This window comes from Musa acuminata, chromosome BXJ2-8 (genome assembly GCF_036884655.1).
Source record: "Musa acuminata AAA Group cultivar baxijiao chromosome BXJ2-8, Cavendish_Baxijiao_AAA, whole genome shotgun sequence".
Taxonomy (NCBI): Eukaryota; Viridiplantae; Streptophyta; class Magnoliopsida; order Zingiberales; family Musaceae; genus Musa; species Musa acuminata.
The window spans coordinates 46,566,988-46,698,930 of NC_088345.1; the positions used below are offsets into that span (position 1 = coordinate 46,566,988).

The 131,943-nt window shown below is 39.1% G+C and overlaps 10 protein-coding genes across 15 annotated transcripts; 5 read left to right on the top strand and 5 right to left on the bottom strand.

Annotated features, from left to right (window-relative positions):
• Window positions 1-15,298: 15,298 nt before the first annotated feature.
• LOC135619744 (uncharacterized) lies at window positions 15,299-55,923 on the top strand. The gene is made up of 42 exons (XM_065122030.1): window positions 15,299-15,456; window positions 15,591-15,669; window positions 17,052-17,129; window positions 17,213-17,293; window positions 17,784-17,860; window positions 17,945-17,999; window positions 18,079-18,127; window positions 18,249-18,386; window positions 22,926-23,007; window positions 24,505-24,583; window positions 24,663-24,709; window positions 24,834-25,028; window positions 25,755-25,830; window positions 28,997-29,077; window positions 29,182-29,262; window positions 32,000-32,076; window positions 32,201-32,255; window positions 32,357-32,405; window positions 32,721-32,858; window positions 33,777-33,858; window positions 34,025-34,103; window positions 36,119-36,165; window positions 37,064-37,278; window positions 37,459-37,546; window positions 37,725-37,844; window positions 38,154-38,272; window positions 38,365-38,437; window positions 38,528-38,647; window positions 39,019-39,087; window positions 39,161-39,331; window positions 39,420-39,467; window positions 39,658-39,799; window positions 42,781-42,878; window positions 50,672-50,816; window positions 50,896-50,978; window positions 51,053-51,163; window positions 52,092-52,166; window positions 52,776-52,841; window positions 52,997-53,185; window positions 53,266-53,376; window positions 54,622-54,702; window positions 55,315-55,923. The coding sequence occupies exons 1-42, from the start codon at window positions 15,355-15,357 to the stop codon at window positions 55,492-55,494; spliced, it is 4,131 nt and encodes a 1,376-aa protein (XP_064978102.1). The 5' UTR covers window positions 15,299-15,354; the 3' UTR covers window positions 55,495-55,923.
• Window positions 55,924-57,836: 1,913 nt separating this feature from the next.
• LOC135619745 (HMG-Y-related protein A-like) lies at window positions 57,837-58,840 on the bottom strand. The gene is made up of 2 exons (XM_065122031.1): window positions 58,680-58,840; window positions 57,837-58,588 (listed from the first exon to the last, which is right to left on the bottom strand). The coding sequence occupies exons 1-2, from the start codon at window positions 58,728-58,730 to the stop codon at window positions 58,082-58,084; spliced, it is 558 nt and encodes a 185-aa protein (XP_064978103.1). The 5' UTR covers window positions 58,731-58,840; the 3' UTR covers window positions 57,837-58,081.
• Window positions 58,841-60,471: 1,631 nt separating this feature from the next.
• On the bottom strand, window positions 60,472-62,454 carry LOC135619746 (uncharacterized protein At1g66480-like). Its single transcript, XM_065122032.1, has 2 exons — window positions 61,791-62,454; window positions 60,472-60,893 (listed from the first exon to the last, which is right to left on the bottom strand). The coding sequence occupies exons 1-2, from the start codon at window positions 62,355-62,357 to the stop codon at window positions 60,849-60,851; spliced, it is 612 nt and encodes a 203-aa protein (XP_064978104.1). The 5' UTR covers window positions 62,358-62,454; the 3' UTR covers window positions 60,472-60,848.
• An 11,452-nt stretch (window positions 62,455-73,906) lies between these two features.
• Window positions 73,907-74,926, top strand: LOC135620418 (protein FLX-like 3). Its single transcript, XM_065123344.1, has 3 exons — window positions 73,907-74,418; window positions 74,576-74,712; window positions 74,784-74,926. Exons 1-3 carry the CDS (start codon window positions 73,907-73,909, stop codon window positions 74,924-74,926), a joined length of 792 nt encoding a protein of 263 aa, XP_064979416.1.
• LOC103995247 (uncharacterized) lies at window positions 74,574-82,248 on the top strand. 6 transcript variants are annotated; one of them, XR_010489486.1, is made up of 11 exons: window positions 74,574-74,712; window positions 74,820-75,848; window positions 75,966-76,560; window positions 76,646-77,154; window positions 78,683-78,866; window positions 78,954-79,178; window positions 79,317-79,433; window positions 80,467-80,700; window positions 81,329-81,700; window positions 81,786-81,836; window positions 82,028-82,248. XR_010489486.1 is itself a non-coding variant. In XM_009415794.3 (9 exons), the coding sequence occupies exons 3-9, from the start codon at window positions 76,465-76,467 to the stop codon at window positions 81,536-81,538; spliced, it is 1,575 nt and encodes a 524-aa protein (XP_009414069.1). In that variant the 5' UTR covers window positions 74,574-74,712; window positions 74,820-75,848; window positions 75,966-76,464; the 3' UTR covers window positions 81,539-82,021. The 6 variants fall into 6 exon arrangements, 1 of the variants encoding a protein (XP_009414069.1); XR_010489485.1 differs by lacking the exon at window positions 82,028-82,248 and adding an exon at window positions 81,896-82,021 and having other exon boundaries at window positions 81,786-81,827; XR_010489483.1 differs by having other exon boundaries at window positions 81,329-81,836.
• A 1,158-nt stretch (window positions 82,249-83,406) lies between these two features.
• LOC103995246 (basic blue protein) lies at window positions 83,407-84,214 on the bottom strand. Its single transcript, XM_009415793.3, has 2 exons — window positions 83,958-84,214; window positions 83,407-83,875 (listed from the first exon to the last, which is right to left on the bottom strand). The coding sequence occupies exons 1-2, from the start codon at window positions 84,136-84,138 to the stop codon at window positions 83,676-83,678; spliced, it is 381 nt and encodes a 126-aa protein (XP_009414068.2). The 5' UTR covers window positions 84,139-84,214; the 3' UTR covers window positions 83,407-83,675.
• Window positions 84,215-86,693: 2,479 nt separating this feature from the next.
• Window positions 86,694-89,842, top strand: LOC135619747 (probable auxin efflux carrier component 1c). Its single transcript, XM_065122034.1, has 6 exons — window positions 86,694-88,454; window positions 88,536-88,797; window positions 88,909-88,994; window positions 89,156-89,313; window positions 89,433-89,509; window positions 89,599-89,842. Exons 1-6 carry the CDS (start codon window positions 87,191-87,193, stop codon window positions 89,663-89,665), a joined length of 1,914 nt encoding a protein of 637 aa, XP_064978106.1. The 5' UTR covers window positions 86,694-87,190; the 3' UTR covers window positions 89,666-89,842.
• A 10,317-nt stretch (window positions 89,843-100,159) lies between these two features.
• Window positions 100,160-101,455, top strand: LOC135618265 (thaumatin-like protein). The gene has a single exon (XM_065119138.1). It carries the CDS (start codon window positions 100,441-100,443, stop codon window positions 101,191-101,193), a length of 753 nt encoding a protein of 250 aa, XP_064975210.1. The 5' UTR covers window positions 100,160-100,440; the 3' UTR covers window positions 101,194-101,455.
• A 779-nt stretch (window positions 101,456-102,234) lies between these two features.
• LOC135619748 (golgin candidate 2-like) lies at window positions 102,235-114,067 on the bottom strand. Its single transcript, XM_065122035.1, has 10 exons — window positions 113,924-114,067; window positions 112,925-113,848; window positions 112,070-112,180; window positions 111,874-111,933; window positions 111,441-111,498; window positions 107,727-107,779; window positions 107,474-107,566; window positions 105,952-106,077; window positions 102,934-102,981; window positions 102,235-102,856 (listed from the first exon to the last, which is right to left on the bottom strand). The coding sequence occupies exons 1-10, from the start codon at window positions 113,975-113,977 to the stop codon at window positions 102,464-102,466; spliced, it is 1,920 nt and encodes a 639-aa protein (XP_064978107.1). The 5' UTR covers window positions 113,978-114,067; the 3' UTR covers window positions 102,235-102,463.
• A 511-nt stretch (window positions 114,068-114,578) lies between these two features.
• Window positions 114,579-120,742, bottom strand: LOC103995242 (IAA-amino acid hydrolase ILR1-like 6). The gene is made up of 5 exons (XM_009415788.3): window positions 119,919-120,742; window positions 119,078-119,203; window positions 116,714-117,028; window positions 115,239-115,367; window positions 114,579-115,124 (listed from the first exon to the last, which is right to left on the bottom strand). The coding sequence occupies exons 1-5, from the start codon at window positions 120,360-120,362 to the stop codon at window positions 114,762-114,764; spliced, it is 1,377 nt and encodes a 458-aa protein (XP_009414063.2). The 5' UTR covers window positions 120,363-120,742; the 3' UTR covers window positions 114,579-114,761.
• Between the last annotated feature and the right edge of the window lie 11,201 nt (window positions 120,743-131,943).

Sequence of the window (131,943 nt, forward strand, 5' to 3'; positions counted from 1 at the left end):
TGAAACATAATTCGATGATAATACGATCGAACCAAACATGAAGTGCTATTGTCATATTCAACAATGACAATATAACCTAATTGATCATAAAGTGTTAGACAATGTTATCAAACTAGACCCGAAGCACTATTCATGAAGACAACAAGATTGAATCGACCACGAAAGACTATTCAATGATGATAGTGAAAACGAAGCATATTTAGTATAGCTAAATAAGTCACGAAGCATTACAAGACAATGAAAATGTGATTGAATCAACCATACAACATTAAATCACAATTAAACAACCAAATGATATCTTACAAGGTCGATAGCTTAGAAGCTACATTATGCTCGACTCTACCCCGCATGTTTGGACATAATGGGGGCACAAGTGATATAGGGATTGTGATATATGGACAACCCAACCCACCAAACTGACACATTATCATATAACACCATAAAATGGTATACTTCTAGTTTGCTAAACTATTCTAGCTCACTAGCACTGATATAGATTTCACACTAAATCCTCCGAACATGAACTTACTTAAGAATCCGGAGGCTTGTCGAGTGCGTTCATAACGTAGTTCTTGAAGAATCTCGACTCGAACATTCCACTCCTAACACTAATTTGGTACTTTGGTAAGCACATAAAAAGGACGTCAGCTAGATCAAATCAACATCGACATCAGATACTCAGAATTTGAAGACAAATTGGAGACAAATTGTACGTCTTCTAATTTTATGTAGAAAACGTACAACGATGCATTAGATGTGGCTAATGTGACCGAGATAACAAGTTGAATTATTATATAGTGTCAAAGAACCAGATTGAATCGGGTTCAACCGGTCTTTTCTAGCTTAACTCGATGATCAAACGCTCCTATTTGTGATGATCATTAATCATCAATATTTTTAATCTTTACTGTGGTAATATATATATATATATATATATATATATAATCGAGCAACCGAAAAATTGGCAACCAATCCGATTGATTGGTCCACTGTCGCAACCAATAATCGAGCAATATCAGGCCATATAAGATTGGTACAACCAAAAAATTCTGTGAAGGATAATTAAAAGAATTTTTGCATCAATATCTCGTCACACAAAATGAGCTTATGGCAAGCCATTAAATGCATTCATTTTTAGTCACTAGGAATTCTCCGATTTGTGCTGAAATAAAGGAACTAATCATGATTGATTTGGAATATTTTCTTATATACAATGCAATATTTTTGGCCAAAGTCTAAAAATAGTGCATCATATTCTAAAATTTTGAGGATACCTTTTCATTGGATACATATTAATATATTCCATTTTTTTTATATTTTAGGTTTTTTGGATATTTTCTGAATTATTTAGTTCGTACGCTGCGTCGTTTTCTTTTTTTTTCCTAACTTTTTCAAATTTTTACAAGAAAAATTCATGCACTCATTATTTCATCTTCAGGTATTCGTTGATGCTACTTGGGTCAATAATATTAATAATTATATATTCACATTATCTTTGTTAGAGCAAACTTGATCAATTAGATTTTCAAGAAATAAAATATAACTATAACATCTATCACGAAACCTGAGTTGAGTCATCTCCACTACTATTGCGGAACTCAACTATATCACCAACTTGCTTTAAGAACTTAGAGTTGGTATAACCTAAGTTGGTATAATATGATATGATAATGTTGGTATAACCTATAATATTTCATTCTAATATTTCACTCTCACATGAAATATATTACCATCGCTTTCAAATAGTTAGATGCCAATTAAGTATATCTCATGTTCATGGACCAATTAGAGAACTCTCTTACAAAACCACTTGCTTATAAAGTGTATAATAGAGGATTAAGATAATCTTACATTCCTAATATGTCACGATCCTTAATTAAGCCAGGATAAATTATTATGATACATGCATATGATTGATGGAAATCTCTCCCTATTTATATATACAATGTACCTTATTTAAATGAAACATTAATCTTTTATAGCAGATCTTTTGAGATGCTGCATGACCAAGGTAGAGATGATCTTTATAAGGTCTTGATACCCATCCAATATGGCCATCTAAGATTGTTCTGTCACAAGCATTCTGGTGTAAGCAAGACAAAGAAGAGCTCCCTCCCTCTCTCTCTCGCCATAGTTTCCTATTGCCATGGGCAACAACGCCAGCCTCTTTCTGATGCTTGGTCTCCTGCTCTCTGCTATTCCCTATAGAGGTCACCCTTCGTCTTCCGATATGATATAGTCATAGCTTTTACACTGACTTGTTTCTTGATGCTTGCATGCAGGAGCATCAGCGATAGGAACACACTCCAACGATGATGACTACGTACCTGTTTCCTCCGTCGAACACCGACCTCTCGACGACGTGATCAACACCTTCCATGGCCACGAGTTTCTTATTCAACTGTGCAAAGATTGCCGATGTTGTTCTACCAGAGACCCGAGCAAGTGCAAGACGATGAGCTGTTGTCACGAAATGATCTGCCAGGAGCCCGGCCGCTTATGTTCTTTGAAGCCGGTCAGCTGCTCCTGCAACGACTGCGGGTGAGAACCTGGCATGCTTCCGCGGGTGCAGACTGATGGAGAGGGAAAAGATCAAAGGAGACTCGTCTCCTTTTGGCTTCACTTTGTGAGCAGTAGTCTGCACGTCGAGGATTGCTTGATATTGTATCCAACAATAAAAGATTTTACTTTCATGATTAAAAATTGGGCCTTTGTTGCATTTATATTTACAATTTTTTTTTGGATAAATTTCTAATAGATTATTTTTATTAGAAAATATATCTTATATATGTGCATGCATCTTCGGTACATCTCATACCATTCGAAACAAAAGTCTCTAATGACATACCATTGCATGGGTGACATGTCCAACTAAACACCCAAATGTTTATGCTAAAGCACCAAAACCACATCCTACAAAAATCACAGAAAATAAAAAATATCAGAGCAATATACTTTGTTCGACCGGAGTTTTTTTATTTTTATTTTTATTTTTATTTTTCAAACCAGCTCGAGCTTCATCTACTGTTACACACATGATTGTAACACCTTTCCATAGACTACATTACTTTATTAAAAACATAAATTCTAATGATTTATCATAACTCATCTATTACTCAAAAGAAAAATCAAATAAATATCCATCTGACTTCATTAGCTAACTTGAGTGATGTCATAGACTAGTTGTTCTAGTAGAGGAAAATTTGCTCTTCACAAAATCTTGTTTAGAGCTATCGAGAGCCTATTCTAAGAATCAAAGACAAAACAAAATAATTCAAGAATATATTGATTCGGAGCTTGTACAAAACCCTAAAATATATAAGAAAATACATATTCATTAATAAAATCAACAATCAAATCAATAGTCACCTCACATATGGATGCCAAATATCTGAAGTACTCTCCCAACAATGAACGAAAGATTTTACATTCTCGATAGAGAAAATTAATATTGTACTCATCTACTCATCACTCATAATGATTCACTAATCCTTGAAAAGATTCTTCTTTCTCTCCATAAGAAAACATAATCAACTTACAAAATAACATATCATGTCTATTTCAAGATGAAATAATATCATCAATCAAAACATCTCAAATTAATTACTCTTCGAGCATCATCAATGAACATATATTAATTAGCGCTTAAACCCCAACTAGTTCAGTCTAATTAACTTGAGTCTAACTTAATTTAGTTAGAACCTAATTGAACTGACCTCTAACATTTGGAATCACCCTAGATTAATCTAAATTGAATTATATTGGATTCAATTTAGATCGAACAAACCTGAATAAATCAAATTGGTTTAAATCATCTTGAATCAATCGATCGACTTGGTTCAGTCAATTGTAGGGTTCAAATCAAGCAAAAGAGGGAATTGAACTAGGTTGCATAGCTCAATGACACTCAATCTATCTCCAAAGCTCACCCAACTTGACCAACTTCAAAGTCAACAATTTGATCAATGACAAACTCAAGCCAAGTCATCAATCAAGCTTCAAAGCTCAATTAGATAAACCCAAATCAACTTCTACTCAGTGTCACATTAAGGACTCAGATTAGGACAGAATTTGACCAAACTAGGGTAGCCATAAGATGGGCGACCCTAATATAGTCTTGAAAACTTGGGACTCTTCAACAAACCATCGCTAAAGAAAGTCCTAAAATCTTTAGGACTTTCACCTCATTAAGGGGTCACAGCTCCCTTTGAAGGCATCTAAGTTGAGCCTACTCTTGAACTAGGAAGAGAGGAGAGAAGAAGACAAATGAGTTTACAGCTTTTTTTTCTACCTATAGTCACATTATTGTAGAGATCTTTGCTTCCAGGTTTGGCAAAAAAACTCAACCTCCTTTTACCGTGCAACCTTCTTCTTCTTCTTCTTCTTCTTCTTCTTCTTCTTCTTATGTTTCCCTAGCCTACTGCAGTGCATTGGAGCACAGAGCCAACAAAAAATTATAGCCGGCCTAGAAGAGCCCAAACTCTGGTTGAGAGATTAAAGAAGAAGACGTGCTGCCGAGTTCCTTCCAACTGTAGCCCCTTCCTTCCTAAATTCCAACAACCAAAGCCTTACTTTAAAGCTTCCTCTAGCTAGTGTGAGAAGTTCAAAATCTATCTATTCACTGCCCAAATCTCAGAAGGTGATTTCAACAGCAAGAAGGAAGGAAGAGACCGAGACCATCCTACCGAGAGCACCCAAGTTTCGACACAACATAATTTCTTATGCACTTAGTTGAGTCTTTTCACACTCTTAGTCCCTCGTAGTTGACACTTTTTGATTTGAAAGTAATAGAAGTTATTTGTTTTTGGTTTTATAGTAATATCTTTCTCTTCTATTAAACCTTTTCTTACGAGAGAGGTGTATCAAATTGATAAATTATTGAACCTGAACTCTATATGCATTAGGTGGTGCCAAAGCAATAATCTTATGGACGAGGACCACAAGAAAAGGATATAAAGAATTATAAGAGTTAGAGTTTAAATCATGCTTAAGAAAGAACCACTGATTGGTTAGCTGCTAATACTTGGATAGTCTTGGTATCTTTACTACCCAAATGATAATATTAACCTAGCAAATGAAGATTGTGATGGGTTAGACACAAGCCAACATTAGAGAGAGTTATTTCCAGAATCATGCTTGCTGGTTTTAGGTATTCCGTAAGCTAATCATGTAAGTAATAATATATGTAATATGTTGGATGATTTTTTTTAGTTAATATTAATAATAATATTTTTTTTACTTTATATTATATAATGAATAATATTCTTGAATCAGTATAATGTGAATTGGATCATTGTGAGATCATAATAATGAGATTAATTCGTCTTTAAATATATATCCTATATATTTCATTGGATCATTGTGAGACCATGGCGACTAGTTCTTCCATGCTGACGATGACCTCTTCAGATGGTGTAGGAGTCATCATCCGGATGATAGTTTGTGCATCTGGATCGGCGGATGGCATCACGACAACTAGTTCTTCTTGGTCATCGGATGGTATGCTGATGATGACCTCTTCAGATGGTGAACGCACAGCCATTCTTATGCCCGGAGGTTCGAAATGAATGGGATTAAGAAATGCATCCGCCGACCCAGATGCACAAACTCTTCATTCGTTTCAGTTAGAGCAATCTAGAGAAAATAATTTTACGCACAAGGTAATCGATCCCTGTTGCTATTGCATCATCCATGTCACTTAAATCGTGGAATCCGCCGCTTGTTCCCACGTCAAATCACGTATGGTTCTTCAAAACTTGATACTTTTGTTCGATGCATATCGTATTTGTGGGACGTGTGTTTAGTCCTTCGATTTTGTCTGTCTGTCTCCTGTTTTCAATCACAGCAGGTGCTCAGTCCACTGATACGACGAAAAAGCTAGTGTCCGTCTGTCTCCTGCTTTCAATCACAGCAGCATGCTTCGGCGTGCTACTTAACATGTAATTTAGTGTTTTCATTTGAACAATGTAATTACAATTTGCTACTGCTTATACATTTAGTTATGTGTGTATCTGAAATGTGTATGCTTCCAGGAATCTACTTGCAAATCATTCGTGACAAATTTACCCTTCTAACGCATTTATTTTAAAGTAAATATATTATTTTATTTAAATTAATTAAAAAATAAATTAAAACATAAATATATGGTTATATATAATCTTACAGAAAATCTTATATGATTCAAATATATATAATATAATATAATAGCACAAATCAATATAAAATATTTTTTAAAAATAAATAAATAAAATTTTATTTTATATAAGACGTAAATCATATTGATTTCTCAGCAATCTTGTGATCTTATTGAGGCATTTTCTACTCGTCCAAATCTTATTACAAAAGAATGTGGATAATCAAGTAAGTAAATCAAAAAAGATTACTTAAAATAAAATACACACTAGGAATTTGCTTATTGAAGCCTTGGAAAGAGAAACATAAGAAAAGAACTTAACCTTCGATTACCAATTCGACAATAATAGACTTTTTCACTAATAATTATTCGAGTGACATATAGAAAGAAGTATGATAATGAATGAAGCATCGTAACGTTCCATGTCCAGATGCAACAACCTAGAATACTCTAACCTCAGTAACTTCATTCAACATACTGGATAAAGATAGTTAACTCTTTCGTCTAACATATTGAAATGCCATGTATATAGCTCAGAACAATTTTCCGTCCATTCGACTGCTCGGAAACTCAGCGGAAAACATGTGCAAGGCCAAATTTCCCACACACAAAAAAAAGAAAAAAAGAAGCTAATTAGGGACAAATAACATCTTTCAACTATGAAAGAAAAAATAATTATAAGTGATTTAGTATATATAGTAGAAGATGATCCTTCTAATTCGTACTTTCTTTATAGAATCACCATTATAATTTTATTTCAGTTAAAAACCCACCCAAGCATCCACTATCAAGTAGCATCCTCACTGTGATCACAGCAACAATTAGTAAAAAGCACAGAAAAGTCTATTTAGGATACGTATCTAATAAAATATCAGTTCCATAAAATAATATCATAATGTAGAGGGATGCTCGGTTACTTGTCCCGATATGATTCCATTGCTATACCATAGAGAAAACGATGGTTAATATAAGGAATTAGACAATGTTAGTCCCTTTGATTGATGATGATACAAATCAAAGGAAAAAAAACAAATGAATGTTAGTCAACATTCTAATAATATTGAAAACCCTGGTTTTTCTATTGTAGCCTCCGATCCGTAATACTGTGTGCTTCCGATTAAAAGCTACATTTTTCTCATAGATGAAAACAAGGATCTCATATATGTTTATATCGTTAGAAAGAATAAAAGATAAGAAAAATTATTAAAAAAATTTTATTGAAGAAATTTGAATGCATTAACATGTCATTCTCTTATTTATAGAGGGAGAATTTTCCTCAACAGAATAGAGGATTTTCCTAGAGATTTTCTCATATAGTTAGAAAAATCTTATTTACTATCATATCATATATCATTAGTCACCACTAACCATCTTAGTTCTTCTACTCAGGTTGTCACAAAACTTTCCACTTACTACTCACAAGTATTGCGAAAAAGAAAATTAACATAACCACTTCATTTGTAGGAAACTAGATCAATAGAATAGAAAGAAACATTATTTGATTGCATAAAATACATCATCACCAACCATGTTAGATCCCAAATAATGTTTATATATAATAAAAAAATTATAATGTATAATGCATAATCATCATAAGCATATATATACTTTTTGACGATAGTTTTGAGAATGTGCAACACTATCGATGTGTTACATATTTCATCGAGTGTCAAAATCACGAAAGCATACCGATGTGTTACGAGAGATTGGAGATAAGCTACATCTCAAGATAAAAAAAAGACTAAATATGACATTGGTTCATTGAACCAAGGGTGGGAGGATATGAAGGACCAATTGATTCATTATACTAAACCGATTCAATGAATTTTACATATTAAATATTTTAAAAATAAGGGATAACGTTCGGTAAATTTTGAATAGAGTGATGTATCCGATAACATAATAAGTGCCTCGTGAAAGATACATGTGGCTTTGAGGATTCATAGTTGTACGATCCAAATCTGCTAATTTTCTGCACTCTATGAGGCTTCTTCAAGTGTACAGTTTCTAAAGATTCCTTCTCTTTAACCTAAGGTCTTTCTCACTTTGATTCAATAATTCACTCCATGAGGTCCTCTTCAAGCATTGTAGTCACCTATGACGCTTTTTGTCAGGCATATGATCTTCCTCACATTGACTCCAGATGATCTTCTTTTTCCTCATGCAGCTTTCTTCATCATTACAGTCGAATCTTCTGTCTTTATGATTTATTCGTATAATTCCCTTAGCTATAGATACGATCCATACACTATTAGGAATCAAAATTTTCTTCTAACGTGTCATCGTCGAGGTCCTTTCTCATTCTGACTTTAATTCTAGATAATAATATTATTCTTATACATCCCTTGCATTAATTTCCAACCTTAGTTTAGTTTAGTCATGGCTAATCAACATTAACTAGTACGGATAAAAAAAATACATAAGGATATAAAATATCTCAAATGTTCTTATAGTCATAAATAATATAATCTAGAGTTTAAATTAATACGTCCAAATCTGATTGATGAAAGAGAAAAGTACTTTGCCTAGTTGATCAAGTAATCCAAAGATCAATTTCCACGAAACACAAGACGACTGACTTCGTTTTGCCCATCTGTCAAAGATTAATTTCAAGAACAAATAATATGTCATACTTTGTTATGTGCCAAAGAAGGATTATATTGATTTAGATTCTATAGTCATAGTATACGTTCAACAATCTATATGTTCCCTTTAATCTATTGTATTCAACTATCTCTCTAAAAATCAACTTATTCATGTACACAAGTGGAAGAAAGCATCGATTCAGTTACTTACTGAGCATATCTTATCAAGTTGTGATTAGAACTGGCAATGTTTTTGCACTATATTTTGTCTGGTGGTTTTTCTTTTCATTGCTTCAGTCAAAATGAAGTCTAAGCAGGAGTCATATTGTAAGAACAACATCATAAACTTATCATGGTACACAATATTGCTGTGGATCCACTTATCCAATCTTTTTGTTCCTTCCACTCCAAACTTTTCTCGCAAGAACACTAATCCAACAATAATTTTAGAGTTGATCCCCTAATACAACATCAAGAGTCCACCCAAATATGATATGCTACTGACATAAACATTAAGAATTTCCATATCCAAGTGTTGAAAATTATTCACTGGTAGATAAGATAATGACAAACACATCAACCATGGGATTTGGAGATCTTCAGATGTGCCAATTTACTTGAATCTAAATGTGCATGTATGTATTATTTGCATATATAATGCAAGCTTAAGTGCCCTGTATCAGGGCATTATCAGAACCTGAGTTTTTCAGCAATATCATAATGTACTCTTCCACAGAGTAGATTATGATATCTCTTATCTGATATTTTATGTCACTGCAATGAGCAAATAATTTAATCGCACATTACAGGCCTAATTCAAATACAAACTCATTATGCTAGCTTAACACTTAGGGACTCTCCACTGTCCATGATGCTATATGGGAGTGCCACAAACCATAAATCCCTCTCGGCCGCCGGAAACATTGATATGAGCCGATGAAGTTATGCTTGACATATTGCAACTTCCAATCCACCACCGTTTTCAGGAATTATCTTGGAACGAGCATAGGACATGGCATTGGTCATCCTGAAAATGAGCAAGTCAAATAATCTGAGAAAAGGACCTCTCTTGACAAGGTGGATGGAAGAAACATTAATATAAACAAGAAAATGTATTTTGTCATTCATCAAAGAAACTAAGAAGGATAGTATGGTAATCAATGTTCATGGTACCGTATCAAAAGAATCTAAGTAGAGAAGGTAAGAGATAAACCGATGGATGGTAGTTAGTCGACTGCAAATGAACAGAACAATCTCACCTCTCCTTGCGCTTCATACTATTGAAATACTTGTTATTCAGGAGAAACAATGTTTGTCAATTCAGGAACTGATATCATCGTTATCACAAGAGTCTGATGTGTTAACTGACCAAAAATTTTGTTTAATCCAAATAATTAATCAAAATATTTAAACTAAAATTAATATAATATATTCATCAGATCAATTAAACTTAGTCTTCACCCATCTGTGTGATGTGAGATTAATTGGAATGTTACAATCATAGGTACTATCATCAGGCTGATACCGTATGCGACGTAAGCAATGTCGAGCATAAGAGATAGGGGAAAGGTGATAACCACTTTTGTAGTTAAATCATCTTATTCTACAGCTTCAATTGGGAATGAGGCCGCATCTAGCGAGGTGCTTCAGATAGATTCATAGCATTTAAAGTCACTGTAGATCCCCTCCTCGCTAATAACATAATTTCTTGGGCCTCGCACCCATGGTATTCATTCTCCATCTTGCATGATCACCATGAAACATGAAAGAACACCTTATCCAATGGAACATTGATGTGCACATTTACCAAGTCCCTGAAGAAAATAGTTGGCTGAGCAGTCACATTGGTGGTGGTGTTGGGCATATTGCTGGAGAAACAAATACATCATGCCAAATCGTCAACAAGATGGAATTGATAATGTCTGAAGCACAGAGTTGAAGGCTTTCTTCTGAAACTTATCACAAAATATTTTACCTTGGAGCAATGGCTCCACCAAGCACAGGGCCGCCAACAGGGGCGCGGCGCTAACTGTGGTTCCACCTCCAAAAGGCTGTTGCTTGAACAAAGGACTGCTCATGTTGACAGGGATAGAGTGATTCGACTTGTGCGGTGAAGTGCCAAGGATCAACAAGACTCAGTGTTCTGAGGCTGACATGCATGGAATGTATATTGGTTGACGCCGTGCCATATGTCAAAACCGAAGCAAAATGACCCGTGTGATGATTGGTGTTGTTTAAAACCAGTTGGAAAATCGATGCACACCTACCTGATTGGCCTGAAAGGCATCAATGGCTGATACAGGTTGGAATCTAGAAGATCGGGTGTTCATCAAAGACAGTTTCTTGGCTTCTCCTCTTGAGCATCCTTGTAGATTATGAATGGCTGCATAGTAGGCACCTTGCTCAAGAAAGGCCACTGCAATGTTGAACCTCCTTAAAGAGCAGAGCTGAGGGTTAGAAACAAATGCGTAAGGCAGATTCGGAACAAGATCAGAAGCATCTACCATCAATTTGACTATTGATTCTTCTCAAAAGCTATACAAATCGACTGGCCAGTGACATATACCACAGTAAAAACCACCTCAAATTTACAATATGATGGGTCTGATGGACTCAAATTCCAAATGCCCATTGATGAAACGCATACTCTCAAATAACTGTCGAGCAAAAGTAATTATAGCGGTAAGAAGTTAAAGGCAAGCATCTTTCACAGATAGCATCCAAATCTTCACAAATTTGAGCCTCTGGCGTCCAACATTTTACTGAAAATTTCAGCTGTTACAGCACCAAAAATACAAAAATCCCTTTTTTTTTTTCAAAGAAACGAGCTAAACCCATCAATAGAAATAGAGCAAGTTACTGGCTGAGCCTAAGGAGACCTACTGGGCGCCGAAGAGGATGAGGTAGAAGCACAAGGCTATTGAAGCCTGGTTCCCTAGTGTCCTTGGCACTGTCGAGAATGACGCAAAGGTACTGGGTTGCTAAGGCTTGGTTTCTTGGGCTATCCTTAGCGCTGTAGAGGATAATGTGGAGGCGTTAGACTGTTGAAGCCTGGTTTACTGGGCCGTCTCTAGCGTTATCAAAGATGAGATGGAGGCATTGGGCTATTGAGACCTGGTTCATTGGGTTGTCCTTGACACTGCCAAGGACAAGGCGAAGGTGTTATGCTGTTAAATCCTAGTTTTCTGGGTTGTCCTTGGTGCTTCCAGGAAAAGGTAGAGGCGTTAGGTTATCGAGGTTTGGTTCCTTGGGCTATCCTTGGCACTGTCGAGGACGAGACGGAGGTGTTGGGCTACTTAAGCCTAGTTTCCTGGTTTGTCCTTAGTGCTACCGAGGACAAGAAAGAAGCAGTAGGCTATTGAGGCCTAGTTCCTTAGGCGATCCTTGGTGCTGTCGAGGACAAGGCTGAGGCATTAGACTACTGAGGCCTGGTTTCTTGGGCTATTTTTAGCACTGTTGAGGACAAGGCGAAGGCGTTGGGCTGCTGAAGCCAGGTTTGCTGGACTGTCCTTAGCACAACTGAGGACGAGGTGGAGGCGCTAGACTGCTAAGGCTTAGTTCCTTAGGTTGTTCTTGGCGTTGCCAATGATGAGGTGGAGGCATAGGGCTACTAAAGCCTAGGTCCCTAGGTTGTCTCCAAGGTTGCCGAGGATGAGGCGAAGGCATCATTCTGTTAAAATTGGATACGTTCTTTCTCTTCTCGAGAGGACTTAGGATCGAAGGTATTTCCTCATATTCATAGAGGCCCCATATCAACTTACCATAATGAATCATATTATATTGGGTATTAGATTCCCATCCAACTACTAATGCCTCTTAGATTAGTGAGTCTCTACCAAATAATCTTTTATTTGGTCTTATTGGATCTCATCTATAGGATCTAATAATTCAGGGGTTTATTGGATATCCAATAAGATAGGGGCTCTAGCGGATATCTCATATCTGAATCTCTACTCATCGCAACACCTATCATATATGTGTGACCCTCTAAGCCTAATATCGAGCTGGCCATGAGTCATACATGTTAGAACTCCTTCTAGCTCAGTAGATTATTATCTTTATGATAATTCATTCGATTCATCGACTACGGACGTACTGGGCCACTACGTCACAGTCCCTATACGATATAGGAGAATCTAATCCTTGGGACATATTTATTCTCAATTATCGTATACCTATAGTCTCTGATCCATCTAATATCTCAGAGATTGTATACCGGCCATGGTATTATTAGACACATATGGTTTCTCCTCAAGTCTCGCTCTAATCAGATTCTCCTAGAGAACTCTTTATCTCTCAATCTCCTTAGTGTCCTCATACGAGCAACTATGAGACATGTTATCTCCATCGTATGGATAGGTATATAGTATACTAGTCTGTCTGATTATTTCGATGTCCCTCTTGAGTATTTATGATCGGGATTATTTATGATCTGTATTTAAAGGCGAATCGGTATCATTATCATGATCTCATCGATTTGATTCTCACTGCATAGATCTATGGACATCACAATATATATATTTTTATGCAACAAGCAATATAAAGTGATAAAATATTAAATAATATAATAAACAAAAAGAGTGTGTGTCATATCATACATGACATCACTCACATAATTGACTTACAAGGCACCTATAACTAGCAGTTCGACTATCCTTCTAGTGCCAAACTGATAGTTCATCGATATTGTCAAATGGTGAATCTATACAATTGGTTCATTACCGAAGGTGTATATTCATTCTTGTGTTCTCCTCCATGCTGAAGTGACAAACCATTGTAGGAGGTCCGCAAGGGAAGTGGTTTGTCGGGGCCGATCTAGCCTTGGAGCGATGAGACTGGGTAGAGGAACCGGGATCTGCTCGGTTGTGAGGTCCTCTCTTTAGACGGATAGATTGTCCTCCGGTTGAAGGGTTGTCTCGTGGCTACGAGGCTACATCCTGGTAGCGGAGTTGTCTTTTGATCGTCAATGATACTGCACAATAGGTCTATGTTGGGGGCTTCCTGGCTCAATCTCTTCGATGCTTAAGTCAGCGAAAGATGAAGGGGGAGGAAGACTAGTATCAATTGTGCAAATAAGAGAATAGAGAGGTTATTGCTTACTTCACTCCTCTTGGCGCTTAGCCTGGGGTGTAATTTTTATACTTGGGCACTGCATGATTCGAATATGTATTATCTTATATAGCAGAGGCATTAAGAAGGGTAACTTATTATCAATCATTAATGTAAATACATAATTATTTAGGACACGAAATGATACGGACGTAAATTAGCTAAGGTCTCTTACCCTACATAACAGAGCCTCTGTGACAAAGGTATTAAGAGAGAGACAGATAGATAGCTAGGAGGCTAGCTCATGCTGTTGATCACTGGTTTTTATGTTTTTATGTCTTTATTATCTGATATTTAAGGGGATAGGTTGGACTTTTTCACCTAGTATAAAATTCGAGTCATTTAAATTGGATTATTTTATAATCGAAATCGAAATGAGTTCGTAAATAAAATAAACATCACCCACGACAAGACACGTGCAACACTAACAGTGCCAAGAACAAGTGGCCACGTGACCAACACAGTACACATGCCTACCCGATCTTTCACTTGATAGAGTTAAATTACGTTTAACTCCTTTGTCTTATTCAAATCGGCTTTGCTAATCTATCTGAAAAACTACTCCCGACACGTTCGCATCACGTAGACGGTTTAAAGCGACAGAGACGGGTGTGCCGTATCCGGCAGGATTTACTAAACAAAGCTATCTGGCAACCGGCAGAATCGTGGACCCCACTCGTTATTTCGTGGGTCCATAATCATAATAGCTAACTTTTTAGCTCTTGGTTTCGGCAAGACAGCCGATCCGCCATCAACCGTATCAGTCATACACGCGATCCGGATCGGTGCGTGATATCTGGGCACCGAGTCAGCGGACGCGCTCCGTGGGCGCCACCGCGTTAAATAAAACAAAAAACTTCTACGTATCTCTCGATTTTAAAATGAATTAAGTTACCCTATAAAAATAGAAAAAGAAATATTTTACTCCTTAAAAAAATAAGAGCCGAAGATAGAATTGACAGCCATCAAATTAAAGAAACCAGAAAATCCATAAGCCATGTACTTTGATCTATATCAATGTTATTTAAATTCTAATTTTGTTATAGTCCAAATAATGAATTTTAATTATAATGATATTTGTTTTATTTTTTTGGGGTATATATATATATATATATATATATCTGTTAAACTAAGATATATGTATGATTGTGGCATGCATCGGTTCGCGAATTCGATGCATCCACTAAATCTGGCCCCGCGACTTTAGGAATGAGTCGACAGCAGAGGCCTTTTCTCCACCCATCTTCCAAGCGAGTATCTATTGGAAGAAAAACGCGGGGCACACACGGGACCCATCTGCTTACGCTGGTAACAAATCCGAGGGAAAATGTAAAGCCCTCGCGCCTCTTGGCCGGCACTGGCCACAGTAGCGGGGCCCACAAAGTCATTGGAGGATGGCCCACAAAATGGACAGTTGTGATTTCCCTCGATCATGACCATCCCCACGCCCCCCCTCCGTTCCCCCATTTAATTCGGCCCTCTCTCCAAATCTCGACGGAATTGGAGCTTTCATCATCATCGTCTGCGATGGCGTCTTCGACCGTAGTTGGGTTCGTGGGGCTCGACGAGCTCAGCTTGGAGATCGCTTCCTTGCTCGTCAAATCCGGGTTTCGCCTTCAGGGATTCGAGGTCCTGACGCTATTTGTTTGCCTTAAGGATCTGTTACCACCACCAAGAACTTGTTCTTGACTTGATTTGTCTTGCTAAATGGCCCAACTTTGCCAGCTTTGGCTGTTTTATCAGTGATCGTTGCATGGTTGCAGGTGACCGAGTCCTCTCTGATGAATGGGTTCTTGGAGTTGGGTGGAGTGAAGTGCCGAAGTCCTATGGAGGCAGCAAGTGGCCAGTGCTTAAATCTTATTGGATTTTACTATAAATTTCGAGGCCTTATACTCTAGTTCTATTTATTCACTACGCTGGTTATGATAGCTAAATATGTGTGCTGGTTTTGCTACTTCTTGTTTTCAATAATTTTTCTGGCATCAAATGTGAAAATAAGATGCTGAGGTGTGAAGCATTTGAATTGGTGTATAAATATGGATCTGGAATTTGAAGCCCCAAGAGTTGGAGATATGGATGTGTGCTGTATTGGTATACCAACCCGTGCCATCCAGTAGCTGGAAAAAAAAATTAGAAAGGGAATACCAATTGATACCCAGTTATATGATATAGTATTGATCCGTGGTTATAGTGTTAAATACCAATTAGTATGTACCATTTTGACCGGCATTTGGAACTTTGTTTACGAGATTAAATGAGTATTTGACCCTCTATCTGAAATATTCGCTGCATAAAACCAAATGTTTTAGAAAATTATTATTGACAGTGACATGGCATAGTTCAATAATCTGTTGAGTGTTGACAATGACATGAAATCAGTGTGGCATTCACACTCCTGATGCACTGTATGGATGTCATATCATCACAATGTGGATGACACATCTAAGTGTGGGTTGCATTTTGGTGCCATGTGGTTGACACATGTCACACATCATCACTAACAATCTGATGTATATGGTCGTTTTGAGAAGGGGAATTGGGAAGGCCCCTTCTCAAATCACAAGAGGTGAATAAATTTTCCATAAAATAGAGCTAACTTGATGCACAAGGTGCAAAATATGGGGATTGAACCCCAGACTTTCTATAGGGAGACAAACACTTTACATTCCAAGAGTAGGGATAAGGTAAATGTGTGTATGATCTGTTGCATATATGAGGTCAGTATCATCTTCGACCATATTTTGGTTACTTAATCAAATAGGTTACAGTATTTCGTCCAGTTAAAGCTAACACCAGAATGGAGGCTATGACATGTTTACCTAGAAGGCTTCTGATTCTTTGAGGGGGCGAATGATATATGCAACTTTAGTAGGATAAATAAAGTATGTTAGAATTATGCTACTGTACACTCGATATTGCCCCTAATATATAAGTAAAGCAGTGCATTTGTTAAATTGATCAGTTTATTCTTTGCACTGGTTCAGTGAAGATTAAAAGAATAGCATAATGCTGGTACCCATGGCTCGTCACCCAATTGAAGTAGGACCAATATGTGCTCTGGTAAATAAAAATATGAGAATCCATGAGGCTGCATATTGAACTCTTAAGGTCTTATTTCTCTTTTAAGTATTTAAGATTCCAAAAAATTCTTTACATCTTGTTTTCGAGATCCCATTTTTCTTTTCATCATTAGTGGTTTGCTGAATTTCTTTTCTTTTGCATAGGTGCTACATTTGTGATTATTGTGGCCTCCGTGAATGAATTGCATGAGGTTCTCTATGGAGAGGAGGATGTAGCAAAAGGTTTATATATATGTTTCCCATTGTGGTTCTGAGCTTATTTCTTTTATTTATTATTTTCTTTTCAACTCTTTCATGTTTTGTAGGATTATACAAAGGTTCAGTCATTATCTTTCGATCAACATTGCCTCCAAGTCATACTCAGAAGATCGAGAAGTATCTCACAGGTCCAAAGAAATGAGATCTTGAAAGTTTCATTTATCTAGTGTACAGAGTACAGGCAACTTTGGTAGAGCATACTTGACAAAATATCTTCATTTTGATTTATGCTCTGGGTGGCTTCACACTCTAATGTGCATGATGGAACATTTGCCAAGTTCTCTCTAAATCCTAACCTATGAAAATTTTTCTAATCTTCAGTGTGCATGAGGTGTTGTTCTGCATGCATCTTGTTCTGTTTGATGTTTTCAAACATTTTATTAGATGTGTATCCTAAATAGACTTTTCTGTGCTTTTTAACAATTGTTGCTGTTATCACGCTGAGGATGTTACTTGATAGTAAATACTTGGGTGAGTTTTTGACTGAAATAAAATTGTAATGGTGATTTTGTAAAGAACTGTGAATTAGAAGGATCATCTTCTACTATAGTTATGATTCTGTTTTTGTTCAAAATTTAAAGATGCTATCTGTTACTAATTAGCTGTTCTTTTGTGCAGAGGAGGTAGGAGATGTGGCTTTTGTTGATGCACACATTTTTCGTGGAGTTTCTGAGGAGATGAATGGAAAAATTATTGTGAGCTATATGCATGGCATTTAATATGTTAAACGCTTTTATCCAATATGTTAAATGAGGTTATTGACATTCAGCTATTTCTAGATTGTTGCATCTGGACGTGGAAGTACAAATGAAAAAATTCAACCTTTCTTCTCAGGTGAAATATATGACTAACATAATTCCTCATTCATTATCATACTTTTTTCAAGATATCTGACTATGTGTCACCTGAACAGCTATTAGCAAGAAGGTCTATTTTTGTCATGATGAAATTGGTACTGGAAGGTAAGTGCTTTTCTTGTGGTTTCTTTTTCCAGGGCTGTAATAAGCAAATTCTTCATGTGTATTTTATCTTGTCTTTTTGGTTTAGTTATTGACTGTCTTGTTTATCCACATTCTTTTGTAGTAAGATTTGGGCTGTGAATAGTCTTCTAGAAGGCATTCATCTTGTTGCTTCTGTGGAAGCCATATATCTTGGAGTTAGAGCAGGACTTCATCCAATGGTTCTCTATGACATAATTTCAAATGCTGCTGGAAGTTCATGGTAGTTACACTATATTTAAAGCCATGTTTTTTCTTGTTAAGTAAATTGGTCTTCTTTCACTTTCTGATGTAGTTTTGTGTATCTGGTCTTGCATCCTCTCTTTGGTGCATTGTATACTCTTCCATCGTCCCTACTTATACCCTGGGTTCTAAGATATACGTGCTATGCTGCAGGGATACTCTATATTCTGTGTCAACCCATATAGAGTCCACATTTGTGGATGCTGGCATGCTATATGCAGCCAGGTTTATTATTTTCCATTGCATTTCATTTTTTTCTTCCATGATTGTGCATGTGTTTTCATGGGGTGCAGCTGTGCCTCCAATACCCTTAACTTTACCGCAAAGTACCCATGATGACACATTACAATGTGGTAATTTGGTTATAAACTTAAAACTTAAAAGGAACATTAGAAAGCAGAAGATTCTGATAATTGGACACAGAACTGACCAAGGTGCTTATATTCAAGGCCATTTGAACATGGTTTGCAGAACACATTGTGCCTGCATGCAAAGAATGGCACTGCTTGTATTTAAACACCTTAATCGGACACGTGTGATCAACTATCCTATTTAGTACTGTACTGTTTCTGCTTAATAGTGTTGTTAATTTTGTTGCTATGGAAGTTACTGCTTGTTGAATTTAAGAGAACAATTACCTGATAGGCAGATATGCTAAAATGATGAACATACACAAAGTATGACTGAGTTTTTCTTGGTATGTTCTGTCTGTTTCCATGATGACATATTAGTAACCTAATATTTAACCTAAACCATGGATGCTGACTGGCTTGTGTTATGCAGAGAAGGCATAGGGCATTGCATGTGCTATGCTAACATGTAAAAAATTGGTGGCTTATCCCAAATTTTATGGCTTATCAGTGAAATCTGTGTAGTTTTGGAGGTCAATTAAGTTTGTTGTAAGCAATCAATTATTTTTTGATAAAGTCTTACAGGTCCTAGAAGATCTAAGAATCCTAGTTTAAAGGGTATTATGTCAGTCGATCTAATCTGCAAGGGGTATTTGCCTTTAAAGGGGATCATTTTGTGCTAGGTGCTATAGTTCATCATCATATGACATTTGAGTCATTGAAAACAATATTTCTTGGTGTTAATTTAAGTAGTTCCATGTCATGACTAGATGACAAATTTGTTTGGTGTATAAAACTAGATGGGTCAATTTCTAAAAGCTTGTCCTAAACCATTTTGGGTGATACATGATTAAGAGCCTCTTCAATCAGGTTATTTGGATATTAGGTAACAATTGGTTGGGGATCTATCCTACCTAAAAAGTTGATTGGTGCACCTAGTAAGAATGACTACTTGTGAACCATGCAACTGGCTTGTCATAGTGTGGAGCCACCATTGTGGTGCTATCAGTTACACGTGTCACCAACTAGGGAATAATTTTAGACTAGTTTGACGAGGACACTAAGCATTTGAAAAAGGAGATTGTAGTGGCCCAAATACTTGGTTCGATAGCCTATCGACATATGAATCAAGGTAAACCAGGTGGTTTGCTTGGTATAAGGCATGTATGACTTACTACAAAGTTTGTACTACCCATTAGGCCTTATATAGGGACTTTACTAAGTACAGGTCTTGTATCGAGTAGCAACTTGTTTTTATGTTTTAGTTTTTTTCTTCCTTTTTCTGAAATTCATTATGTATTAGCAAACATGGTCCAAGCCAAGGATTGAAATTTCATGCTGTACCGGAGTTTCGAGATTCACTCGGTACGATACTGTATATCGAGCGGTATATTTCGGTATACCGCTCGGTATATATATATATATATACATATATATAACCGTTTTTGCCAACATCACCTCTTTTCTCCCCGCACGGATGAGGAGAAGTCGTTGACAGATGAGAAGAGGGAGAGCGGCGCTAACTCCAGGTTCTCCTCTTCTTCTCCCTTTACTTTCTTCCCTTGGTTAATACCACTCTTCTCCTCTTCTTTCTTCTCCCTTGGTCACTGCCTGGGGCGGAAACAGCCCCAATCACCTTTATATATATATATGATTGTTTTCGTTGACATCGCCTCTCTTCTCCTTGCGATCCTGAGGATTCTTCTCCCCCACGGATGAGGAGAAGTCGTCGACAGATGAGGAAGGAGAACAGCGTCGACTCCAGGTTCTCTTCTTCTCCCTTTTCTTTCTTCCCTTGGTTAATACCACTCTTCTCCTCTTCTTTCTTCTCCCTCGGTCACTGCCCGAGGTGGAAACAATCCCAATCGACGGTACCGCCCGAGGTGAAAACAACCCTGATCGACAGTACCGCCCGGTACAAGCGGTATCATTCGAAATTAAAAACCTTGGTCCAAGCTAGCTCGGACTGTACAGGTCCGAAAGCCCAATTAAAAACCATAGTTGGGACTATTATTGGTAGCTTAAGCATATTCGTTGACATAATTAAGACCAAGGTTCGCCATGCTACCCGAAATGGTGTAGTACGGGCAATACGTATTATTCCGACAGGGAATCGACACACAGACCACCTTATACCGAGTGGTCTATTGTTGGGTACCTATATCACTCGATATGGGGTATGTACTAGGCAGAATGATCGAAATCTGATTGTTACTAACCTGCATCGGGTAGTAATGGTTGGATTTCAATCGATACCGAATAAGGGCTAAGATTGCCTTGTTTTAAGTGGTCTATCCGATCGTTTGAACCAAAAGAAAGGATTTTTAAACCTTTCCTCCCCCTCTTTCACTCTTTCAAACTCTTATACTTTCTCAAACTCTTTCTCACTCACATTTGGGCTTGCGACAATGAGGAGTCGCCACAATGAGGAAGGAATAGTGGCACATATCTCTCAAAGTTCCACACCCAATTTTGTGATTGTTGGGTGTCTATGGTTCCTCGAGTAGTTTGACTCGATGTTGTTCAGCTTTGGCGGCCACGTTCTGACCGAGGGGATCTTTCTTTTGCTAGAGATGTTGTCCTCTTCACACCAATGAAAGAGAACAAGAAGTGAGCCACAAAGCTACTCCTCAAAGCCAGAATGTGCTACAAAACTGCTCCTAAGAGCTAAAAAAAATATATGCCACTATTCCTTCCTAATTTAAAATATTTTTGATGAAATTATACTATATTTATATTTAGTTCCAACTTAACCCTAATCTAAGGTTTTTTTTTCTATTTTTAAGGTAATTTCGGATGGTTTTTTTTTAATTTTTTTTCTGGCTGTCGGTAAGCACCATCGTGCTGGCACTCAACACACCAGCACGGGGCGGCATGTGCCATGTCGGCCAGCGGCCGACACACTGGCTCAAACTGGTAAGTTGAAGCTTGATTAAGACTAATTTAGTTCTCAAGTTTTCCTTTATCTTCTGCCATTTTCTTGTAATTTTTTGTTTCTTACTCCTTTCCTGAACTATTTAAATGCTGCTTCAATGTACTACAAAGGATATCTTGCACTCTATATATTGGACTACCTCTTGGTTCATGCCATTTAGGAAAGATGGTACATGGAAAGGGAGCTTCAGTTGAAACACTACTTTTGTGGTTGCCTACCATTACACTTGTAGGCTATTGAAGAGGCCGCATATGATATATAATTAATTTTTTTTCTTGGTACACTGATGAAAATCTGTATTTTCCTTTTTTTTTTTGAAAAATTAGTTTCAGATCGGCTTGATCTAATTAGGGATGTGTATTCTCTAAAGGAATCAATCCAATTGACAACTAGAACCAAAGTGATACATTTGATTTCATTTGGTTCTTTCTCTATTGTGATATATTTATATTAAAGAGCTGAAAAAAATGAGAAAAATAACTAAAAATTGAAGTCCATTTCAGTTGGGAACAACCATCTCAAATTTATTAAACTAATTACTATATGCTTATATATATGAAAACAATAAAATTCATTCTTACATATAGTTCGTAACCATGTTCTTAAATGATAAAAGGAATGTCAATGGCGGGTTAAGATCCATATTGCTGACCCCAAATAGGTTGTGACTTTACAGCTTGTTGTTGTTTTAAACAGTGTACATAAAAGCATAATCGAAATGCATTTTCTCGATATGAAATACAATATTCTTTTTGTAATTTACTGTTATAAATATTATAGTATCTCTAAATTATAATTTTGAAACCACACATAAATATTATAGTATTTACTGGAGTTGGACATGCCTAAAATAGTATGCCTAGGGAAAAAGAGATTTTAGAGTGTGTGTTTTTTTTTTAAATATATACACAGTTGGAAATGAAGCATTTGATGCAGAATTTAAGATATCATCTATATATTCTTATGTAACAATAACTTTTGATAAGTAGGGTTACTAACTACAAATTACAAAGCACTAATTAGGTGTCTCTTATCACTAATATGGTTTTAGCTTAAATAATAATGTTTTAGGCTTATACTACAATAATGTTTTTTCACTATACTGCATTGAGACTAAGATTTATAAATTGTCATGGCCGAGCAACTTGTAATATAATACTATAATAATTTTAGTATTTTACATTTCATCTATGCCAATCTGCAGTAATTTCACTAGTGGATTTTGTGTTTGCAGGATCTTTGTAGATATAATCCCCAAATTGTTGAGTGCTGACCAATTACTCACATATTATTTGAATAATTTGGTGAAAGATACTGTGAGGATCTCAACCTGTTTACTGTCTCTTTTTGCATCATATTTTATTTTAACTCTCACTAGTTATTTGGAATTTTTCTAAAAAATTAAGATATCATATGCATGGGTTGCAAAATCTGTACTGCTGAATAGATAACACTCAAATGTGTAATGAAATCATAGTTATTTGTGTGCATAAGCGATAATATAGGCATAAACTTTTGCTTCTTGGAATTATTATGTATTCCTATGAATTTATGATTGCGAGGCCCTTATCTGGCTTGTATAGTTTTTTATTTGTCTAGTTGATATCTGACTAACTAAAGGTATCGATGTGCTTGTGTAAATTATTGCAAGGAACATGCCATGACACTAAGTAATGCTGTTTAGCATGGCTGTTCAAACCATGCTAGTTAACATGGTTGTTGCAGTCGAATGGTAGTGATGCAAATTTTCCATTTTCCATTTGACAAATAATAAAGCTGTGGCCTTGCTGGCTTGTGGCTATGATTTTGAAGTATCAAGCATGCTAATTCTAACATAGCTTGATAAAATGGGCAAATTCAGGGCATGAGGCTACTACCTATCTGGGATGTTTTTGAATTACTCCATGATGTTTCTGAGTGATTTGTGCTTTGCATTTACATATATGATATAACAACCTTGGGTTTACTGCTAAAGAATCTGTGTGCGTTCACAGTGACTACTTGTGAAAGAGGAAAAAGCCAAGCAGTAAAAATAAGTGTGTATATCATACTTTATCTCAATTGAAGAGAATGATGTAGCTTGGATATTCTGATTATAAATATGGATTTAAACTCACTAAAGTTGAAGATGAATTAAATTTCACACTTTAGACATAGTTTTATTTGGGAGGTTGTCGTAAGAATGAGACTTATGACTTTTGATGTAGTGCATTAATAAAATAATATGGCAGCAATGGATTACAAAATAATTATAATTTCAAGTTTCGAGACATTGTCATGCCAAATCATGTTGTAAGAAACTAAGAATACTATTTGTTTCTCAAACCCAAAAGTGATTGCCGTATGGAACTAACTTCCATTTTTTTAATACAATGTCGTTTTTTATTGGAAGGAATTTGAATTATGTAATTTTATTTATTTTTTAGGGTTCTTTTTTGCAAAATATTGTAAAGTAACTGTATCTGCAGATAGAAGAATTCTTGTTAATTATTAGGGTAATGATCATTTATAGCCTAATGCTAGGGATACAGCTTACCTTATTCTTGATTTTTTTTTTTTGCATATTCATATTTCATTTGATTTGAACTCCATATCAATCTTTTGTTGTTGGGATAGAAGATTCAAAAATAACATTAAGATGCTTTATGAGGTTTGAACTCTGTAATATATTGTCTAATGATTGTAAAACCTCTAAAATGGAAGTTTTGATATTGGTGTTTTCATTTTTTGTCTGCTATCTTCATGTTTACCATGATAGACAGTGACCTGTATGGTTTGGGTTAATTTGTTCTTATTCTTTGAAATAAATATAGGGTCTTGTGATGGGCATGGCGAAATCCGTTACCTTTCCTCTTCCATTACTATCTGTGGCGCATCAACACTTAATACATGGTATTAAAGGAAGTAACAGTATTTTCTCAGTGCCTCATGTACACTGACTCTTGCTTTCTTTGCCATGAATTATATATAGGCTCTTCATGTAAAAATGGAGATGATGCTTCTGCTGCACCATTGAAGGTCATTCTATTCTTTGTGTTCAATCGATAAACTGTTTAAGTTTAGCTCAAGGGTTTTTTGCATGTGATGCTCATAACTTATTGTTCATCTGATTCTATAAAGCTCAAATTCTATTCTTGCTCAGACATGGGAACAAATATATGGAGTAGATATCCAGGATGCAGCTAACAAGAAGTCCTATATCCCAGGGCAACTCGCTGATGAACTTGTTCCAACATCAAAGGCAGTGAATAAAATTGGTTTTATAGGCCTTGGAGCAATGGGATTTGGTATGGCGGCCCATTTGTTAAGATCAAACTTTCATGTTATTGCCTATGATGTAAGGATTCTATTGATTTTGAACATTTAACATTTTATTAATAATTAGTTTATTCCTATGTTTTGAGCAAATTTTTCATGCTGCTAGAACTTCAAGTATGTACATCTGAATTGGTTGTTTCTGAATCAGAGTACATCGTTTTAATTATATTTCCTGGTAAATTGTATTTGTTCCATATAATGAGATGTCTCTCTAGAAGTGGGAGGGAAACTTTCATATTGTGTATTGTCTTATCCTTTGTGTTTTTCTGGATGAAGGTAATGTGATGAAGTTGTCTGTGTCAGTTAGATACTTGGATCTACTGTAATTAGCAAATTTTAGATTTTTTTTGGCAACACCAAAGTTCTTATTCGCATAGCTAGATTGGTGTTTCGGACTGTTGAAAATCGATCATGATATGAATGTACCACAAATAGACAATTGGCTGTTCTTTTTTGTGAGTTTTCTGAATGTTTTGTGCTATACTCATGATATAGTTACTATTACTTTTGTAAATAAAAGAAGACATGCAAAAGGTTCACATTGTACTATCTGCTAGCTTATACATCGTTGGTTATGCTCATTTAAAGTGATTCATTTTACTGTCTCTCTGTGTGGACAATGCAGATCAGCTGCCGGACGTAAATCCATGAATGTTCTTGCAATTCAATAAGTTTTCATCATTTGTATAAGCTATCCTCATAGATCTTTCTAATAATTGGTTTTAATTTTCTGTTTGTAAATTAGGTATACAAGCCAACATTATCCCGGTTTGCAGAATTAGGTGGCACCACCGGTGATTCTCCATTGGAAGTATCAAAGGGTATTTTTGATATCTGCATCATATGTAAATCCAATATTGGAATGTATAGATTACCTAGATCTTAGATGCCTTTTATTACATTGTTGTCTTATTTTTCTATGTTCAGCTGTCTTTGAGAGAATCAATTTCCTAGACTTTTTTGAGCCTATAATTTCCAATAATATCAATTATGTTTAGTTGTTCAATTGCAAAGGATTCTCTCACCAAAAAAAAGAAAAGAAAAAATCTTACATATTAAATGTTGTGTTTCAAGTTGCTATGCTGTAGTTCAACTCCAATATTTAATTGTTTAGTTGTTCAACTCCAATAATATCAATTATGTTTAGTTGTTTAATTGCAAGGATTCTCTCACCAAAAAGAATTCTTACATCTTAAGTGTTGTTTTTCAAGTTGCTTTGCCGTAGTTCAACGCCAACATTTAATTTTTGACACAACCCACTGGATCTTGCAAATTTGCTAATCTATTTTTTACCTTATACTCTTTTGGAATTGGAGCTACGAGTTACCAGAATTCATTTGGTCAGCCAAAACGATATTTGTGTGGTTTTGTGAACATTGATTACTTTTATGAACCGAGGCTTAGTTTGGTGAAACTTCTTCAACGTTTATACTATTCATGCCATGTTCTATTTTTCAGTTAGATGGGTCCATACCATGCAATACAAATCGATCCGATGGCGTGTCGGGTTGGCGACATGGATATGGCATGTGTTTCCAAAATATCGTGTACCAATGATTGAAATATCGTACCGTACCGATGTTTCGAGCATAGCTCGGTATAGTACGATACCATGTACCAATATGCTACTGAGCTCCTGAGGCATATATTAGTGAATGTCAGAGCTTCTACTTTCACTACTGATCTGCTGCTCTGTATCATACTGTTGCTCAGAGAAGGATGATCAACTATCACCGTACTGTTGTTGCCCGTATGATTCTCCATAATACGATGGCTGTGAATACGATGAGCTTCTTTCTGTGTCTCCATCATGTAGGCTCTGTCGCATCTGCTCAAATTCATCCACTATCTTCCCCTTCCTTCATAAACTTGACCAGTACCTTGTCGAGTTTCATGATCTGAATCTTGGGTGACATGTGTAAAATATTGCTCCTTGGTCTATACACCACCCTCAAGTTGTTTAGACGAGACTAATGACTGCCCAACATCGCTGCCATCATCCGTCGAGGCATTGCTGTCCGTGTCACTGTCATGTGTTTGGACCGAGCGAGTTGTTGAATGTGATTGTGAAGGTGTCTCGTCGCCCGACTCGATTCTTTCCAACAATGCGATTGATGCTACTGCCTTCCCCTTTGCTTTTGCGGATTGGGCGGACGACTGTGACTGTTGGGTGTCTGTAGTTCCTCGAGTAATTTGACTCGATGTTATTTGACTCCTACCACGTTGTGATCGAGAGGGATTTTCTAATCATACTATTAAAGATCTTAATTACTCTCAAATTAAAGAAAGAGAATACATACCTCTTGATTAAAAAGTTCTTCCTCTTAATCTTTCTAAATTAGCCTCAATTCAATTCACAAATCGTTGTTATGTAGAGTTTAGAAGAGCATAAATGTGAGAAAAAAAAAGTTTGAGATAGTTTAAGAGAGTATGAGAATGAAATGAAGTGAAATAGGGGAGAAGGAGAGTTTAAAAACCTATGAGAAAGGGCTCCAACAGTCAATTTGACTGTTGAAACACTGTTACCAAGCTGTAATGGTCGAAATCGATCGTTACCGAGCTATGTCAGGCGGTAACGATCGAAATTTGATATAACTCCGTATCGTTCGATACGGGGCGCTTTTAAGCGTTCCACCCGGTAGCGGGCTGTCCGCGTACCGGTACGCTGTCGGATCAGTATATTTCGCCTGTACCAGGCGGTATTATTCGAAACTGTATACCTTGCTATGTACATTCAAATCTTAAAAAAAGATACGTGGTGCTGGTGCATGCTAGCATCTTCGTGTCTCAAGTATGCTGGGATATGATGATGGGCCCTATGCTCAAAAGTCAAAACATCAAACCATGATCCATGCACCAGTTTTGAGCAAAAAAGGAAGGGATCTATAGCCAACATAAGTCTAACTATAAGGCCTGTCATAGTCTTCGCTTTTTGGTTTAGACTTTAGAGACGTAAAATCTGAGAAGTAGAATTGGTGTTTACGCAATCCAGCTGGTAATTTAAAATTTTAAATTAAATAAACCTGTCTTCTAGCTTCTTTATGGGAGAAATATAGCATGCTACCTTCATTTGAGAACTAAGTCGTATTCTCAAATCAAGTTGCATAGCTCTTTCCCGGTGGTTGTGCTTTGCAAGGAACAATAGAACACAAACCTTTCTAAATCAATGTATTCTAGCTTGTTTTCCTTAAGTGTTCCTTCATTTCTCTGGATGTAGTAATCACCATATACATACCAGATCTGCAAATCATTCATCCATCTTAACAAAATAGCCTTTTGGGTAAGCAAATACAAAATTCTTGTTCCCTGAATGAGATATTTTGGCCAAAATGTATGATTTGGTCTTAAATCATTACCAAGAGAATATTTTCTTTCACTCCTACATACATGAGAAATATAATACTATCTTCATGCAAGTTTTTTGCATTTAGAGACATCTTGGCCAAATTTTCTAATTTAACTAGTTTCATAAGATATGCTCATTGGGATTAGAAAACAGGTTACAATAAATTTTAGTTGATAATTCATAATAGTTCATTCGACTTGGAGTTAATAGTATCTCAACTTTCTCTGCTTTGTTAAAATGCAAAGAAAGGTGGTTAATAAAACACATTTATAGAGCATGACAGGAGGTTTGCATTATTCATATAGTCTTGGAATATTTTAACTGAAGTGATAATCTAATCAATGTAAGAGATAAAACTCATAGAGTAAATTGTTTGTTTTAGAATTTTATAAGTTGATAACTTGGCATAACTGGTGCAATAGGTGTCTTTACTGAGAAAACTGAAAACAATTCTTCTGGTCAGAAATTGAATGTTCTAAATATTTCTGGAAGTCTTTGTTCCCATTGAATCATTTATATCCACATAACTCATAAGTAATTTGTTTGTTGTCATATAAGGTGGCATGTTCCTTGTCTTTTTTTGGATAGTACAATTATAGTACTAGAAAGCTTCATTTATTTGATTACCTTGTATGTCTCAGATGTAGAAGTGCTTATAATCATGGTTGCTAATGAATCACAAGCTGAAAATGTATTGTATGGAAATGACGGTTCTCTTTCAGGTAATTCCTGTTGGCAAAGAAGTATAACTTATACTAGAACAAAGATCATTTATTTCACATGTGAATGGAGCTTTTGGAGATTATTAATTATGTTTTATTTTCAGCACTTCCTTCTGGAGCAACCATTATTGTTTCTTCGACGGTCTCCCCTGGGTTCCTGATTGGTCTTGAACAACGCTTAAAAGGTGGGCCTTATTAGAGATGTCTTATTAAATTGTGACAGAAATAAGAAAAAGAATGAAGATATGTCTATTTATGCACTTTTTATAATCTAATCAATGTAGTTTGTGGCTCAAACTGATGGACTTTTAGTTACAACTTACAGTTTGTAAATCTTCTGAAAGTAGAAATTGTTTCAGTTTCAAGTTAAACTTCTGAAAACTGTGACTTTTCTTCAGTGTATATTTTTATCCTTCTGATTGATTTGTTATTTTGGCTTGTTAAATGGCCCAAATGCCCTTCCCGACCAAACACTATTCTGGAGGTGTATTTAAGTATTTTGTTCCAAAAGTTAATATAGTTACTCATAGCTTGGAGGATATTTTGTAATACAACTATGAATACTTCCATCTTTCCAATCTTCACGATACAAATCCAATTTCTCTTCTTTAGGTCTATTTTTTCTCTACTCTGTTGTCTATTTGTCACAAGTCCTTGACATTGGGTTGAAATATGTGTTTCTGAAGAGAAAATGACTTTATGATATAGCATCAAAATCTCATTGGACCGTGGATATACTTATATACATATTCAATCGAATATTGAACATGATATAATCAATCAATTCCCGACTTTGTTTTCCCCTATTTTTCTCTATAATTGAGTAAGTTCTTTTATATTGACACTTTGTTTGCTTTCAGCAAACTTTGATATTTGTTGATGACTTGATATACAATGAAAAAGTTGTTGAATGTGAATCATGGGTTGACAATATTCTCCATGTGATCCTAACAGCTTGACACATGGTATGTAGGAGACAAACAAGTTGTTGAACGTGAATCACGTGTTAACAATATTGACACTTTGTTAGTTTGTTTGCCTTCAGCAAACTTCGATATTTGTTGATGACTTGATATATAATGAAAAAGTTGTTGAATGTGAATCACGTGTTGGCAATATTCTCCATCTGGTCCTAACAGCTTGACACTTGGTATGTAGAGACAATGACTAATGAAATGTGGTAAAATTAGGGATATTTCAGACTGCACCATCTTCTCACTTGTGCTGATACTTTTGCATCTACCCCTAACATCCTTTTAAAATTATTATTTATTTATTTATATATAATTTGTTTTTCTTATGTTATAATTTTTATATGTACTCACATACATAAATTTATAATAAATAAAAACTGTTGCAAACATTAAAAATTAAAATTAGAAAAGAATCAAAAGTTTAAGTGGTTCATTGGCCAGCATGGGTTGGCATGTCTCTCTTTGAGGGCCTAACCTATAATATTTCTAGCTTGACTCTCTGTTTCAACCCATATCATTACATAACTACTAGCTCTCCCAAAAATTTGTAGCACAACAAATTTCATAGCCATCCTGTTCCTCTATACTTCAATAGATGTTGGTGAATGGGAGACCTATAGAACTAAGAACTCAGAAGAGAAGCTTCTAGACATCAGCTAGTTGGAGAATATATGGACATTTTCAATTCATTTTAAATAGAAAGTCAGAAAGTGTACTCCATCCTTGGTAGCAAGGCATAGAAATACTCAACTGTTAGAGGGCAAATAGATTGTCAAATAATTTTGTTTAAACTCCAAAAATTATATTGACCATTTCAGATTCTTGAAGATATTGTCCCCAGACAACTTTAAGATAGAACGAAGGAATAGAAAAGTAGTTATCTTTCTTAAATTTTTCACTAAAGTTTGTTAAATCCCCTCAATAGAAGATGCAAGGTTCACAATGTCATTGATTGATACTTTACTGATCGAGGCTCGGACCGATATGATATTAATTCTTATCCGTGTACCAACACTCGATAGCCAACAAATATTGAGTTTTGGAATATTAAAAAACATTGAAAAAACAAAAAGAAACATTGGTATAGAGCAGCCCTGTACGATCCTAAACCAGGCATACCATCCACTTTACCTAGTGCTCATACCAGAAAGTTATAGGCCTAATAAAATACCGTTTGTAAGTTATTGGACCGATAAATACTGCTCATATTGTACCATTTTGGGTGGAAACCTTGAGAAGACTTTTATAAAGTAGGACGGAAATGAAAATTAACTGAGGAGCATCCAAGGGTCAGTAATATCCCAATATGGCTCCATAAGCCATACACATAATGTTGTAGCATAGTCATAGTGGAAAAATTAGGTCTGGAGCAAGCCTAGAAAATGATTAAGAAATGCATTGAAAGAGACAACATACATTGATCCATTAAGGAATCTTTGTGTTTGAATCCCTACTCATCCAATATGAATGGTTGTTACTGCTTGTTATTAATTTGATATGTGATGAGCATAACTCATCAACATTGTATGAGCTATGAAGGATAAAATTATTGCAGTGCACAGAGAATTATATGTATTAATTGCCATTTTGTGTTAGGTTCATAAGATTTATCATGTCAGCATCTTTGTAGTATGTTGTGTTTGTATACCATGCCTGGTTTAAGGCTTTATTGATTGTGCCACTTCACATGGAAAATAATTCAGGTCCATCGCATATTTAGGTGCTTCCATGATGCCTTTTTAGAGTTTAGAGATATTTTGAGCCTTAACCAACAGTAGTCGAGTCTCCCAATTTTTTAGCCTTACACCAGTAAGAACTTGATAATCTAAATGAATATGTTAGTCGACATCCTAAATTCCTAATAGTATTAAAAACCCTGGTTATTGTATTGTAGCCTTCAATCCATAATACTTTGTGCTTCCATTAAAAGGCTACATTTTTCTCATAGATGAAAACAAGGGTTTCAATTTGGTGGATGCACCAGTATCAGGTGGTGTTAAAAGGGCAGCTGAAGGAACACTCACGGTAAAATTTATTTCTTGTCTTCTTGAGGCCTTTATGTTAACTAAATTTCCTTCAAATGATGCATATCAGGAAATCCAAGTGCAAGTTTTTCTTATCTGTTGGTTTTCTCTTCTTAAATACTTAGATTATGGCTTCTGGCACTGATGATGCTCTTTCAAGCGCTGGTAATGTTCTTTCAGGTAATAATTCTTTGACTTGGTCAGTGTTAGAAAAAGAATCATTCTTTTTCTGTTTTGAAATAGTTGGAAGGATGCAGATACTTAACATGTATGTATTACAGCACTAAGCGAGAAGCTCTATGTCATCCAAGGTGGATGTGGAGCGGCAAGGTAATCGCATTCTAATTTGAAATGCATAGGAAAAGTTAGCTCAATAATTCAACATTTATCTCATTTATTTATAATTATTCCTCGAGAAAAGAGTTCTACTATATTAAACTTGAGAAATAAGTTCTTTTATATTAAAATTTTAAAATTGAGAAGGGATTCTGTTCTATCAAAAGTTATCTAGGGAATGTGAATAGCTTATTTTTCTGTCTTCTCGATTCTGTCATGCTGACAGCATAATATTTGTAGCCTAAAAAAGAACAGATTATTATCTTGAATCATGATAATAATCTTATTAACCTTTGCTTTTCTATCCAGTTCTGTTAAAATGGTTAATCAGTTGCTTGCTGGAGTTCATATAGCTGCATCAGCTGAAGCAATGGCATTTGGAGCTCGGCTGGGATTAAAAACCAGAGAACTATTTGAAATTATAATGCATGCAGGAGGTTATTCATGGTTTGTTCTTGCATTTTTTCTTTCCACTTATTTAGAAGTTTTCATTGAATTGAGTACATTACTTTTCTGCATAAGTGAAATAAAATGGGTCGATTGGGTTCTGCTTCCAATCACATATGGTAAGGAAAGGTCAACATAACTCTTTGTTTCTGCTTAACTTTCTCAGGAAATTTCATATTATAAATAATCAAAGATACTTTTTTGCTGGCATTTTTCAAAATTGGCTGGTATGGATCTAAATTATTTGGGATCATGTCACTCCGAAACTAAATCTAATTTCTATTTTTCTTCCTCACATAGTAGTCTTATTGCACAATCCTTGTTGGAGAGCTATCTCTTTCTTGCTTGATAATGATGAAACAGCTCCATTTCAATTTCCTGTTCTCACCATTGATATGCTGTGCCAACATCTACATTTTCACTACTATATTTTGATCATCAAATTGGTTCTTCTCCTCTTACATTGGCAACATTTTTTATTGGGATGGGGCTTTGGTTAGGTGATAAAAATGCTACTGATCAAGTATTAAAATTTCAGCTGCACTAAGTGTCAGCCCATTGTGAGAAAATGGAATGTCACATTTCATGCCACCAGTGCTAAAATTTCTTATGATGCTTTTGCCCCTATATTGGAGTTTTACCATTGTCATATTATTTAATTATTGAGGATGATGATGGTTTTACTGACTAGGATGTCTAATTTTGGGATTTTTTGAAATTTATAAAATAAATTATTGTCAGTACTTGATGAATATATGTTGTTCATAATTATTTCAAAATAAAATCACATAGTTTTATTTATTTTGTTGGTATATAATTGGATCGTCCTTTAAACTGATTTTGAGTTTTTATCTTTTATTAGATTATTATCCTTGTATCTCGTAGTAACTAAAATCATGCATCATTGATTCCTTTCAGGATGTTTGGGAATCGCGTCCCTCACATGTTAGAAAATGACTATACACCGTACTCTGCAGTTGATATCTTTGTGAAAGATCTCGTATGAATTCGTTTCTATTTTTTACTTATTCTTTTGTGAACTTCTATTTGTGGATGTAAAGTTTACTATGGTTTTACAGAAATGTCTGATTTGTTGATTTAAAATTGAATATGGTTTTACAGATACATCTGATTCTTTCTTTCCTGTTCTTGATTGATATTTGTAGGGAATTGTATTGAATGAAAGCTCCAGTCTTAAGATCCCACTTTATTTATCAAGTGTGGCCCACCAACTTTTTCTATCAGGTTAAGTTCATTTTCCTCAACATCCCACTTGGATGTGTTTTTCTTTGCTTTTTATTGTGCACCTTCGCTTCCTTTTAGTGAGATTTGTCGTACTATCCTCATCAAATCTACTTTGTGCAAACAAGTTCATATTTCAGCACTAGGATTTAACAGGAGATGTAAGGATCCATTTTCTTGTAGTAATTGGATGTCTTTTCAATATTTAGGTATCCCGTTATACTAAAAATACTTCTCGGTGACATTAAGCTAATCAGGGAACTCTTCAGGTTGAGATCAGTATTGTAACTCTGACAATTCAGTCTTGATATTGTCATTTGCATGGAGAAACTTCTCCATAGCATACACTTCCATAACTCATCTAAATGCTAAGAGGTTCACATCTTTGGATTTGTCACATGCATAATTATAACTTAGAACTTCTAGGGCGAGGAGTTCCTTGATGTTCAAGGAACATGGTATAATCTTCAGCCTATTTCATAGAGATTCAATTCCTTCAACCTTTTATCTTCTTATATCTAGTCATTCTTTCACAGCATTTCCCTTTACCTCTTCTACTTGTCATAAGAAGAGGAAAGTTGTCCAAGAGAATAATAAGGTTCTAATGTCAAATGATGTGGAACAAGGAGAGAAGAGGATAAGAAAACTTGGCATATGAAAATGATACCCTATTTTTGGTCTTAACTAAGAGCTCTATTGTAATTCATAGGTTGATATGGGTTAATTCAAATTTTGCCTCAGAAGCACCTCTCCCCCCTCCTCTTACAGGTTTCTACATGTTGAATATCTGAATTGCAAACAAGGCAATTAATTGACTTTATTTAGTAAGAAACAAAGTACATACTAGATGCCACATAACATCATTCACTCATGGTGCCTTGGAAATTTGGAACTTAGAACTTAGTTTTGAATTGGACTGTTTGGAACATAATGCTCAATAACTTGGTGACTTGAAACTTGAATATATTATATTTTAAATGTTGTCATTTATCCTAGTAACTATCCTTGTACAGCATCAGAAACACTATTTGGATTTTAGTCACCTCACTTTACCAGTATATTAGTATGTTTTCTTTGGATATATTAAAGCAGTTTACATGATATCTGTGTTTATCCTATATAGATGTTTCCCCAAACCACAAAACTAGGAATGAAATTGCAGAAATCCAGATTTTCATACCTTTTGCATTTGCAGACTTGGTATCAAAATTTCTAGTAGCTGGTGAATGATATTATGTGCTTGCCTCTCTGATCGCTGATAGGATGACTCCACATGGCAGCATGATCTGCAGTACCGAACTGTACCGCCCGGTATGGGCGGTACGTACTGGTCCAACAGGTTGCTGGTACGTGGACTGCCTGTTACCTATCTGAGTGCACTGTAGCACTGTACTCGGTACACCTGGGTGTACCGCTCGGTATACCGTACCATACCGGTACCGAGCCCAAGTCGAAACACCGGTACGGTACGATATTGCGAACCTTGCATGGCAGTCTCCTGTATGATCATGGACCCTCACGATGAAGATAAGGAAGGATCTCTCTTTCGCAGCCCCTTCTAAGGTGGCACTAATGGTTGGAAGAGACGGGAAAAGTGAGGAAAGAATAACTAATTTGTTTTGAGAGGAGGAACCTCACCTCCCACCTATTTATAATGATATGACTACGTCCTTTGTCAAAAGTCCTTATCAAATAATACTTTGGGAGTCCCCTTTTTACTTGGGTAGTTGGGGAACCTGGACGTGTCTGTCACGGGTGCTCAGGTCAGTTCCAAACCTGAAAGTCCAAAAATACCTTTTCATAAAGACAACCATTACTGATTTATACTGTTAATAACACAATAATATTGTTTGGTCCGCTTAGATTTTAGATGTTCAACATTCCAATTTATCAAAGTTATCTGGCATTATACTGTTCATTTCCTTTTGATCTAAGAGATTGGTGGCCGTACAGCACTATCCATGCCCCTCATTATTTGACCATTCAACTTTGATTCTATAAGCTATCTCTTGTTGCAGGTTCATCATCTGGTTGGGGTCGATGTGATGATGCTGCTGTTGTCAAGGTATAATTTTTTGGTGGTCTAAGTTCCATCTTATTTTCTTTTCTTTTTTATGTTTAGTTTCTTAACTTTACTAGATACATGAAAGCTTTAGCAGGACAATCAAAGAGCAGTTAATTACCATCAATGGAAAAAATAACTTCCATGTGATTTATGAGTGGTGCTACTCAAACTCTAATTGTTTTTAAATATTGTTTGTGGAGTTGACCATGGAAAAATTCGTTCTCCAATTCAATGGGGCTGAAGGCTGATTGAGATATTGGGTTGTCATACTGTGGACTAAACCTACCATCCCCTCAGATATGGTGGAAAAAGTTGTTTGACCTTCAGATAGAGAAGATTGAGAGATGAACTCACACTGCAACTTTTTGGGCCATCTGAAAGGAAAGCAATAACATAGTTTTTCATGGGTGCCTCTAACAACTAAAATGATCATTCCTAGCACACCCATCCTTGTTTCAAAGGATTCCAAGCATTTTTCAGCCTCTTCCAAATTGCAGATTTTGATGGTTTTGTGGATAAAGGATCAGCCCATTATGTAGTTACATTTTCTTCTCTTTTCTTTCTTCTTTTATATTTCTGTTGTGTATTCTACTTCCCTTAAATTTGTTCCATCTCCTTGTTGAAATAAGCCTGCAGCTGAACTTCTCCACTTTAATAAAAAAATCTGCAACCAAATAGATCTATTTTTCATTTGTGCAAGTATAGCTTGTTCAGGCCTCAACTCACTGATATTCAGAAATTTGTCTGAATTCCATGCTGCAATATGCTGAAATACTCACTGGTATTAAGTATTATGTTTTTAATGCATGAGTGTGTTCTTTCCTGTCTACATCTAGTGAAAGGAAAGTTTAGTTTCTAGGTTATGTTTTTGATCTGATGAAACCTTGTTCTTTGACAGGTATATGAAACATTAACTGGTGTTAGAATTGAAGACAAAAACCCTATTATCAGTAAAGTAGATATGTTCAAGTCTCTCTCACCAGAATGGCCCGGGAATCCATTGGAATATCTTAGTTCAATGGAATGTCAAAGTAAATCAAAAGTTTTAGTGGTCTTAGATGATGATCCGACTGGAACTCAAACTGTCCATGACATAGAAGTCTTGACAGAATGGTAAGATTTCCAGGCTATCATGTTACAATTAATCTCATGATTCTCAGATTCATTTCCTTCTTCAGATTTTGATGATTTGTCGTCAAGGATAATGAGTTATTGATAGAAACAAACATTGGTTATATTTTTGTTACACAAATTGTTGTTGGCCTTACTTTTTGTTGAATGTTGGAAATGTAGGAACATTGAGATGCTTGTTGAACAGTTCAGGAAAAGGCCTACATGTTTTTTCATTTTAACTAATTCACGATCTCTGACCACTGAGAAGGTATTGTTTGACAAAAACATTATGGTCTATATACCTAGTTTGCAACATTTTCAGTACTTCTATAGTTCTATACTTCTATTGATCAATCTCTTTGTTATCAAGTAATACATGCATCACTGATATGAAATTTAGGGTATCTTTCTTCTGAGAGTAATATCCTTCCTGTGACATTCCACAGGCTATTTTGTTGACCAAAAACATATGTAGAAATGTAGAAGCTGCAGCTCAAGCAGTGAAGGGCATTGATTTCACTATAGTACTAAGAGGTGATTCAACTCTTCGGGGTCACTTTCCTGAGGTAAGGCTTCAATTCTTCTTGTTTGTTTCACTGATAAAGTTCTAAAGTATGTATTTGTATGTGTTTTGCATTCGTGGAGATAAAACATAGAAGGCATATGTCATGTTGTGCCATTGTCGCACACCTGCGATATGATGGTAAACAGCACAGCATTATACAGGCAGTCTACAATATTTACCATGTGGATGAATTTTGACACTAGCACACACTATGCTCTGTTGTTCATTTTTTAAATTTTTTACTTTGGGCTAATCATGTACAATATGATAATAGTTCTCATATATTGTCTAAATCTGAGAATTTTTCCAGGAAGCTGATGCAGTAGTATCAGTACTAGGAGAGATGGATGCATGGATCATTTGTCCTTTCTTTCTACAAGGAGGACGTTACACTATTGATGATATCCATTATGTTGCAGATGCCGATAGGTATATCATGAATTTGCAAACTGGAATTGTAAATTCTAAAAATCATCACTGTATCCTACTCTCCTTCAGCCTCATCTTGGTCACATATGTAGGCTTGTTCCTGCTGGAGAGACTGAGTTTGCTAAAGATGCTGCATTTGGTTATAGATCTTCCAATCTTAGAGAGGTAAAGAAAGGAACTTTTCAACATTATTTTATCAACATAAAGTTTTGATAGAACGAAGGAGGTAAATTTGATTCTTCATATAAATAATAGTGGGTTGAAGAGAAAACAAAAGGACGAATTCCAGCCAACAATGTTTCATCAGTTTCTATTAACCTCTTGCGTAAAGGAGGGCCAGCTGCTATCTGTGAGCATCTTTGTAACCTGCAAAAGGTATAAAGAATATTAACATGCTGACTCATAAACTGTATTATTTGTTTTTGATATACTAGATCCTAATTCTTGGTTAGGAACATCTTTTCTAAGTGCATTTATTTACTTCTTGATTGTCATCTTTGTAACCTGCAAAAGGTATAAAGAATATTAACATGCTGACTCATAAACTGTATTATTTGTTTTTGATATACTAGATCCTAATTCTTGGTTAGGAACATCTTTTCTAAGTGCATTTATTTACTTCTTGATTGTCTTCATACTTCAATTCATTTAAATTACTAAAGCAATTTGTCTTATGCATACTGCGATAAAATTAATTCTTATATGATTATATCTAATTTCTTAGAAATTCATGATATGCTTGATAGGGTTCAATATGCATTGTAAATGCTGCAAGTGAAAGAGACATTTCTGTTTTTTCTGCAGGCATGATACAAGTAAGCTAATTTACCAAATCTTTTAAATGTAGTTGTTTTTTTCTTCTTCGTTAACATCTTAAGTATTATGCAGGCTGAAATAAAAGGAAAACGTTTCTTATGTCGAACTGCTGCAAGTTTTGTGTCTGCTCGAATTGGAATAGAGCCAAGACCTCCCATCCGCCCAAGTGATCTTGGCATAACCAAAGACACAAGTGGTGGCCTCATCATTGTGGGCTCATATGTGCCTAAAACGACAAAGCAGGTCTGACTTTTCCGTTTCTCTATTTTGTTGATTATTTTATTTCAGTTAACTTAATTCTGATCTCTTGTTGTTGTGTCTACATACTCAGGTCGAAGCACTTATATCACAATTTGGCCCAAAACTAAAATGTGTCGAGGTTAGTTCCCTTTTCTAATGAAACAAGAAAAGTTCGTTGATCATAGTGTAAGAGTTTCATATGTTTTCTTGGGTTTCTTGTATGAATTGCTTTTTCCCTCTAATATAAATGCAGGCTGCAAATTATTTCATGTGCTGGTTGTCTATCATCTAGTTTGTCTTTGGGTTAATGGGCCTTTTCTCTAGAGCAGGTCTCAGTTGATAAAATTTCCATGAAATCAATTCAAGAAAGAGATGAAGAGATCAATCATGTAGCAAATGTTGCAAGTGCTTTTCTTAAAGCTGGCAAAGACACTCTTGTGATGACCAGCCGGCAACTCATTACTGGAAGATGTCAGCATTATCCTTTCGCTTTCTCTCTCTGTTTTTCCTTTCTTCTTCCATGAGCTCATTGTTCTTATAGCAGTGCTCTATCTTTGAGAATGTATACATTATATTTCGTTTATTTTAGAGAAATCACCTTATTTGATGTTCTACCTTTTAGTCGTAAAAATCAGAGTATATGCCTCTAGAAAACAATTATATAAATATAGTGTGGCACGCTTGTGACTTGTGAATTTATAATAAGTTTGATAATCATTTGCACAAAGATCAATGATAATAGAAAATGATCAGCTACAATTTATTGCATACAAATGCAAACTTTAAGGTCTTGATAATAGGATATACTGGCTGGGAAGGTAGAAGAACTTTGTTGCTGTAAGGTTTCTTTACATTGCATGTCATTTCAGATGCATGCTGATTACCTGTCCTCATCCGATGTCACATAATTTTTTTAGATTTTTCCTTTGACTATCCCTTCTCACATGATTAAAATTGGTTCACATCACTGCACATGATTGATACTTCTTGGGTACTACTGGGATATATGTCTTAGTGATGGGGAAATGGATTCATTTTCAGCAAAAACAACATGCATTGACTAGACAGGGAAACCCAATTGGGATTAGTAGTGGTAAAATCTTTACTAGAAAGTAGAAACTAAAAAGAGTTAATTTGCTTTTGCCTCAAAAGATAGATATGGTGTTTCTTGGTTTGATCCAAGCTTTGACTTACCTGTCCAAGCCGACACACCAACTGTCGGCATGACAGTGCGTGTCGATGGCACAAAAAAAAGCCAAAACCCCCTTCGAAATTACCTATAAAGAAATAATTTGAATTGTTAAATTATGAGTTAAGCTTTAAGATTCAAATGAATCGATCGATGGATATACTTGGTTCTACCACCAAAAAGAATGATGGGACTCCATGGACTCTGGATCGAGGTCCTCAATCTTATATATTTGTATATCAATAAGGTATGTTTGTCGGACCCAATCTTGAAATTAATCTCATAACATAGTATATTGATACACCATATGTCATTAGTACATCAATATGGTGATGGTCATAATTTGATCATCGTAAACCATACATGTCTGAGGCGGCTCCTAAGGCACCACCCTCAAAATAATTTGATACTCCATCCATGCACCATCCTCAAAATAATTTGAAAACGTATCGGGCAACATAGGGTAATCTCAACCCTTGATCGGTATCAGATTCAATCGTTCCGCCTAGTACATACCCCATATCAACCGATACGGGATACCCAACAATAGGTTGTCTGGTACAGGACAGTCTGTGTGCTGATTCCCTGTCGGACCGGTACGTGCAGGCCATATTGTACTGTTTCAGGCAGCACGGTGAACCTTGGTTTGATTAATGATATTTCCAATAAGTTCTGGCAGGTATAGATGCATGATTCTGAAGCCAAACGATTGGGAGTTCATGGTTTTTGTCTTTGTTAAAAAAAAAAGATATCTGCCAGAAATTCTTATGCTGATTTTATTGGATGCAATATCCGCTATGGTCAGTCGATTTGTGAGATTTTAGCATCAATTGCCATGTTAAGTCAGTCACTGGCTGACACAGCATGATGTTCTGTCATGCCTTTGCATGTCTTTAGTATCACATGATATGACCTTATGTAGAAAAATAGATTCATTCTGGTGTGTGCCTTGTACAGACACATGGTACTGAGCATGATACATATATGGGTACTGTGGAGAGTTGTCAATCTTTTGTACAAATTGCCTTCTCGGAACAACTGTCTTCTTCATTTAGAGTTTTTCTAGAAGTGTAATGATGACAAGAGAAAAAAATATTTCATCTGGTGAGTCTCCAAAATTATAATCCACTTGAATCATTTTTTATTGAAAAATTAAGAAAAGAGATGCTGCTGTTTGTGACTGGTACAGAAACACAAAGATATTGATAAAATTCTCCTTATTTGCCCTTTCACTAAGCAGGTTTTGCATAATAATCTGGTTCTGTTTTGGAGATCAACTGGGAATGGGTGATTCACTTTCATCTACTGGAAATTATGGAAATCCACAAACTGTAGTTGATATTTTATGCAGATGGCACTCCTATTTTCCATCAGAAGAATCACAAGTGGAATAGTTCATTTACGTTCATTTTCTTTGAGAATGCTGTCCTTACTATATATTCAATTCTTCTTTTCTCTAATCTTTCTTCTAAACTTTCTTATTCACCTTATTCATTCTTTTTAATGAATTAAGTTAATAGGTTTTGCCTATTTCTGCTGCTGAAAAGCTAGTTTGCTTGTAGGAACATCTGCTTCATTGATTACATGTCACACCCAAGCTATTCACAATAATTCAGCAGACTTAGGAAGAGCTTGAATTATGAGCAATATGTTTCCAGTTCATCTCGAATGCCAAAACACCACTGTACAATCTTCTGTCAGCTGAGTTTTGCCATCAAGTAATTAATAACTTGATCTTATTTCCGTCGAAAGACCAATCATTATATTGGACTTCTATTTTTCTACACCAGTCATTGAGAGGATTTTCTGACATCCAAATGCAAACACCTTGATTATTATAAGGTTTAAATAAGGTTATCCCTTGCTTACAATCGTCATCCGAAGGAGTTGTCAAGTAGATGAGCTTGAAGTATGGTTATGGCTGGAATTTGCAATACATATCTCAGTTTTTTATTAATTAGCTAAGAACAGAAGGTTGAAATGAAATGCTCAGTACATAAATAAAAAGCATTGTGAATTAGTAATTTATCATCCATATCAACATAACTGCAATACATATAATGGTGCCTCATTGCTAGGGTTGAGATTTATGAAAACCATTTGATCTTCCCATGCACCAATCACAGCACATGTATTTGTATATGCTTCTCATCTACTGTCCTAATTCAGTTGTTGGAGTCATGTTAAACCGTTTAAAAGGGTGATAAATAGATAAAATTTCCCTGTTTTTTTGTCTTTGATAAGTTTTTAATCTCTCATGCAGCTCCTGAAGAAAGTTTAGAAATCAACTCTAAAGTCAGCTCTGCTCTGGTTGCTATTGTTCAACAGATTACTACTCGTCCTCGTTATATCCTTGCCAAGGTACAGAGCGCACACAATAAAAGAAGTCTTCATTTTATTTTTGTTGTATCACAACTTCACATGTAGTTTGGCAAATTTATGTTGATTTCAGTTTCAAGTTTCAACCATCACTACAGCTCTCTCCTTAGTACATCATTATTTTTGGCGATAACTGTTGCAAGTTGTGAATTTTTAATGTCATAGTCGTGCAGATTGTTTGTAGCTATTAAACTTCTGAACATGGACTGTGTTTGAACTTCAAAAGCATAATGTCAGTTTGAATAGAATTCAAAATTGGCACTGCATATTAAATTAATCATAGTTTATTGAACCAAAAAAATGCATAAGATGGGTCCAAATGCTGATTTGATCAAACTTTTATGAACTAAAGCTGTTAGCATTTCATGTGTAGCATCATCTTTAAGACAATTGGATTAAGTGCAGAACTTATGCAAGCAACCTCAAATATTTATAAAGCCCAAGCCTATTGGCAAAGTTATATGGTTTAGAATCAAGGATTGTTGCTTCACATATTGGACCCATATCAATCCCTAGTCGTTGCTGGTGTACCAACACTTGGTACGTTTCGGTGTTTCATAGACAGGAAGAAGGAGAAGAGGAAGGTGCAGTGGAGGAAAGAAGAGGAAGAAGTAGAAAGAGAAAGGAAGGAGAGAAGGAGGAAGAAGAAGGAAGAGGGGGGGGGGGTTTGGTGGGGGTGTGGGGCGGAGGCGCGGGGGCACACAATGACCGGCAGTAGCATGAGTTGAAAGGGCTTGCATTCGGGAGGGTTCACGTTCGTGAGCCCTTAAGTGTGTATTAATTTTTCTTTAAATGGTTCAGACCAGACCATCCAAAATGGAGACAGTTGACATACTGGTGTATGCCTGATATGTACCGCTCATTTTGTACTGGTCCAGATGAAACATCAAACACTGCTTAGTGCTTAGAATGCCCTTCAACCGAATTGACTGAGTTTGAATGGCAATCACTATGCTTTTATGCGGTAACTTGGTTAATTATGAGTTAAAATTGAAATTTTTGACTGGATTAGGAATAGAACCCTGATTTTTTTTTAATTCAACTGATGACATCAAAGAAACAACATGAAGTCCTTAAGGTTTTCTAACAAGTCCTGATGTGTGGAATTATGCCATTAACTATAACCTGCTGTCAGGTAAAAAAAACATTGTCAGGTTTTCCAAAAGTACATAACCTCATAGTGTTTCTGTTCTGCCTAGTCGTTCTCCATAGATAAAGAGCCTTTTTTTCAGGTTAACTAGCATGTCTATGTTTAAGACAAAACGGTGCTTTGAATCAGTAGTTAGACATGCTAACATCAATGTATTTTTGTTATCTAGACATCCTTGAATAATGGTTTGTGTTAGCAAACTCATTTGATTGCTGAAAAATATGCTGCACTTGAACCTGCTAGCAGATTGAACTTATCTTTTTGCTAGTATAAAACAAAACATATAGTTTTATGCATGGTTCGTATTACCGGTCTGTACCGATATACCAACCAAATGTTGGTATGGTACATACCGAGCTGTACCGAGTTATACCGAGCATATCAACACAAGGTATACTTGGGTGTACCGATGTTCCACTTATACTGGTCCTCTGTTAGACCGATACATACCGCCCATACCGAGTTGTCATGGACAAACTTTTAAACAGGATGTTTGATGTAATGCTTATGTATGTCCGTGTCTTTTGGTATGTTCATGCTTTGTACAGTATGTAGAGGGACGGCCGAAGGCTTAATAGTCTCATTTTAGTTAGGTTGGTGGTCGTTTTAGGCTCGTAAATAAAGATTGTGTCATGTGGACACGTGTGAGAGATTTTTGGTCTGTAGTGGACCATTTTACTCTTTGTTGTGCAACTGTTCAGAGCTTGTAAAGTCTGTTTGTAATTTGCATTGTCTATGAAGTGTTTTCGGAGATGTTTGCTTGTGGATTCCGAGTGAGGCGTTTTCTCTATCCCGTTCTCTCTTTTGTGGGTCCTAAGGGACCATGGGAGGCTTCGGGGAGGTTGACATTTGCGGACGGACACGCAAGGGTGCCGCACGACTTAGGCAAAACCAACTAAGTCCGTGACAGATGGTATTAGAGCGGGACAAGCACTCATAGAAACACTTAGCATGCAAACGTGGGGGACCTAGTGGGACGGCGTTGAGGGCAGTCAGCACATGCACGACCGTTTGAGGGAAAACGGACATGGAGATGTAGGGAAAAGAGTCGCTCGAAGGAACGGGCATCTGAGATTGGCATTCAGAGGAATGGCCAACCCTTCGCGCAAGAGGCACCACGAGAACAAACAAGCTTGAAAGAATGTGGAGCGCACAAATGTTGGGATGACTGAGTTTGAGCTACGTCTCAACACCGACAACTATACTTGATGGTGCTCAAGGCAAGCGAGGTGCTTGGTAAAGGATGAGACCATGCAAGGTGGAATAAGTTGTTCAACGACCGAAAGAGTTATGCAAAGCTCACAAAGGTAAGGGGAATTGCTAGCTCGAAAAATTTGGTACTCATCCATGGGCTTGTATGCGGACGATGGAATGTTCGTGGCCATCCCAAGGCGACCGAAACTCGGCGCCATGGAGCATTGAAACTTTCTCTTCGGCATGTGAAGGATACGTCAGTAGGAGGCTGAAGTGTGCAACGAGTTTAGCATGTTGCTAGGCCTTGAGTGGTGCAGCGGGGGCTGTATTGATGTGGAGTCGTAATCTAGCAAGTGCGTTTGCAAGAGGCAGAACAATGCACAGTTTGTTCAGCAGATCGGAGTAGTCCAAGGGGATGGTGGTCTCCGAAACGAAGAGAGATGTTGCTCCAACGGGATAGTTATCCAGGAGGGATGAGTCCCGGCTCTCTAGAGGGAGAATCATGTAGGACGGACCTCACTTGTTGAGGAGTACCTCAACAAACAACAACTCCACGAAGCTCAATGGATTGAGCAAGCGGCGAGGAGTCGTCGCATGATCTCGCTCGAGAGAATGCATTGGTGGATGCATTGCGAGATCAAGTGGGGGAGCGACCCAAAGCAACACAAATGAAGGCACACTTTGAGTCGATATGGAGATCGGACTCAAGGGAGGGCTGACCCGTGGAATGGTGGGCGCGAGGGCCACCATCAACTCAATGCAAAAACGAGGAGCGGAGCAACTTGGGTGTAACTTGGCGAAGTACCCAAGCCGCATGAAGGGAGCCAGCATAGAAGATGAAATATGGAGCGGAGGTATAGTGTTTTCCTTGGACAGAGGTCAAGGACATGAACTCTTGCAGAGGCAAGAGCAGGATCATGTTGTTCCATGGGTCATTCATTTTGACGGAGCGGACTCATCTTGTATGGTGCCAAAGACAAAGGGAGCTTCTGGGCACATGCACCTTATCTCGGAGGAGCATTTGATGGAGGAACTAAGGCGACTCAATTTGCGGAGGCGAAGTTGGGTTCAAAAGGCCTTAGTACGGGGCAAGAGGACGCAGAGGCAAGTACTCTTGAAGAATATGCCACAGTGTTGTCATTCAAGTTGCTATGAAGGAAGCGGTGCGCAGCGAAGATTGTACTGGTAGGGGTAGAGGCCCAGGATCCAGATAATGGTGCACTAATTACAGCGAAGTCGGGGGACTTCGGGAGCTACTAGGCGACGGACTGTCCTAGAGCGGTGCTTCATCTAGGTGTGACCCAAGAGTGGGTGGATGAAGGTCGATTGCCAAAGGAGCGAACAAAATCGAAGGTGGAAGAGACCCTGTGATGTATTGGCAGAGGCCACATATGAAGGGTTCACAATTCGAGTTCATCCCACAAGGATCAGAATGCAATAGAGATGTCACCAGGAGGCGACATGATGCAGCGGATCATAGTGGAACAGTTCGTGGCCATGCGATACACACAACCTAGTCCCATGAGGGACTAGATCAAACGGAGGTACGATCGAGAGCTACTGGAAGCTCCACTTCGATGAACAACACAACGGCAAGAAGGGCTATGGATTTAAGGAGTGAAGGCCATGGTACCGCAGAGGCAGGTCTTCCGTATGTGCATCGAATTTTGCATCGGATGAAAACATTGGTCATCAGCATATGAGGGCTGGGTTCCACCAAGGGAAAAGTTCGAATGCAAGTACCAGTGAGTCCCATGGGAGGGACTTGATCATGCAAAGGTATGATCGAAGCAGCTGGAGAGTTGGATTGCTCCAGAGCCCATATTCGCTTAAGGGTGCCCGACAAGTCAGAGGACAAGATCGAGTAAGCGAACGTTGCTACCAAGGAAGCTAAGGAGAACAGAATCGGTGCAAACCCTACAACGTGATGGCAAAGGCCATGCATGGGAGTTGCAGTCTGTCTTTCCATCGACCAAAGGGAGCTGCTTGGAGAACACAGAGGTGTTGAAGCAGGGGGTCGAAAGGGGCGAGAAAGCGACGACGAGTCCAGAGGGACTTAGCTACCCAAAATCAAACATCAGTTAGAATGAAGGTGGACTTGGAGGAGTGCCACAAAGGCATATCTACTGATTGTGAAGAAAAGGAATGCAGATGCGAGGCGACGGATAGTAATGCTATGGGCATGGCAGTGCCATGGTACCGTAGAGGCGGGACTTCCGTGAAAGTCATTGACCCATTGCTCTCATGGAGGGAGAGCGCTTGGTCGTGAAAGGGGCCGAGGAGGTGGAGCATGCAGAGGCAAACTCCAAGTACCGTGATAAGGCTGAAGGGCAGAGGCCAAGGAACTTCGTAAGACCGGTGTCAACGAGTTTCTTATCAAGATAGCCGAAAGTGAAGGACTTCGGGTCATGCAAGAGTGCACGACCAAGGAACGAAGCAGGCAGTACGCGGTGCTATACCTTCGCTACTCACGGGAGTAGGCGGCAGGGTTGATGGAGAAGACGGTACAATCCCAAAGGCGACCAAATCTATTAGAGAATTACTCCAAGTTGGGGTGAAAACTTTCTGCATTCCAGAAGTTCGATGGCATTGAGAAGGTGAATCACAGTAGCTAACTCAACGCAAGGAGTGCAAACACTTAAAGTGCTTCATAAGTGTGAGCAAAGAGCCGGCGAAGGCCAGTAACCAGCTCGATGCATGGAGTACAACCTTAAGGAGGCGGGCGAAGTCAAGTAACCTTTGCCTTCTCAACTCTTAAGAGAATGGGCGAAACCGAGTACCCCAATTCTCTTATCTATCCAGTAGAGGAGCTCTGTATATGTTCAAAGACCCTTCGAAGATAATGGAAGACAATAGTTGTCAAATCCTCACCAACGGTGATCATTGTTATTGAAAGTAGATTGTCCGCTTCATTTCCCAACGAAATGCCAATCGAAAGCGGAAGTGATGCGAGATGTGACAACTAAGTGAAAGAAAAGTCAATGAGCAAATTTTATGTAAGAAGGACCCAAAACTTCAAAAGTTTGCAATGCGATGCTCGTTAAAGCTCCAACAAGCATCCACCCAGTTCAAGTAGTATGAGGCATTTGAGAGATTAGCGCAGTAAGGATGGTCTTTTCCTTTATCTGGAGGATCCATAGGAACCAACATGGATCAACACAACTCAGCCAACCCCACACTAGAGTCAGTCATTGGCGAGTTGAAGCAGCATGGCGGATCAAATGTTCGACTACTCAAAACCAGCAGCAGAGAGCAGCTGGGAGCCAAGAGGCACATTATAGCTGGAGCAGAAGATTGAAGACTCAGCAAAGGCGGGGAGTTGCAGTGTCAACAAAGGCTTCGACGAGGACGTCGAAGGAATAAGTGGGGGAGAATGTCATGGACAAACTTTTAAACAGGATGTTTGATGTAATGCTTATGTCCGTGTCTTTTTGTATGTTCATGCTTTGTATAGCATGTAGAGGGACGGCCGAATGCTTAATAGTCCCATTTTAGTTAGGTTGGTGGCTGCTTTAGGCTCGTAAATAAATGTTGTGTCATGTGGATACGTGTGAGAGATTTTCGGTCTGTAGTAGACCATTTTACCCTTTGTTGTACAACTGTTCAGAGCTTATAAAGTATGTTTGTAATTTGCATTGTCTATAAAGTGTTTTCGGAGATGTTTGCTTGTGGATCCCGAGTGAGGCGTTTTCTTTATCCCGTTCTCTCTTTTGTGGGTCCTAAGGGACCATGGGAGGCTTCAGGGAGGTCGACCTTTGCGGACGGACATGCAAGAGTGCACGGCCAAGGAACTTCGTAAGACCGGTGTCAACGAGTTTCTTATCAAGATAGCCGAAAGTGAAGGACTTCGGGTCATGCAAGAGTGCACGACCAAGGAACGAAGCAGGCAGTACGCGGTGCTATACCTTCGCTACTCACGGGAGTAGGCGGCAGGGTTGATGGAGAAGACGGTACAATCCCAAAGGCGACCAAATCTATTAGAGAATTACTCCAAGTTGGGGTGAAAACTTTCTGCATTCCAGAAGTTCGATGGCATTGAGAAGGTGAATCACAGTAGCTAACTCAACGCAAGGAGTGCAAACACTTAAAGTGCTTCATAAGTGTGAGCAAAGAGCCGGCGAAGGCCAGTAACCAGCTCGATGCATGGAGTACAACCTTAAGGAGGCGGGCGAAGTCAAGTAACCTTTGCCTTCTCAACTCTTAAGAGAATGGGCGAAACCGAGTACCCCAATTCTCTTATCTATCCAGTAGAGGAGCTCTGTATATGTTCAAAGACCCTTCGAAGATAATGGAAGACAATAGTTGTCAAATCCTCACCAACGGTGATCATTGTTATTGAAAGTAGATTGTCCGCTTCATTTCCCAACGAAATGCCAATCGAAAGCGGAAGTGATGCGAGATGTGACAACTAAGTGAAAGAAAAGTCAATGAGCAAATTTTATGTAAGAAGGACCCAAAACTTCAAAGTTTGCAATGCGATGCTCGTTAAAGCTCCAACAAGCATCCACCCAGTTCAAGTAGTATGAGGCATTTGAGAGATTAGCGCAGTAAGGATGGTCTTTTCCTTTATCTGGAGGATCCATAGGAACCAACAGGGATCAACACAACTCAGCCAACCCCACACTAGAGTCAGTCATTGGCGAGTTGAAGCAGCATGGCGGATCAAATGTTCGACTACTCAAAACCAGCAGCAGAGAGCAGCTGGGAGCCAAGAGGCACATTATAGCTGGAGCAGAAGATTGAAGATTCAGCAAAGGCGGGGAGTTGCAGTGTCAACAAAGGCTTCGACGAGGACATCGAAGGAATAAGTGGGGGAGAATGTCATGGACAAACTTTTAAACAGGATGTTTGATGTAATGCTTATGTCCGTGTCTTTTTGTATGTTCATGCTTTGTACAGCATGTAGAGGGACGGCCGAATGCTTAATAGTCCCATTTTAGTTAGGTTGGTGGCTGCTTTAGGCTCGTAAATAAATGTTGTGTCATGTGGATACGTGTGAGAGATTTTCGGTCTGTAGTAGACCATTTTACCCTTTGTTGTACAACTGTTCAGAGCTTATAAAGTATGTTTGTAATTTGCATTGTCTATAAAGTGTTTTCGGAGATGTTTGCTTGTGGATCCCGAGTGAGGCGTTTTCTTTATCCCGTTCTCTCTTTTGTGGGTCCTAAGGGACCATGGGAGGCTTCAGGGAGGTCGACCTTTGCGGACGGACATGCAAGGGTGTCGCACGACTTAGGCAAAACCAGCTAAGTCCGTGACAGAGTGGTACGCTTCAGTACATTAAACCTTGGTTTCACGTGCCTTATGTAAGAAGATATCTAATCTTGCTTCAGATAGTAAACATAATATGCAAGGATTACATAAATTCTAAGTATTAATGGAAGGGATTATATAACGAACTCTGGTTGTTCTTGTACTTCGTCATGTTTAGGGTGGAATTACTTCATCAGATATTGCTACAAAAGCTTTAGAAGCAAAGCGTGCCAAGGTAATTGGACAAGCATTGGCCGGCGTCCCCTTATGGCAGCTAGGTCCAGAAAGCCATCATCCAGGGGTTCCATATATTGTTTTTCCAGGTTGTTTACATCTCTAATGGTACATAAAACCATAATCCTGACTTTATTTTCAATAATATTTGTTCTTGTTATGTAACAGGTAATGTTGGTGATAACAATGCCATAGCTGATGTTGTAACAAGTTGGGCTCGTCCTTCTAGGTCAACAAAGGATATTCTTCTAGTAAGTTTCTTATAATTGAAATGTACTTTGCTATCTACTGCTATACTCACAAGTTTTTTTTTTTTTTAATCAAGAATGCAGAGAAGGGTGGATATGCTGTTGGAGCATTCAATGTGTATAATCTCGAAGGTGTTGAAGCAGTTATTTCAGCTGCTGAGGCTGAAAATAGTCCTGCCATTTTGCAGGTACAGAATGCTGATTTTAAAAATGGCAAAAAGAAATATATGAAGTACAAACGTTAGTTCTTCGACAGAAATGTTCTTCAAGTATATCAGAAAAAATCATTTGTTGTCCTATAATGTTTGCTATTAAAAAAAACAATTATAAAAACAAGTGATGTCAACCATTTGCTCGTGATAAAATGATAAAATGCATGATTAAAAGAAAATCCACCTTTTAGAAATACAGGACCTGGTCATTGGTAACCTTCAACAATCAGAAGATAGCCCATTCTTAACATTGGTGCAACAGTTATGGAAGAAGAAAACAGGAGAATGTAGATAGCAGAAGAGAGAAAATAAGGCTGGCCATATATTTTCTTTCCTAGAAATAAAGTTTCTGAACATTCATAACAAGCAGAAATCATGAATCAATCAATCAAGTATCCTGACATTTTTTAATATGATCCCTTGATTACTTATTATTTCCTAGAATATGAATTCACATCTAATATGTCATAATTAAATAATATTACTTAAGTATGCATGTGACCATCACATGACCCCAAGATGAATGTCGCTATCTCTCTAGAACATGCAGATGCCCATTGGTGCAGCTATTAGAATCAAGCTCCTGACTAACAACTACAATAGAAAATTAAATCCTTAAAGGTCTCTGAAAACAAATTAAATCCATTCTGCTCTGTGATTAAAGTTGTATTATAGAGTTTATATCTGTTTTTCATATTTTTATAAACCTCTTCTGACATGGTTTCTTTTTATTATAGTACTTCATTATTGCTTTTTAAATATTTTTTAGAGCATTAGTCAATTGTAAATTAGATGTAATCTTAACAATGCTGTGACTTCCAGAGAAATGATAAGAAAAGGAAAAAAAGGAATGATTGCTTTGTCTTGGCTGCTGCAAATATGTTAATAATTTTCTTCTTCCCAGGTTCATCCAGGTGCTCTGAAACATGGTGGAGTTCCTTTGGTTGCATGTTGCATTTCTGCTGCTGAACAGGCCAGGGTAAGTGCAAGCTATGCAGTTAAATTTCACAACTTTACTTCTAATTTTTTTGTTGAGAAGAAAAGTGTTGATTGTTCAGGAAATTATTTGTGATTATCATATTACACTCATATGTAATATTTTTCTCTAGTATCTATTATTTAATATCAGTATAGTTGCTGGTTTAATATAATGTCCATCGGAATGTAGTCCTAGATACCAATCATGAAATGTAGCCTCCACCTTAATTTAACATATTCTGTTTAGATAGCATGGTCCATTTTTAGATATGATAAGCTATCGAATTTAAGCAACTATTGCAATTGAATTGATCATGTTATATAACTATAAGTTTTAGCATGTCAACCAAAATTGTGTACTACCTTCATTTCACCTATGCTATTGCTAATTACGTTCTTTATGTTGATCAAGTTTCCTCATAGAAGTATAAATAACTAGATCCGGTTATTTATGGACTACCTTTTATGCATTCTATCTTGCACTAATTACCTTTAATGGTGTCTTCGAACCATCATAATATGATTACTTATTTCATCAGCTTTTTGTTGTTTAAAAATTGTCCTTTTTAATCAAGAGTATGGATGATACTTCACCATCTTATAATGGCAGGTCCCAATTACTGTTCACTTTGATCATGGCAATTCAAAGGTTGAGGTACTTGAAGCTCTTGAATTGGTAGGTCCCATTGCCAATGCTCTGTTCACCTCTAAGACTCTCTGTAGCATACACCTCGAGCACCGAGTTCTAGGTTATAATTTAGTATTAATATTCTTGAACAATTACTTGAATCTCCTCAAAATACAATACAAATCTCCTGGTTGATTGTTCAGGGATTCGATTCAGTAATGGCTGATGGTTCTCATCTTCCTTTTGAAGAGAATGTCTCATACACAAAATTCTTAACGTGTCTAGCATGTGCTAAGGAAATGCTAGTCGAAGCTGAACTTGGGCGGTTGTCAGGCACTGAAGATGACTCGACAGTTGAAGATTATGAAGCCAGATTGACCGATGTTAAGCAGGTTCATTTTTTTGCAGGATTAGGCAGTCACACATTAATCTCACTTATGATTTTATTTCACATTTGGTCTCTTCATTTCAGGCTCAAGAATTTATTGATAAGACAGGAATCAATGCTCTAGCTGTGTGCATTGGCAATGTACATGGGAAATACCCATCTAGTGGTCCCAATCTTAGACTTGACTTGCTAAAGGTCAGTAGCTTTCCAATTGACTTTTCATCATTGTTTGCTTACTCATAAAACTTGTATTGACTACGTCAAATGATTTGCATTCCAAATTAATAATTTTATGCATTATCTTGAATAACTAGTTGTGAGCTTCTCATGACTATAAACGTGCACTTCTATAAGTTGTTTGGCACCTATTTTCTTAGGGTCATAACAGACTGCCTCAAAATAAATGGATGGGTAAGTCTTCTCACTAATTTCTTAATATTTAGAAACATTTTTATTGAAAGTAAAACCTATATCAGGTAATAATGGGTTAGGCACCCACTTCTTCGAAAATGAAAATGATTGATGATAAAGCAGTAAATAGCAAGCAAATTTTGTTTTACACCAAATAGACTAGTGAACTTTAGCTTCAATTTTGTTTTAAGCATCAATTTTGTTTTACACCAAATTGATGATAAAGGTGGTGTAGATAGTCCAGCTTTAGCTTCCCCAGGCTTGCTGTTGCTCCCACTCGTGATTAAATCAAGTTCTGTAGAGTTCAAGCTGCTGCAAGAGGCTCAATCGATGAGTAAATCATGTAATATTTACACATTTTAGATCCTTAGATCAAAAATTGAGGCGCAGCATGTGTCTAGTATGTTTGGAATTTTGTTACCAAAAATAAATTACTTATTTCTAGTATCTAATATCTTGAAGCAATGTTGCAGGCATACAGCGTACTTATATTTTGATCATAGAGGAAAATATGGGCAAAGTGGTCATGTTTCAGTTTCTTAGTAAATCCAGGAACAGGCTTTTATTGTGTCACATCCTGTTTTTTGCTGATAAGCAACAGAAAGTTCATAAAAAAATCCCAAGGACCAAGTACTAAGAATTCCTTTGTATATGCAATGTGTTGTATTTTAACAAAATTATTACTTAGTGCAGTTTGGTGCAGTGCTTGGAGACTAGTCCCTTGATAAGCTTGGAAGTTCTTTATAAGTCAAATAAATCTTTCTTTTCTTTCATCCCTTTTTCTTCCTTCTTTCTGAATGGAGAAGCTGAACCTGTAACATCGTGAACCTGTTCTAGTGGTTGAGCAGTTGTATCAATACCTTAATTTGGCGTCTTCAGTTTTTCCATATTACTTGTAGAAACCCTGTGATATTATATTTGCTGATAGTTTTGTTTCAGTAATAATCATAATCTAATTGAAAATTATGGATTTGAACACTTGCTTATGCAGTTTCTTGATTTATTGACCTAATGTTGCTTCTCTGACAGGAACTTCGAGCATTGACTTTAGACAGAGGAGTCCATTTAGTTCTTCATGGAGCATCTGGTCTGCCAAGTGATCTTGTTAAGGTAGAAACTAAAATTTTGTGGAAAATCTAAATTTCATCTATAGTATTCAAAAGCAACATAAATGTACAAGGCAGTTTTTGATATTGTGTGCCAAAGATTTGCATGTCGCAATGGTAAAGTTGCTCCCTTGCAACCTGGGAGACCAAGGTTTGAATCATAGAAACAGTCTCTTTAAATATTTAAAGATAAGACTGTGTATGTTGACCCTTCTCAGACCCTGTATTGACAAGAGCCTCGTGTACTGAGTATCTTGTCCCAACTGCTTTTGGCTAAGTTATAACCACTATCTAGCTTACAGCAAGTGATTTAGGCAGGTTTCCCATTTCACTACATCAAGAGAACTGGTTCATTGATAAGATGGTATGCATCACTAGGTAAACCTGATGACCATGCTATTTATTTCTCGTAAGTTTACATGGTTCCTTTACGTTTAGAACATTGAGTCGTTCAGGTAAATACACAATGTACATGAGATCATGGCATCACATAGTTTTCCTGTTTATCTATAGTTTTATTCTCCATTAGTATACCAAATTACAAATGAGGGTAATGCTACCAAGCAAAATAAAAACACTTGAAGCAGTATTAACCTTGACCTATTTCCCCTAACAGGAGTGCATAGCTCTGGGTGTCCGGAAGTTCAACGTGAACACAGAAGTCCGGAGTGCTTACCTGGATGCTCTGCAGAAGCCCCATAAAGATTTGGTTCATCTGATGGCATCAGCAAAGGAAGCAATGAAAGCTGTGATTGCCGAGAAGATGCACCTCTTTGGCTCAGCTGGAAAAGCATAGGCGAGTACACCATGAGCATTTCTTTTCTCATCAATTCTGATCAGGAGTCGGTCTTCTATGGCTGCCCCCATTCAAGGTCACGTTCCTAAGCATTGCACTGCTTCCTATCACCCCAAGAGAGCTTTTCAAGTTATCACTGTTCATCTATTGGCACTTATTTTCTTGCATATTATGCAAACTTGTTAACCTTCTTTGTTTGTGGCATTTTTGTTGTTAGGTTGGGATTATTTTAAACTTGTCATCGACCTATCATTCTCTTTGATTTGGGATCCTATTCTTACTTTCCTTCTTTCTACCGTCCCTTTTTCAGTGTTGCTTCCCTCTCCTTTTGATCACCACTTAAAACACTTTTGCCTTTTGCAACTGCTACATTGATGATATGGATGACGTATCAATAAAAGGTAGCACTTATAGCGTTCTTGGTTTGTTTCATCTTCGTCAATATGACTTCTGTACACATTCTCTTTTTTGTTGAAATAAAGTGGATGGATGATCAAAAGTCACTTTCTCAGAAAAATCAAATCTCAACTAGTTTGATGCGTCCTCATTCAGGTCAGAAGTCACTCTCCTACAAACTACCCTCGTGATATTTCTTCACTAAATCTGTCCAGCTAGATGGATAGTAAAAATCCTAGTAGCTTTTCCACATGTCAGATGTTGGATATCTCATGGCTTAATGATTACAGATACATTTGATATCATGGATTTCCATCTCGTATATTGTATTGTGACGTATGTATCATTCGGTATGAACAATATATACCGAACCAACAAAAGGTTAGTATAGTGATGATATATATCAATCTACGTACCTATAGATCTGCTACAGAGAAGGCTTGTAGATCTGCTACGGAGAAGGCTTGGCATTCACTAATCCAACAAGTGAAAAAGCATTTGTAATCTTTTTTCTATAGGTCAGACCAAACTGTCTGAAATGGAACGATCCGCATACATCATCTATATTGATCCGAGCTAAACCCTAGTCTCATGTATCACGATAATTATAACTTGAAGACGGCTAGATCGACATACATTTATCATCATCAGATGACTACAGATATCTACTTCAATGAAAATGATTCATCAGAATATGGCTTTCTGATATTTTACCCTGCGGACAATCATAAACTAAAAATGTACCAATCTTGTCAAACAACCTACAGGTATCATTGGGCAACAAATAAAAGGAGCAAAATAGAGAGAACGAGAAGAAACAATACCTCATCTTTCACTCTCAAGAAAACCAACAATCTAAGTAACAGAAATACAACTAATGGAAGCTTCACAATTAAATGTTAAAAAAGCTCTTCCAAATCACACTCTTGAAGTGTTGCAATCCAAGAAATGGGATTCATGACCTCGATCACTCATTAGGAGCGATCCATTCTACATCAAATATTGTATGTGTATCAATGAAGAGTAAGATGATGCGCAAAACGCAAAACTATTTACAGAACAAGATGTTCTTATGTGACATGAGCACACACCAAATATTGTGCAAAGCAAATTGAAGATGAACTTCTTCAATAAGAATAATACAGTATATCGAACAGTCAGCTCAAAAGCTTCATCTAGAAATTGTTCTCATTAGGGATAAAATCACAGCTCGGTTGTCGTCATATAAATAATCAAACAGAAAAGGAAAGCATAATACCGCATAAATAATTAGAAGTGGAAAGTGCAATAATGGCACACCTCAACAGAGGATATAAGAATGGTAGGATAACTTAGCAAATGAAACTAAACAATGGCAATATAAAAGCAAACAGAAGTTTATATGCACAACAAATGCATTGCACATTAGAAGCAATTGTTAGTATTTCAGGTGCACTGGCTTTGTTCATAGCTTGATCAAAACTATCAATTGCAAGGACTCAACATCAAGCCAAACAACAAGGCAGGGATGATTCCAGAGTTAAGACTATTAAACTAAATCTTACAAGACAAGCATTATACTCAAACACAAAAGTGAACAAAAAATATCTTAAAAAGGAAGAATAAATAAAATGTAAAGCACCATCATGCATAATATATCTCCTCTCCAACCAAAACTAAGCAATAGAAAATGCTTGTGCTTACCAAGTTTCTTCCACCAAATTCACAAGAGGGATAAATAGTTCTCTACCTGCATTTGTTGTAGTACACATCTCATAGCACCTGCATGATAGAATCATATAACTATGTTTCAAGCAACCAAAGAAAAGCAACACAATCCCTCTTAATAGATCTATCATCAGCAAAAAAGAAAAAAAAAAAGACTTGGCAACTTGAAACCAAAAAAAAAAAAAACATTTTTTTCTCCCTAATTATCGAAAGCAAATTAAAGAATGCCAAAAATTCCCTCGAGAAAAGAAAGCAAAGGAAGGAAACTCCCTGCCCAATTTAGTCTATCACTTTCAATAGCACAGTAAACAACTAACATCACGCATTAATGTACATATGCATTACAACGAGTCATCAACCGGACATCTCATCCTAAGTAGCCTAACAGCAACTACAGAAGTAAATCAGTAAGCAAACAGCAAGTTTGGAACGATCAGCAGCAGTTGTTTCCATACTCCGCCCCCCTCCCCAAATTCTTCATCGGTTAAACGACGTCCACCGCAGGCTTCACCTTCGGAGGCCTACCCCTACCTCTCTTCACCCCTACCACGGCAGGAGAAGGAGCGGCCCCAGCATCAGCGCCAGCCGGCTGGGCCGCCTTCACCCTCTTTGGCGGGCGGCCCCTGCGCCGAGGGAGGCCACTGGCAGCCTTCGCAACGGCCACGGCGAGCGGGTCCTTGGGCTTGGGCGGCCGGCCGCGCGGTCGGGGCGCTGCCGGGGAGGCGCTGGGGGTAAGCGCGGGATTGGGCTTGGGCTTGGGCGGCCGGCCGCGGCCCCGCTTGGGCGGCGCGGCCGGGGTGGGGTCGGGCCGCACGTAGTTGTCGCCGACGAAGTGCAACTCCCCGTCATCCGTCATGCGGGCGAGGTGAGCGGTGAGCAGCGCCGCGTGCGACTCCGGCAAGCCCTGGTACGCCGACTCGATGTAAGCGGCGATCGCGGACTCGTCCGTCTCGCCCTTCTCCCCCAACGCGGCGATCGCCGCCATTATCATCTGCAGTTCACCACCGATCCAGCACAAAATATTTGATCGAGCGAAGCAAAAGCACCGAAATCGAGAATCCACGCAAAAGAATGGAAACTACCTCAGGATAAGGAGGATGACTCGGAGGCTTGCTCGCTTCCTCGGTGGCCATGGCGACGGCGACGGCGACGGCGGCGACGGCGACGACGACGACGAAGAGAGAGAGAGACGGGGAAAGAAAGAAAGAAAGCTCAGTGGGTTTCTCTGAGGTGAGGAAAAATAAATAGAAGATTAATAACAACAAAAGTAAATAATATAAATAAATAATAAATAACTTCGGGATGATGCGAGGCGAGAAACAAAAGAATAAGAAAGGGCGGACGGTCGAGATGAGACGATGTGACGGGGATCGGATTGTGGGGAGTGGCGGGATATGAGATCACACGGATTGCTGACGTGGAAGGGATTTGCGTCAACCTTTTCCACTTAAAATACGCCCTTTGTTTTCGTATATAATAAATGGGTCTAACTTTCGTCATTTTTACATTAAATGCCACTCGTCTCGAAGATAATTTTGAGACTCGAAGCAGACGTAGTAACGCAAGCAGCGAAGAGAAGAGCTTTGAATCGATTGTGCATTGCTATTTGTCTCTTGGTTTAGCTTGAACAGAGCAAACAGCAAGATTAGAGTTTATCTTTGGAAAGGAATTGAGATGAGGAAAAGAAAGGATTCACAGTACCCAAATTCAAACCAATGCAAATTTGGTGAGAAATACACGCCAACATGTGTTCCAAAATATATTTATAAATAATTATCTTTACTATTTTTGTTCCTATATTATTAATTTTTTTATATTTATAATAATAAAATATTAAGATTTTATATAATATTAAAAAGATAATTTTATAAGATTAAAAATTAAAAAATAATAGTTTATTTAAATACTAAAGTTAAATATTTTATTTTTATAAGTATAAAGGTATTAATATAATTTCAAAAAATATAAAGATCGAAATACTAAAAATAACTAATTACAATACTAGTTTGAACTATAATTTGGATGATAAATAGTCATAGAAGTTTAAATTGTTAAAAAATGAATCGCTCTAATATTAAATTCCAATGCAAGATGGATGTGTCTGCTTGTACTTATCATCTAAATCCTATCCACTCGAGTAGTAATCATCGGCGTCGAAGACGGGTGGCCAAAGCTGACCATCAATGACGAGTGGCAAGCAAACTATACGAGGAATTGGGCCTGCCATGTCTGTACAAAACCTTAAATTTCTTCTTGTCGTTTGGTTGGTGGAGTAGCCACAAATCGATCGGAACCCAATCGATTTTAAGCCATTCAGATTTTGCTTTAAGAATCGATGGTTGTGATATTGATTTTGAATCGAAATCATCTATTTAATTTTTATTTTTATTTTAAATAAATATTTTCATGATTTGTTTTACAACTATTGATCGGATTCGATCAGCCCCGACTACAAGAGAATTGTAATATAAACGTAAGGACTAATTATATACTATCTTTTGTAATTAGTTAAATTTAATATTTTTATTTTTATATTTTTAAAGTTATATTAGAATCTCTATACTTATAAATATATCTTTTTAAGCTGTCAACTCTACTGACAGTAGATAATATCGTACGTGAAAATTTGAAGGAAGACAGAGTTAACGCGTACTCAATCATAAACCTTGTAATCTTTTCGTCAATAAAATTGTAGAAAAATTAGATTATTTTTTTTAGAAATATAAAAATCTTAATATAATTTTTAAAAATAAAAAAATCGAAATATTAAAAATAACTAATTATAAAGGATAATATATAATTAATCCTAAACGTAATGAACTGCTGTTTTCTCTTTCTCTCATTGAAAGAAGCACTATGTGAAAGTCACATCAAGAAACAAATTACCGTCTCTTTACTACGTGTAAAGATTAAATATTCTCCACTTTGGCACCAATTTAAAGCACCTTTACAGCTCGCTTTTTGCCGAAAGCCTGTTGGAGAATGTTGGAAGAAGTCCAAGATGAGCTCACCGAGAGGAAAGAGGAAGTGTTTGCTGCAAGAATTCCATTCACTCAACTCAAGCGTAGTAAAGTACCATATAACAAATGACAAACGTAGGCTAGTTTTGTGTGTGGGGGGTGGGGAATAGGAAGCCCTACGCAGCTTCTCATGTTCCTACCCACCACATCTTCTTTTTCTTTTGGACAAATACTACAAGATCTAGTGATTCTGCTTCTTCTCACTGACTAGCTTGGTCCAAGTGTTGCACTTCACGCGATGATCTCGTTTGGCATTACAACAAACCTCGTCCTCTTCTGCAAGATCGAGAGACCAAAGAAAGTGTCAGAAGAACTTCCAGTAAACTACTCTTTTTTGTTGGTTCATGCGCTCTGTAAACTCGTCGAGTTCGCCATCTACTGTAGAAAATGACATGGATGGCAGAAACACAAGTAGAATAATGGTAAGCCGGCAAGCAAGCAAGCAATTAAGCATGTGGTCGAAACCATTCTCCATTTCTCAAAGGAAGGTACTGATGGAGATCATGGTAGTGGAGAACACAATTATGATTGACTGAGACAAACCTGCGAATACACCAACCATATGGGCCATCATGCTGATGATAAACTACGGCATAAACTAATGAAAATGACTTGGATGCAGACACGCCTGCCGAGAGAGACGTGCGGAGCATTTACATTAGCTTCATATTATCCATCCTCTCGACCTGTAATGCTCTATTTCTGGCACTTTATATATGGCTCCACTAATGCAAGGAAATGGAGGATCTACTGATCCGAAAGCTTCTTAGATTTACTTTTGACTGAAACTTACAGGCATGCAACTAAAAACAACATGATTCTGATCTAATCCTTTGTTTACGGATCTGTACAACCACATGGAATGCTCCTCCGGAGACCCGACACAAATCACATGGAAGCCATGAGTTTACTTTCCTGTGAGTTGGCCAAATTTGACTTTGACATGAAAGTCTAAACCTTTAGCGTATCAACTAGGCATGAGTTCATAGACATGAAAGTCTAAAGTCTAAACCTTTAGCGTATCGACTGGCCATGAGTTCATAGACGGATATGGAAGTATACTTGTGCTGATGGAACTCTGAAAACCCAACGAATTAACATCGGTAGTTCAATCCAGCGAGCCGTGGAAAGTAAAGGAGGAGCAAAGGAGAAGAGGAAGAGAGAAGGGCGTACCTCCTTGCGTCCAGCCTTCACGGTTGGCGTCGTCGGCTCTGGTGAGGCCGACGGGGTGGCACCATCACTGGCAGCGCAAAGCTGCATGATCTTCTGCGCGGCTTCCGCGGCGTCCTTGCTCTCCTGCATCAGCTTCTCCACCTGCGCCTTGGGCAGCCTCATCTTGAGGCGGACGGTGCCGTCCTTGGCCTCCTCGGCCTCGACCGAGGGGGACTGGGTGGCGAGGGAGAGGTCGGAGAGGGAGCGGCGGGTGAGCCGGAGGCTCTCCAGCCGCTCCTTGGCGCTCACCTGGAGCGCCCCGGACCAGGCCCTACGAGGCGCGCGCTGGTTCGGGACCCGGGGCAGCTCCACCAGGAAATAGAGCTTCCCGGGCTTGAGCGACGTGTCCGGCTCCAGCGGCATCGCCCGGACGCCAAGCCGCGTCACCTCATCAGCGTCGAGGAGGTTATAACCCGGATGGTCCCGCAGCACGCTCACGGCCTGCACCGGCGGCTTCAGCTTGAACGTCGTCCCGTCCACCTTCATCACCTTCGCTATCTTCTTCTTCCCACCCAAACTATTCCCCATCTTCGCTCAACCACTCACTTTCTTCTTCCTCTCCCTGCGTGCACCTCTACCCCTAGTCGCGTTATCGCCTCGCGTTGCGCGTTGTGGTACCGAATGGGGCGGAGAGACGCAAATAAAAAGGGAGCCGTAGTGCTCGGCAGATTCGAGGAGGTTGGGAGGAGAGAGTGACAGCGAAGGGTCAAAGAAGGAGAGCCCAATGGAAACAATATCAATTTTTTGTTGGTATTTGTGATGTGTTCTGCGTTGTTTTTATCACATATATACAAAACACAAATATATATATATATATATATATATATATGATTGACATAATTATGATGGAAATAAGCCATCACGGTCCGAAATAACAGTGGTTCTGTGTAACAGTGAATCGGGAGCGATAGATTGTGTCACGCGCATCGAGTTAACGACCGTTGTGATTCAATATTTCACACGACAACGACGATTGCTAGTCAAACTTTCACCGATATCAGTCAAAATCAAACCATTATTTCAGATCACTATAGTTTGAAAAAGATTTCACATTAGTATTTCTTTATTGCAAGCATCGCTTAGTCTGTAGCTGTCTTATTTTTCGTTGTTTCAAATCATAATTTATTTTACTCGTCCATTTTATTGATGATTTTTTTGGGTGCAAAAACTAACAAAAGGCTTTAACTATCAAATAAAAATAAACCATACATTTATTTAGGGATATCAATTATGTTCATATATTAGTGCATGTCGCACATCAGAAGATTAATATCTGCATACAGTAATTCACATCAATAACAATCGTGGGAGCCGTGCCGTGTGATTCACAAAACCTCCATACGAGGACAACCAATTCTAAATCACGGAGCCAAAGGGAATGAGATCATTGTTATCTACGTCTATATAAATGCATTGAATGGATTGATTTAGGTCTCTTGTTCAGTGGATGGATGAAAGAAGCTATTGAAACATACGTTTAGTATCAGCAATAGCACAAAGAACAAATTCGTGATCAATTCAGTGTGACAGCCATACTTTTCAACTTAGTCATGTGTTCTCATTAAAAGGGATGATTGATTCAAAGATTTCAAACGCCAGTTGTGATGATCTACTGCACAATGCGCTGTTATGATTATCACCTTTTTATTTGTGTAATATTATATATATATATATATATATTCAAATGATAAGTGATTAACATGATATTTGATTTTAAAATCTTAGTATCAATCATAAAAATCTTTACCAACATATAGATATAATGGAAAGGAAATATGTTAACATCTCATTATTAACATCTCATCCACACCTTATTACTAACGATATAGATATACTGACAAAGAAATATACTGACATCTCGTCGTTATCGACACCTTATTGATATGTCAATGCTTATAATTCTATTAGTACTGTATGAACTCATCTAATACTAGAAAGAGATATGTAACTATTCTCTAATATCTAACCATAATATCGAATGCACTGATCATGACCATCACCACAAAAAGACATATGTTATTTGGGTTGAATTTTCTTCTAGTCCATTTTGTTTTGATAGACTCGCCGTTTAGTCGAATTCAATCAATCAAAACTAATTTAAACATCCAAGTGTTTTATTGGGAATATCCCTAACATAGATGTTGATCGTATTTGAATCAACATCAACTTTAACAACGAGTTAGATTTTTCAAACCCTTAATCTTAGTAAATGAGTCAGATGATATTTTAGGTATACAAAATTTATTAGATGATATTTCATATATATCTTATTTTCGAATCAATTTTTTTAAATATAAAAACATTAAATAAGATTTCAATCCCTCAAAACAAATGCTTTTTAAATCTTAAAAGTTTTCATTATTTTGCTCTAAAGGTTAAAATTATCCTTAGACTATTTACTCTGAAATTGAATAAAGAGAAATTTACTATCCATTTGAAATGAAATGACCGATTAGGTTTATTTTAATCAAAACTTGTGATTTTTCCCATTCAATAATCAAAGTGAACTTATAAAGGATATGATTTGGGAAGATGAATTGACACTCGTCTTTCTTCTAAATTTAAATGAGCTTTAGAAAAAAGTGATCGTCATATTTATCCAATCGAACCGATCAATTTAGACCGGTTTTAGTTGCTATCCATCACTATCGGATCTCTGTCATGTACGACGAAATCTTATTTGGATGAGGGTTAATCTCTACCCTACATCAGAATCATCATGCTGGCACCAGAGTTTGGCTGAGGGTTGACTTCCTCACCTCTGCAGTCAAACATGATCCGGTTCGACCGATCTCTGCCGCTGCCTCGGTAGGGACATGATGTCGGGCCACTTCGATGCGATTCCTATCCACGTCGGGCGAGCCCAACTTACTCTTATCACTTAAGTAGTTTGATTTGACGGCTCGCAAATGGTTAAAGAGTACGTGCTGCTCCGATCACCCCAAATTAGTTGGGTCGATTCGTGGTTCGAAATATTTTGATCATGTTTAATGCATAGGTGATTCGATCGAGTGGATAGACATGCATTGATGATTAGCACAACTTTCGTGAAGAGAAAATGTGAACAATAATTTTGGTCTATTAATGAACATGGTAAACTAGCATGGATCATATATTTCATGATGTGCATGACAATATAATGGAAACTTGCTTTTTGCGTGACAATAATCATAGAAATTTTAGGAAAAAACGAAAATTAGAATTGTCTTGATCCAGAAAATAAAAGTCATGGTGAGAAAATTTAGAAACAAAAGTGAAAATTAGAATTGGTTTGATCCAGAAAAAATGTCAAGGTTCAAGTGCACACAAGTCTCTTTCTCTCTCTCTATCTGTCTGTCTCTCTCTCTCTGTGACAAGTGACCTGTGTGGGTTCCCGAAAATTCCTCGAACTCTTTCACACACTTGCACTTTTTGGGTCCACAGTGAGATTGACATGAACCCGACAGGTTTGTGAAGGAGCAGCAAGGGATAAGAAGGTTCTCATGACCTATGAATTCATGAGTTGATGTTTATGAAAGTTAAAATGAATTAGATCTGGGAAAGAATGTGTTTTGCCTGTAGAACTCCACTGGATCGCTTCTTTGTATCCTTTCTTCAACTTATCAATGAAGAAGGTTCTTTAGAAGCACACAGACAAGAAGAAGAAGAAGAAGAAGAAGAAAAGAAGAATAACATACTTTTGTATGAACAGCAGTTAGCCCATTCAACAACTGCCATTCATAGGAGAGCAAGACATGAAGCTTAGGCGTCGAGGGGATTAATGAAGCCCGTGATCAACGGGGAAGACGACGAGTACGTTAGCTCTTTGTCTTGGGACGGCACCGATCTTGGAGTTGATAACTTGGAAGCTTGCATGACCCCGTGGAATGAGATCAATGTAAGGTCAGATACCCAAAGTTGACAGCTGCCTACCATCCTCGATCCCTTATCAGAGGATGGCCAGGTGTTGCTTAATTTTCAAAGGAGAGAGGTGGTGTCTACCTTTCATTCGTGCCGGAAACAAATCTTGTAAACCTTAATAATTCAAAGATACCGCCAGCAATCTGTGGAAATTAGTTTGTAGTGGTCATTGCTGACTCCAACTTGATGTCTACAGGCATGGACATTTGTTGTCCATGGATGTAACCCTCCTTTCTTGATCAAGCTAGCAGCCACGCATGACTTCCTTCACCATTTCCACGACTTCTTCTCGGTGATAAAGAGGGGCACATCCCGCAGGGGAACTTCCATGCCTGCCTAACTTCTGAAAGCTTCTTCACCAATCAAGTTTTGCTCTGTGGATTTGCATGCAGTGAAGGTTTAGCGAACAGCAATGTCCATGAACCATCACGCGATCCATGGCTAGTTATCAGAGGCAATCGAGTCTAATTTCCTCTTCCAAGAAGAATGTTAGGTCTGATGGTAATGGAGAGCAAGCAAATAATGTCAAACTGAGCATGCATGCATGCAAACTTCAAATTCCTTCGGACTTTGTCCATTTTCCACATATGTGATTAAAACAATAAGATTTCTGTGTCTTGGAATTGATCATGTCAAAAAGAGGATTCAGAGGGGATAGATTGTGCCACGAAGATGTTGGCACATGCTTAATGTGCCAGTTTAAGCTTTTCTGCAACCGAGAATGAAGGTGTGGTCTTCACCTTGCCATGAAAAGGAAGAAGCTTTGCTGGTATTGGTGCTTCTTTTCTTCTTCCACCAACCACAAGCAGTCTTCATGGGTGTGAACACTTGTGCAGCAATTAGTCGGATGATTGAAGACTATATTGGGCAGTTCTTGATTAAAGAAAGCAGAGGAGGAAATCTCATGTCATCCATGCAATAGTTTCGAACCATTATTTTCCTTTCCATAACTAGAAAAAGCTCTTACGTTGACTATAATGACGACATGCTTCCTCCTCATAAGCAATCCATTGCTTGGATTTTTCTTTCATCATTTGACTGCTAAGATTGTGTACTCTCATGGAGTAAGAGCTTGATGCCAAAACATCATTTGCATGATGAATCCTGGAACAGAGAAGCTGTTTCAGCAACAGAAAGAAGAAAGTCTACTTGGAATGATTCAAGTGCCGAAGCAGCACTTGTGACAACAATGTGATATATGTTTCATAGGCATTGGAAATTTGATACTTCTGGTACATGGTTGAGCTAAAGCTAGCTCTATCTTATCTTCGACCTTCCACCCAGCTTTTCAGCCATGCCTCTTAAATGTGAAATATTTGCAGATGATAGATTGGAACAGAGTCCATATTCTTTATGTTCATTCTCTTGGAATTATGATTATGTTGCCAATTCTCTCCAAACTTGAGGATAGACTGTAAGTTTCTGAAGTTTAGGCAAAGCAAGATCCATTCCAGAAACCAAATAACAATAAGAAGCTTATCTCAGTTGGATTAGCAACCTGGTTTACTTGACATTTGTACACTAAATGCAATCTTATCTCCTTAATTTGGTTCCTTTTTGTATGGCAAATTTCCATAAATGTATGTACTTAATGGATGGATTTAGAACACTCTGTTCCTTCAACAAAAAAACAAGGTTCAGTGTCTTCATAATCTAATCCATTTTTGAGTATAAACTTTTCAGAAGTCTGCAAGTGAGAAGAGGAGAAAACATTCCTAGGCATGTGTCAACTCAACCTAAAGACAAGCAAACAATTCAGACTAAAAGTGAAGTCACATATCAAGAGTCTTTTACTGCCAAATCCTGCATGAAGTAGCACAAAGATTGATTAGAGATGAAACAGTGCAAACAATGGAGAGGTTGGAGACTGAGAAAGATGAAGCACAGGGATGAACAGAAGTACTAATCTCCAGTCCCGAAAAGTCCAAATCACGGCGCTTGGTCAACTTAAGCAACGGAGGGTATTCTCGTCATTTTGCTCTGATGAATAAAAAAGCAGTACTAATCTTTAGTCGGGAAGTCACAATTAATCGCAGTTGGTCAACTCAAGCAACGAAGGGTATTATCGTCATTGCGATCTAATGAACCGTAAGCTGTGTGATTGCAGAACAAGAAGTAGTTGGGCCGGCCCAAGAAGAGAAGGGCATTATCGTTATTTCGGTCTTAGTAATCGACCCGAGCGAGGAGAGGAGGGGAGAAGGGTTTTGCACTGCCCCCGCATTCCGAGACGTTGCTCGATCGCGAGAGGCCACCAAGGGGATCACCTGGCGACGAATCGTCGATTCCAAGGTTTCTTCCCCAAATCCGCTTTCCGAGGCCGAAATCTGTGCATCTGGATTTTTCTTTTACATGTTCTTTTACTTTGCATCCGGATCATTTTGGTCTGTGTGTTGAAGATTTCGTTCTCTAGTTTCATCAGCATCTTGTGGCGAGGTTACTCCGTAGACCAGTTTTTGGCATACTTGACATCCGCCGAAGTAGGATTTTTGGACCGTCCTAATGTGACATGTTTGCCATTTCTTGTCGTCGAACAGGGTTCGAGGGTTTAATGATATCTCTTGATTAAACAAGTCGTTGCTACTATTTAGTTCTAGTTGTTCTTTCATAGTGTCGGTCCTTGGGCTTGATTCTTGATGAAAATGTGGAAGAATGGGATAACAAGGCACTGGAAAAGGAAAGGAATAGACAGCGAAGAATAGGTTTGACTCCGATGTAATGGTGTTATGTTTTTGAAACTAGTGTTCCCTCTGGTCATTTTTCCTGCGACAATGGAACTGTGCCTTTGAAGAGAAAAGAGAAGATTGGTAATCATTTTGTAAATTTCTTTGCCGCAGTTAGGATTGCATAGTTATCGTTATATCCTATATGACCTGCCTAATTATATTAATGAACATTAGACCACTTTTTAAGTTTGGAGGTGCAGGAAGGAAGAGTTTGACAACCTACATAACATTTGTACGATTCAACCTTTTAAGAATTGAGGGACCTATACCATTAGACAAAATTGGCTTCTTAACAAGCTTGCCAAGGCCCATCTTCATTTTCTTGCATGCCTTATTGAGTCAATAACCTTGACCTGTTTGACGGTAAGTGTGTTTAATTTGCGCCAAATTTGTGAAAGGATATATTTCTTGTATAAATGATTATCATGCCATCAAGCTCTTAGTATGCCCACTTTCGATTTCATAGTTTGCATGATAGACCTATATAGTGATATGAGTTTGATGTTTTTCCAATTAATTATAAATTATAGTTGGCTAAAAGCTCATAATTATGTAAAACTAACAAGTCTGATGATATATTTTTTTACCCTTTCTATGCTCTCTTTAAATGCAAAATTTTGCAGGTAATCATAATGGATATTATTATGTAGGTTCTATTTCCTTCGTTTTTCTGTTTGATATGTTGTGATGCTGTTTTGGACTTTCACAAGATTTATTCAAGTCGTAACTGATGTTTAGAAGAAGAAATGATGAAGAAATAAGCTTCTATATCCATAGTTTAGTTGTTAGTGTTTATATATTTTTCGTTGGTTGCCCTGATATGGAGCTTTAACGTGTCAAGTGATTTTCATATAATACTAAAGCCCCAGAGATTCTGGACTGGTTGAAGCATTCAAGTGTCTGTAATGATGTTGGTCGTGTTTGTTAACTCGTATCATAATGACAAGATATAAAAAAGAAATGAGTCGACTGTATTTGTTCTTGATGTTTGTCTGTAGACTGATCTTGTGAAAGATTTGAACTACACGAGTCTTATATTGTTTGCCTTCAACGTTCTTGAGATTCCGCACGGTTAATGTTGAATGTGATCCAGAGGTTTTCTGTATTCTATGGTTATTTTGTTTGCTTTCAGCCTTCTAGAGAAGCCACATGGTTATTAAATTTTCTGTTATTTGTTGCAATGTTTCTAAGATGCTGCATTGTTGTCCTTAGCCATTTTAGAATTTATCTGGAGAGACAGAATATGTTTAGCTCGTTGATGCTAGCCACAAAAAGCTATTATAAATTCAAGATGGTGCTTACACTGTACATCTTTGAAGTATCATAATGTTTATTATTGGGAATTATCTTCTAATTTATATTTTGTAGAACATTTTTGGATGTTTATTTTATGGTGTACCTTTACAACATTTTATTTGCATCAGCACATAAATTCAAATTTAACTGCAAGAATTTTAGGTATTATATAGTTGTTGTAATATTTTGCTTTTTCTTGAGCTTGCCCTCTCTTCTGATAATAGTTGTTTTAGAGACATTTATAGCCGACCCCAGGTAGTAGGAACATTAATGCTTGTAGTTGGTCTAGAAAATTCTAAAATTCTAAAGTAAAGAATTTTACATGATGAAACAAGGGTACAAGCCATACCTTATCAATGGGGGCAACCTACTAATACCATCATGGTGCTTTATGGAGGTGGTTGTGGTTGAATGTCAAGATGATAACTTTGTGGAACCACTCATGACAATGACATCCACCATGGCATTTGGTATTGATACCTACAAATTGCAGATCATTGAAGAAACAGTCATGCAATAATACTCATTAATCATTGTTTCTGACACCTGTAAGTACAATTGACATTCTTATGGGTATATATAATATAACCATGGTACCAACTATGAATTTTCAGCATGAGAACTGTCATTAGTATGTTGTTGTTGTGGGTCTAAACTATATGAAGTTTCGGATGTGGCAAAGTGGAACTGATTATTGATATCATATTTTGGCTCATAAATTTTCATTAATGCAGCCCATGAAGTTTGGTTTACAATAATGACCAGATAGAGGCATTTCTATGGTTTCAGGAGGTGTTGGTGATTTTGGTTCAATCCTAGACCAGTGATTTAAAAAGCATTAAGCGTCAAGGTCCCAAAACTCTAAAGGCGTTCGCTCAAGTGAAAGGATACACTCTAAAATATAAAAATATAAAAATATAATATAATTAATAAATATACTTATTTAAATAAAAATATGATATTAAATTAAAAACAAAGATTAGCAGTGTTCAAATATAAATAGTATATTATTAATCTAATAAATAAAGATTATTTTGAATAGTAATTAATAATCTACTATTATTAGTATATTTACTGTTATCAGCAGTAGGAAAGAGTAGAGACCGAAGAAGTCGCTGTAAGAAGTCGACGATGAGAAGTAGTGGTGAGAAGCTGAGTTGTACCTACAAACAACAGCAGAAGCAACGGAGTCGTGGACAGCAGGAGGCAACGGACAACAGCAGTGGTAGCGGAGTCGTGTCACGGATAGCAGCAGGGAGTGGATAGTGACAGCGGACAACAGCGGCAGATAGCAGACAACAGACAGCAGCGAAAGCTGAGGAGACTCGGTTGGCAACAAAGGAAGACTCGGAGGCAACGAGAGAAATCGTTGGCGGCAGAGGCAGAGGGAGAAATCGTCGGCGGAGAACGTAGTGGGAGAAATCGTTGGCGGCAAAAATAGAAAGAGAAGCACGTGTAGAGTTGGGAGTTGGGGTCGCACGTTGATATAATTGTGTGTGTTAGTTGGTTCAATCGAACCAACTAACGTAAATTTAAGCGGTTCGGTCGCCTTATATCAACTAAGCGCTCGCTCAAGCGAAGCCTCATTGAAGCGTGCCGCTTGGCCCTTAAACAAGACGCTCGGGCCTCGTTTCGCCTCGCCTTGCCTAAGCGCCTAGGCGAGTGCCCGAGTGTCTTTTTAAATCACTGTCCTAGATATTAGAAACAAAAAAAAAAGAAGGAAAGTTGAGAAAAGATATGAATTTCTAAAAGGAGCAAGTGAATGATTTTTTTGGCAATCGCTTATGATATATATAAATTTAGAAAAATTCAGTTGAAAGATAGGCATGAAGCAACCAAAATTAAAATATCTTTAAAAAAAAGGTTACTTGTGCTAGGAACTCATATTATAGATAGAATATAAAGAAATTACATTTGGGAAGAATACTTGTTCTCATTAAATTGCATTTGGGAGGAATAGTTGTTCCATGAAATTCCTTTGCGGATTTGAAAATCTAAAGAAATGTCTAGTATCGTCAGCGAGCTCTTTCTATTTAGCTTATGTGATGGATAGTGAAGAATGGGTCCTCTCTGCCAACCTCAGCCTGAAGATCAGACCAGAGGTTGAAACTTGAGAAAAACTAAATGAAATTTGATGATGGAATGAAAATAGAAAGAGAAAGGATGAAACAGGCACCAAGGAGACAGAATCTGTGAGAAGATCCATTTTAGGTTTGGTTAGAAAAGAAACTGGAGTAGGTCTAATTCCAAACTTAGAGCCATGATTATGTTATCCTCTGTGGATGAAGTTATGCAACTTATATTATGTTCTGGTTAGCCGTCTTCTCTAAACTTCTCAATTAATTGTAATTAGCCATTTTCTCTAACTTGTCAATTAATAATATGTTAACAGTTTTATTCCTGTGATACAGCATACAGCCAAGAGCATGAATGGAAAGGTTAAAGACGCTTGGGAGATTTGTTACAGAGACAGCTAAGGCCAGTTAATTATGGCTAAAATTGTCTTGTGATTAACTAAATTGACTGGAAAAATCCTCTTCTTCATTAGGGATTTTTTATTATTATTTCATAAATATTTTAATCTATTTAAACTGGGACCCTAGATAAAGAAAACTAGTGGGATGAGCTCATCTTGAGAAAAATCATACATTTGATCACTACTAAAGAAACACCTTCTCATCCAAAATTGGATTCCTATTTACTAACTCTGAACTCAGTCCCTTTTTAATTATATATATTTAAAATTATTCACAAAGTTGGGCTTTCATCCCTTTCCTAAAAACTCACATAAATTCCCAAATTTTAAGAAAATTAATTTGATTCTGCCTAAACTCTAAATTAAAAACCTACTTAACTATGGACTAGAACACTTGTAGTAGAAGTGAATTGTCATACTGAAATTGAGATATTGAAGGCATAATTAGCATACATTTATACATCAAAGTCGACATCCCTCCAACAAAAGTTTTGGTCATAATTATTGTGTTGTAAGCAATATAGTGTCAGGTGATAAATTCATTCTTTTTCATTTTAGAATGATCAGTGGTTAATGTTAATTAATTGTGACATATAAATTAGGCTTCAATTACTATCTGCCAGATGTTCAACATTTATTATGTTTATATATGTACTGTCATTTGGCCCTGGGTCCCAGGAGACAAACAATGGAGAGAAGAAAACCTAGAAGACAATTGAGAAGAATTGAAACCGATGATGCTAGTTTGTAAGTTAAAGTTCAGTTCATGAGATGAATCAAATCAGAGAAGGCTGTGTTTGGTTCTTAGAGTATGTGAATTGCAAACACTTTTGACATCTCAATGCAATACACTTCACCTAAAAGAAAATTAATTGTATGATTCACAGGAGGAGTTGGGATTACAAACTCCTTCCTCATCCATCAGAGTATGCATTAGCATATACTGTCTAAACCCTATACAATTAGAAAAACTAGAAAAGAGTTTTTAAAAGAGACATATGCAAGATTCACTAGCAGCTTGGATGGTACAACATTCAACCAAAAATTAACTTACTGGCTTACTACAATCTTCTTTTAACTTTGTAGAAATTCATTGTTTCTTTTGATGTGGCATCTTCACTAAAAAAAATAGGGGAAGGTCTGCACAGGAGCTGCAAGAAAACCACTAAGAACAGGTGCCTCTCTAACTCACTTCTCATGAGGATTAGGTTGAAAGCATGGAATATTCTTTTGGGAAATAGTTGAGGGTATTGAAAAAAGCCACAAAACTATTCCTCTTAGTAAAGTTGGCTGGGTGTTCTGCAATATTAGTCCTATCTGTACGCATGATTATACAAGGCTAGCACCATGTTTGTGCATTGATCCCTTTTGTAAACTGTGGCTGATTTAGTTGGACATAGTAGAAAATTGAGGTAGCTAAACAGAAATAAATGTGATTTTTTTGTGATCCAACAATTTTAATGTTCTAGTCTTCTATTTATTTTCTTCTATTTGATATTCTAATCTAATGGTGGCAAAATATTCATGTAGCCGACCTCAAATAGTTTGGACTTAAAGGCTTTGTTGTTGTTATTGTGCATGACAGCATCTCGATTTCTATACTTTCATGCCATGCTCTACTGTCACTTGTTGTTAAGTACTAACAACTATAGTATTTTTTTTTCCCCGGTGCAGGATTATCTATGGCAGGAAGAAATCGTATGCCCCGTCATCCTATGAATGAGGGGCCTCGTGGTTTCCGCGATGGCCCTCCATTACGTGGACCATTGCCTCTACATCCTGTCGAGGAAGAACTAGTAATAAGGCATGATGAAATTCGTAGGCTTCAAGCTGACAATCGGCTTCTGATGGAAGAAAATGTTGCTCTTAGGAGAGAGATAGATTTTGTTAAGAATGAGCTCCTTCAAGCAAGTCAGGCGATACCCAAGCTTCGTTCAGATAAAGAACTTGAGTCTAGGGAATTGATCCAGAGGGGTCTTCCATTGGAGGCTGAACTTCGTGCTCGTGAGCCACTTAGGGAAGAGGCTATACAATTAAAATCTGAAGCACAGAAGTTGGATGCTTTACGACAAGAGTTATCTGGAAAGGTTCAAGCTTTGCAACAAGATCTGAAACATCTGCAGACCGAGAATCAGCAACTGCCAACTTTACAAATTGAAATTGATGGCCTTCGTCAGGAGTTAATTAGAGCCAGGTCTGCAGTTTTGTGATCTGTGATCTTACCTGCATGACTTTTGCTTATGGTGAATTGGAAATGGAGAACAATATGTGAATGCCTAAACAATTAATATTGAAGTTGGTTAGTTGGTTTGCATTATTCTTAGCAATGTTATTTGGAATTGTGATAATAGGACGACATACGAATACGGGACGAAAGCAAATGCTGAGCAAATAGAACAGAGACAAGCAATGGAGAAGAACCTTGTTTCCATGGCTCGGGAGGTTGAGAAGCTGAGAGCAGAGCTGGAGAAGAGAGCAAGGGGACCTGGTAAGTTCATTGGGGTATTTGTGTTAATATATTATGCCATTATGAATGATTCAGCCTCTGTTATTCTGCAGGCTCTGGTGCTTATGGTGTGCATAACGCAAGCTCAGACATGAGCTACCCAGCACTGTTTCGTGATGGTTATGCCAGTGAGAAAGGGTTTTATGGTACTGGTCCATGGGCATCCGACGAACCTCATGGCTTTCCTCGCCATTAATGGGTTACATTTTTCTACCAAGTCACTAAATATCTTTCCTCTTGTTTTTTTGGTGCAATGCCTTGGAATTAGTCTGTTGCATGCATTTACTTTACACTTTAGTTTTATGCCACACTTAAACATCAATTGTAAGGATTCTATTTTGGATTATAGAAAATGTTTATCGTTGCTACTGAATCTAACCTGTGACTGTAATATCTTTGACCTTTAATTATCATGTGTGCTTCTATGGGGAAAGAATGCAGGAGATAATTCATGTAGCCAAGCCCAAGTAATTTGTTATATGGGATGTTGTGTGTTATCAATGCAAATTGTTTAGCTGCTTTACTCCAATGAACATTATGCATAATCTTTAATTCCTCTAATTAGTTGGCATTGGGCCTTTGATTGTCGAGTCATTTGGCTTTTATCATGCATCAAATGAGGGTTAGAGTTCCCCCATCATCATCCGGATGTACCGGCTTGGAAGTGAAAACTCAGATGAGGTATCAGTTTGAGGTAAGTGTGACAGGTCTCCTCTTCTTATGATCGTTCTTTTCAATTATTACGTACACCAGTCGTTTAATAACATTGATTGAGACAAGGATATTATGTCATTCTGTTAGCATCTTGTTCATATATTCTCGTTAATGTGTTCGTATTACTAATTTCATCCTTGTTTGTTTTCATTTTTTCCTTGCACCCTATGTGACACGTGACGATTAAAGCTTGATCATATTGGCAGCCAGTCTTTTATTTGCTCATCCAAGAAGACTTGGACGAGAAGAAGTCGCCAGGCAGCTGCAGAACAAACAGGAAATAATGGAGGAGCATATCTTAAACCAAAAATGTTAATTCTTTACCTCACGCTGTCAAAAAGCATTCGTTTGTTTCTAGTTTTCTGTTGTTGTGCCGTGCCACCTCCTGCCAGCACTCGTGTCAGGTACGAGAATATTGGTTTCTGATACATCCCATTAGTTAATACTTACACAGGAAAGCAATAGATGCTATTTTTTTTCTAAGGTGAAATTATCTTTTTGCTGTATTTGATCCATATCAGGTCGTTCTCGAAGACTCCGTTTTCAGGTGGTTTGTGGTGAGGACGCCTATACTTACAAAGATCACTAAGAGTGTCATCCTTCCTTGTACACCTTTCCTTTACAACATATCTGCCTCTTCTTATTGAAAATGCTAGTATAAGGACTCATTGGACACCGATCAAAGTTCAGGGACCTAATTGAAAAGTGTGGTAGAGTATACGTAATGTACAGATCTCCGTAGTACACGTCTGGTACAGCGATGCTCTCTAATAAGTGTGACGGCCTTGTAAAGACGGTGGCACCGGTTGGCGCATGTAGCAAATAAAAATAAGATCGGAACCCTCACATTTCATATCTGCGTTGATTTGGTCCGTCTTCTCTCTCTTTAATCCCAACGGTGCCTCTGCCGTTACTGCATTCGTCTCCCTTTTCGTCTCACCAACCCGCTACTCCCCTTTCCCCTTCTCACTCTTCCCTCGCGCCGCTTCGCTCTCGGATTCCTTCTCTCACTACCAAAGCATGAGCCTCAGCGACTCGCAGCAGCGACGGCCGCAGCGGCAATCCGTCTTCTCCGGTGCCGATCCCGCCTGCATCGACAACGACGGCCACGAGGAGGTGACCTTCTCCTCCTGATTCATGCCCCCTTTTGATTTGTTTCTTCTAGATGCCTTCTTGCTTACGGTTCTTTTGTTCCTCTCAGAACGGAGACAGCAGCGACCCGTCGCTGCCGCCGCCGACACCCGCCGCGGCGGGGCAGGCGAGCAGGCATTGGCGGGACGTCTTTTGGCTCTGCGTCTTCCTCCTCCACCTCCTCGTTTTCGGGTTCGCGCTCGCGCTCCTCGGGATCAACCGCTTCAACCGCGCCGACCGGCTCAACATCGATCGCTTCACCAATCTCACTGGCGGGGCCAACTTCAGCCAGGCTTCGTTTGTCCAGTACCTGAAGCAGACCGATACGGCGGAGCTCACGGAGACGTATTGGCCGTTCTACGGGGTGGCTGGCGGAGCCAGCGTGCTGTTGGCGTGGGCGTGGCTGTCGCTGCTGCGTATCCGAGCCAGCCAGATGATGAAGGTGTCTATCCATATCCTCACCACCTATCTCGCTGTCGTCAGCGTCTTGTGCTTCTGGGCAGAACACTTCTTCTGGGGCGTGGTCTTTGCGGTCGGCGCGGCGCTGCAATTCCTGTATGTCATGTCGGTATTGGACAGGTATTTCTGGTTTGCCTTCGTCTGCGCTCGTACTTATCTTTTTCCTCCTGTTTTAGGGAATTGGTCCTGACAGAGGATTAATTGGAAACCAGCCGTGTGAAGTAGCAAACTGCTTAGTGCTACCACATATCATCAGAGGACAATCAATTTCCTTCCTCTGTATGATAAGTTGTTAAATTGTTGTTAGAATAATGCCACCAATATTCGCTGTGCTATGTAAATGCAATATTCACTAATTTGTGGTATGGATGGCATGTCTTATTGATGCAGAATAGGTTAGGTAGGTGCAAAGCCATATTATTCCAAATATGTAACTTGCTTCTAACAAGCTGCTTTAAGAATATGGTCTCTGAATTGATTTTGAGCTGCTAATTAATTCTCTGTTTGGGTGCATTGCATAATATTGAGTGTCTAATTGTTGTTCCTATGTTAAAGTGGATAATGGAATATGCTTATAGGTTATGTTGTGAGCTCAATCTTGCTGCTGTAGCAAGTAAACACAAAAGTAACAATATAGGAAAATATAGGCACTAATTTATTGAGCATAGATATTGATATGGACATGAACAGGATACAATTAGTGTGTGTGTGTGTGTGTATGTATGTATGTATGTATGTATATATATGTATATATGTATATCTATATCTATATCTATATATGTATATGTATATATATATATATGTATATATATATGTATATATGTATATATATATGTATATATATATATATGTATATATTATAATAGTATATATATATGAGATGCCATTTATGCATATATTATAATAGTATATTTTGAATGATTGAACCAATCTATGATTGCCGTTTATGCATTTATTAGTAAGCATAGCAGTAATTCATAAAAATAGCAAATGTTCACCAAATACTTCAAATGCATATACAAAATGTGAATCAGTTAATCAAAAACTCAACTTATATTTTTTGCCATGATTCAGCATGTCTTAAAGCCTTATGTAAATGATATAAGTGTTCCAGATATTTATATATTGAAATATACATATGTTGATGGTACAAGTTCACAGAAATGGCCTCCTTGCTTATAGGTTTATGACTGAATATGTTGGTCCTCCTTAAATTCCACGTTGGTGGGAGCTCTGTAACTTTGCCAATGACCCTCATTACACTTCGAATTGTGAAAGCTTTAAGTAGGAAATGTTTGTTGTTTATTGCAATGCAGCTGGAGTCGTGCCATTCTGTTTGCAGTGAAGTTGAATCTGTGCTTCCTTAATTTCTTTAGGTTCTTTGATTGTTTGCATGCATCATTTGTGCTAATTAATTTGCTTATATTTGTTTGTTATTATCTTTATGTGCTAAAGGGTGTTTAACATACAGAAAAATGTTGGTGATTTCAACACTTAGTCCTGGTTTAGTGATTTAAAGCTTAATAAAAAAAGCATTGGTTGGGAATAAAGTAAAAAAAGATGTCGATGCATCTTCTAGCTTCATCACATAAACATAGTTTAAGTCTCTCATGTGATATTGATAGTAACTTTGTACTTTCTACACTAGGTTTCCTTTCACAATGCTAGTGCTACAAAAGGCTGTGAAGATGGTCTTGGCCATTCCCGATTTGATGCGAGTAGCCTATGCTTTTATGATAATTATGCTTTGTTGGATGATATTATGGTCATTTGGAATATCTGGGGTTATTGCTTCAAGCTTGGATGACAGTGGATGTTGGTGGCTTCTTGTGGTGAGCTGGCAAGTTTTTTCTTCCAATTCATGAAATTCTTTGCTTAATGACACAAATGATTTGCTTACGCTTTATCCATAATTGCAGATATTTTCTGTCAGTTTATTTTGGACGGGTGCTGTATTTTGCAACACAGTCCATGTTATAGTATCCGGCATGGTCTTCCTTGTTCTCATGCATGGTAATGTAAGTGCAGCATCAATGCCTTCAAAGCCACTTTTGAAGTCACTACGTTATGCTGTGACAACTTCTTTTGGTAGCATTTGCTATGGATCACTTTTTACAGCTGCAATTCGAACATTGCGGTGGAAGGTTATATTCTTAACTTTGCGTATCTTCATGTGTTGATTTATGGTTATCATAGAAGGTTTATTCAGTTCTTGTGGTTCTTGATATACCAAGTAGCTACTTATCAGTCTGATTGTAATATGTTTGATCAAATGTTTTTAGATACGAGGAATTCGGTCGAAGATTGGCAGCAATGAATGTCTCCTATGCTGTGTTGATTTCTTGTTTCACCTTGTGGAGACACTAGTTCGTTTCTTCAACAAGTATGCCTATGTTGAGGTTGGTTGCTTTGGCATTCTTGCCTATCTTGCAATTTCCCTGTGTGCTGTAAATTAATTTATCTAGATCTATTACAACATCAATTAATTTGTGCTCCTCTGGGCTTTTTTTTAAGAATCATATAAAGACTTTTCCTTGGAGAAGAAGAGAAAAAAAATCATTCTGTTGGAATTTCACAGCATGAAAAACATAGGAAAATGACTAAAGTTATCTTTATTCTTAAAATGATAAAGAATAATTTCTTTATTTTTTCAGTGGATTTCTCAGTGAACTAACCACTACATTTCACACAAATACGCGAATTGATTATATACCTAGATATTCCCTGCTGAATGAAATAACAGAAAAGGCATTTCCAAGGAAAACCAGTTATCCATATCTTTTTCCTTGTACCAATCTTCTGATGCTGTTTGCAGCCTTAGTGCAGTTTGTATATTTCGAAGACTTGAGGCTATAATATGTAAATATCTCTTGTTACATGACTTGTATTTTTATGAGTGTAAACGTTGACAGCACAATTTTTGGGTACTTAACAACTTAAGCTGAGCGCTTTTTAATTAAAAATCATCTGATCAGCAGATATGTTTAAATGATGAACATATACAAAGTATGACCGAGTTTCTTTTATTCTGCCACTGATTTGTGCAAGTTGGTTTTTTCCCTTATAATTTTATTGATCTGCCTGGATTGTTTTTCCCTGATTAATTCATTTGTTCTGTACTACAGCTAAAGGTTGAAGAAATTATTTAATACCATACAATTTCAAACTTCTTCTTAGGGACGCCTTAGCATAAGATGTTTCCATTAGCATAGGTTGAATTAATAACATTTTTTTTATAAAATTTCATGTTTTTTTTTCTGATTATCCTTTTCCTATATGAAGCTTGAACTTCATATGCAACTTTAACTTTTTGCTGGCTTAATATATTGAAAAATTTTCTGGCTTTAGTAGTTGAATTAATTAATTAGGACTGACATTATGTGACAGCAAACTTTTTAGTAAAGCATTTATTTATGTTGCTGTCTTTTTCAGATTGCAGTTAATGGTAAAGGCTTCAACAGCTCAGCCAGGGATGCCTGGGAGTTATTCCAGTCCACTGGCATTGAAGCTCTTGTTGCCTATGACTGTTCAGGTGCAGTTCTTCTGATGGGCATTATTTTGGGTGGGCTACTTACTGGAACATGTACAGGAGTTTGGACATGGTATAAGAGGAGTGATAAACTGATCATGGTTGGTTCTACCGCTATTTTGATGGGAATGATTTTGGTGAGTTGTCCAGCATGCATCATACTTCAGTTTTTCTTTGATATCAGACTTGCACTAATTATAAAGGCTTTAGGAAACTAGTTAAATTTTAGTGTTCAGAGCAAAACTATTTTATGACTCCTAATTTGACTTCCTAATGATGACATTCTTATTATAGAAGGGTTCAGCATGCATCATACTTCAGTTAGGGTTCTTGTTAATTTAACTTAGCCAGGCCTTGTGTATCTTTTCTTTGATCAAGTTCTGTGTTTTCATGGCAATTAGCAGTTTATGATAATTGTCTACTAATATTTCCATCAACATAACAATCAATGATCACTAAAAGGCTTATACTTCTAAGAGAAATTTTGACCGGTAGTCCACTCACAATGTTAACAGTAGATAGTTGAGTTATACTAATGAGAAACTTTATACTGGTAGTCCACTTACAATTGTCAACAGCTAGAACATCGACGATAATCCAGTAAGGCATTTTGGAATCTAGTCATTTTAGCTTCAGAAAGAAACTATTTAACAGAAACAACCTCTGCCATTTCTTTCATCCCTCTTGATGATCTAAATATCTTGTATATTGGTCAGCTATACTAAAGCATTTTACTCGGTGCACCTTCTGTTTCTGTTTTCACAGGTGGGCCTGGCGGTAGTCGTTATCGAAAGTGCAGTTACATCTATATACGTATGCTATGCAGAAGACCCATTCTTGATCCAGAGATGGGATGCTGAATTTTTTGACCAGATGTCAGAGGTATTACACGAGCGATTACAGTATCGAAGTGCAAGAGCCAGACAAGTGATGGACCAGCGATTCGATCAGTTACCAGATGAATCACATGTTTGATTCTGTGCGATGGTTTACCAGTTGTATTCTCATTCTGATTTGTTCATGGCTTTGCAAACATTGGTACAATCCAGGATGGTGCTGAGGGACTCAAAATCGCAAGTGAAGGCTTCAACTCCATTTGTGCCAACCTTTCCAAGAACCTACTGCTGCCAAACCCTGGTAATAAATTCTCCTGACTTGAGGATGCCATCGTTATTACACTCATCACCCGTTCTCATTGACGACGCTGATGGTGATAATGCAGAGGCGGTTTTCCCTTGGTTTAATGCCACCGAAGACACTAGAGGTAGATTAGGTATACATCAGAATGCTTGCCTTTTTATTTCGTTTGATATTGATTGAGTATAATTATAGGTGAACAAGATATAGTCCTCCTGAAGCTTTTATTTTGTGGTAAATCTTCTCCATGAGCAAGCAACAAGATAGTAAATCTTTTGAGAGATCTTTTTCATGGGTGAAAGTTGATATATGGTGAGTCTATTTCAGGAGCAAAAAAGGGCGAATCTTTACATCCTTTAAAGTAAATCTTCTTCCACCGATGCTTGAATTTCCAATGGTTGAAAACTTAAAAAGAGGAAAAGTTCCCCCTCTATCGAGATGATGATATATAATGTAAGTTTTAATTGTACAGAAGTCCATTTGGGAATTTTCGTATATATTAATTCTAGTGCTTACATTGTGAACAATGAAACCCTTTTTTCACTACATGCGAACTTCTCTAGAATTATGGTTTTCAATCTTTCCAAAAGGAAAATAGTTTCACACTAGCCATTGATTGCAAGCATAAATGGTTCATGAACACAGTGTGATGATTCATCTGTAAAGAAAGACTGCAACTATTCATGCATATGAAGCATTTCAAAATGAGTGCCACAATCATACATTGAGATGCTCATTGCTGCTGTAGAGGACACACTAGTAAGGAAGAGGAAGGCCTTCATTTAGCAAGGTAGGCATCTTTGATTTTACAATTACTCTGGGCACAAAATGCACCAAAAATGTAATCCAAATTTATGCAATAGATTGAACAATCCATGAGATACAAAAGTTTTGACTGATACCTGAGTTACTATCCACCGCATAGGACACTCAAAATTTTCTTTTCCTGATCATATAGTAGTCTATAGACTCCATATTCTGATATAAGTTCTAACAAAAATGCATAATGACCATGTAGGCAACATTTCACAGCCAGATTAAACCTCTAAACTCTCAAGATGATCTTTTGAACTATGCTTCCTCCTATCTTCCCTCCTTTCTTCCAATTTTACTGCTAAGAAAAAGAAAAATGAAAAAAAAAAAACATTTAGCTAAGTTAAAAGATGAAAAATCATATCATATGAATGATACTCAATTCATATTCATATGAATCCTTCCAATATGGATACTGGAATTTGGGCGAATTTGGTTTAGAGTTGAAATTAGTGAGTCACTGTAAGTTTACATATTACTTGAAGCTCTTTATGAAATGAGACTCTAGAGTAAAGTCCAAGGATATAAGAAACTATAGTCTCAATGTCATGTATGTTAACTTTATTGTCTAGTTTGACTTAAACTTGTGATTCAGACTCAACGCAGCACGTCTCAAGTTTTAAGCTCATGTATGAATTCCTGGCACCGAAATATATAATGTAAAAAATCACAAATTATAAGTTTACCCTTACTTTTTTCTCTTTTTTTTTTGTTTTGACTTTAAATTTACGATTTTGCTCTAGCTAATTATTATTTCTTTTAAAAAAATATATAAAAATTCATATACAGTAATCAGAGTTTAAATATTATATTATTATTCATTGTTCTAAGAGCCTCAACGTTGTCAAATAAGTCAAAATAAAGATAGTTCTATATTAGGTCAAAAAATTGACTTTTTCTTACAAAGAGTTAGACATCAACCCATATATGAATAAATAGATCCACGTATGACATATATCAGATTTATCCTTAAACATTTAAGTTTTTAGGATACATGATCATTCAATCATATTCCTTATCATCATCATATCAGAGTAGATCACTACGATCAATCCCTACCACATTCTGCAGTTGTGCAAGACCAAAGCAGCCGGTGCATTTATTCATGTCTATCACACTATATGAAGTAGTTCGTCCCATATACTTGCATCACAGGTCGTCACTAAGCTGCAGTCACAGCAATCTTCATCCCCGCCTGGCAGTGGCCCGCGAAGCTGCAGATGAAGTAGTTCGTCCCTTTACGCAGCCTGATGCGGTCGTTCCCGTTCTTGTACACCCTCGACCCCCTTGGCGTCGTGCACCTACTGTAGCCGGCGGCGTTCACCGCCACCACGTTGTGCGCCGTCGAGCTGTACTTGAACACTGAGTAGAACCACAACCCCCGCATGATCAGCGATGAACATGGTCTAAAGGTAGAGAAAGACAATTAACCAGCTAAGCTCACCGAGCACATCTCCAGCCCTGAAACGCTTGCCTTTGGGCCAGCCGACGGTGTTGAAGGTCCATCCCTTACTGTCCCCCACAGTGTACACGGCTGCTTCACCGATCTCGCAGAGAAGGAGAAGGCAAAGGAGTGCAATCCCGAGGGCCACGACGTGGCTCGCACTGCCCCTTCCCTGAGCCATGGCTGCTCAACTCCTTCCTGGCAACGAGAAGGCGATTGAAGTGGAGGGCCTGAGACGTGCCCTTCTTATAGGCAGGTGAGGCACCGAAGGGTTTGGGGCGACTCCAACTTTTGTTCTTGTGCTTTGTACTGGTGGCGTTGTTAAAATGCGCTCCACGACCCATTACGCCATGAAGTCCGCTGCTTTTGCGCCCACCAGGGAGGCGACGCTGGCTTCCTCGTGCTTCGTTCTTGGTGATAGTTTATGGATTCTTTGGAGGTGACGGCGCACAAAGCTGCGGTAGGCGTGGAATTTGCACACGCGAACGCAGGAAGTGGGTAAAGGAGACGGATATGGAGCAAAGATAATGCCATGCGGCACGATCTCAGAGCTTGGAATTCTCCATTTGGAAGAAGGTTCGAGTTGCTGACATGATTCATGAGTAAGGATGACACCGATCACCCTGTCTTCCCTTCCATCTCCAGAACAGAATTGTAAGACAGAGAGGCTGAGATCGACCGAGCATTGCTCCGCGACTCGTCCACGAACAATTGGGCCGGGCCGGTCCACTAATAGGCTCTCGGCTTGCCCGTCATCTCCTCGTCCAAAGCAACAAGTAGAGAGCAGTTGGGAGAGTGTGCGCTCTCCCAACCCATCCTTCCCGCCCACACACCATGCTCGCTTTGCATCTCCCAAGCCTTTCTTCTTCTTCTTCGATCAAAAGTCAACTCTAAGTCCCATTGCAAGAGATTTACGTCACCAAAATCCTCTCTTTCTGGCTCTCCTTCACAAAGTCAATGTTTTTCTGTGATGGGATTCGGTTCTGGATGCTGGGTGGTCGAAGTTGGGGGTGGTGGTAAGGCCGCCAGAGAAGCGGAGGCTTCTCGCTTTCACCCTCGTGAGCCCCTACTAGTTCTGGCCGTACAAGGACGCGCGGAAGGAGCTTGAGTCCATGATCGAGGAGAGCTTGTTCATTCATGGAAGCAACTCAGTGGCAGGAACATATGGTTGTTAGAGAGCAGTCACTGACACCGAAGCTTGAATCGCTTCGTCAATGGAAGGAGAACCTCCATGTTCCACTTCCCTGGGCTTGATTCGTCAGAACTCATCAAATCTTGTAGCCAAGGCCCAATTCTGGAGAACCAAGCAAACGACGTCTCTGCGAAGGAAACGTATCCAACATGTTCGACGCAATTCCTCCATTGGTCGTGATGTGTGCCACGACACACGTACCATTGGATGGCTGTTCTCGCTCTCCCATTCAAGGATGTCTGTTGACGGTCATTGTAGCATTGATTTCAGGGACAAACAAACACAATCCTTCCATTTTATCCATCGTTCTTCCTTTATTCTGTGAGGACATGTTTCTCTTGCTTTCCATGATGACAAATGGATGACTGCATCTATTCCCAGCAACAGTAGCTGCATGTATTGTACAAGAAAAAGTTCCCCGGTTACTGTTCATCAGCTCTCTTTTTGCCTGCTGAGTAGTTCTCCGTGCTCGGGTTGGGTCTTGCAGCAAATTCTCAACGGATGCTTTGGGTAAAGATTCGAGCATTTCCATCAACAACAGGTTGCTGGCTAAATGCCTTGGCATATGCTGTACAGGAAGAGGCAGGTTCATGAACTCAGCAAAGACTCAGAGCTCATGTTCATCTACAAATTCTACATCACTGGAAGCTGAATACTATATAGTTCGGAGGATTGATGATCTTCAAATTGCAGCAAGTAAACCCATTAAGAATCACTTTGCTATGGGTATGTATAGGTTCAATCAATAGCCCTACAAGGTATCCATCAGGTGCCACTCTCACAAGTACTCTATCCAGTCAAGGAGGTCAGATAGATGGCAATGGAGTCTATTCTGGAGGATTCTCTGTTCTTGGAATCCCTCATTTCATGGATGCAAATCGATTAAATATTTCACAGGATGGAAAAAGTTATCACTGTGTTTATCAAGTCAATCGAGGAAATCTGAGAATCAAATAGGTATTTATGCAAAAGGCATCTGAAACACTGCCTCCTTATGGGCATTTTGCTTTTCTCCCTCTCCTTTCCATATTTCCATGTCCCCTAAAGCTGGTGCAGCAGAAAAATTCCCATCTAACAGAGGGTGATGAAAAGATGCCTCAGGAGGCCCTGTAACAGTGCTGTTGATAATATTTTTTTATGAGTTTCTTAGGATAAGATTCGAATTCAGGAAGTCATTTAAGATTTTACCAGTTAAATTTAATCTTTTTGATCTCTGTAATTTTACATCAGTTAGGAATTTTAAGCTCAATAAAGCTGGAAAATCTAAAAGAAAAAAAATAAGAATATTCATCTGACAGTATAATATAATATATATGTATGAATAGGTAGATAAAAGCAAATCTTGTTAGGACTGAGGCGTCAGCAGCGGCCCACGCGAACACCCTCACCCACCACCTCCTCGGCTGGCTTCAATCAGCGCCTCCTCCCATGTCGTCTTCCTTCTTTTGAGTTTTAGTGGCTACAAAAAATCGGAACATTAGCCAGAAATCATATAATTGAATAAGAACGAGTGTTAGATTTAGAGAGTATTATAAGCCAGTAAAGAGCAAAAGCCTGAGGACTCCCAACGCCACCCATCGCCTCCCCCCACGAGCTCCTCAGATCCTCAAAGAGGGAGGCAACTGGGAACAGCAAGTGCGAGGTGGAAAGGAACGAGAGAAAGTCCAAAGCAAAAAGTAGCCAGTTTGGGAGAAAGGGTCAATAAAGAAAGAGGCAGTCCATGCTCGGAGACCGGGCAGTGAGAGAGAGAGAGAGAAAGGAAGAGGAAGAGGCTGCTCTCTCCCTCCCAAGCGCGCTACTCTCGAGAAGCGCTCTCTCTCTCTCTCTCTCTCTTTATCTCTGCTGTTGCTCCTGTTGCTAATCCTCGGCTCCACAAATCAAAGCAAAAACACATGCTTCTTGATGCCATGAACTCTTAGGACGCCACCTTATCTCCTTGTTTCCTTCCTCTCCTCGTAATCCTCCTCTTGTATTCTTGGCACCCCAAGCAAGCAGATAGAAGAAGAAGAAGAAGAGGAGGAGAAGAAGAAAGGAGGACGAGATGATTACGGGTGCAGACTTCTACCATGTGATGACGGCGGTGGTGCCGCTGTACGTGGCGATGATACTGGCGTATGGGTCGGTGAAGTGGTGGAAGATCTTCACGCCGGACCAGTGCTCCGGGATCAACCGCTTCGTGGCGCTCTTCGCGGTGCCGCTCCTCTCCTTCCACTTCATCTCCACTAACAACCCATACGAGATGAACATGCGGTTCATCGCCGCGGACACGCTGCAGAAGCTGATGGTGCTCGCCATGCTCGCCGCCTGGAACAGGCTCAGCCGCCGTGGCTCCCTCGAGTGGACCATCACCATCTTCTCCCTGTCCACGTTGCCCAACACCCTCGTCATGGGCATCCCGCTGCTTAAGGGCATGTACGGCAGCTACTCCGGCAGCCTTATGGTCCAGATCGTGGTGCTGCAGTGCATCATCTGGTACACGCTCATGCTGTTCCTGTTCGAGTACCGCGCCGCTCGGATCCTGATCACGGAGCAGTTCCCGGACACTGCCGGCGCCATCGCGTCCATCACCGTGGATTCCGACGTCACGTCGCTCGATGGGCACGGCGACATGCTGGAGACGGAGGCCGAAGTCAAGGAGGACGGCAAGCTCCACGTCACGGTGCGGCGGTCGAACGCGTCGCGGTCGGACTTGTACTCGCGGCGGTCCATGGGGTTCTCCGCCACCACCCCCCGTCCCTCCAACCTCACCAACGCCGAGATCTACTCGCTGCAGTCGTCGAGGAACCCCACGCCCCGGGGTTCCAGCTTCAACCACACTGACTTCTACTCTATGGTCGGGCGGAGCTCCAACTTCGGCGCCGCCGACGTCTATGGGACGAAAGGCGCCACCACGCCGCGGCCCTCCAACTACGAGGAGGAGCATGGAGTGGCCAATGCCACCGCAACGGCCACCGCCGGCAATGCGGTTGCCAAGTCCAAGATCAGTTACCAATTGCCGGCGACGGCGAGTACGCCGCACTACCCAGCACCGAATCCCTCAGTGTTCACCCCGACGGCGCCTACCGCTCCCAAGGGGACGGCGGCGGAGGTGGCGACGGGGTCCAAAAAGGCCAACGGGCAAGCACCCGTGTTCAAGGCGGAGGATGGTGGGACTAAGGATCTTCACATGTTCGTGTGGAGCTCAAGCGCTTCACCGGTCTCCGACGTGTTCGTCGGCAGTAATAACCACCACCACGAGTACGGCTTTCCGTCCGTCGTTCCTTCGGCTCTTAAAGAAGTCCGAGTGGCCGTTTCGCCTGGCAGAAGTATTCCATCAACCCAAGTTCTGACTAACTTCTTCAGATTATAGCCATTACTGAGCTGTGAATTTGGTTTGACGGCATCAGTGGAGGGGCGGAAGGAGAACCCGGCGGACTGCTTGGAGAGGGACGACTTCAGCTTCGGAAACAAAGGAGACGGCTGCGGGCACGACGCCGTCGACGACAAGGTCCAGGGACCAGCCAAGGCCGGGCTCACGCGGGTGACGACGATGCCACCGACGAGCGTCATGACGAGGCTCATCCTGATCATGGTGTGGAGGAAGCTGATCCGCAACCCCAACACCTACTCCAGCCTCATCGGCGTCGTCTGGTCTCTCATCTCCTTCAAGTAAAATCCCATATCACACCCCCATACTACAGAGTTGACGTATCTACAGTAGCAAGCAGCAGTCCTGCTCGCTTCCTTCCTTTTCTTAACCCTATTTATTTGGTCCTGTAGATGGCAAGTTAACATGCCCGACATTGTCTCGGGCTCCATCTCCATCTTGTCGGACGCAGGCCTCGGAATGGCCATGTTCAGCCTGGGTCAGTAACCACTGCGACCTTTCCCATTCCCTTCATGTGGCAGAAAAGACACGTTAGCGCGAATTGTTCTTCCCCTGGCATGCTCGCGAGCCGTTCGACGTTATCTTTTTGCGCTACTTTGCTACCGAGAACTGTCTCCTGATGGGCTTTCTTTTGGTCAGGGCTGTTCATGGCGCTGCAGCCGAGGATCATAGCATGTGGGAATTCGGTGGCAGCTTTTGCCATGGCCGTGAGATTCCTAACAGGCCCAGCTGTCATGGCCGCCGCCTCCATTTCCGTGGGTCTCCGCGGCGTCCTCCTCCGCATCGCCATCGTGCAGGTATCATCCTCCCCTCTCCCGTTCCATCTTCACCGGTCTTTGCCCTCTGACACCACGGTGGCCTCACTCACTCTTCTTTTTTCTTTCTTTACGGTGGCGATGGCCTGGACTCCCGGCAGGCGTCACTCCCGCAAGGTATCGTCCCTTTCGTGTTTGCGAAGGAGTACAATTTGCATCCCGATATCCTCAGTACAGCGTGAGTACAGAGCTCTGCAAACATTCTCTCCTGCTCTCTGCCATACATACACTCTACCGCGTGCTTGATCGGTGTTCAACTTGCCACAGGGTGATATTTGGGATGCTGATTGCGCTGCCAATCACGCTGGTGTACTACATCTTACTGGGGCTCTGATCTGCAGAGTGGGTAATCTTTCTTACTACAGGAATTGGCAGCAAAAGGCAAGAGAAGATTAACGAAGCAACCCAAAATCTAACTCCGAATCGGACCAGATGCGATTCTTCTTTCTTTGGAGATATGATGATGTCACAAAATGATGTGCTATTTCAATCTGAGCTGCTCTTTCTGTTCTCTTGTTCTGTACTCGCCTTAGTTTTCGTTCCGAATACCTGTCAATTACAGAGGAAGGGTTAAAAGAAAGAGACAGACAGCGCATCATTTCCTTCCACGTACGTAATCAGTGTGTGTCCGGAATAGAGTTTTAGGTGTTCCTTCGAATGAACGTAGCCAAGTCAAACCTCCCATGATAAGCTACGGAAGGAGAGGAGAGAGGATGAGGTCTCTGCTGGGACAATGGTGGTTCAGAACAAAAGGTGATGTGGAGCTAAAAAGAGTGGAGGAGAAGGTCTTGTACGCCTGAGTGATGGATTTGACGGCGACTCCTTCCACATATTCTGCGACAGCCTTCATCTTGGGTCGCAATCGATCCATGGGAAAAGGACTGCTGCTTCTCGCTGCCCTTCTTTTCAGGTAGCTAAGCTTTCCACCTTCGGGTAAGATCAGTAGTGTTCTTCTACGGAAATCAAGGGCCATGGAAAGGCGTGGACGGCAACCGGAGGTGGTGGGCCTTTCCGGTGGATGAAGCATTGCTTCACCATTAAACTCGCACTTTTGCACCGATGAATCCTTCGTAGCACCTGAACGACAGATTGCGTTTCCTCTCGTCGCGAGTTATCCGTGATTTGCCGTGCTCTCCTCTGGCAAAAGAGAAGTGTTCTCTACGGGCATTTCGTCGAACACATGCACTCGATCCAATCCTCACTGAAATAAGGGAATACATGAACATATTTTTCTAGATTTTTAGCAAATACTGTTGAATAAATAGGATATTTAGTGAAATAAATATAAAGGGCTAATTATATTATCCATTGTATTTATCTATTTTTAATATTCCGATCCTTATATTTTTAAAAGTTATATTGAGATTTCTATATACACTAAACTGAAACATCTATTGCTCCAACAGAAAGAAATAGAATTATTTCTTTAATCATGTTTGAAGATCTCAATATATTTATTTTTATAAATATAAGGATCGAAATGTTAAAGATAATTAATTATAAAAATAATTTATAATTAGTCTGAACATAAAAAGTTAAACAGAAAGAAATAGATTCTCTCATAAATGCAACAAGAATAAGAAAAGTGGAGACTTAAGATTTTTATTTATTTTTTATTTTTTTTAAAATGAATAGAGTTGGAAAAAACTTGAAATAGAACATTTTCATTTAAACTAATACTATGTAACATTAATTATCAATTTTCTTGTGTTTAAAGCAATATATATATACATACATATATATATATATACATACATATATATACATACATACATATATATATACATACATATATATACATACATACATATATATATACACACATATATATATATACATATATATATATATATACATATACACACACACACACACACACACACACATATATATATATATATTCAAAACTCACAATACAGTGGATAACCAATTTCCTTTCTCTAAGTAAATATTTAAAGTAATAATTAATTATGGAGAAAGGAAAGCTTTGCATGATAATATAAAACAAGTAAAATCTATTCTCATTTTATCTGTCAACTGTACTATGAACTAATATATTTGGTGCCAATTTGTGGTTCAAATATAAGTCGAGGAAATGAAGTGACACCTCATTAAATGATATCCACCTCATAATTGCTCTTGAGAAAAGACTATGTTGCTTGGATGCAGTGTCCACATAAGCTGGAATTCCACATTAAAAGCAATGTCCAACTCATCACAAATAGGGTGTGCTTTGTGGCTTGCTGAGACAAAGTTCTAATTTTCATTCAAAATAATACAATTGAAAGTTTCATATACAATTTTGGAATAAACTTGGATTATATGAACATGGTTTTTTAATATATAATAATACATATTAAATTATTGATCATTATCATTCCATTCAAATGCTTTAAGTAAATAAATAAGGGATTGTGTATCTATCTATCTATCTATCTGTGAAGACTCTTCAATCAATTGGATTCTGTGTGGGTCAATCCCTTAGGAATTTTGTTGATCTCTGCCTCTCTACCTCATCATCTCATCATTAGAAATGTTGTCCACCTTCACCCCAATCTTTGCTTACACTGTGGAGAAGCTACTTGGCACCACATAACCACTAAAGCCAATCATTGAGACAACCAATTAGTAGAGCATGTGTTGTTGCAAGAGCTTCACTTCCAACCTCCTCTATCTTCAATCATGTTGGAAATGGTGGTCTCCCTAAATCAAATTGCTGTTAGTGTTCTTAGGATGGGTGCTGAAGGTGATTTCAGATATTGATAGGGCCATGTCCATGTCTCTTTTCATTTGGCTGATGTGGATATTAATAAGATTAAGATTATACAATGTATACCAATTGAGAAATCTTTTATTTGCACACTCATCCCAAATGCCATCTTTTTCTTGGCTTTCTAAAAAAAAAAAAGAATTGAGCAATATATTACTATCACAAAAAAAATAAAAAAAATTCATCGCATCATATAAACACTCATAATTAGATGTGCAACAATGCACTAATCAATTCGAATATCTGAATAGACATCATTATAATCTTTTTTTAATTATGTTAATTTTTATGTGACAATTCAATTATATAGCATTCACATAATAGTGGATATCAGTTGTTGGTCATATCTCAAAAATGTTGTGAATTTGAATCCAATGATAAAAAGAAAAAAAAAAAAAAAAAGGAAAACTCAGCTACAAATAATATAAAATTAAAATGAAATAACCAAAAGAAATTTTATTAGTTGGTAAATGGGTTTAGTACATCACTATGGAAATAACAAAAAATATAATATTTTATAACTAAATCTTATACGAAGTTTGACTTTTATTTATCTAATCAGAGGAGTAATTATCTCTCAATATTCTTGCTTGTGAAGCACAATTAAACCAACTTTGGATGAAGAACAGGCAAAAGAGAGTTCAAAGATAGGAGAACAGGATAAGGGACAACAGCAACAGCACAAAAGCAAGAGGAGAGAGAGCGGTGGGGTACCGCTGCCCCTCCCACGGCCGACCAGACACCGGCAAGTGGCGGACATCGCCCGCACCTAAAACAGCGACTCCTCGTCGGCGTCTCCACGCAATTATAACAACTGGTACGACTCCCACCACCACCGGTGTCCCACCGCCACAATAACCTTCACCAAACCACGACGCCATCGCCATGGACCACCTCTCTCTCTCTCTCTCTCCCCTTCCATTTCTTTCCCGCAAACTTCTGTGCAACGTCTCCGATGTCGACCAACGTGCTGTTGCCTCTCTTCTTTATGGCATTATCATAGCTCCGTCTCCCATGGCGGGGCGAGGCGATGGCCGCCGGCTCGGAGCCCACGTGGGCGGGGGCGGCCCACTGCGTGCATGCATGCATTTATGCACCTCGTGACCCATCGACGACGCCATGGAAGCTCTTGGAAAGGTAGCTGGATCCATGTGTCTTGTGGTTGGTGGCAGTACTTTCAGGGCTTGACATGGCCACAGCCTAGCTTTGGCTGATGGGATTCATCGATGCTTCTTCTGTTCGACGTAATGACGCTGTGTAATGGGACCGGGTAGGGGATTTGGTCCGGCATGGCCACGAGAGAGGCTCGATGGGCGGTAGTACCAGCGGAGTCTGGGGGGGGGGGGGGGGGGGGGGGGGGATAAAGCTACTGAAGCTAGTGAGGTCTCTGTGAAGGGTGGTGGGGGATGTTGATGGATGGGTTCCTCCTGTCGACCAATTCAGGCACGCAATGTAGCACAGCATTAAAGGGTCATCAATGAACAGTCACTTCCTCCTCACATACGGGATGCTACCAATTGGCACTTTGAGGCATTCCTTCACTCCAACGTCTCAGGCACGAAGGGAGAAAGCAGCACAAGTAAATGACATTATCTTTTGGGTTCTTTAATACATAAGCAATTTGGCCGTTCTAAGTTAAATCAGTTAATGCCTTAGTAAGGATTAAGGTCGTTTAAACTGAATCCATCTGATGGCGATGATATATATATATATATATATATATATATATATATATATATATATATATATATATATATATATATATATATATATATATGGTGGGTATGAATAGAAGACTGATTGCGGATCCTTGGGCTGGTTGTAGGCCAGCTTATGGGCCGGGCTTGGGCTGAGAATTGGGTTTATGAGACTTGGTTGGGCCTATCTCAATTATAATTTTTTTTTCCTAGAATAAATAGAGTATCAAATCACCTGATTGAAACGCAACAATAAAGAATTTATCTTTGTTGTTTATGATTCTTTGTTAGTGTATGTTGGGATTGAATCAGATTTCCTACAATATCATCTGAATTAAATGAATTTTTATTTATTTTCATCATATTAGAATGGTAACTAAAAGAATATTTAATAGCTTAGTAACTTCAGGTACTATAAGCAAAATAAATTCTATTTTTCATTTATTTTTTGTTTTTGCTTAGAGGAAATTACTGTATTGTTCACTCTAGTGGTGTTGTCTTGTTCATGGAATAAGATGTTAGGAGCTGTAATTCCTGATACAATGTCTGAGGACCCAACCTATCAAAAAGCCAAAAGTTGATCCAACCCATCATGCATCATATATGTGTTGGGCTGATGGCCCATATTCAGCCCATGTGGGCTTTATCAGCCCACAGCTCACACCCCCTCTTAATCTAACCCTAATTAAGATTAGGGGGGTGTGGTGGCTGCGTTTTAGAGACAGATTAAAGCTATAAAAAGGTAACAACGAGGCAGATCTTTGGAGCCACGAGATTCCAAAGAGAAGAAGGAGAACAAGGCAGAAAAGGAAGAGAAAGAAAGGAAAGAAGACAAGGACAACGCAGAGAGACTGTTCACAATCATCTAGCAGTGTTTTCATCTCAGGTTAGATCAAATATACAGTAGTCTCTTGCTGTGATTACTTGGGAGGTTTTAGATATTGTGGGCAGTAACGTGATCCTTGTATCCCAGTTATTCTCTTGTGGTTGTTGCTTGGGTTTTGGGCAAGAGATTAAGATTTGTATATTCATTATTCTCATAGTGAATTATCTCTAGTTTGCCCCGTGGTTTTTACCCTTCACATTGAAGGGGTTTTCCACGTATATCTTGGTGTTCTGTTTGATTGTGTTTCCATTTTATTCCGCTGCGTATTTTGGTCTTCTAGTATTTGTTCCTATACAAAGGTTATTCCTGTCTATATCCCCATCAACTGGTATCAGAGTGGGGTTTTGGTGATTTAATTTTTGTATTTGAATATGGAGGCCAGTAATATTTCTCGCATGATTAGTTTGAATGGAAATAATTGGATGATATGGAAACCAAGAATGGAAGATCTCTTGTATTGCAAAGATTTGTATGGACCTTTGCAAGGGGATAGTGCAAAACCTACAACTATGATAGATGATGAGTGGAAGAGGTTAGATCGAAAAATAATTGGATTTATTAGACAGTGGCTTGATGATAGTGTATTTCACCATGTTTCTACTGAAATTTCTGCATATTCTCTTTGGAAAATATTGGAAAGTCTCTATGAAAGAAAAACAGCTGGCAACAAAGCTTTTTTGATCAGAAAACTTGTGAACCTAAAATATAGAGAGGGTGCTTCTATTGCTGAGCATTTGAATGAAATGCAGAGTATTACTAACCAGTTATCCTCTATGAGAATGTCTCTTGATGATGAGTTGCAGGCATTGTTACTTCTCAGTTCATTACCAGAAAGTTGGGAGACACTGGTGGTTTCCCTTAGTAATTCTGCGCCAGATGGTATTGTCACTATGAGTCAAGTAACAAGCAGTTTGTTGAATGAGGAGTTGAGAAGAAAGAGTTCGGCAACATCTCAGAATGATTCACAGGCACTTATCTCAGAGAACAGAGGAAGGTCAAAGTCTAGAAGCAGTTCACGTATGGGTAGGAGCAAGTCAAGATCAAGAAAAGATATTGTTTGCTATAACTGTGGTGAGAAAGGACATTACAAGAACCAATGTAAGCAACCTAAGAAGAACAAGAAAAAGGGAAAAGAAGTGGAGTCTACAGAGTCAAAGGATAATACTACAGCTACAGTGCAGGGTGGTGATTATTTGATTTTGTCTCCTTCTGATGATATTTTTTCTTGTGTGTGTCAGGATCTTGAGTGGGTGATTGACACAGGTGCTTCTTATCATGCTACACCACGGAGGGAGTTTTTTGCTACATACAGGTCTGGAAACTTTGGTGTTGTCAAGATGGGCAACTATGGCACAGCAGACATCATTGGCATGGGTGATATCCATTTAAAGACCAACCTTGGCTGTAAGTTGGTACTTAAGGATGTGAGGCATGTGGTTGACTTGAGGCTAAATTTAATTTCAGTTGGAAGACTAGATGATGAAGAGTATGAAAGCAGATTTCACAGAGGGCAATGGAAGCTCAATAAGGGTTCTCTTGTTATAGCTAATGGAAAGAAATGTCACACTTTGTACAGGTTGCAGGCTAAAGCTTATGGTGAGCAGTTAAATGCTATAGAGAAAGACTTCAGTATGGAGTTGTGGCATAGGCGATTGGGACACATGAGCGAGAAGGGGCTGCAAGCTCTTTCCAAGAGAGAGGTATTACCAGATCTCAAAGGTATACATCTGAACCCTTGTATTGATTGTTTGGCTGGTAAACAACATAGAGTTTCATTTGCTAGTACTGCTTTGTCTAGAAAAATGCATGCCTTAGACCGTGTTTATACAGATGTATGTGGTCCTTTGAGGACAAAAACTCCTGGTGGATCTGTTGATGTTCTTGGTATAAGTGGTGCACTTTATTTTGTCACTTTTATAGATGATTTTTCCAGGAAAGTTTGGGCTTATGCTTTGAAGACCAAAGATCAGGTTATTAATGTCTTCAAAGAGTTTCATGCCAGGGTTGAAAGGGAGACAGAAAGGAAATTGAAATGCATAAGATCAGATAATGGTGGTGAGTATATGGGATTGTTTAATGACTATTGCAGGTCGCATGGGATCCAACATGAGATGACAGTTCCTGGTACACCTCAGCATAATGCAATTGCAGAGAGGATGAACCGCACCATCATGGAAAAGATCAGATGTATGCTTTCACAGGCCAAGCTACCCAAAAGGTTTTGGGATGAGGCTTTGAGGACTGCAGTTGATGTGATCAACTTATCACCATGTACAGTCCTAGATGGTGATGTTGCAGAGCATGTATGGTCAGGGAAAGATGTTTCCTACAGGCATTTGAGAGTGTTTGGTTGTCGTGCATTTGCACATGTTCCAGATAATGAGAGGTCCAAGCTAGATGGTAAGTCTAAAGAATGTATTTTTCTTGGTTACTCACATGATCAGTTTGGTTACAGGCTTTGGGATCCAGAAAAGCAGAAGGTGTTCAGGAGTAGAGATGTGGTCTTCTTTGAGGATCAAACCTTTGAGGATTTGAAGAAGAAGGCACCAGCCAAGACTTCTGTAGAAGGATTAGCAGATTGTGACCCAGTTATTCCTCCAGTATATCAGGGTGATGGGGGAGATGTGCAGGAAAATAGTGTAGAGCCTGATATTGATTTACCTGCAGGACATGTTGAGCAAGAAGAAGTAGGAGAGCAAGTTCCCGCAGAACCTCAATTGAGAAGATCTTCTAGACAACGTCAACCTTCCAGAAGATACTCTACAGATGAGTATGTGATGCTTACTGATGCAGGTGAACCAGAGAGTTACCAGGAAGCAGTTGAGAGTGAGCAGAAAGAGAAGTGGTTAGTTGCTATGCAGGAAGAGATGGATGCTCTTCAGAAGAACCACACTTATGATTTGGTGCTGCTACCAAATGGAATGAAGGCCTTGAAGAACAAGTGGGTTTTTAGGTTGAAGACTCAAGAATATTGTTCTCAACCAAAGTACAAAGCTAGATTGGTTGTGAAAGGCTTTGGTCAAATGAAAGGTATTGACTTTGAAGAGATATTTTCTCCTGTTGTTAAAATGTCTTCTATTCGTGTTGCTCTTGGTATTGCTGCTAGCCAGGACTTGGAGGTTGAGCAGTTAGATGTGAAGACAGCTTTCCTTCATGGTGATTTGGAAAAGGAAATTTATATGGAGCAACCAGAAGGCTTCAAAGTCAAAGGTAAAGATAATTTTGTCTGCAAGTTGAAGAAGAGCTTGTATGGGCTAAAGCAAGCTCCAAGATAGTGGTACAGAAAGTTTGATTCATTTATGACAGAAAATGGATACAAAAGAACGGCTTCAGATCATTGTGTGTACATCAAATGGTTTGGTGAGAATTTTATTATTCTCTTACTTTATGTTGATGACATGCTTATTCTTGGAAAAGATATGTCTAAAATTGACAGGTTGAAGAAGGAACTGAGTGAGTCTTTTGCAATGAAGGACATGGGGCCAGCAAAGCAAATACTAGGCATACAGATTTCTCGTGACAGGAAAAACAAGAAGATTTGGTTGTCACAGGAGAAATACATCGAGAAGGTATTGGAAAGATTTAGTATGAGCAATGCTAAGCCAGTTGGTTCTCCTCTTGCAGGTCACTTCAAGTTGTGCTCAGAACAGAGTCCGTCAAGTGATGAGGAGAAGGAGAAAATGCAAAAGGTTCCTTATGCTTCAGCAGTTGGAAGTTTAATGTATGCAATGGTATGTACGAGGCCGGATATCGCATATGCAGTGGGTGTTACTAGCAGATTTCTTGCAAATCCAAGCAAAGAGCACTGGGCAGCAGTGAAGTGGATTTTTAGAGATCTCAGAGGGAGCTCTAAGGTTTGTTTAAGCTTTGGAGGTGGACCACCCGCGTTAACAGGTTACACAGATGCAGATATGGCAAGAGATATAGATACGAGGAAGTCTACTTCAGGTTATGTACTTACTTTTGCAGGGGGAGCTGTGTCATGGCAATCCAGGTTACAAAGGTGTATTGCTCTCTCCACCATAGAAGCAGAATATATTGCTGCTACAGAGGTATGCAAAGAAATGTTATGGATGAAAGAATTCTTACAAGAATTGGGGCTGAAATAGAAAAATTATGTGGTGCATTGTGACAGCCAGAGTGCCATCCATTTGTGTAAGATCCCAATGTTTCATTCCAAGTCAAAGCATATAGATGTCAGATACCACTGGATTCGAAATGTATTTGAAGAGAAGCAGTTGCAGCTTCAGAAAATTCATACAGATGACAACGGAGTAGACATGTTGACGAAGACCTTAACAAAAGAAAGACAGGAGATATGTCGACAGTTGGTCGGTATGGCTTCACATTGAGGAGTCATGGGACAGCCTCCCTTATGGGCTGAAGGGGGAGGTTGTTGGGCTGATGGCCCATATTCAGCCCATGTGGGCTTTATCAGCCCACAGCTCACACCCCCTCTTAACCTAACCCTAATTAAGATTAGGGGGGTGTGGTGGCTGCGTTTTAGAGGCAGATTAAAGCTATAAAAAGGCAACAACGAGGCAGATCTTTGGAGCCACGAGATTCCAAAGAGAAGAAGGAGAACAAGGCAGAAAAGGAAGAGAAAGAAAGGGAAGAAGACAAGGACAACGCAGAGAGACTGTTCACAATCATCTAGTAGTGTTCTCATCTCAGGTTAGATCAAATATACAGTAGTCTCTTGCTGTGATTACTTGGGAGGTTTTAGATATTGTGGGCAGTAACGTGATCCTTGTATCCCAGTTATTCTCTTGTGGTTGTTGCTTGGGTTTTGGGCAAGAGATTGAGATTTGTATATTCATTATTCTCATAGTGAATTATCTCTAGTTTGCCCCGTGGTTTTTACCCTTCACATTGAAGGGGTTTTCCACGTATATCTTGGTGTTCTGTTTGATTGTGTTTCCATTTTATTCCGTTACGTATTTTGATTTTCTAGTATTTATTCCTATACAAAGATTATTCCTGTCTATAACCCATCAATATGTATATATAATTCATCCAAAAAGGATAACATTTGGTTGTATAGGAAAAGCAACATGTACTGGGAGCATTTCTGTCCTGTTTGTCAGCATGAAGCCTCTTCTTTGCAGTGAAAAGTACTTCGAGTTGCGTGTCTTTCAAGGTCAAAATGATGGTCTTCATAACCTGCCCTGCTGTCACAAAGCATACCAGGTGATGAAGACTCAGATTTCAGGGCCCATCTCGGATGTCAATCTTGCAAAGTTTATGACAATCAACATAACATTTAGATCTACATCCGCCTCCACTAATATTCATTCATAGTTTTGCTTAGATTTTATGGTGTTAAGGATGGATTCTAATGTAGTGACATTGTTGCAGAAAGAGCTTTTCCTGGGTCACAGGCACGGAACAGCACAAAATCCTGGCAGACAAGGCGACACCCATGCCGAGAGAATCTGTGCAAAAGCCAGCAGTAATCTGTACGGCTCACATGGCCTTCTCTTTCCACTGTTACCATCAGAAGACCTCTCTTCTTTCCTCCGCTTTGTACAGCTCCTCATCACTCTGTTGTTTACGGAGTTACACAGGATACCTGTAACCCCACCATCATTACTTCCCTCTCTTTCTGCTGCTCTAACTGATCTCTCTGACAGCACTCGTCCTCGGTAGCTGCCACTTCGTCGTATGGTATGCCCTGTTTCCTTCTCTGCTCTCACGCCTCACACACTGTAGTAAGAAGAGTAGGAGCTGCTTGAACGCCACCAGCCTCAGTAGCCATGGATTCCAGGCTCCCAAGCCTCTCTTTCCTAGTGCTCCTCTCGTTGGCTCTCGTCAATGCCGGTCCGTCCTCGGCCACCACGATGGCTTTCTACAACAAGTGCAGGGAGACGGTGTGGCCAGGTGTCCAGCCCAGCGCCGGTAAGGCCGTGCTGGCCCGTGGGGGCTTCCGGCTCCTTCCTAACCAGGCCTACTCCCTCCGCCTGCCCATGGGGTGGTCCGGCCGCGTCTGGGGCCGCCAGGGCTGCGCCTTCGACCCGGCCACCGGCCGCGGCCGATGCGAGACAGGCGACTGCGACGGTGCGCTCTACTGCAAAGGCGTCGGGGGCGCTCCGCCGGCCACCTTGGCAGAGATCACCCTCGGGCAGGGCCGGAAGCAGGACTTCTACGATGTGAGCCTGGTGGACGGCTACAACCTGGGCATGTCGATGACGCCGTTCCGGGGGAGCGGCATGTGCGGGCGCGCCGGCTGCGTCAGAGACCTCAACGAGGTGTGCCCGGCGGGACTGGCCGTGCGCGCCGGCCACAGCAACCGAGTGGTCGCGTGCAAGAGCGCCTGCTCCGCCTTCGGCTCCCCCCGGTACTGCTGCACCGGCAGCTTCGGGAACCCGCAGCAATGCAAGCCGACGGCATACTCGAGGCTGTTCAAGGCGGCGTGCCCGCGGGCCTACTCCTACGCCTACGACGATCCCACCAGCATTTTCACCTGCATCGGCGCCAGCTACCTTATCACCTTCTGCCCTCAACACTAAACCTCCCTGTCTACTTCCGCTGCTCCTCCACTCTTCTTCCTAGTAAAGGTCGTTTGGATCATTCCACCAGTAGAATACCGGTACTGCACCCTGCTACAACATATACCGCTGGTAGGCATTGCTTGTTTGGTTTGCACGTCTTTCTACTCCACCGCTATGAAGGTTCTTGTTTTGTGAGGGCTTGAGGTCACGGATCTTGTGGTGTCTTGTCGCTTGGTTTGCTTGCTACTGAGTTCTTGCTAATATATCTAAAATCGCAATTTGATACCAATTTATATGGTCTGACACGTAACATCATAATGTCCCGTCACTTATAGCTGGCTGTAAGTCTAATTCGTGTCACTGACATCTTCTCCGTTATATTTTCTATGGTATAACGGATGACCATAGAACCGTTATCGATTGATATAATGAATGTATCGGGCGATCCATCGACATCCCAACCGATATTGGGTATTGCTAAAGAATAGCTCGTGATCACAGACGTGAAACTAACCAACTCATAAGCACTGCTACACGTGCTATTATCTGATGTCATGTCATCTCCAACATCATGTCGATTTCACGAGAAATATATAATTATGACAAAGCTCTATATATATCCTCTAAAACCTAAAAAAAATTTACATATGCTATTGTATTATGCTCATTAACAATAAAAAGTTTATACTTGGTTAAAATTTAATATTACGTTGGGACCCTTTAAAACGCAGATCAATCAAATTAATGAAATGACTTCAATCGACATGAAATTTAATTAGGCATAGATAGATAATTTCCTTGAAAGTGGCATCATCAACGAATTCATCCCATAGGCATCAGCTCTATATGAAACTGAGGTCGGCACCGATGTTTTCTAAAATCGGACCGGCGGTGAAGCGATCCAGTGGGCCACCCTGAACCGTGACATCAGGATGATATAAGGAAATAAATTTTAAAAGGAAAACTAGCGAAAAATACGAATATTTGTGATGAATATATTAAAAATTTTGAGAGCTCAGCGATTAGTGATGGCATTCTTTCCCCACCCAAAAAAGAATATAAACTAGAACGGCTTCGTCTATACGCCGCCAGTACAAATTTTAATGCCAATAGTAACTTTGTAACAATTTTGACTCGAGAAGATAAATCAAAGCCTGTAGTACAATGGAATTGTTGACAGGTCTCGTTCTCCAGAAGTGTAAGAATGAACAAACAGGTCTTTAAGCAATATTCTGATTGTAACTGCCATATATCATGACCCACGAACAGGAAAACAAAATGCAGGATGTCACGAATTAGAAGTCATGTTGATGGATTCTAAAGAGTAGACAGCACCAGATTTAGCACTGTCTGAGACATGGGAATTGGAATTAAGTATGTAAATTACCCACAAATGGAGGCACAAAAGATAAAGCAATGAGCAAACCTGGGCCTTCTTGTTCCTCCTCAGATAAATGACACCAATGGAAAACACAAAATCCAACTGTTGAATAGCTGATCCTAATTGCTTCTGTCCTGTTCTTATTTTGTCACGGATTGCTGGTCTTAGTGCCGAAACAGATGGTTGCTGTGTCCCAGCTTCAATATCAATCGCTTCTAATGAACTAGCAAGTTCATGATTGTCTGCAAAACCAGTTGCTTGCTGCGAAAACCCACTTTCATCAAGTAATTTGGAAACAGTCTGGAGGAGATGATTCGCATCAGCATCTTATATTTTTGGATACATGTAAAAATATGTATGCAGTTTATCAGACATACCTCAATCCTAAGCACCAAAGTTGCCTTCTCGGAGGAAAGAGCCTCAACCTGACATGTAAAATAAATTTTAGTTCACATGTTTAATGCAAATTGGTCAACATAGAAGCACGATATGTAATAAGTTCAACATAAATATATACTAGGTGGAAGTCTCACTTGAACCTAAGAATTCTGCACTCTAGATGACGGTAAAAATTTATAAAACAAACAAAAATTAGATCTGATTTTCAAATTTTGGGTACAAATTATGAGCACCTGATCAGATGTAAACAATTTGATCATAAGAATTTCACAGTTCACGATATACATTTTCATAACATAGTACACTAGTATGATGCAAACTAATTTAGTAATTGTGGTTGGTCATATTGTCTTCCCACAAACTATTTGGGATGGACGTACTGATACATACTAATTGTGTTAGCACAATAATGCGTTCTACACCAATATGAGCCAAACATGCTAACTGTATTTCATATATCCTAGATCTTAGATCCTAGATCTTCTTCCAGCCAAGATCATTAATTTCATATATCAACTAAACATATTTCAAGGCACTACATTGTGTTGGCATTAAATGGTAAGATTAGCTAATAGTAGTTAAAAGTTTTAAGGTAAGCAGCATTTTAGCATGTCAACATGTGAAAGACCAACAATAAGACTTCAATGCTTCATCATCATACTATACGGATCTTACGACATCATAACTACAAAGTGAAAATCTCAGCTCACTTCTTACAGTGTTCAGTGGAAGGCAGAATTTCTTGCAAGTCTGCACCATTGGGGAAGAAACTTGGGAAATATGAGATTCAAGGGGATTCAAACAGCTTTATAGATGATTTTAAACAATACATAGCCTCCAAAATATGGATAGTCATCATATTTATCACAGACAGATTTCTCTTTTACAACATTTAGATGCTGACTTCCTCATGTTGAGATAATGTTTTGAATCCACATAAATTTTTTATGGCTTTTCTATCAGGAACTTTGGTGCTGCATCAAAGATGACACCTTTGGTCCTCGAAGAGTTCCCCTGAAATAAGAAGCTCTAAGCTACAACTATTCCACCATCACTCTAGTGTACCGATCTTTCAGTCTTTTCATTTGCATGAATCAGAATTTGACCAATGTGTATGTACATATTTTCTATAACATTCAATCCAAAAGGAATGGGTGCAGTAGTAGAAGTAATCATCAATGGACATTCAATCATGGTGCATTAGCAAAAAAAATTATTCGACCAACTATTCATGCTACAGGAATCTAAATCTATCATTAGATTGCAAATCCAAGATGGTCAATAATTCATTACTGGTGATTCTGTGAATTTTGAGGATCCAAACTGACACACGGCTGTTGGTTTATGGTCTTAGTCATGTGATACTTCAGATGAGGTTGAGTATTTCATGGTCCTTTAGCATTTTAAGAAGAATTTTTCACAAATGTATTTGGAAACTTCTTAAGTTATACTGATGCCTCTTCAGGCAGTTGGCTTTTGTGATTTAGGCATGGATGGGAGTAAGTTAGTTCTCTCTTTTTTTTGTAACCATAAAACCCCCAACCCCACCCCCACTCCCACAGCGCCCTCCCATGATTTGCACTGTGTGCCGCTCGTTGTATGCCAGAAGTACTCCTCTTCTCATCCTCCACCACCACTTGCCGTACACCGGTGTTATTCTTCTAATCCTCCTGAGTATGCACTTTTGTGTCCAAATCTGGAAAATGACTGCCTTATTGTCATACTCGTTACTAGCAATTGATTCTTTATTTAACAGAAACAATGATATATTGAGTTTCATCACTTACTTTCAGAAAAGACAGTAAAGAAAAAAATTTGCATACATCATTTGTAGGGAGTCCCAGAAGTCTAGAACAAAATGAAGTCTTTGTCACATTTCCCCCAAAACTTATGGTCTAATATCACCATGGATCTGGGAGAACTTCTAATAAAAGAAACAATGACCAATTTTTGCTGTTATTGGGGCAACTACAAGTCCATAACAGGAATTCATGGATAGAAGAAAATTTTGTGTCATTTCATATATTTAAGTTAGTATCTAAACCAGTGATTGCAAAAGGTGCTCGGGCGCTCGCCTAGGCGCTCGGGCGAGGCGAGGCGAGGCCCGAGCGCCTCGCTAATGTCCCAGGCGGCGCGCTTCAAACAGGCGCCGCCTGGGCGCTCGCCCGAGCCCAGGCGCTGGGCGCTTCGGGCGAGCGCCTGGGTAAACCAAGGCGACCGAACCAGAATTTTAGGTCTGGTTCGGTCCTGGTTCGGTTGTTAGTTGGTTCAATCGAACCAACTAAACCGATATAACCCCAACCCTAACCCTAACCCAACACTAACCTGCTGCCGCTGCCGCTCTCGATCCCGATCCCGATCGCGATCTCGTCGCTCGCTGCCACTGCTCCCGCTGCCGCTGTCGCTGCTCGCGCCTCCCGCGAGCCCTCTCGTTGCTCGCGCTTCCTGCGAGCCCTCCCGCTGCTCGCGCCTCCCGCGAACCCTCTCGCTGCTTGCGTCTCCTGCGAGCCCTCCCGCGAGCCCTCTCGCTGCTCGTGTCTCCTGCGAGCCTTCCCGCTGCTCACGCCTCCCTCGAGGCCTCCCGCTACTCGCGCCTTCCTCTCCCTTTCCCTTTCCCGCTGCCGCTCGCCGCCGCTGCCGCCGCTCGCCGCTGCTTCCTCGTTTCTCCGTCAGCAGGTTTATACTGTTAATGTGATTATATTTATTAATTATATTATATATTTTTATTTAAAATTTTAAATAATTATATTTATTAATTATATTTTATATTTTTATATTTTTGCGCCTCGCTTCGCTCGGGCGAGCGCCTCGGGCGTTTTTGGACCTTGGCGCCTTTTGGCGCCTAGCGCTTTTTAAATCACTGATCTAAACTAGCTTTCTCAGAGTGATATTCAAGAATGATGAAATATGTTAGAAACTTGTAGGTGAACGAAGATGACAATTATGCAATAAATATAACCATGCCAAAAGAGTAGAAACATGGGTGGAGAGAAAACCTGCATCTGCTTCTGTATTAAGCGATCAGTTAGTTGGTCAAGCCTTTTTTTAAGTTCAACCTCAACTTCAGTTGGATGCACAATATCCCTTCGCATCATTTTAATATTCTCTTCTAAATTCTTTGCCTTCACAGTTCAAAGTAGAATGTAAATAAATAAACCGAAGCACATTAGATCAAAGATACTTATGTCCAACAAATTTCGATCAAGTAGCAAAGGTGTAAGATAATGAAATCCTGTTCCAAAATGGAAACAGCTACAAGAAAAAAAATAATGCAAGAATCTCATTTAACTTGTGATATAAGAGTGCTCAACCCAACAAAGTTTGGTCCATATTATTCCGGGCCTGCAAAATGCACAAATCAACTTGTGGGAATTAAATTAATCAAAATAAAGCATAAATTTTATAGAACTTATAACCAAATTAAATCCCTTCCCAGTTAATAATTATAATATATAATTTACATATATATATTTGCTTTTGAACAATTAGAACCAATAATTAGGAAGAGAACTTGTATTATTTACTGTTCATGTAAAACCCCAATAAGGAAGGTTGTATGAAGTCGCTAATAGCCAACATTAATTTTAGTCACATCTCATGATCACAAATTTCAACTAATTTCCTGCAGGACTAGATTTCACTAGAAAGTGATCCGAGACATCTTTAGTACCTGGGTGACCAATGTGTAAAGTGTAGGTTAGGAGAGCCCAAACTAACCAACTATGTTGGTGGCTAGATATGGTGCAAAACATACAAGCCTTGTATTATTATTTGATCAATGTGAGTAAAGACAGTTGGTCCAGGATCTTAGGGTTAGACCAACACAGAATATAGGAGTAACTTTGAGATGAAAGATAATCATGCTTAATAATCTATGCATAATGATTTTTTTTTTAACTGTTCATATCCACATCAATTACATGCCAAATAATTTCTTGCAGTATACTTCAAAATGTGTCAAATACTTCCTTAAGTTACTCGATTTTTTGAATTATTACTAAAAACATCATATATATTAGGAAAATTCATTGACACTCCTTGAAGAAATTTGCTTTTGTTAAATATATACACTTTGATTCCAAGGAAGATGGGTAATACTTTTGCCATATATGATATCATGTACTTTAACATTTTTACCATATTGTCTACTATCTTTTTTTTAGCTTGGTGTATTGATGCTTCCATATCCATGCTTCATAATCAATAATGCATATTCTTGAACTTTATATGGCCTATTAAATTTTTGGCCTACCTCAAGTACATACAACAACATACTTAAAATCAACTAAATAAATAATTATCTCAAATGCAGATAAGAAAGCAACATAGCTAATATAATAGAGATGAGTTATACAAGTCTCAGGATTGAAACCCCCACAAAGACTCGAGAGCAAAATATCAACCAACTGATATGCTAGACAAAAAGCTAGAAATTATGTAACATACTTGAGAGATTTAAGCATGTGCTAGACTGCTACAATAGTTAAGAGGGCGTGCAGGTAATAGAAAATGAAGTACCTTGTCCTTTAACTTCAACAATTTATCACATGTAAAAGAGTACTCAGCATCAAGAATTTCTTGTTTGAATTGAGACCTTCTTAATGATTCTACCTAGACAAAATTAAAAAAAAGATATTAGATATAGATTTCTGCTGTACTTTATATGCTGACGGAAATAACATAAAGCCAAATATATTACTTAAGTTATAGCATGTAAAGCAGCATTCCTGATGTGATGCATATACTACTATTTAAGTTGCAGACAGCTTACTTCTTCTACAGAAGGGCCACGCTGGTGAATCTTAAAGAGATTCCTTCTATCTTCTGCAAAAATTAAAGAGATAGATGGTTACACTAGAGTAAAAACAAGACTAATAAAACTAAGCAAATTCACACTAATGGCTAACAAGATTGATTCACATTTTGATACGCAATGATGGACAAGTATCATTCAGGGAATCAAAGAAAAGTAGGTAAACATCGTGCTTTTTACAATCAACAGATATGCCAAAAGCTGCACAAAACATGTAAACTGTTACAGCTACATTAAGTCCATTGCCACCAGGCATTGGACACCAGTGACTAGCTAAGTCTGAAAAACCATTATGAAGGCCAAGTTCCATAAATTTCACAACCCACTGTTTTATCAGTTTCAACACTGTAGTTCTTGCTAAATACACATACATATTATTTTAGCAATCTACATCTGATGTAGACCATGCAACAATACCAACTTCGAAATTTACTTCATCATCTTGTCAAGAATATATCCTGTACTGGACAATGCAAGTCTCACAAAAAGAGAAATAAAGGAAACTGCATGTTACTGGGGCCATTCGTCTGACCTAGTAACACCTGAGGATGACATCAACAGTATATGACCCTCTCATCAAGTATTCTCTGACCTCTCGAGGATGAGGGAGAAGACAAATTACAACTAAACTATGACAAATAAGTTATACTAAACGAAAACCTACTACCAGGTTATAGCCTTTAGGTCATATCATAAACTATGACAATTTTTGAGAGAAGAGTTTGCAAAAAATGTGAGAGAAGAGTTTTGAAATTTAAAAATTATATTTTTAAACACATCTAGAACTCCCTAAACAAGATTTCCAATGCCTTAGGGAATCTCTCAATCCTCTCTAAAACCAAAATAAAACTCTAAACATAGAATATAATCTAACATATGACTATAAGTTCAACCTAAAATTACAACTAAAACTATGAACAAAAAATATATCCAATTTAATAGAAAATATAAAAATCAATAAAAATGCACTTCCCTAGGACTGACCAATGGGCAGACCCTCATGGGAGGTAGTTTGGAGTCCAATTGCTCTCCCTCAAAAGGAACTGATGGACTGTGGCAATACAACAACATGGCTAGATGACATCATTTGATCCTGAGCTTTTGATCATTAATGGTGAATTATTAAAAATTGGAATTGAGTTTTCTGGAATTGACTTAATATTTCTGGAAGCACTCGGTAGGGAACAGGTGTTGAAACTTTTCTTTTCCTATGAACTTTACATCATTGGAGGACCAATCTGACATGATGGTTGCTAGTGTTAGATTGCCATCCTTGATTACGCAAAGTTGTGGTACCAACATACCATGCAACTGGAGGCACCATCACAGGATAGTGATGCTTAAAAAAATTATTTGGTGGTGGTGTTACCATGGTGAGATTCCATGAAAAACTGCCAGAGTATTAGTTATAAATTATTCTGTCATCAGATAGGAGCATAAAAAAATATGCCAAGAGGCCTGTCACTGCAAGAGAGTGGCAAAAAGTTTAACAAACTTACCACCTTCCTGAGGAAAACCTGTACTCCTGTATGGATTATAGGAAGATCTGTAATATGAGACCAAGAAGTTTGCAAGTGGTCAATGAATATATAATGATTGGGATCATTATGTAGATTGCAATAGGCACTGTCGATGTAATACAGCTCTAATATTTTCATGGAAGATTGTCTCACTCTGACACCAATTGATGAAAAATGATTCTCCTACTAGAGAATTCTCCAACTTGAGACAAAGTAGCCTCCCATGAATGAGAGAGAGAGAGAGAGAGAGGAAAGAGTTTACCATTAAATTATGATAATTCCATTGCAGTAATGAAATAAATACTGGGATATAACCTTTAGGGCTTCCAATATGTCATATACACATAACAGTAAAATAAGATTATTAAGAAACAAGAGTATCTTTAATCTCAAAATCCTAAAAGATCATATATAATATATTCTAGAACTTTCTATATGTGACTGCCAAGGGCTTAAGACTCTTATTTACTCTGACTAGAATCAAAATAGGACACAAAAATGATAATGCAACTCAAGATGTGACATAATATTGATCTAAAACAGTAACTACAGATGTAGATAATACATCCAAAAATAACAAAAAGAAAAGAAAACTCAACCAGACAGGTTTTGGCCGACCAACATGAGCCCCTACAGGTTGATTTATGTTTCAACTGTTTCAGTACATTCTAGCCCACAACAAAAGTGAAGGCAGCATAACATTTGACATCATAGCAAACACCCTCAACAAGTCGTGAGGGTGTTTTGAATATGACGTCAACAAGTCGTGATATGCCAACTATTTGTGGCCAGCTATATGGATTTGTTCTCCAGCATTGAGATTTGTACAAGGCAATGTCCTTAAGTTAACGCAAGAGCATTCAAATCTCTATTTATACATCCACTACTTTTTTGATACATTATTGAAGAGTCCTTCCAAAACTCATTATGAACAAGTGACATGAAAATGGTTAAGAAAATTGTTCGTAGTTGTATTTTACATAGTATCACGAAGCACATAGCAGACACTTGTTTCTATCTGGCCAAATTGATTTGTAAATGAATGTAGCCAGATTAAAATCTTAAGAGAATATTCACTTTCGGAAGTTAAGAATTCTAAGAATGTAGAAGACGGTAATGTGTTCTAATAGAAGTTATGTTAGCCATGGACATCTGCAGCATTATGAAGTATGAACAGGTGTGTATAAATCCAAATGGACATAACAATTGAGGAAAAACGAGGAGCCACAGTTACCAAACATATTGGTTTACCAACAAGCAGATAGAGAATGGTAGCTATCCAAGCCAGAAGTGTGAAAAACAAGTTTATTGAGTCCTACAAAGCATTTTCAGAGCATTAAGTACGAGATAACCTTAAAAATTCTCCAGGAAATATAAATTGAATCCTAAAACAATTAAAAGATAAAAAATAAATGTGAAACAAAAAAAGAAGTGGCAGCATCTAGTGAAGATATTGATGAAGGATTATGAGTTAAATTAAAATAAATTTGGAAAAAAATAAATGTATTGTTTGCTATATATTTACTTCTTTTTCTAAAGAATTTTTAAAAAGTTGGTCTCGAAAAATATATGGCTTATCTTGTTGAACCCTTTGGTCTTCTACATAACATATACAACGGGTTTCTAGTTAAATATGTCTAATCTTCTTGACTCTTGGTCGTACATCACATATACCACATCATATTATCTGCAACAACCATCACTTAACCTCTTAACATCATTGCTGACTATAGTCAATTCCAAATAGTTACTCTCTCTTGACAGTTACCAAGGATTTTCTTTTCTTCAGAACACCCCATGCATGTAATGTCTTGACAGCATGGTCTGGCACGGGATCCTCACAGTATGCACAAGGATGTGTGTGCATACCAAAGCACATATTAAAACCACAAACTGCTATGCCACGCATCATGGTATTGGTTTGGCAAAAGTTAATTAAAGCTTTATACCTTGACAACTTATCAAGAATAATGTGATATTCCCTAATGGACTAGATCAGCTAGCTCTCACAAGTTATTCTAATAGAAGCATACGCAATATCTTAATGACAGTATAGAATTACAAAATATTATGAGCATGATCATTACATAAATCTAGACAAAAATGAGTAAAAGCAAAAGGTAATGAATTCATATTCTGGATGAAGGCCTACCTTTTAGAGCCAGTTCTTTTAATTCAACTTGTTGATGAAGTTCTCCCACCCGAGTTACCTTTCATCAAGAATAGGAATAAGTGACAAATTAAATTATGTTTACGGAAATAAAAAATCAATAAAAGTACTGAAATGTAAATAGCATGGTTTTCTATTTCAGCCGAAGCAAAAAAACTGCAGGAAATTTTAACATTCTCCATGCCAAAATGACTATTGTGTCATTAATTATAGTAAAGAAAAGGTAAGATTTACTATAGCATTTTTTTTCCTAGAACAATCAGCAAATAAATCTTCCTATGTAAACTTATTTTCTAATTATTAGGTATGCTAGTAAAATGAAAAATTGATAGAACTCTCACATGCTCCAGGAATAGCCAAGAATAATATAAACAACAGGAATTGTCAAGGTGTCCAAGTAGAAAAGGAAACACACCGCACTTTCCAGATGCATTTGAACTGTTGCCAGTGATTTTGCAAGCTCTGCATTCGTTGTCTGCAATAACCTTTTTGCCCTTAGCAAGGACTATTCAAAAGTATGATCATAGAACAAGATCTGTAGACGGAATGAGGCTCTAATAATTTCAGGCATAATAGACTAATACATGCAATTATAGTGAAAGTCACAGCACCTCAGGCTCAGCTAACCGGGCAAGTGCTTCCATCATTGTACTGTTATGCTTCTGCTTTTCTCTCTCAACAGCCTCCATAGCTTCAATCATGCTCATCTGCAATTCTGAGGCCTGCTAACAAAAAAGAGAATAAATAAATATAGCACATAATGATTACAAAAGATTCTGAAGATGGGCACGTTCCAACTACTTTGAATTTAGGGATGCAAGACAACAAGATAGTGCCTGATCAATGATTAATAATAACAAAAACCACCAAAAACATTCCCCCAGTGTCCAGACTCTTTCAAGTCAAAGTAATTAGAGGATTGCCCCATGATTGCACATGACTTACCGCACTCAATAAGGTACATCTTCCTAACCACCGAAAACCTTTTTATTGATGGATCATCACTAACAAAAAGTGTATAGACAATGACAACAATGACATGTAAAAGATTATCTTTGAGGCACTGGTTACATAATTCTACAAAGAAATTGAAACCTATAGAAAAGACACTTCTGGCATCTTTTGTCTGCATCTTTATCATCACAAGAAAGAATTAAGAATCACTTGAATCAATAAATTCTTACATGGTTCATCAAAAAGCATACATGACTCCCTTAACGTTGGTTGGGATGCTCATATTTAGTGTTGCTCTTTCTAGAAAGTCCTTATTGCATGACACAAGAATATGATATTTGTATTTACATGATATCATGCTATTATTTGAATATGCTTTACTTAGCAAGATATGTCTGAATATTTTCTCAAATGAGAAGATGAAGAGTAGCAGTAAGTACCCAAATAGTATACTACTCGAGTACCAAACCCATGAAAAGTTGGAAAAATAAACAACATAACGAGAACAAGACCTCTTCCGCTTGCTTCTTCTCGCGCTCCTCAAGTAGTTTCTCCAAACTCTGCTTCTCGCCCTCTAATCTGGCAACAATATCTTCACGTTCTTTGATGGCCTCAGCAGCAACTGCCGCTATCCTCTCTGCAATGATCTGCTCTTTCCTTCTCCTCCTTTCTTCCCTCTTCTGCCTTTCTTCCTCATCTGAATCAGAAGCAGAATTGGAATCACTGGATTCCTCATCACTCTCCAAAGAACTTCTCGTTTCATCACGAGAACCGGATGTTCTTAAGGCAATGCCTGCATGCTTGCTTTTCTCATTGCTCCTACTTTTACTGTCATCACCACCTTCAACCCCCTCCTTCACATCTAGCTTCTTCGAATCAATATCCGATCCAATAGCCCGAGAACGATCACCACCACCTCCTTGAAATTCTTGTTTAAATAATTCCTTCGTCAAATCTAAAAAACTGGAAGATCCGCGTGAGGGCCGAAGGCCGGCGGACGCGGAAGGTTCCTCCCTGTCTACGGAAACGTTCTTAACGGTTTCACCTTCGGAAGCAGCGACATCAGATCTCCTCGCGGGCTTAACTAAGCCGCCAAATCCCGCCCGGACGCCCTTACCGACGGGCGAGAGCAAGGCGGCGGGCTTCTTGGCACCGCCGTTGGGACGGGGAAGGGAGCTGGACGGGTCGGCGGAGCTGAGGAGCTCGGTCCAATCCCCTTCAGCAACGGATGGCTCCGAATTGGCCGGAGACGGCGGGACAGAGACCGGCCTGCCGATATCGGGCGGCGGCGGGGGAGACGGCGATGATTTCGTGGGCAATTGGTACTTGAGGGGGCGAGACGGATCAGCCTTCTTAGGGATCTCTTGGGGGAGGCCATCGTAAGGGGATCGGGAGCTTTCGCTCTTGCCCAATGACTCAGCCGCCTGTTGATCGATCTGAGGACGACAAGGAGCAAGAGATTAGTGCAAGGGAACTGGAAGAAGGGGGAGACAACGAGGAGGCGTTCTTGCCTGCTGGAGAAGGGACTCAGCGACCTTCAGCTTGGAGGAGATCCAACCCGCCATGGCCGGTGGACAAGACGTGTTCCTCCCTTCCCTTCTCTGTTGGCGACGGACTTGTGCTGTAACGCTGAAGGGGTTCGAATGGGGGCGTTGGAAGAGAGAACAGCAGAACGGAGAATAAAACGGTATCCGATATATACCTTTCTCATTGCTACCAACCGAAGGTCACGTTCAGCGCACGTGAGCGGAGGAGCGGTTGGGGATTTGTTGACAGCTCGTGTCTCAAAAAAGTATTGTAATAGTAATTTCTCTAAATTAGGATCCATAAATAATTAAATATAATTGATTTAATGGAAAGTATTTTTTATTGGATATTTCGTATATATTTCCAACTCATTTCCAATCCAATATGTTGAATCCAAAATTAAAACTCATTTCCACCTTTTTATTGCACTGAGAAAAAAAAACACATTGTCGCTGTAGAAGAACTGCTCCACAGCACCATAAACCACTGTATGTATCACAAGGCTGACAGCACTATGTCAATGAATTCATATATATATATATATATATATATATATATATATATATATATATATATATATATATATATATATATCAATCTATGAACCTTGATTTGTATGTAAAATGATTTCAGACTATGTAGAGAACAAAATTATTGTGAATCAGCAAGTATTTTGAATTGACACTGTATGATAGACAAGTGTACGAACACTTCAACACCTCTCACTCTCCTCCAGCTCAAATCTTGCAAACACAAGTAGAAGTGGATAACTTGGTTCCGCTTCCATAGTGTGCAATGGTTCATCGGATGGTGTCGTAAAATCTAACTATGGTCGATAAGGTACTTCTCAGCAATTGCAGCATTGAGGGCGGCACCAGTTGGAAGAACATCTTCATCGATCATAAAATAGGGAGAATGAGCTACGTGAACCGATCCAAGCGTCTCATTCCTTACACCGATGTAGAAGAAGGCTGCTGGAATCATTTCAGAGTAGAAAGAGAAGTCTTCTGCACCCATTGTTGGTTCGACGACCTTGAAGTTATCGGCACCCAATAATTCGATGGCTACCTTCTTCACATGCCCATACATGGACTGTTCGTTAACCGTAGGTGGGTAAAACCTTTCTTTCTCAAAGAAGTCCACAGAAGCTTTGCATCTGAAGACACTAGATTGCTCTAAGATGACCTGTGGAGAAGTGCATTGAGCTGAATGAGGACTAATTTAAGCATTCTTACTCAACCACAAGGTAAGTTTTGGCAACCAATCCTATGACAATTACAAGGGTATCTGAACACCAACCTCTTCTATTCTGTGCCGAACCTGGTAAAAGCTTGCATTAGAGAAAGCCCTGAAAGTTCCGCCTAGACTTGCAGATTCAGGAATCATGTCAAGATTGTGGCCGCCATTAAATGAGGCCACTGAGACTACCTGAAACAAACCGAAGGGAGTTTAGAAAAAAAACACTAACATCACTAACGAAAGGTAACAGAAGATGAAATAAAAGCTGTCTTGATAGGTTGATTTTATTAAGGGAGGAAAACTTGACTTGATTAACTAATATGGTATGGAAGCACCTTGGAGATCAAGTATCAGCATCATCTAAGCTTCGAGCAGCCAATGTTTAATGTCATCCCTTTCATGTATTACACGTGCCAACATAGTAAAAAGCATGATTTGAACCATATTACTAGTGAATATCTAAAATAAATTATTGTTGGTAGGAGTGTAACAAATTATCCAGAATGGCACACAAAATTTGTCGAGTAGATGTTGCAAGAAGTATCGCATGCTTTATGCTCCCCACTATGTGCAGTTTCCATTAATTATTTCTTTAGCAAGACTTTCTTCGGTACTCTATAATGTACCTTAATGTTAATTTGAAATAAGTTTCCTTGTTCACTCCATGCATATCATCAAATTTGAAGTCCCTATCATATTCATGAAACTACAGAGTCAAGTTTAACACCTCTCCACTTACAGGAACAAGACTTGTTTCAACAATCTGGTTAGAGTAGATGGATCTTCCACCGATATTTTCCCTGTTAAGGCCAACGTCCCTATATTAAAATTCCACACTCCAACATGAACTGCCTGTAATTTTTTCTGGAAGATTCGGATCCATTTTGTACAGATGATCACGGGATCAATACTACCACTCTCTATACTAATACAGATAATCAAGAGGATACTCATGGCCAAGATTGAAAAACTTGACTTTTAGATCTGAAATAAAAGATGGAACTATGATGAATGCAGAAAAAAGTTCATTATAATCCTGCATAGCTTTCAGCAGATAAAAATAATTCTGTCTGATACTAATAGCTTCTAATGATATCAAAGTCAAGTATTTTCCAGATCAGAAAGCAGATGACTCAATATTGATAAAACTAATGTAGATTTCTTCCACCCAAAGAACACTATCAATTATTTGATTGAGGAATAAAAAATGCTACATGATGAAAGGAAGTAACCAAGTTGAACTGTCTCCAATTTTTTGGCTGACCAGATTAACATCAGTTTCATAAATAAAGACAAAGGGCAGGATCAATTGGATGTTATCAGATGTAAAAAACATGGGAGTTAAATTGAAGGCACAACCAAGTCGGCAAAGTATTAAAAAGATAAATCAAACGAAACGGCAGGAAGACAGACTAAGGCGGCAAAACTATACTGAAATTTTTGTTAATTATTTAAGCACATACCATTTTATAGGGATTATGAAGCAGGGTGAACGAACTTATCGATGATATACATAAAAGAGATTGAGATCTGACCTGAGAATCTAGAGGACTGGATTCACGGGCCACAATGTTCTGTAAGCTTATCACCACAGCTGAGGCAGCCACTATTGGATCAACTGAATGGTGTGGATTTCCAGCATGCCCCTCTCGTCCCTTTATTACTGCTCGGAAAAAGCCACATGCAGCAAGCAAAGGTCCAGGCCGGGAGCTAATGACAGAAGTAGGATACCCATGCGATACATGAACAGCAAATATAGCCTCCACATCTTCCAAAGCACCATCTTCAATCATCCGCTTTGCACCTATTCCAGCTTCTTCTGCAGGCTGAAAAAGCAGCTTAACAGTTCCCTGCAGCAACAGTAACAGTCAGAATCTATGCAGCTAGTATTAGCTTTACATTTGGCTGTTATGCATTCATGATGCTCAAGGATATCTTTGGAAAGGGAAGAAGGGCCTGAGTAATTAGGTTTCATGCCCAAGCAAAATAAATTTGCACCGGTCTTCATCTAAATTGTACATCTATAAATTCAATTTACATACAAAATTTTTTAGTGTACATAATCTTTTGATGCTTATAATTGAACCAACTTGGCCTTCGATATCACAAAACAAATTTGTTATTTGTTCTAACTTTTGAAAACTTAGGCTGAGAACATTTATATCTGATATGCAGACATTTGTGACACTGAAGTAAGTCTTTTCACAATAAAGCTTGAAAGGACATATCATTTAGGAACTAACATCAGAAAAATTCAGCACTTGGGAGAAAAAAGCTGTGTTGATTCAGAAGTCATTTTATGGATTGTTTTCACTGACAAATGATTTGGAATACCATCAATTCGGAATTTCAACCAGTTGATGTATGAAATTTCACTTTTGAAGTTTGTTTGATTAATTTTGTAATAAGGTGATAGATGAAGCGACCATGAATCATTTTTGTCACTGTAAAGTGTGCAATGGTAGAAAATTAAGATCAACAAAAAAAAAACCAGTCAATCATCCGGTTAAATCCTTAGATCATGCCAAATTTCAAAGATTCAATTAGTCTAATTTCTAAAGCTGAGTATTTTGAGATTAGAATAAATAAATACACTATACAATTTATCTATATAATTTCAACATGAAACTTTCATGTTACCATGTAATAAAATGAGGAATGAAGAATATTTTGCGGAAAGACATTTCATTTTTAATGTAAGTTTGAGAATATGTACAAAGATACATCACAAACAACTACATATAGGAGAATTTGTTCTTTTTGTGAAATTCCTGATCATTTTATTACTTGCTATATTTTGAACATATTTTTTTCTCAAACTACATATAGCTAATAATTTTTTCGAACAACTTACTATTTTTCAAACATATATATTTTGTGCAGTTATTTTTGGTTATCTCGATTTCAGAGCAGGTCTTGGTGCATTGATAAGTTTACTCCCTTGTGCATCTTGAACATACATCTCAAAATCTAGAGATCCAGAGATTAAGGCTGTGCACATTGTCCTAGAACCTACATTGGCGAGACCCTGATGGGTTTACAATTTATTTTTTAGTTATCTTGATTTGTTTAAGATTTTCTATATTTTCCTACCTGGTATTGTGTAGAAGTGCTGAAACCTAGTGCCAAAAGCCACATAACTACTGAAATTGGAGCTCCAAAGACGATCTAAACCAAAGCCAAATCCAATAATTCAAAATCCAAACATTGTTCCATCTCTGAAACCCTGCCTGGTTGCTCCTTTTCTTCTTCCTCCATGCTGCTAACCCGCACAACCAATTCCTCCACTATCAACATGTCAACACTCAACATATCGTAACATATTCTTTTATCTTTGACCGATTGGACTATGGATGGTAGAGTTTGTAACAGTGGGATGCTGTGTGGCACTCATGCTGGGCGAAAAATCCTGTTATTGCTCAAACACCATGCCAGATATACCTATATCATTCCATATCTTTAAGTTTTAAATAAGTCATATACAGAGTCGATTATGGTATTGTTGTGCCTATCAGAATGGTCTGAAAATAAGTAACACTCTTCCTATAAATTGAGTGACACCTTTAATCTTTTACACAAATTACATGAGTTGAGAGAATAGCTTTAGTGTTTCCTGGAAATAAAGTAACATCTTTAAGTTTGGAACACCATTGGATCTCGGAAGGCTTACCTTCAGTAAGTGAAACTAATTTTCTGACAAGGTTATGGCACTTAGATGAAGTTAGTTAAGTGAAGCTTGTTCACGGGCGACAAAAAAGACTAAGCCACATATTCAAGTCATGAACAGATATTTCCTAATGCCGGGATGATATCTACAGAGCAGAGACATTCACAAACTCTGGAAGTTGCAGTCATTCTAGTACTCATAAGAGTATGAAGTTTTAAGCATGGACAAAAACCTTTAGACGATGCTCATGCGTCTTTAGTATCCTGGCAGCACCCAAGAGCATAGCTACATGTGCATCATGCCCGCAAGCATGCATTTTACCGGGAACCTTGCTCTTGTACTTCCACTCAACAGCTTCCTGAGACAAAAGCATGTTGGGAAAAGAAAAGTGAATCAGCATTGATACTTTACAGTAAAAAGTACAGGAAATACACCAATCAAAAGCAGATCAGAAGAAAACAATGCAGAATCAAATGTACCATTAACCATAAAACAGGTCCACCATAAATAATGACTAAGGAATCATATATCACTCGCGTGCAGTTCATTTAAAATTGATGCGCTGACATTGTGTCTCTACCGCTCTCCATGGTAATCAAATACAACACATGCATAGTCCGAAATGCTAATGAAAGATCGAGTTGGTATCAATTCTTGTCCTTAAAACAGATTAGGCCCATTGTAGAGATTTGCATGACCGTCTGGAAGATGCCATTGTCCAAAAGTCTAGACTAGTTAGAAGGTCATTTTCTACATCAGAACTCAAGTGCCTTTCAACCAGTGGAGTCCACACCGACTGGAAGATACATTTTGATCAACCAAAAGTGGATATTCACAAACATCACCAGTTGACAGTTGTAGTCTGAACTCTGAACTACACGTTCTAAAGTAGAATCAAAATTTGGTATCATAATTATTCTACAGAGTGACAAACTATTACCCTCACAGAAAAGCACCAGGAATTCCTAAAACCTCAACAATCAGTAGATGATGTGTAATATTAGGGTAGGAATTCCATTGCTTCAACTCAAACGATCAATCAAAAAATGAAGAAAAGGGGGATTCACGTGAACCTGAATGGGCAGAGCATCCATATCAGCCCGGAGGGCGACGAACGGCGGGTCACCGGTGCCGATGGTGGCGACGAGTCCGGTCCCGGCCAACGGGAACCGGTACTCCACCCCCATCCGATCGAGCTCCGCCCTGATCAGCCGGCTCGTCTCGAACTCCTCGTACGCGAGCTCCGGGTGCTCGTGAATCCTCCTCCTCACCCCCGTCACCCACTCCACGGCCTCCGGCTGCCGAGCCAGCCACAGAATCTCCGCTCTCCAATCCCCCGTATCCTCCTCTCCGCCCCCTCCCCCGCCGATCCTGCTCCCGTTGCGGCCCTCGCTGGACCCGCCCCTACGGGCGCCCCCGTGAACGACGTCCTCCGCGAAGTAAGAAGTAGAGCAGTTCGTCACCACCAGCTGCAGTAGTATCATCACCACCGCACCCAAGGCCACCATCCAACCCATCACCAACCAACGACGAAGCTAACAGGGAGGGACAAATTTATACTTGTAGCAGGATACGGGCACTATCATCATCTCTTCTCTTCCATCTTCCTTCCTGTCTCGTCCTCAGCAACAAGTTTCAGTGGGGCGAGGTGCGATGATCGACGGAGAAGGGGGGCAGCACTGCGCGTTTGCGTTAAAGAGAGGCCGGCGGTGTCAGGTGCCGCCGCCCAGCAGAGGCTGCTCTAAACAGGATGCGGGCAGATGAGCGGGCTTGCGATGCGCGTGTGGGCGAAGCGTCTTGAGTGGGGAAGAAGGCTTAGCATGCTCTGGCGACCTCCGGCTTTCGTGCTCGATTTGCTAAGCACCACGTGCGGGAATCGAGTGGAAAACGTATGGTAACGCCCAGACACGCAAGCCACGAATAGCACCAATGCGACGCCCTCGTGATTTCTTGTGGCGTAGGGTGTTTCCTTTGCGGTCTGTTGTTGTCGGTAAATCTAAACCGGAGTTTTTAGATATTTATCTCTCCAGTGTTGGATACCCTTGGATTCGGGGTTTCCCGATTTGGCATATCTTTTGAGCGGATCTGCACTGCGGTGCGCAGATGTAGCCAATTTTGATTCTGCGGACCATTAATACGTTCACACGGAACAGTGCACCTTTTTTGACCACTGGGCTATAAACAGACGCTAATAATGATAATAATAACAATAATAAAGGGGATTTTACATAACTATGCTTAAGGTCTTATGCATATCTATCTTTTTGGAAATAAAATATTTGCCTCCCTAAAATTTGATATAGCATATATATCTTTCCGAGTATTTTTGACATACTTATACCTATAATATTAAATTAAATTAAATTTAAATGATTAACTATAATATTACTAATTTATAGGAATATATGTATTTTAAGTTTGGATATCAACTTATTAATAGATTAATAGATAGAGAATAATTAGAATGATATTTATATATATTTTAAGAGATATATACTTGTAAAAAATTATAGTCAACCAATTATCATTTAATATGTGGCTTACACATGACAACTAAATTGGTATAGAGAAGATAAGACGTACCCTTCGAAAGTCAGATAGTTATAAACAGTCTCTTCATTTTTATCTTTTATATGGACAAGAATCCAAGAGGGTCTATTAAAGATTGTTAGGATTATGGAATATTCTCTAAAATATTTTTTTCTCTTTTTGCTCGATATAAAAGCTTATTTTTGGTATAGAAATCAAAGTCAATAACCTTTTTACCACTTCTACTTCACTTCATCTCATCTCTGGGTTAACTTGGGTATCAGATTGATCAAGTCAAAAAACCCACTCCCAACCTTGATCTTCAAATAAGTTATCATCGGAGTACTTGAGCACATTCATATTGACTTCTCACACCGATTTCTATGGGACCTCGAGCATCATCTCGATGGTACCTTATTATTCCTACACACATATAGTCGAGGCACGTCGGGTTGACCTAAATATCAATGATATTTCCCCTAATATTTTGGTTTAGAAAGAGGGTCATGTCATATGAACGTTAGCCCACCAACCCACTTAACAAGCATTCAAGCAAGGAGGCTCTACTCTTAACTTAGTACCTTCACTCATGGGAGTAGCAGCTAGCATTTTCGAACCTATATACTTCCACCTTAGTGCAAATTCTGATAAGGTACCAGCATTTTTTTAATGATTCAATCTCTCCCACAATGGCAACATTGACCCATATGCTTATCATTACCAAGGTCTTTTTGAACCTCACTCAATAAGTATATGCATTGACAATAATGATACAGATCGTCGACTCTCTCTTATCTCAGTTGGTCCAATCGGTAGTGTCTCCAACCCTACCATAGTAATATTGATGTCTATCGAGATTCTCCAAATTAACATGGTGTCAACCCCCTAAGATGCTCGAGATTATTGAGCCCCCAATAGCCTGATCTTTGATCATAAGGTTTAGTAGACTTCACCATTCTTGATCTGTCTTACTCGAGTCTGATGTGCATTCCATAGACTACATGAAGGACACCCTTTGGTATAATTGCAACAGATGGACTAGTACTTAGAGGACATGTGTCGAGAGTTTCAACTATCTAGGGGAGAAGACTTGACTGACCTCAACTCAAGTCGATCACCATTCATTTAGAAGATCCAAGAAGAGCATGTCCCCGCTAACTTCTGACTCTTGACCTTGAAGATTTGATGGTTGTACTGACCCAACTGAGCATATCATAGCCTTTCGTGCTTAGATGTTCTTATACAACATGATAGATGTTTTGATGTGCTACACTTTTCTTATCATACTGTGAGGCCTAGCATGAGAATGGTACACTTACTTGAAGCTATTTTTTATTAGCTCATTCACTGAATTAGCAGAAGAGTTGGAGCAACGTTTCATCGGGAATGTATGCTCTCAAGGTTTAGCAATAACCCTCATGGAGCTTCAACAAGGGGAGGAAGAGATGCTCTTAAATTTCATCTCTCAATTAGCAAATGAGATCTAAGACATAGCCAACGCTTATCTATCGCTCTTCAAAGAGACCTTTTTGATGGGACTTAGGTCCTCCCAACTCTTTTGGTTGCTGATAGAGAGACCATTGATGATAGCACTTGAGATACTTCATAAGGCCAACCAATATATCATCACTAAGGTGATGGTCTTAAGCAAGCACAAGGAGTTGCACAAGAGGTTGAAGCAAAAGTGACCATCATTTGAATATCTCACCTAAGGCACACCTAGTGAAGTAAAGCTTCATAAATTTATCATCGATTGCTAGCAAGCCATCAGCAATGAGGTTAGGTGCTAGATTTATTTTTGATATGTAATACTCGCAATGGATCACTAATACTATACTTGTTAAAAAATCTAATGGAAACTGATGGTTATGCATTGATTATATCGATCTCAACAAAGCATGTATTGAGATTGAGTATCTTAACAACACTAGATGCACCCCTACAAGGATAAGTGTCTGAAGATGCTCGATGCACCCTCCTCGAGTATAAGCATTTCAATGACACCGATGCACCCTTATAGAGGTAAGCATTCGAAGATACTTGATGTGCCCTCATCGGGAGTGATCATCTCAATAGCATCGACGTGCCCCTATGGAGGTGAACATCCGAAGATGCTTGATGCACCCTCTTCAAAAGTGAGCATCTCAATAGCACCTGATGTGCTCCTATGAGAGTGAGAGTCTGAAGATATGCGATGCGCCCTCCTTGGTGGTGACCATCTCAACAGCATTAACATGCACCTATGAGGGTAAGCACCTAATGCACCTAATGCGCCCTCCTCAGGGCTAAGTATCTCAATGACATCGAAACTCTCCAATGAGGGTGAGCATCTAAAAATGCTCAAGACATCCTTGGGGGTGGCTAAGTATCTCAATGACATCGAAACTCCCTAATGAGGGTGAGCATCTAAAAATACTCAAGACATCCTTGGGGATGAGTATCTCAATGATAATGACATGTCTTATGGTGGTGCACGTCACATAATAGTACAAGGCATGTCTTCAAATATCACCACCTCATCAAACTCTCAAGGTGCGTAGGTCGACCAAGATCAACCCAACCTCCTTAGGGAGCTAGAGGTGGGCCTGAGGTGCGTAGGTCGATCAAGTCTAACCTAACTTGGAGAGCCCGAGGTGAGCTCGAGATACATAAGTTAGCCAAGCCTAATCTAACCTCCTTGAAGAGCTCGAGATGGGCCTAAGATGTGTAAGTCGACCATGTTAGTCATAGGTGCCCAGCAAGTCAATCACATTAGTGATGGCACGTGTGACTTGATACATAATCCTTTTTTGCTTATATATTTTGGCATATATCACTTTATAACTATTGTATATATATATATATATATATATATATATATATATATATATATATATATATATATATATATATTTTGGCATAGATTGGATTCCCCTGTATCGTCTGGGGACTACGACGTAGTGGCCCAGTACTGTTGGGAAATCATTGGGGGCGACATCATATGCGCAGCGGAAGAACAAGAAAACAAAAATCCCCGATTCCCAAAAAGATGTTCGTCGTCGTGCAAAGATTGGTGCGTAAAAATCCGCAAAACACAAAATTGCGTATAGAGATTGTGTTACCTAAGGAGATCGTATATCCATGTTTCCTTGCAGATCCTTAGGAGAGGGTGAAGGAGGTCAAGCGTCCTCCTCTCTAGCGGTGATCCACACAGCAGAGTTGCGACGACCCTCCTCAAAACTCCAGGCCTCTGAGGTGGAGAGAGAGAGGAGAATAGGAAAGGCAAGCAAATACTCTAGCCTATGAGGCTGTGAATCCCTCCTATTTATAGAGATCCCGTGTCAAACCCTAATGGGTCCTTCCCTAGTGGGTATTGGATCTGCATCCAATAAGACAAGGGCTCCGTCGGATATCTCATATCCGAACCTCTACTCATCGCAATGCCTACCATATGTGTGTGACCCTCTAGGCCCAATATCGAGCTGGCCGTGAGTCATACCTGTCAGAACTCCTTCTAACTCAGTGAATTATTATCTCTGTAATAATTCACTCGACTCATCGACTACGGACGTACTAGGCCACTACGCCGTAGTCCCCAGACGATACAGGGGAATCCAATCCATTGGACCTGTCTGTCCTCAGTTACCATGTACCTATAGTCCCTCATCCATCTAATATCCCAGAGACCGTATATCGAGCATGGTGTTGTCAGACCCATACGGTTTCTACTCAAGTCTCGCTCTAATCGGATTCTCCCGGAGAACTCTTTTTCTCTCAACCCGAATGACCCTAGCCAGGGATTTGTCTGAGCAAGAACACATGAGATATTCCTCTCATGACGCCGAGAGTGGATGATCCTCTATCGACACTCAATAGCCCTCGTAAGGTCGACTACCACTCCCAATGACCAACTGTACTAGATCTGGGACAGCCAAACCTATAAGTCTGGTATCAAAGAGTGGAGCACTCATACATGACATCCTTGGTGTCTCAAGTCTAAGGACCAGATACGCCACTAGGACTACGGAATCGCTGTCTGACAATAAGGCATCATCAACCATCCAGCATTCCGTAAGCGGATCAATCAGTGAACTCATTCTCCAATGAGCACCTGTACTGTATCCCTAGTGTCCCTACACGAGCAGCTATGAGACCAACTGCATCTATCATATGGACGGGTATACAGCACACTAGTCTATCCGGTTATCACGATGTCCCTCTCGAGTAACCTATGACCGGGATTATTTAGGATATGTGTTTTAAAGGTGAATCGATCTCATTATCGTGATCTCATCATGATCCGATTTCCATTGCACAAATCCAAGGACATCACAATATATATATGCATTTATGCAATAGTTATAAAGTGATATACGCCAAAATATAATAAGCAAAAAGATTCTGTATCAAGTCACACGTGCCATCACTCACGTGATTGGCTTGCTGGGCACCTATGACTAGCAATCTCCCACTTGACCTAAAGCCAATCATCTATGTGTCTTATCCCCATCAGACCCCTGTGACGCTCAAAGACAAAATGAGACAACGGCTTTGTCAGTGGATCTGCAATGTTATCTTCGGATGGAACTCTTTTCACTGCTACATCTCCTCGGGTTACGATCTCTCTTATAAGTTGGAACCTCATCAGAACACTTCTGATGAGACCCGGGTTCCCTTATTTGAGTAATCACCCCATAGTTGTCGCAATATAAGGAAGTTGACTTGTCGCTATCTGTATCGACTCCCAAATCTGTGATGAACTTCTTCACCCAGACTCCCTCTTTTGCTGCATCTGATGCAGCAATGTACTCCGCCTCTGTGGTCGAATCAACAGTGGTATCTTGCTTGGAACTCTTCCAGCACACTGCTCCTCCATTCAAGGTGTACACATACCTTGAATTCGACTTGCTATCATCGACATCAGACTAAAAACTTGAGTCAGTGTAGCCTTCAACCTTAAGGCTATTACCTCCATATACTAGTAAAAGATCCTTAGTCCTTCTCAAGTACTTAAGGATACACTTTACTGCTTTCCAGTGCTCCAAGCCTGGATCCGCCTGATACCTGCTCGTGACACTCAGAGCATGCGCTATATCAGGCCTAGTACATAGCATGGCATACATGATAGACCCTATTGCTGAGGCATAAGGTATCATATCCATGTTCACCCTTTCTTCTGGAGTCTTTGGGGACATATTCGTAGAAAGCGATATCCCATGTCTCATCGGTATGAGACCTCTCTTGGAATTTTCCATGTCAAACCTTTTAACAATAGTTTCTATGTACCTGGACTGGGACAAGCCAAGCATCCTCTTGGATCTATCTCTATAGATTCTAATCCCCAAGATATAAGATGCTTCCCCTAAGTCCTTCATGGAGAAGTGTCTAGATAACCAAGCCTTTACTGTGGATAGCATTCCTATGTCATTCTCAATGATGAGGATGTTATCCACATATAACACCAAAAAGGTGATAGCGCTCCCACTTACATTTCTGTATACACAAGGCTCATCTTCGTTCTTAACGAAGTCATAAGATCTGATTGCCTCATCAAATCTTATGTTCCAACTTCGGGAAGCTTGCTTTAGTCCATAAATGGATCTAAGCAACCTACACACTTTATCTGGGCAGTTCTTGGACACGAATCCCTCAGGTTGCATCATATACACCTCCTCGAGGTTCCCGTTGAGGAATGCGGTTTTCACATCCATCTGCCAAATCTCATAATCATAGTGTGCTGCAATAGCCAATAGAATTCTGATGGATTTTAGCATTGCTACGGGTAAGAAAGTTTCGTCGTAGTCAACACCTTGCCTTTGACGATACCCCTTAGCCACTAGCCTTGCTTTATAGGTCTCTACCTTTCCATCTACTCCGATCTTTTTCTTAAAGATCCACTTGCAACCGATGGGTACAATACCTTCGGGCGCATCAACTAGGTTCCAAACCTTATTGGAGTACATAGAATCCATCTCAGAATTCATGGCTTCTTTCCACTTCCCGGAGTCTATACTCATAATAGCCTCCTCGTAGGTCTGAGGATCAATATCCTCTACATCCTCTGCTCTAATATGTCCCACATATCTCTCAGGAGGATGGGATACTCTATCAGACTTGCATAAAGTTGATACTTGTGTATTAGGTACCTGAACAGACTCGGGCTGTAGAGTGGTGCTTGAGCTTGGTTCTCCAACCTCGCTCAATTCTATCATTCTCCCACTGTCTCCGTCAAGAATGTGTTCCTTCTCAAGGAACACTGCTCTCTTAGCTACAAAGACCTTTTGGTCCTCGAGATGATAGAAATAATACCCACAAGTTTCCTTAGGGTATCCCACAAATTTGCATCGCGCTGTCCTTGATTCTAACTTATCGGGGTTGTGTCTTCTAACATGGGCAGGGCAGCCCCAGATCTTAACAACCTTAAGATCAGGCTTCTTCCCTTTCCATATCTCATATGGTGTAGACACTACCGACTTAGTTGGAACTCTGTTCAGAAGGTAAGCTGCAGTTTCTAGGGCATATCCCCATAATGAGATGGGTAGGTCAGCGAAACTCATCATGGACCGTACCATATCTAATAATGTACGATTTCTCCTTTCAGAGACACCATTGAGCTGAGGTGTATAAGGAGGTGTCCATTGGGATAATATCCCATGGTCCTTGAGGAACTGAGTAAACTCTGTACTTAAGTATTCACCTCCTCGATCTGATCGAAGAGTTTTGATACTCTTTCCAGTCTGGTTCTCCACCTCATTCTTATACTCTCTGAATTTCTCAAAGGCCTCAGACTTGTACTTCATTAAGTACACATATCCATACCTTGAGAAATCATCAGTAAATGTAATGAAGTAGGAGTAACCTCCAATGGCATGAGTTGACATGGGTCCACATACATCACTATGTATGAGTTCCAACAACTCATTGGCTCTCTCTCCAGTTCTACTAAATGGAGATTTGGTTAGTTTTCCACGAATGCAAGGCTCACAAGTTGTATATGACACATAGTCGAATGGATCTAGATATCCATCATTTAGCAACTTTTGAATCCTTCTTTCATGAATGTGACCTAGCCTACAATGCCACAGGTATGCACTGTTCAACTCATCTCGTTTCCTTTTGGACACATTTACATTCATGATATGTGGAGTGGTGTCTAACATAAATAAACCATTATGCAATGTTCCTTTCGTGATGATCTTATCATCTAATAATATCGAACAACCATTGTTCTCAAAAACAAATTTATATCCACTAACTGTTAAACATGAAATGAAGATAATGTTTTTGATAATAGAAGGAACAAAATAACATGCATCTAATGCAATAAAAGCTCCACTAGGCAGATGTAGGGCGACCTCGCCAATAGCTAATATAGTAACTTTTGCTCAATTACCCATCTTGAGGTCCATCTCGCCTCTCTGTAGTCTCCTAGGCCTTGCCAGAACCTGCAACGAATTGCATATATGATAAGCACTACCGGTATCCAATACCCATGTGTTATCATAAGAGTCTGACAAATGGAGACTGATCATGAATGTACCTGAAGCTTCATCAAGCTTTTGTTTCGCCCTTTCTGCAAGGTACTCTTTGCAGTTTCTCTTCCAATGCCCATCTTTACCACAGTGGAAGCACTGGCCTTTGTCCTTTGCTGGGTCTTTCTTAGCAACCTTTGCTTTACCTTGTTTGCCCTTGCCCTTTCCCTTCTTAAGGGACCTTTCTGCTTTCCTTTTCTTTCTGGTCTCACCAGTGTAGAGAACTGGCTTCTCTTTCTTAATAGTACTCTCTGCCTCCCTCAACATATTGAGGAGCTCTGGGAGAGTCACCTCAAGCTTGTTCATATTAAAATTCATTATGAACTGTGAAAAGGAATCTGGTAGGGACTGAAGCACAATATTCACACACAAGTTATCCTCTAGGACCATTCCTAGACCTGTGAGTTTCTCTATCCACTCAATCATCTTTAGGACATGGTTCTGAACCGGTGTCCCCTCAGTCATCCTAGCGCGGAAAAGGCTCTTGGATATCTCATATCATTGAGTCCTTCCCTGTTCTTCAAACAATTTGTGGACATGTAGGAGAATGGATCTGGCATCCATCTTTTCATGTTGTCTCTGTAACTCTGGAGTCATAGAGCCCAACATATAGCACTGAGCAAGAGTGGAGTCATCAATGTACTTCACGTAGCGAGCGATCTCATCCTCGCTTGCCCCTTCTTCGGGCGTAGGCATCACTGTATCAAGGACGTACACGATTTTCTCCGCTGTGAGAACAATTCTCAAGTTACGGAGCCAATCCGTATAATTTGGACCAGTAAGGCGGTTGACATCAAGTATGCCACGTAAGGGATTTGAAAGCGACATTTTCTGAAAATAAAAATGTAGCAGAAATGAATAACATGCAGATTTTGCAAGAAATAAACCATCAAGATATGAACTTCTATCTTAATATGCTCCCACTATTTTACTAACGAGTCACGCGACACCCTCAGCACGTGAAACGGAAGTCTCCAGCAGACTTCTAGTGGGGATCAGGATCCAATCAGCGTCTTAGAGTAACCTCGAGGGACTCGACCAATCACACTAAGCCTAAAAGGTAGGCAACTCTTGCCGATCACAACTCCTTGTGATTCCCATCCTGTTCGTCCTCCGAATCACCATGGCCTCGAGGGACTCGACCAACCATGATGCTCGGTTAAGTCAACACCTTCGTTACAAGATGAGTCTGATTTGATGATATACCCTCGAGGGACTCGACCAAGCATACCATGCCCTCAGGTCACCGGTGACATCTCTATGTCGTAAGCAAGATAGCGAATCGCGATATAGGTGAGTCTCGAGAGACTCGACCAACTCAACCTACACCGGGAATCGGTTCCTACTCATAACGATGGAAGGCCACGTGGGTCAATCTAATTGCCTCACGTTTACCGACTTAATATTATCGAGAGATGTTTCTATAATTTGGTCTCCTAATATGACATGTCACACATATACATATTTTATATATATCTACATCGCATGCAAATATATATACATATCTAGTATGTGTATAAGCAATCACATCAGATGATCATGGACCACAACCTAATATGATTAGGCCCGAGCCAGTAGGCCTAATCACTCACATCAAGATCTATGTGTGCAACGGTGCATCTCCATGCCCTTGTGATCGTCCATCTCGTCCTCGTCGGTTCCGTCGACATCTTGATGTATCTCTATGCATCACGATCGTCCGTCTCGTGGGTCCCGCTATCGCATCCACGCTCCCGCTGTGCCTCCTCATGTGATTACAACTTAATCATAGGCACGCAGGCCCGACAATAAACGAGATATATAATGGAGGTTCGCAGACCTCAATAATAATAATCACAAGTACACACATCACACGGTCCATTATCATCCGTCCACACATCATACATCACATGTATAAATAATCATCATCATGTAGGACTACTAGATAATAATAAAAAATAATAATCAACTAAATCTTTTAATTAATTAATATTTTTCTGAAATCAAGGACATGTAGGGAATTTCTCAATTCCTAAGGGTATTTTCGTAATTTGGACAAAAGACAGAAATTGGAATTTCTCAAATTCATAAGGGCAAAACTGTCCTTTTGCCCAAAACCCTAATTCCCTATGCTGCTGCTGCCGCCGCCACCCTGCTGGCGGCGGCTTGTGCGGCGGGGCGAGGGCACTGCCCTCGCCTGCAAGCGGCACGCCTGCTGGCGGCAACGTCACTACGGGTGGGCGCCTCCTTCGGGCGCCGCTACCTTCGCGGGCGGTTCTGCTCGCGAGGCAGCGCCCGCAGGCGGTGTTGCCTCGCTGGCGGCCGCCCCTGCGAGGTTTTAGCCAGTGGGAGCAGCGGCCACAGGCGCCGCTGCCCTGCGGTGCCTCAGCCCGCGCTGCTGCCCCGCGGCGCCTCTGCCCGCGGGGTCAGCGGCCGCAGGCGCCTCTACCCGTGAGCTGCCAGCCCCGCCGGTCGCAAGCCTGCTGCAAGCAGACCGCCAGCCGGCTGCTGCAGGCACAGCGCTTGCGCATGCGCCGGCGCTGTGGTGCCTGGCTGCGGCTGCTGCTGCAGGTGGTTGCAGGCATGCAGATCGAGGGCAGCAACTGTTGTTGCCCTTCCTCGCTTTTGCGTCAACGATTTTGATGTCAATATTCTTCCTAAACATAACACACGCAGTTCAAAACCAATCATTCGCATGAACAACCTGGCTCTGATACCACTGTTGGGAAATCATTGGGGGCGACATCATATGCGCAGCGGAAGAACAAGAAAACAAAAATTCCCGATTCCCAAAAAGATGTTCGTCGTCGTGCGAAGATTGATGCGCAAAAATCCACAAAACACAAAACTGCGTATAAAGATTGTGTTACCTAGGGAGATCGTATATCTCTGTTTCCTTGCAGATCCTTAAGAGAGGGTGAAGGAGGTCAAGCGTCCTCCTCTCTAGCGGTGATCCACACAGCAGGGTTGCGACGACCCTCCTCAAAACTCCAGGCCTCTGAGGTGGAGAGGGAGAGGAGAATAAGAAAGGCAAGCAAAGACTCTAGCCTATGAGGCTGTGAATCCCTCATATTTATAG

Excerpts from the sequence above, each read along its gene's own strand:
- LOC135619747 (XM_065122034.1), top strand. The coding sequence starts at position 87,191 with ATGATTACGGGTGCAGACTTCTACCATGTGATGACGGCGGTGGTGCCG. Across the intron at positions 89,314-89,432 it reads TCCGCATCGCCATCGTGCAG|GCGTCACTCCCGCAAGGTAT; the intron begins GTATCATCCTCC and ends GACTCCCGGCAG. Across the intron at positions 89,510-89,598 it reads CCCGATATCCTCAGTACAGC|GGTGATATTTGGGATGCTGA; the intron begins GTGAGTACAGAG and ends AACTTGCCACAG.
- LOC135619746 (XM_065122032.1), bottom strand. The coding sequence starts at position 62,357 with ATGGGGAATAGTTTGGGTGGGAAGAAGAAGATAGCGAAGGTGATGAAG. Across the intron at positions 60,894-61,790 it reads TGAAGGCTGGACGCAAGGAG|AAGAGGACGAGGTTTGTTGT; the intron begins GTACGCCCTTCT and ends TCGATCTTGCAG.
- LOC135620418 (XM_065123344.1), top strand. The coding sequence starts at position 73,907 with ATGGCAGGAAGAAATCGTATGCCCCGTCATCCTATGAATGAGGGGCCT. Across the intron at positions 74,419-74,575 it reads CAGGAGTTAATTAGAGCCAG|GACGACATACGAATACGGGA; the intron begins GTCTGCAGTTTT and ends TTGTGATAATAG. Across the intron at positions 74,713-74,783 it reads GAAGAGAGCAAGGGGACCTG|GCTCTGGTGCTTATGGTGTG; the intron begins GTAAGTTCATTG and ends GTTATTCTGCAG.
- LOC103995242 (XM_009415788.3), bottom strand. The coding sequence starts at position 120,362 with ATGGGTTGGATGGTGGCCTTGGGTGCGGTGGTGATGATACTACTGCAG. Across the intron at positions 119,204-119,918 it reads TGGATGCTCTGCCCATTCAG|GAAGCTGTTGAGTGGAAGTA; the intron begins GTTCACGTGAAT and ends CTTTTGTCTCAG. Across the intron at positions 115,368-116,713 it reads CCAGTCCTCTAGATTCTCAG|GTAGTCTCAGTGGCCTCATT; the intron begins GTCAGATCTCAA and ends GGTTTGTTTCAG.
- LOC103995247 (XM_009415794.3), top strand. The coding sequence starts at position 76,465 with ATGAGCCTCAGCGACTCGCAGCAGCGACGGCCGCAGCGGCAATCCGTC. Across the intron at positions 79,434-80,466 it reads ACAAGTATGCCTATGTTGAG|ATTGCAGTTAATGGTAAAGG; the intron begins GTTGGTTGCTTT and ends TGTCTTTTTCAG. Across the intron at positions 80,701-81,328 it reads TTTTGATGGGAATGATTTTG|GTGGGCCTGGCGGTAGTCGT; the intron begins GTGAGTTGTCCA and ends CTGTTTTCACAG.
- LOC135618265 (XM_065119138.1), top strand. The coding sequence starts at position 100,441 with ATGGATTCCAGGCTCCCAAGCCTCTCTTTCCTAGTGCTCCTCTCGTTG.
- LOC135619744 (XM_065122030.1), top strand. The coding sequence starts at position 15,355 with ATGGCGTCTTCGACCGTAGTTGGGTTCGTGGGGCTCGACGAGCTCAGC. Across the intron at positions 32,406-32,720 it reads GGTGGATGTGGAGCGGCAAG|TTCTGTTAAAATGGTTAATC; the intron begins GTAATCGCATTC and ends TTTTCTATCCAG. Across the intron at positions 51,164-52,091 it reads ATAGTCCTGCCATTTTGCAG|GTTCATCCAGGTGCTCTGAA; the intron begins GTACAGAATGCT and ends TCTTCTTCCCAG.
- LOC135619748 (XM_065122035.1), bottom strand. The coding sequence starts at position 113,977 with ATGGCGGGTTGGATCTCCTCCAAGCTGAAGGTCGCTGAGTCCCTTCTC. Across the intron at positions 113,849-113,923 it reads CTGAGTCCCTTCTCCAGCAG|ATCGATCAACAGGCGGCTGA; the intron begins GCAAGAACGCCT and ends TGTCGTCCTCAG. Across the intron at positions 111,499-111,873 it reads AAATGCATCTGGAAAGTGCG|GTAACTCGGGTGGGAGAACT; the intron begins GTGTGTTTCCTT and ends TCTTGATGAAAG.
- LOC103995246 (XM_009415793.3), bottom strand. The coding sequence starts at position 84,138 with ATGGCTCAGGGAAGGGGCAGTGCGAGCCACGTCGTGGCCCTCGGGATT. Across the intron at positions 83,876-83,957 it reads CAGGGCTGGAGATGTGCTCG|TGTTCAAGTACAGCTCGACG; the intron begins GTGAGCTTAGCT and ends GGTTCTACTCAG.
- LOC135619745 (XM_065122031.1), bottom strand. The coding sequence starts at position 58,730 with ATGGCCACCGAGGAAGCGAGCAAGCCTCCGAGTCATCCTCCTTATCCT. Across the intron at positions 58,589-58,679 it reads GTCATCCTCCTTATCCTGAG|ATGATAATGGCGGCGATCGC; the intron begins GTAGTTTCCATT and ends GGTGAACTGCAG.